This window comes from Myripristis murdjan, chromosome 23 (genome assembly GCF_902150065.1).
Source record: "Myripristis murdjan chromosome 23, fMyrMur1.1, whole genome shotgun sequence".
Classification (NCBI taxonomy): domain Eukaryota; kingdom Metazoa; phylum Chordata; class Actinopteri; order Holocentriformes; family Holocentridae; genus Myripristis; species Myripristis murdjan.
In genome coordinates this window covers 16,471,902-16,602,399 of record NC_044002.1, presented here as the reverse complement: position 1 = coordinate 16,602,399, position 130,498 = coordinate 16,471,902, and the positions used below count along the sequence as shown (strand labels likewise).

The following is a 130,498-nucleotide window of genomic DNA, read 5'->3' as shown; positions in this document are numbered from 1 at the left end:
GAGAGAGGGGAGGGGAGGGATCATTTAAGGAGACGGAAACACACAAAACACACAGGGCGAGAGACACTGGAGGGGAATGGAGAGAGCGAGAGAGAGAGACAGAGAGAGAGCGGCAGGAGGGAGGGAGGAAACGGGGAGTTTGGAGAGTGTGAGGAGAGAGGGATGGAGAAAGAGAGATAGACAGCACTGCTGCAGTCTGAACTCTTTGTCCCTGACGCATCACACACACACACACACACACACACACACACACACATACAAAGATAGATATAGCACACAGAGGGAATGTCATACCAATGCCAAGCACAAAGCCAGACAGCAAATCACACACACACTGTATGACAGCAGCACACAGGACAGACATCCTGCATCCATAACTTCACATTTATCAAACGGCTGGGAGCGCTGCCTCCAAAATGTCTAGCACGCATTTCTGACGACAGAGAAATGCAAGTCACACACTTCCGGGCGTCTTTGTCTCCGAATTTCTTCGAGACACAAAGCTTAAACATGAACCATTTTGGGTTTTTTTTCCTGATTTTCTTGCTGCATGTTGAATTTTACTGTCATGTGCGAACGCAGTCACTATTATTTCAAGCGGTGTGAAATTATGTTTGCGCCCAATCGCTCCACAAATGCCTTTTTTTTTCCTCGTCAGTTGTCTATGAGGGCGATTGGTATTTTCCCAGAGAGAATCTGCACCCAAACTTCTATGTATTGCAGTTAATATTATTTGAAATGCAGTGATGGACAAGGTACACAACCTTATTTACCTGAGTCAAAGTATAGACACTCCTGATCAAATATTATTCCACAACAAGTGAAAGTTGCTCAGTCAGTTTTTTTGCATGTAAAAGTACTGCAGTACTTGTCGTTAGGAATACTAAAGAAGTCAAAAGTACATATTCATTTTAATCCCGATGCATTGCTGGATTGTTTTCACAACGCAATTACAGAAGAACTCTGAAACCACATAATGAATGCACTGGCTCGCTTGTAGAGCCATTACATGTCTCGCTTGCGCTTGTCTCACAGACAAAGATGACAAATTTCCGCTTTTATACATCAAACCCAGTTGAGAGCGGGTGCTGTGATTGGTTTTTTTTTCTCCTGTGATGAACAAACTGTGCGGCCAATCGCATTTTAGAAATATTTGTCTTTGAAACGTAGTGGAGGAAAAGTCATACGCTTCCAAAAGTGCAGATCCTCGAAAAATGCGCCTGTGTAGTACTCGAGTAAATGCACTTTGTTACTGTCCAGCACTGTTGAACTGCAGCACCATTATGTCTAACCATTCAGCCGTTCTCTCCAACATGTGAGACGCGCGCAGAGGCGAACAGCTTCAAGCAAACGGCGTCAAAAACAAGGCACATCAAAGGCCTCATACATGTAGCGTGAAATAGGATGCGCGGTGTATCGGCGTCATATCATCAGAGCCACACAAGGAGACTAACATCACAGATATTTGTAATGCACACACAGACACTTTCAAATGCAGTATTAGCCCGAGTCACCATAAACAGCTTGTGTGTGTGTGTGTGTGTGTGTGTGAAGCACTGGGGTGGGGTTATCCTGAGGACACACCCTGCATGAGAGAAAATGCAGTTCTCCTTTTGTGCTTCTCCTCTCGCTGCAGTACATGCAAAATAAAGGTGAAAATAAAGGTGAAAACGCATGTGTATGTATTTTCTTCACAGAGATTCCTGCCTGCTTTGTTCAGATTGCACACACTGGATGTACAACCTGCTTTATTTTTCCTAAATTAATTGTAACCTGGGCGGCTTCACTTAGCAGACATGCTGTATTTCAACAAGCTGCAGCTCCCTCAGACAGTTTTACTTCCACTCATGGGAGCCATCGCAGTCTTCTACTGTTAACCTCTGAGCAGCACTCAAACACGAGATGTGCACTCAAATAGAGCACTACAGTACAATAAATCACCGCTCGAGGAAAGCCTAGTGCAGGCTGGGTGCCACCAGACAGTTCCTGTCTGGAACGATGTTGCACATTTTGTTCCAGAAAGACAAGGTTATCGCAGCTCCTGTTCGGTGACATGATTTTAGCTCTGATTTTCTACTCCCTGATAAATTTGTAAGATCTGAAACAGAAAGAAACCCCAGGTCGAACCCAAATTGCTGCAAGTGCCTGACCCCTTTTCAGGTTTGCATCCATCTCGTTTTATGCGAATTTTGAATTTGTGCACAAGACAACATGAATAAAAATGCTGCAATTTTACAAAAACTCCCAAAGTTTGGACAACAAACATGACAGAGGACAAGGATGCATGTTAGTGTGGATGGACTTTTAATAAAACCATGTGCAGCTGAGTAAGGGCTTTTATCTTTCATATTCTGAACTGTTGGGGTTGATTAACTGTTGATTATGTCGCAGCATTTTCCAGAATATTTCACGTAATGCCATTGCTGGAAATGTGCATTGATCCGTGTTTGCTTCTGCTGTATTTTCAAAAATGCACTTAAAATGTGCACCAAATTTTGGATGGAAACACGGCTCGTCATGGTCATTAAATCAGTTCAGAGACGCACTCTGACTATGAGTGACTGACTTTGACTCATCTGACATTTTCAAGCACATTTGAAATCACAAATATGGCACAGAGTTTGAGATTCTGTTGTTGTTTTGAGTGATCTACAACAAAACCTGTACAATGGCGATGAGCAGCGGCCCACGAAAGCACAAACAGAAGCCAGGAGGGGTGAAGGTGATGGCTCAAGTTGGTAACTCAGGTGTGTTTCAGAGGACGTGTACAGAGAAACTCCCCCAAGCGCGATCTGATTCTGTTCAGTGAGGCAGGTGGCACGCAGGTGTTGCACAGAAAATAATTTAACCTGCTAAAAAAGGAACGGCCTTTCTACAGAACAGCCCTGAGGGCACATGGTAAAGAAAGAGTCATCAACTGTACTCTCACATTACAACCCTCGGATTTGTAAATTGTCCCCTCCGATTTGTAAAATGTAGCCTCTGATTATGAATCTATACCCTTGGATTCACCCTCAGATTCACAATTCCCCCACTCAAGTATTGCATACTTTGTGCTTTTCACTCCTCAACTTCAAATCTGCACCCAACTTCAGGCTGCAGTTTACAAATCCGTGGCTATGGGTTACACTGGGAAACCCCTGGATGGATGGACTCCCATTACAGTGTTTCTGCACAGCTAATTGATCACATTTTCTGGGTTATTAGTGAACAACACCTGTGTTGCCTTTACGAGCGCCACGTGAAGTGTTGGGAGTCGTTGTGCAACTTCCTGGCTCTCGGGGAACTCCTTTATGGAGCTGTTACCCAGAATCCCACCTGGTACAGGCTGGTGTTCGCCCCCATCAGCACGCATAACGAGCATGTGTGAGGTGCCATGAAAACAGAATGGCTCGTGTGGATAAATGTGTGTGTGTGCGTGCGTGTGTGGGCAGTCGCCAAGGGGTGTCACTCTTAAACAGCAAGCATGTTTTCTTGGTGTGCCCGAGTGCACTCAAGCCTTTGTGTGTGTGTGCATGTGTGTGTGTGTGTGTGTGTGTGTGTGTGCCCAAAGGAGGCTTTACGAGGCACTAAGTGCTACAGTATGTGTCTTTTTCGTCTGATGATTAAACGTAGAGTGCTGGGGGGAGAGAGGCAGAGGCAGAAAAACATAAGCTGTTTTGTTTCATATGAACAACAGAGAATCAGGTCCAGACATTGTCCCAAGTTTCCCTGTCGCACATGCAGCACACAACAGGAGCCTGTCCGTGGCAGACATGTTCTCACCTACTGGAAACACACTGTTTGGTTTAGGCCAGGGGTGGACCGTGCAGGAGACAGGACATGGCGCAAAAAATACACAGCAGAAATCGCACAGTTTTGTTTACAGCACATCGCAGATGGTGGACAAGGACGACTCATCCGTAATGATGACTGTTTTTGTGTTACAGTTTTCCCTCGCTATAACGCGGTTCACCTTTCGCGGCCTCGCAGTTTCGCAGATTTTTTAGTGCAATTTTGCATGCTTTTTTATTTATTTATTTATTTATTTATTTTTAAAGCACATTGTGTTCTGCGTCCTGATCGGCTAAGGGACTGTAGACCATTGTCGATCAATCTCCTCCGTGCCGTGTCTCCTGTACAGTACAGAATGCATTCATTCTATAATACTGGACTTATTTTTCTACGAAGGTTTGAACTTTGAGAGTGTTTAAACAAGAGAGAAAAGTGAGAAAATGTTCATGCCTGTCTGAGAAAAGTGTATAAAGTGTGTAGTGAGGGGTTTTACAGCCTTAAAACATCTATAATAATTGTAAAAAATAAAGCTGACTACTTCGCGGATTTCGCCTATTGCGGGTTATTTTTGGAACGTAACTCCCGCGATAAACAAGGGACCACTGTATATCAATACTACATGTATTTTGACTTATCAAAAGAGTGGGAAGCAACACACAGTCACTAGCCGCATAGCAGAGACGTCATCAACACGCCCACTTGCCCGCTGTGACAATCGGACATCACACTGGCCAAGTAAAGGCTGATTTCTCCAGGTAACGTCTAGATAGGGTCAATGTCGCATTGCATGTGTGAAAGGGAGCATGGAAACACAGGGAGAGAGAACTGAAGCGCTTGCAAACCGGAACAAATTCCATTTGAGGAAGAGCGGAAGAGGGAGAGAGATGGGCATGAAGAAACGGGGGAGGGACGGGAAGACACGGAGAAAAAGACAGTGATTGTAAGAGGAACATAGAATTACATGTCTGAGAGTCTGAAATTGGGGAGGAGAAATGGCGTATAACTTATTCCACAGTCCCTATATTCAGAAATCTGTAGTCCTTCCTTGATATTTGGTGTGTCAGAGGTGCCGCTGTACACAGACGTGGCTCTTCGCTGCCAAAAACCCTGAGAGTGACATAACTTGTTTCCAGTGCAAACGGAGCTGCGTGAATAATTTTCTTGGACTGAGTACCATTACTGAGTCTCGAGTACAAAAAACATCTCCTAATGAACTTGTTCTCCAAATGTTCCAGTGCCATTTTCCTGACACTGTAGTTGGCTGACCTGCCTTACTCTGATTTGTTTCAACTTTTTCCCCAAAAATTTGAAACAGTGGGATTATGTCATCCCACTTGCAAATTTTTTTTTTCTTTTTTACTTAGTGGTGGTCTCTAGTTTCAGGGTGCTGTGATTATTTAAGAGAAAAAAAATCATTTGAAACAAGTGGTCTCTTTGCTTTGATACACTAGTAATATTTATTTATTTATTTATTTATTTTTCACTGGGCTTCAATCTAACATTACAGAAAGAGTATGAAAGAGGACTTTAATCACTGATTACATTCACTGGATCGGTCCTCAAAGACATAAATAAAGCTCTAATATGTGTTTAAATTATTATTGGCTATTAATTATTGTGGGTCTGTATATCAGAACAGAAGGTAGCAAAACAGACCCTTATTTGAAAATATCTCAAATTATTACTTTATTACGACATTTTTTGCAATGCTGTGATATGGACATTTTTGCAGTATTTCCCCCTACCTGTCAGTCATCACTCTGCCACACACACACACACACACACACACACACACACACACACACACACTGCATTGCCCCCACCTGACTCACAGCACTCTGCAGCTCCTCTGCCACAGCTCGGCACGTTGGTGACATTTCACTGGTGTTGCGGTCATGATTCAACCCCTCCTTTCCCTTCATCCCTTCTTTCCTCTTTCCCCACCTCCCCTTCCAGCTCTCTCTCATCCCTTCCTCCATCCCGAGCTACTCGTTTTCCCCTCCCGTGTTGTCATTTTTAATAAGAATTTGTTCTTGAGTTGGCCTGGCAAGTGAAGCAAAGGTTACATAAAACACAAAATTCCTAAAAAACCAAGGCGCTGCTCGTCCTGCGTGCATGAGTGTGCGTGTGTGTCCGTGTGTGTGGATGAATTTAATGTTGATTTGAATTTTATTATGACCAACGGAGACAAGGCTCTAATGCCATGAGGATAAAAGCCGCCCCCACCCGCCTCAAACTGCATCTGTCTTTGATGTATAAAGCCTTTAAGCTCAGATATAGCATACACAACTAATTGAGCCTCAGCAGAGGACATTAAGACTGTATTGTACGGCCTGAAGATCAGTCATGTCTGAAAACGGTGACAGTGATTTGTGGCAGGCTCAGACCAAGAAGCAATGTTGCGAAAACTGCAGAGTTATCTACCAAGGTACATTGTGCGGTCTGTATATAACGGATGGAACTGAAATAAATAGAAAATGAACACCTTAAAGGAATTCTCCAACATTTGGGCAAAAAAAAAATCAAATACATATGATACATTGTGTAAATAAGGACAGCTTCAGAGTTGCTGTAAGGTTTATTTTTTCACTTTGACAGAGCCAGGCTAACGACTCCCATAGACTTCAAGTCTTTATGCTAAGCTAACATGAAATGCTGCCCATAGGAGCTGAACCACTGGACATACAGAGATGAAAATGGTATCGAACATCTTGTCTGAGTCTGGGTAAGTCAGGAAAAGGGGTATTTCACCCAAAGTGTTGCAAGATTCCTTTAACAGGGACCACGTCCGCTATGATTGGTGCAAGTTGTCGTTTTAATTGTGTTTTTCTATGTGTGTCTGCTTGAATTTTTGGGACTTTTCAGCTTGTTGGTGGCACTCTGGTGGGGCAACAGAGGTACAGAAAGCATGTGCGATGGATGGGCAGAGGGATGGACGGAGCCCAATCCATAATCCCTTCTCCAATCTTTGATCATGGAGGTCAAACAGAGGAAGAAAGATGAAGAAATAGAAAGACAAACAAAGAAACCAAAGCGCACACGCGTCTCGTTTGCAGGCGAGACTCTCCGAGACCGGCCACCTTTACCGCGCCCTACAAAGATCAACCGCGTCGCCGGCGGCATTAACCATGGCCGGGTCCATTAGCTCAGTGGCGTGAGCGGGGGTTTCATTTCCATATAAGGCCGCCTTAATACTCCATGTCTAAATCTAAGTCATTTCAGTTCAGAGTATCGTCCGTCTATACGAGGCAGCTCTAATCCAAACGCAGCGGTCGCCACAGTGTAGCGTGACTGAGGGGTATTACACTAGACAGCCCCTGTGGTGTGTATGTGTGTGTGTGTGTTTGCGTGCTTGTGTCATGCATGCTGTATGTTCACAGTAATTATATGTAATTATATGCATGATTCTACTGTAGATACTTGCTTGTGTGTGCGTGGAGGCCAAGATCTTGCACACGTGTGCATCGGCCGGGTATATATAACGCTAACATGCACACATCGCACATCCACGCGTGTGGTTGGAGTGCACATGTGCGCCGCTCTTTCCCTACATGTTTGTGGCGGAGAAGTCTTTTACAGCAGACAACCCCTGCAGTGCTGCTGGCAGGCAGTGAGATATGACTGTCCATCTCTGCTCTTCCACCCACCGAGCCCACCAGCCGCAGTCTGTCACTCAGTGCCAGCAGACGCTTCCCAACCACGAGGCTGCCACAGACTGTAGGAGAATGCCTCATATCAGCTGCCACGTATAGGGGAATTTTACCACATACGTCTCGCCTAGCACTTTAGAGTTGAAACAAGTGGTCTCTTAGGTTTAGGTTTTATGTATTTGCGCACATACATTATAAAACAGTAAACAAGGGAGGAGGAAATGGAAAAAAAAACGGAAGGCACCTATAAAAAACATCCTCCCTGCAAGAAAAAAGGAAATGAAAATCAAGATGACAAAGTGAACTGTACAAAAGAAATGACATCAAAAGTCATCATGCTGCAAAAAAAAAAAAAAAAAAAATACCACAATGTAGGAATAACAACTAAGGGAAGTAAAATGAATTTCAGAAGCTCTGATGCAGAGTGATAATGAAATCATAGATAAAGAGAGAGAGAGAGTGTGTGTGTTTGTCACAGAGAGCCATCTGGGTTCCTGAAATTTAAAAACGGCTCACTTTTCTAAGAAAGGCTTTGGACGTAATTTAAAAGCTGTGCAGGTTTTCACCAGTTTAATGGTGCAAACACCGAAATGGAATATCGTCGATGTAGAAATAAATATTCAACTTCAAAAACATTTTCAAACTTGTCTCACACAGAGTATGTTAGTCAGACTAGTTTATTCTCTGATATGCTGTTAATTCACATTCATCCATTCATTCTATACCATCAAATGGTATTCAGGGTGTGGATAAGAAGAGAAAATGGCTACATATGTGTTTTAAAGCAGTTTCATGTTTTATTTTTGTTTTTGTTTTGTTTTGGGTTTGTTTTTTGTTTTTTTTTTAATACGGTGTGATTTGGTCCACTTATCTCCCAGAGGGCAAGGTCAATGCTAATCTCAGCTAATTTATTGATTTATATTGATCATCACTGATGATGATAGTGGAAAGCAGCTTTATTCCAATTGGGATTATTAACAAAATTTTAAAAATAAATAAATACAAAAGGTGGGGGAGCCCTGAGATAATGTATAACTTCATCATCAAGCTTGTGCAAACAACTGAAGGAGCAGGTTTCATGTTTTATTTTATTTTATTTTATTTTTATTATTTATTTATTTTTATTTTATTTATTTATTTATTTATTTATTTATTTATTTATTTATTTATTGGGGAGTGATGAACTATAAATCTAATAGTCTTCATTTATTAATCCAGTACAGTGTATTTCCTTCTCTACCATTTACACTATTGAACTTGTGTATGACTTTAACTCTGCTTGACAACTTTATTTCCCACCAGTGACCCCTTACACACACACACACACACACACACACACACACAGATTCAATAACCATGAAATGACATCAACCGCCGAGACAATTGAGGGTCAACTTGATGTTCAAAGGTTTCCATGGTTACTAAGCTGGTGCCCGTGCAGCCACACATCCACATCGCTCAGATTAACAAACAAATGATGAGGTTGTGCACTGTAAGCACACACACAGATAAATGTCTACAACTCAGCCTTGCCGATACTTTGGCTGGTGATTTTGCAATTATTAAATACTTTTTTCTTTAATTTTTTTTTTTTCCAGTTTTTTAAAGCTTTGTTTTATACTGTATTTAGATTTTTTTTCACTTATCTTTGACATTTTCTTTTGTACTGTAAGAAGGTAATTTCAAATGTCATTTTTTAAAAATATTTTATTACTTATTACCAGTTAACCATTATTACTTTGGATGCAAGTCTGTGCTTTCCAACAAAATTTGTATGTTAACAGGCCAAACTAGTGATTTTAATATTATATTACTACATTATAGATCTAATAATAATGTTAAAAAGTGCAAACACATCATGGTATGTAATTTTTATCATAAGACTGTGTTCTATGTCTGACTTTAATGGCATCCCAGTTTTACAAGGCCATATGCCAAGAGGATACTGACAGTTTATGGCACGGGACGGCCGCTTTCATTCAATCTTCTGCCGGGCTAAAGGTCAACCAAACCATCTATACATCCTGCAGTCCCTCCATCCATCCAAATTCACCAAGTCACTTATCCATTTGCCACTGTGCTCTCCCTTCAAAGAAACAAAGACGCTATGAGAGCCAACTGTAGGAACTCTCTCTCTCTCTCTCTCTCTCTCTCTCTCTCTCTCTCTCTCTCTCTCTCTCTCTCTCTCTCTCTCTCTCTCTCTCTCTCTCTCTCTCTCTCTCTCTCTCTCTCTCTATCTGACCCCTAGGTAACCTCAGGGAGGATGAGAATGTCAGAGTTCAGTGGCATTTACGGCCTATTCCCCCTCCGCTCAGAGGAACTTATTACACCCATGTCAAAGGTCAGTGTGTATGCGTACGTGCATTAGTGTGTGTGTATGTGTGTGTGTGTGTGGGAGGGAGGGGTGCTGATGGGGGAAGGGCCACACACATACACACACAAAGTGACCTCACATGACAGTCATACATCCGACCAATCATCTGTGAAGGAATACCAGTTATTCAACAGACACAGATGAGGTCTATCAGATGTGGTTAATCCACTGTGACATATATGAGTACGATGTGTGTGTGTGTGTGTGTGTGTGTGTGTGTGAGGGAGAGCGAGAGAGTTTGGGGATGGGGAGGGAGGGTGGAAGTGCTTCATAAATGTATTGATTAGATGAATAGGGGAGTGTAAACACAGAGGCGCTGCTGCATTATGCATGGCCAGGTCTGCTGAGTGGATATTTGTGTGAGTGTGTGGAAGTGTGTCAGTGGGAAAATACATGTGAGCATGATTACTGCGTGAGTGTGTGTGTGTGTGTGTGTGTGCATGTGGGCGCAGGTGTGTGCATCTATAAATGTGTTTGTATAGGTGTGTGTGTGTGTGTGAGTGTGTAACTAACTAGCTTATAACTGACAGCTGCACCAGAGAGCGATGGATGGATGCAAAGACTCCCTCTAGACGGCCATCCATCAATCAAACACTCTCAAGGGGGTGGGAGGTAGATTTTTTTTTTTTTTTTTTTGGAAGGGTGGGGGGTCTCCATATCAGTTTATTTGTACCTCTGTCAATCAGCTCTACTGACAACCCGCCCATCTGTGCATTCAACTGTTTCCTGTTGGAAAGGCCATGCATACACTCATGAATGGCCATAACACACAACGACAAAAGGATCTGATGAAGCCCTTTATCTTCTGTGAGATAAACAAAGAACAAGTCTGACTCATTGTTTTTGCAGTGAATGAACAGTGAACTGACCATTTACGGCATTTTTGTCGAGTCCCGCCCCTCTTTAGTTCCTGTTGCTATGACATTATCACAGATGCAACTGCTTCAACTTTTCCTCGGTATTTTATTCTTGCCGAGTGTCAAACCTGCACAACAGAAGCTCCAAACGCTTCTCCTCTTTTCCACCAGTCGCTCTGGGTTTTACATGCTTTTTGAATTTAGGGTAAGTTTTTCACCTTGTTAACATGTCCGTGTGGTGTTTTTCATACGCTACAAGGCATATCAGGAGCGAAATAAGCCTGGCCTGAGTTTTTCCACTTTGAAGCTGCTGTGTACCAAGGACAAGGTCAAAAAGACAAATTCAGAGAGGCAAGGTTTAAGACTTCATGAAGCTGAGGAAACAGTCCTTTCAGCTTACATGGTGTTTCACTCCGTATCATCAGCAGCAACCCCGCCGGTTGCTTGAATGTTTTATTTGAGTGTGCTTTACAACACTGATTATGGTTGACTCGTGTATTGTTTTATGTCAATAAATCATGAATAGATGAATCTTGAGTCACTGTTCAAGCTCATTGTGATAAACACGAAAGATGAAAAAAGGAGAAAAGATCAGCAGCCTCTACTAGTCTAGATACTCCCTTCTACATTGTGTGCCTCCGGGATTTCACATGAAATCGGCTTCAGTTGCTTTCTGGCACAAGAGGGATATGGTTATAGCGCTTTACGACACAAAAAAGGAAGAAAGCGTTGTTTTTGTAGTACGGTTAGGACCGCTGGCTCTTTGTATGAAATAGACAAGCTGAATTTATCAAATCAACTGTAAATTGCTGTTTATTCATGGATAGGTAACATTTACAATAAGAGTACAACAATTAACATTAGTTAATGTTAGTTAACGTTAGTTAATGCCGTAATGGTTAATTAACTGTTAGGTAATGATTATTATGGCATTTACTAATGTTAATAATATCTACAATAACCCTTAAATAACATATAAATTAATACCTTAGCATGAACAGCATTAGTACACGATTCTTAGACACATTAGTTAACGGTTAGTTAACTGTTACTTAATGTTTATTACCTGTTACTTAATGTTTATTACGGCATTAACTAATGTTAATTGTTGTACTCTTATTGTAAAGTGTTACCCATGGATACTTAAATAAATCGTTACCTTGTGCTTTGGCAAATATTTTAATGCATTTAACAACATTCACTCACCAGTTGCGGCTGCTTTCTCAAAAACATCAAATTCCCAATTTATAACTTCTCACTTAATACATACTTTGCAAACCATTCCTACTATTACTTTAAAAAAAAAAAAAGAAAAAGAAAAAAGAAAAAAAAAGAAATGCATAAAGGAATACTTGATTTGATCTCTTTTGCCAGCCTCTTACATTCTTTATTATACAGGAGAGGAGTTGGTTTGATAAACAATTTTGAGTCGTCAGATACTTGAAAGGGGGAGTACGAATGCAACTCGGTCTTATTCTTCATTTATTCGATTTGTTTAGCTGACGAGCACCTCAAGGAGCGACATCTAGGCAAGAATCTCCTGGCACATTAGTCACAAGCGAAGTGAATATATTAGCTGTTGTGACTAATGGATGTGAGTGTACGGCTGTTTGTACAGGATGTCAGTGTCTTCATGTGAGAGGAAGAAACGTTGCAAGAGAGAGAGGAGGAGGGGAGAGAGAGAGACAGAGAGAGAGAGAGAGAGAGAGAGAGAGGGACGGTACAGAACAGAAAGAACAGCAGGAAAGGAAAAGAAACACACACTGAGAGTAAGACTATACACACTCACGAGCCCTTCAAATGTTATTTTCCGCTAAGAAGTGAAAATATGCTGTGATGATCACATGAAGCTTCAGCGTGTGTGTGTGTGTGTGTGTGTGTGTGTGTGTGTGTGTGTGTGTGTGTGCTGGCTCTCATCCCATCCTGTGGTAAATATTTCTTCAGGAGGATCATACCAGTCTGTTCCCAGAACAGCCACCCTGCCTTCAGCCAGAACTATTTGTTATTAATTCCACTATTACAATCTTCTCATCTTCTCCCATTTGCTTCACCGCTTAGAGTCAGCAGCTGAAGCCCCAGGGTGTATGCATGTGTGTGTGTGTGTGTGTGTGTGTGTGTGTGTGTGTGTGAGTGTGTGTTTATGTCTTTCCTGTATGTGCATGTGTGTGTGGATCAGCATGTGACAGAGGCTCCATGGAAACACACACATGAGAAGAATCAGGTGACGCCGGAGTCGGATCAAAACAATAACGGACACACACACACACTCATACACACACACACACATCTCCCCAGCTCTCTCTCTCTCTCTCTCTCTCTCTCTCTTACCCTTCACTCAGACCCACAAACACACTCCTTCAAACACAGCTGTCAAAAGTCGGCCTCTCGCAGCGCTCGCTCCATTTGTTTTCCCTGAGAACAAACCTCTCTCACCGTCCCTCCCATGTGCCAAAACATTTTAAAGCCTCGTTCCACAAATCACTCAGCGATATAAATTTTCATCCTGTTCGCAACAGCCTTGACGAGCTTTGACTTGAGCATGGCGAGGAAAGCTTGTGCAAAACGTTTTTTTTTTTTTTTTTACGACTGTCATAATTTTGTTTCTTCTGCCTCGGTGTTTGCAAGGATTACCGCCCTATTACAGGTAAAAACAGATAAATGAATCAAGACCAGTGTCACCTTTAGCTGCCACATACTGTCACTCACAGAAGTTCAGTCAGTCCATGAGAGCGTGAGAAATGCTGTGAACACACTGAATCGATATAAATTAAAGGAAAATTCTGCTGTTTTTACAACCTGGGTTTTATTTTCACATGGATGGACACTAAAACCAAGTGTTCCTGACAATATTTTCGTCACTGGCAGGGTTGTTGAGGACACGGCCACCCAGTCTGATCGAGTCCGGCGGTGCCAAATCAAACCTTAAACCTGTCCTTTCAAAAGCAAAAAAAAAAAAAAAAAAAAAAAGACGTGTACACATTCAGAAGATATTCTGCCATTGCAGCAGGATTACTTCAAAACCTTCCACCTTAACAAGTCATTTAAGTTAAAGGTTAAAATCGTGTTTTTCTCAAAACAAGTGGAAAAAAAGTCGGATTTTTTTTTTTTTTTTTTTTAATTTTTCTCTAGAAACAGGAACAAGAAACGAGTGTAATTATTTTGAAACAAGGCAGAATAAGTCAGATCAGCCACCTGGTACTGAGAAAATGACACTTGGGTCCAGAAAATTCTAGACACAAGTGGGATTATTTCACCACAGTGGCAGATTTTTTCTCTTGTTTGAAGAAAAACAACACTGATTGCGGTGCTAAATGACTTGTTGAGACCGAGATTTTTTTGTTTTTTTGCAGTGATAAGTGATGGTGGTGGGATGGGCATCTCATTTTGGAGCCGATATGAGACGCATTGCTGTGTTTTGCAAAGAAAACACTCCACGCTGCATCAACAAAATTCAATTTTGTGAGGTTTTGCTTTCATGCCTCAGATTCTCCCAAACGCTCAGTGTCTCCGCCTGCAATGAAACTCTTCGTGTGGGTCTTTGTCCGAAGGCTTCGAATTTACCTGCCTACCATCCCCCTCTTCACTGGATCTGAAGAAATCACCCACTCCTAATAGGATTACAAGGCCGGCAGCCCAGCCGCAGAGCAGGCCTGCGTGGCTTCAGAGGGAAGGTTGCAGGGGCTTTGGCTTATCCCCGCTCTAAGACAAAGGCTACAGATGGCTCCTTTTGTTGCATCAGAGAAAGGTGGAGAGGGAAACAGCACAAGACATACATAACCTCACATTGTTTCCGTCCGCACGTCCTTGAAAGCTTGTGTGTGAGTGGATTCAGCCGCTCATACATGTGGATGCAAACACAGAATGAAAAGTTAATGTCAGGGACAGTCTTGTCTTTGATGCTAAATATGAATGCTCTCGCTTTCTGTGTCTCTCCGAGGGTACGTGTGTGTGTGTGTGTGTGTGTGTGTGTGTAGCCAAACAGTCGCCAGGAAATATGTTTCTGCAAACCAAGGATACACTAAAATGTCACAGTTTTGAGCTGCATGACAGCATAAAACAAGCAAAAAACGCAGAGTTAGAGCCCCATGTCAAGTCAGAACCATATTTGCTTTTATCCAACTTCACCTAGCGAATATTAGTGAATGGTAGCTAATGTCTCATAACCTTAACCATGACCTTTTCCTAACCTCAACCAGGTAGTCTTTGGTAGTTTCTAACAAGCAAGCAGACAGTCATATGACTTTGACACAGGATCCTAAATGTTGATATGTAACATATTTGGTGAAACAATTGGCATTTCAACTTAGGCCTATTTGTTGGTTTGCAGAAATGTGATTCTGGTGACTGGGTTGAACACACACACACACACACACACACACACACTCACACAGGTACTGTACACACAATCAGACACAAAAATAGGCACACACAAACCCTCCAGCCTTGCAAAGACCCCCACCATTTCATCCCTCGATGAGGAAAATAAAAGAGTTTATTACCACAGATTGGATCAGCGTGTGTGTGTGTGTGTCTGTGTGTGTGTGTGTGTGTGTGTGTGTGTGTGTGTGTGTGTGTGTGTGTGTGTATGCCCAAACTGGAAAAATCTCTCACAAGCTGAACTGAGGTCACCCCTTTCTCCTGTGTTTTTACACACACACACAGTCTATCCCTCCCCCTTTTCCTCTCTGCCAAACATCAACATACACTTGTACAACGTTGTCTCGAATACAATACACACACATACACACACACACACACACACACTGACCCTCAATCTGAGGACAGCTTCCCTCTAGCTGATCTCCATACAAATCCAGCCTCCTTTTATCCCCATGGGAAGACAAAAAAATGTTTAATTTCACCCTCCTTAGTAAAAAAAAAAAATCACCATCCATATTCTCCTCATCTCAACCGCTGGAAACTGTGGAGAACGCACACACACACACACACACACACACACACACACGCACGCGAAACAAAAGCTACGACTTCACGATCAACCTCCCCCAAATCCAGATGACCTAATGCAAGGTGAGCTGGAAAACAGATATAGCTGGCGTGACCGACGAAAACGTTTTTTTTTTTTTGTTGCTTCCTTTCCCTTCATACCCATTTAAATCCACATCAAAAGGAACTCAGGGCCAAAGTGAATGAATAAGGCTCGACATGAATAGGAAGACAGTAGCTTTGGGAGGCCGCAGGAGTGTGAACGACGTCATGCGGGAGGTCATCAGAGGAGACGAGGAAAGGGTTGTTTTGTTTTTTTTTGCGGCTGTCCTTGTGTGACCCCGAAGATAAGAGTCTGTTAAAAGAGCGGAGTGGGCGGATGAAGGGACGAGGCAGGGAGAAGGACTCCTGCCTCACAACTGTTCACAGAGTTCGCAGCCGCATACAAAAATAAAACTCCACCATTCAGCTTGTTACCTGACATGACTCCGTATTTCAAGGTTTCAAACATCCACCACTGGAAAATAAAAAAAAAACCTACTCTAACATTGAATGATTGAACACAAAAATAAATTGATATTCTTTTAAGTAGAAAATTGTTTTTTTTTTTTTTTTTTTTTTTGTATTTTGATTTCTTTGTTGTTGACTGTTTACCTGGATGAAAATGGATTGGTTTGAAAACTTCCTCTTTATATCATGATTCAGTCTTCTTCTAAAACATCTGCATAATTGTAGGCAGTAGCTTCCATATATGGTAATTAAATTCTTTATCACCATTACATTTCGAGTACAATATGAAATCAGTCATTCTGCAGAGCCACGAGACGTTTCCTCAAATCATCGATAGCTTGTGTTGGACTCAAGTGTCTCACGCATCACTCAGTAGACGGATGCCCGCATTAAACACGAGGCGCTGAGTGATGTCGATATTAACTTTGGACAGAAACGAATTTCTTTGACGACAAGATTCCTCTGTTTCTCTGGACTTCTGGTTTCACTGGATGAGGAGAATTTCTCTGGTGTCTGCCTGTGCTTCTGCCCGGCAGCCAGAGCATGTGCTGCGTTCTGTTTACCTCGGAGGTCAGAGGTCGACTGATTTAATGAGAAACATAGAAGACAGAGGTTTTGATAAACAGTATCGGCCATCGGTGGCAGTCGTTTTGGACTTTGAGGTCGGGGCTGGTGACGTTCTGCCGACTTTCCGAATCGGAAATCCAACTTCAGGGATGTTCCGGTTGAAATTTCTGACTGGAAACTTGGAAATTCAGGTTTCCAAATCCAAATGTACAGCAGCAATAGGCAGTGTGAATGCAAAAAATGAGTCATCACTCAATATTATATATATCAGGCAATATTCAGCCATGATAAAAAAAAAAAAAAAAAAAAAAAAAAAAGTTGTGCTTTCTTGTTCAACTTTGGATGGACAACTCAAGGGACTAATGAGAGGACAGTGGGTAAGTTTTTAGTTGGGTAAGGATCTTCTTGCAGGATTTTTTACTTTTCATGGAGAAGAGAGAGTTTTGCTGTTATTGTGCAAACCAGCTACCAAGCCGGCAAGCGAGAGAGGCCTGGTGAGCAAACCCTCCACAACACAAGACCTTCGGGCTGACAGCAGCACCAGCTCAGCTTCTCATCAGATATATTCTTGATTCAGCAAAACCATTTAAACAGAATCAGAGGAGCAAAAATGATGGGCTAATGCCAATTCTGTATCTTTCTGTGACCTTCCAGTTTGCTTTTTTTTTTTTTGACACCCCACTGCCCCTTCCTGGCACGGAGCATTATTTCCTCTCAAACACAGGCGCAGAACGTGCACGCATGTTGGTTCTCGCTATTTGTGCAGAGCGTTCATGGACAGCGTCTAGCAGGAAACATGAGGCAACACAACCAGGCTTTACAACTCTCTATGAACTCCAAGTTCACTAAGTTGCTATCACACTGAAACTTAGATACATGTCTCCCCTCCTGTCTATGTCTATCCTACACAGAAACGTTTTCACAATGCATAATATCTTTGCTGCGACAATGCAATGCAGATTTATAGTCCATAATGAATATTCTCTGCCCTCGAAAGCAGCATCACCTCCTTTAGTTGTAAGCCCCTCTTCAAAAACTAGAATAATTGCAGTTTTGAAAGAAGGGGGTTAAAGGGTTGATGAACATGCATATATTCATTTTCTCTTAGCAAAGGAGTCTTTCTCTCTTTGGAATATTGATTCATATTCATATATACATACATTCATGTAATATTTTCACCCCCTTAAGTTATGTAATATTTGCTAAGCCTTTGCCAAATATATAGGCTTCACTCTAACCCTGTTACATATACAGCACTGGGAATAGCTATGAGCCGGTACATAAATGTTTACTTGCTGGCAAAAAATCCATAATACATTTTCAGCTTGTAGCAAATGTACGGCGTACAGTGTCTTTTATTTGGATCTGTGTGTCTGTGTGTCACAGGGAGCTTAAAAAGATGAAAGATGTTTTTCTAGCGCCGTTTACCCCAAATAACTTGGCTGAGAATGTGGGGGGCAGCGCCACTTGGATTTGTATGGTAATGCTTTTGGCCTCCAGCCAAAGTGGACCCTGCAGTGGAGTTATTCCACAAGAGCACGCACACACACACACACACACACACACACACACACACACACACACACACACACAAACTCACAGCACGCCTACACACAGGGAAAATAGGGATGCCCTTTACTCTTTTGGGTGGAAAAAGAAATATGTTTCAATTAGCAGCTCAGTCCAAACACACCACTGCAAACACTGTGTGTGCATGTGTGTGTGTGTGTCTCTTCGTGTGTGTGAGGTGGCGGTGGTGGGGGGGGGGGTTGTGAATAGGCCTATAGAGTCGCTAACCACAGGCTGGCCATTACACCTAGTTACAGTCACCACTGGATCGGCAAGGAGACAGACAGTCTGCAGCACCGACAGCCCTCCACTGTGAATGTGTGTGTGTGTTGCGTCGGGCAGGGGATCCCCTGAGTTGCCCCCGTCCCGTCAGTACCACACGGTTAATAGAAAACGTAAACTCTCAGCCGTTGGGGGGAACAAGGGAGAGAAAGAGGGAAAGGGGCACTTTCTCCTTCAACAGAAAGGCTCCTCTGTAGCCCGTCTGCCTGTCTCACTCTCTGTCTGATTCTCTTCATCTGCCTGTCTCGCTCTCTTTCTGTGTTCATGCACAGTGCAGTGTTAATTTCGCCATTTTTGCACTTAGTTTTAGTCTTTTTTGTCATTGTGTGGCTAATATTTCTCATCTTTTCAGTATCACTCAATTCCAGATACACAACACCAACACCAACCACGTTATTAATCCCAATAGGGACAGTTTGTTAGGAGCAGCAAAACACAGTGACATACAAACACACAAATAAATAATACAATTCAAAAAAAAAAAAAAAATACCCTTGTCAAAGTCAAAGTGTGTAACCTTGCGTGCACTTGATGTGAAGTTGAGACTCTTGGGCAGGAATGCGCCGCAAACGGAGACACTTTTCAACCCCAATTAGTGTCAGTTTTCATGCACAGCTGCTTTTTTTCATGGAGGTATTAAACGCACTTTAATCTGTAATTGTCGTAATTCAGTCATTCTGTTTTGAAGGCCCAACACTTGATTGCTTTCTTGTAGTACGCACAACAGTCTCCAAAGTCAAGGCGCATCCAGTGTCTTTCATTTTTTTCATCCGTGGGAAGAATGAATAGGGTTACTTGTCACCGTGTGCAAAATTGTCCTTTAAATATGTTGAAGCCACAGGGTAAATCCTGTTACTTATTCTGTTTTGCTATCATGTTCAATGTCACCTGCTGTAATGCAAAAGCTAGACCTAGTTTGAAGCCGTCATTTTGTTCTGTGATGCATTATCCACTTCCTCTGGCAAGGTGATGGAACCGGCATCTCCAAATCACTCCACTGGACTATCACTGATAATAAAAGCGCGATGCAGCAAATCATACAAATTTGGCCAGCTGGTTCAGCAAATATGTCATAGTCTGAGGTTAGTGTGAGTGATAAACCTTACATTCCAGTGTAGCTGGCATGCAAAGTCATTTACCGACTTCTAATAGAGCGCTTCACCATCACTTGTATATTTGACACTTGAATTTGAGGAAATTGTTTTCCATTGGAGCATGCAAACATAATCTCTGGAAAAGCGACTTTGACCAGTGACAAGGTTGAAAATGATTCCACGTGAACCTTTTTTTTTTTTTTTTGTCGTGCAGGAATGTGATTGGACCGTAATACCATGTTTTTCGCTTTGTTACATTATCTTCAGCATTCGCCACACCGAAAGTGATTTTAGTTAAGAATTTTTCAAGGTGTTTCAGTTAGTCCTTGTCATTGTCAGCTGTTTAATAAAAGTGTGTTTTTGTCACCATTTTTGTGGACTAAAGTGTTGGTGTTAAAGTGTTGTTATTTTCTCTTAACTCTCTCTCAACTCTCACTTTGTCTCTCCTGACTGTTTCTCTCTCTCCGCTGACGCACAATGTCACTATTCTCTCTTTTCAGTCTCTCTCTCTCTCTCTCTCTCTCTCTCTCTCTCTCTGTTTATACACACTGTTGCTATTCTCTCTTGTGGCTCTTTTAAGAGTGTCTCGCTCTTCGACACAACCTAAAATGGAAAGTCTATACATGCCGCGTGTCTGCAAGGCCAGAGAGGCCAGAGAGCTACATTCAACAGCTGAGCATTTATAATGGTTTGTTTATGTTAAAAAAAAAAAAAAAAAAAAAGGAGGAGGAGGGAATGAGGGGTGGGGGGTTCTTTTCACAGTAGCCCGCTGTCGTGTTGGAGCCGTATTCGAACGCTAGGCTATTGGTAGCAGAGTAGTGGGCGGACACACGCACACACACACACACACACACATGCACACACACTGTAGTGCTAGAGAGCCTCAGCAATATGGATTTAATTAGTCTTATTATTCTAATCATAGGCTGTACATGACAGGCCGTGCCACTGGGAGGGGAGGAGGTAGGAGAGGGGAGGGGAGAGGAGGAGAGATTGAGGAAATGAAGAGGAAAAAAGGCTTGGGAGGGAAGGCATGGTGGAAAAGGCGGCTTTTTGTGACTGATTATGATGATATCAGGGTTATTATCGGCCGTTTTGAGGCTTGGAAATTCTACGCTGGTTCTACCCTTCCAGGAAAAAAAAAAAAAAAAAAAAAGCCAAAAGTGAATAATTGATCGCTCACGTAATTGGCTGAAGCGCCGCATACTGGCTTCTGTTTGATTGCTTAAAGACAGTTATTGGTTTGAGTGGCAGCTCCGTGTGCATGTGCGTTTGTATGGTGCACGTGTGTGTGTGTCTTTGCGGCCACACATATGTTCAGTGCATGTGCGTGTGTGTGTTTGCAAGTCCATGCCACCTCATAGATATATATATAATTTTTAAGTCAGGGTTTTTTTGAGTGACAGGTGTCGGGCCCCTTTGCACCTGTCTCTGGCATCATTAATGGAGCTGTGAACACAGGAGGTGGAGTGAGTGTGTGTGCGCTTTAGCCCCCCGGGAGGCTGCATGATGGAGTGGCCCTCTGTGATGCACACACACACACACACACAGACACACACACACACACACAGAGAGAGAGAGAGAGAGTGAAGGGGGGGCCCTACTTCCTCCTTCGCGCTGTCGTTAATTGCCCCCACTCCATAACCCGCTGAGCTGCCAAGGGGGAGGTGGGAGGAGAGGGGCAAGCAGAGGGGGGAGGGGCAGGGCTGTCTGCCATCTGCTCTGACTCCTGACCCCCCCACCCCACCCAATGCACGTCCTCTCCATCCCTCCTCCTCCTCCTCTCCTCGCTGCAGATCCACCTCTCCCGCCTTTTTTTGCAGTCCCTTAGGGGATTGTTTCCTTTCTTTCACGGTGAAAAAAAAAAAAAAAAAGAAATCCCTCCGTGTGTGTGTGCGCATGTGTGTGCATGTGTGTGTGTGTGTTTGTTGCTGCATGCATGAAGCACCGCTGCCACCTTCAATGAACAAGCAGCCCACCCCCTAATTACATCCACACACTCGGCACCCACGAATGATGTGCACGTGCCTTTGTGTGGAGATACAGAAAAACACAATGCACAATGCACCGGTACGGAAAAAGAAAACTCACCCACACAATGCCTAAAACACTCTGTGACAATGCTTCTTACACATGTTGTGGGTGTATGTGTGCGCGTGTGTGAGTGTGTGTGTGTGTCAGCGTTGGGCGGGAGGTGCTCACGCGCACTCAAGCTCGCACACAAATACACACTCATCATTTGAATCAGTGCATTCAAAGAATAAAAATACAGGGGAAAATCACAGCTAACAAAACACGTAGCGGAAGAAAGGACAGGAAAGGAAAGGAGGAAAGGAAAGGAAAGGAAAGGAAAGGAAAGGAAAATATAAGATAAGAGGAGGCAGATGGATGGAGAAAGGTGGAGAGAAATCATGACCAAGATGGGGCGTGAGAGAAAGAGAGAGAGGCAGAGCTGGGAGTGACAGATAAAGAGAGTGAGACAGAAAGAGAGAGCGAGACAGACAGAGAGAGAGAGAGGATCCTCAGTAAGTGCAGTAACAAGTGTCTGGCTCTTTGTTTCTTGATGTATTGTTCCACTAGCAGAAGGAGACAGCCTGTCCTGCCTCGTGATTGACAGCTAGATGAATTGTGGCTCAGCCTCAGAATAGCTTGCCCAGCTGTGTGTGTGTGTGTGCGTGTTTGCGTGTGTGTGTGTGTGCGTGTTTGCGTGTGTGTGTGTGTGTGTGTGTGTGTGTGCGCACATGTTCCATTACAAGGCAGCTATTCATGCATTATTGACATGTAGTTGTTACTGTAGCTTGGTTTGAAAATGCAGAATTTCCACCACGTGTAGAACAGAACAGGACAGAAGAGGCCAGAACAGACTAGCACAGAATAGAATAAAATAACAGAATAGCAGTAAAAGCACTGAACAGAATAGAATAAAATAGAATCTCAGTTGTCCACCGTAGGCCTTAGATATTAAGTGGTGCTCAAAATGCAGTCTGTGATATCTAATAACCATTTTAAGGCTTGTATTCCCTGGAAAAAATATTTCTAACGTTTGAAAAAATGAATAAATACTCATAAAATTTGAACAAATTCTTACCGAAGTGAGTATAGTAGGCTACTGGATATTTTAGCCTACTACCCCAAATAAAGAGCTCCTTGTATTATAAGCAGAGGGGGGAGGGGTCAAGGGCACAGTTTTCATTGTGGTGATTTAGGACGGCAAGGTGAAAAAGAGGAAAGGAAAAAAAAAATCTGCACTGCACCAGTGATATGTAATGTGTTCAAAAGCGTTGAAAATGCCACCTCAGCATCCCTTGAAGGTGTTGGGGTGTATCTGAGGTTACCGCTCGCTCCTCCTTCTGAACCTCCATCTATCCAAAAAGGCAATTACCAGCAGTCCATCAGTGCTCTGGCATTAATGTGCTTGCCCCACAGCCCCCTGGGTATTGTAGTATAATTATAGGGCATTCGCCCTTGGGGCCCCAGCAATGTCCGTGCCGAGAGCTTCTCCCCAAGAGGGACATTGCCCCACTCGAAATACACAGAGAAGTCCTGCACCGTTTGAAACCAGGGTGATTTAGGCCAAGCACAGCTGCGAGCTGTCCCACATATGGAGGTTAATAGCCTGAAAATGCATAGAAATGTGTAAAATTCATGTACAAATATCAGAGAATTCCTAGATATATACCCCACTGTGAATTGTATGGATTGTAGTTCTGTGCTCCAGAGGGGTCCAAGGGCCAGCGGGGCCAGATTTGTACCCTAAGGTGGCAACAATAATAAAAGCATGAAGGGGGTTGTATGGAGATGTGTGGGGGATCCCCCCCCCTCACATCTCCATACAACCCCCTTCACCACAGCATAACTGGATTCCCACAGGAGCTTTATATGTGAGCAGACATAGGCTGAAATATAGGCCAACTATATGGATATGCAGAGATGATGAAAGGCATTGCTATGGAGGTATATGTTGTGCATCCCTCAAGCAACAATGCTGTAGTTCTTCTTTTTTTTCCATGTGTATAAAGGCCATTGAGTTCTTTGGCCATTCCCCTGCTGCTGCAATACAACTGCAGTGTGCAGTGTCTGCCAAGGCTTTCTGCTGGTATAACTCTGTATATTCCTACTACTGTTTGGCCTGGAATCCTGGAGCCGGCCCAAGCCTGGTCACAGTCTCGATTTTCCTACCAGCAGGCTTCTCTAGGAAAAAAGGTTTAGTCAACCTTAAAGGTCAAATCCGTAATATTAATGGCTGCAAAATCCCTGCCTCAGAAAGCTGTCAACTCATTCTGTGTCCATACCATTCTAAAGGCTCTAAAGAAACAGTTCACTCAAAATACAAATACAGATACATTCCCACTTGATCCTAGTGCAATCTATGCTATTCAGAGAGTTTCCATGTGATTTGGTGAGGTTTCCAGTCTCCACTATGTCCCTTCACTCCAACACAGCGGTGCTTTATAGTTACTCTTTTGTGGAGCTCAAACGGTCAACAGTTTACATGTGGAAAAACTCAACAGCAACGGGCTCTTTCCAAAAACAGCGGCTTGTTGTGAACTATTTCCTGACAAAGAACACGCTGGAAAACTGTATCCATCCACCCCCAGCGAGGACAGATTTGGGAGGGAGATAGGAAAGACCACGGCAGACTGGAAACCTCGCCAAATCACACACAAACTATCTGGATGGATAGCATTAAGACCAAAGTGGGAAAACATCTTTTTTTTTTTTTTTTTTTTTTTTTTAGGAGGAGGGAGGATAACAGTTTCTTTACAAGGTAGAAATCTTATTCTGGAGTTTGGCTTCTTTTTTTGTCATATTGATTCAGGGATTTGACCGCAGAAATGCCCCCAAATTGTTGATTTAGACTTGTAGCCTTTTACACCAAAGTAAAATAAATTGTCATTACGAGTTAAAACAGAGTGGAAAAAACTGCCAATTTTTAAAGTCATTCCATTTGCGAGTCATTCCGCTCAGAAAACAGAACACACACTAAATGCCCATATTATTTAACATGCCAGAAAAGAAAAAGAAAAAAAGAAAATCCTGGATGGAGGTTTCAGTGCAAGTCCGGGAAATTCATATTAGGAGTAACAGTATATCAGTGTGGTGCTTCAGCAGCCAGACATGCATAGCTGGCCAATATCTGAGCCATATGTGAATACCAGCGCTTCCTTCCTCCATATGCTGTGAAGTCTAGGACTATATCTGCGGCGGTGGTGAGTGTGTAGGGACAGCGGGACACAGTGTGTGTGAGTGTGTGTGTGTGTGTGTCCGTGGGGGGATGGAGGGGCATATTTGTGTGCCTCTTTTCTTTTTATTTCTTTCCCTTTTTCTAACAGTTGGTTTCTTTTTTGGCCTTAATCTCATTTTTCCCAATCTGATTATTTTCTCTCTCTCTCTCTCTCTCTCTCTCTCTCTCTCTCTCTCTCTCCAGTCCTTCTCCAACACTCGTCATGCACACAGTCACACACATGTACATACTCTTTATCTTTTTTTTTTTCTTTGATGGCAACCTGGTGTTTTGCATAGAATATGTCTGTAGTGTGGTGCACTGGGCCTGTACCAACAAATGCCATTGTGCATGGGGGGGCTCACAGATCCCTCTGAAGCCATGCCAATTCTTGTGCCAGGCATCTACACACAAACACACACATATGGACACACACACACACACACACACCAGTGATTATCACCCAGAGCCTGACAAGTGAGGAGCTTATAGAACTGCAGGGAAGGCCTGGCACTCATCTAGCCACAGGCCTCTTATATTACCCCCCCCCCCCCCCCACACCCCCACCCTCTCTACTTAGCACACAGTGGGGAGCCAGCACACACCAAACATACACACACTCACAGACACACAGAAACTCAAAGCACCCCCTGCAGAAAAAACAGCTTCTGTATTGTGTTTCCATCTTATCCTGCTTTTCAGCCAATCCCAGCTTTCGCAACGAACACAGGAGCGGGTCTAGTTCAGCCAAGCTTTTGCCATAACAAAGACATCTCAAACGGGATCAAACTGTTCGAGGGGGGGATTCAAAAAAATGCAACACGCTGCAATCATGTTGATCCACTTTTGTCGGGATGTGTCATCTCTTTCTGCTCGAAGAGTCAAGCAAGTATGTCAGATTTCATGACTATCTCAAGGAGCACTTGTTAAGGATGGTGATGTGCCTTAGAAAACAATTTGCTGTGAATATTAAAGGGCGAAACCTGTTTAAAATTTAGTCCAAATTCCCTGCAGCAAAGTAAAGACCAATAGTGATGCTGAATGCTCGGTCAGCCATAGTGTGACCTGGTGGTTTGCCCTCTCCTTCCACAACAATGTTTGTGCTGAGTGCGCTCGTTGCATCCTGCTGCTGCCTTTGCCATTGTTGTGTTGTCTTTATGGTACTGTACTGGCTCCTGCCCACCTGCCCATGCCATACACACACACACACACACACACACACACACACATGAGCGTGGGACCATGCAGCTGGTTGGTCGGCATGTGACCTGACCTCAGCTATTGAAACTTCAAGGGTCACAGGTTGCCTTCCAACAGATGGACTCTCTGAGTGTGCATGTGTGTTTGTATCTATGTGTGTGTGTGTGTGTGTGTGGTGTTGGGGGTAGGTAAGGGGTATTTGTCATTGTGCACTCACGTGACCATAATGTGACAACAAACACAACCCCGAGGGGAGGGGTCAGTCGTCAGGAGCGGGCCTGGCGTGTGCCGGGGTCATGACAGGTCAAAGGTCAACGAAGCTGACAAAGGCCAGCGGCTCCATTGAGGTCAGCTAGCCCAGGGCTCCTCTGGCTATTCACAGCCTGTTATTGGTCTGCTACTGGTGACCTGGCATTTACTGTGCGATCCCAGAAGATTTGACCCGAGTGTTGCCAGTAGGGCCGAGGTGGCTACTAATTAAACAGCAGGAAGTAAATCTAAAGGTTAGGTTTGATTATTGGCACTGCCAGGAGGGAGATGGAGATGGGACTGCCATTGATGGAACCACCCCTCCCCTCCCTATAGGTGCCAGAAATCCCATTTACCCAGATAAGGAGAACCATATCAAACACTTTCTCTGTAGGGAAAAAGACATGAAAAATGTTTCCACATAATCATCCCTGTCACCGCTGGAGTTTAAAACTTAGACATCTATATCTGCATGTCGCTCACTTAAATGGGACTGGATCCTCTGAGTTCTGTGGTGCACCTTAAATACATAGCTGGCTGATATGGGATCAGCTTTGACAGATGACAGACATTTATGACCAGAGCCATTCTAGCACGCTGCTGAGGCATTAAAATATCCACTTAGCTAGATACCATGCTCTATTCTGTGGCTGATCTGAACAAATTTATTTAAAAAAATCACGATAGCTTGTCTCTGTAACCACTTTGCCATTACAGCAATTTGTTTACAAAATTTATAAAAATTTGGTGATAAAAAAATATGTGAAAATCTTCTTTTGCCATATCAAACAAATGACCAAATGTCATAATCTTCCCCAATAGATGATCGTTTTTTTTGTTTGTTTTGTTTTGTTTTTGTTTTTTTGATGATCAAAAATTTTTAACAAATCAGAGACAAATCAAGGCATTACTTCTGGGGCCTATTCAGTGTGTGTGGTGTAAGCTGTGTGTGTTAGCATGAGGGGGGGTGGGGGAGTCGCTGGTGGGTGTTTGGGAGGGGAGGGGAGCGGAGGGGAGGGGTGGGATGGGCGGGAGGTCACGTTGCACACATATCCACACACTTTTGAATCGGGGCATTTACAGAGGAGCTAGGTATGGAAAAAATCGCCACCGCCACAAAATATTTCTCTCCAGTATAAACACACAGCAGAGAGAGAGAGAGGGAGAGAGACAGAGAGAGAGAGAGAGACAGAGAGAGAGATAGGAGGCCATGGAAAAGGCCTTGTGTGCCAGCTGGGAGAGGCATGAGATCATTGCCCCGTGTTACTCTGCGCCGTTATCCCCCCTAAACCCTGCACTCCTCCTCTCTCTGTCTCCTATTATCCAGCACCCCCTCCCCAACTCATCTGACTGCTCTGTTTATTGATGACTCAAGCTTGCCGTTTCTTTCCGGATACACAGTCAACACTGGAGCTCCGGCACCTCGGGGCCTAATGGACTGATCTCGACTGTTTACAGCTGTGCCCTTTCTAGAATGACTCACAAAGGAACAAAGAGGCCTCTGTGTGTGTGTGAGAGCTTTTCCTATTCTCGTCAACAGGACCTACCGACGCGCACTCCACTTTTTCTTCGAAAGCCCTCCTCTTTCTCTTGCCTCCTGATAAGCTTGTCATCCCTTTTCCGGGCTCCCTGTCTGCTCATCCTCTCAGCTCGGTAATCCCCTCCTTCATCCCTTCTTCCGAGGGAGGTTCTTTACCTTTTCATCTGTCAACGCGTCAACCCACAATACCCCTCAACCTCTTGTCCTCCAGTGCTTACCTCTCTTCATTTTTACTCACACTTGTTTCCTCCTTTTCATCATTCTCCTACACTGTTCACCTCCCATCCTGCTAACCCGGACTCTTGGGTTAACTCCATGAGGGATCCTCTGATTTCAAAATGGGGTACACGCCTAGAAAACACCCATTAAAAACAATGAAACAACCTTAATATATGTCATTCGGAAATGAAAAAATGCCGTCAACAGATGTAAAGAAGTCTCAGACCCAGGGCGGACTTGGTTTTAACATCCTTCTCAGGTGGTCCAATCACAAATGGACGCCTGAGACAGATCGCCGTTCACACCTGGCGTCATCATGCATCACAAATGCGTCTCCAGCGACTCTCGTGCTCCGACTTGTGATCAGCATCAGACCCTTCAGAATGACTCACTTCATCGGTTCCTCTGTACTGTACTCCAACTTCCTTCCCTTACCTTCTTCCTCCTCATGCTGTCACGATCTTGCAAATGTTCCCCATCTGTCCTACTCCTCTCTCTCTCTCTCTGGTCCATTCACAAAGTAGTGTTTTTTTGATTAGCCAGCGAATACATCACCATCTCGCTGCAAAACCAAACCAACAGTCTGCTCTGTCAGATGTTCCTTCCTTCCACAAAGTGACCAGACAGTCTTCTGATGTTGCAGCGCGGCCCGATGCGTTCCCGACCACCTCAAACAAAGCTCAGCCGTGCAGCACGCATTTATAACGACAAACCCACAGATTGGACCGGCAGGATTGAGGAGCACAGAATTTGGCACGCAAGTTTTGAACCACTGAAATTTAATGGGATTGGAATGGACAGTCCAATTCAAATCAACATAGCAGGGCGTCAGACCGTCAGAGCGGTGGCCATTTTCATTTGAATCGCTGCTGTTGCAAAGGACTGTGAACATTGTAGCGGGCTAGCTTTCATTTAAAACAATTTGCTCGAGCGCCATGCAGCTACAGAGGGAATTGAAGATGTCACAGGCTTTACCGAAGATGAACTTTACAAATGGATCTTATGGATCTTATGGACTTTACAGCCCCACGGACGTGTGTTTATCACCATACCGACTACCAGCGATCGATATTTTCTTGTGAACTTGTCAAATGTTCATCGTCCATTGTACTTCCTTTCAATTTCTATGATTTGGACACATATTTTGAGTCTGTCTGGCAGGATTTTTCCCTCTTCCACATGCGGTCACCCACCAACAAAGTCTGGAGATCCCCCTCCTCTGTTATTTCTCCTTTAGTTTTCACCCTTGACCCAGTTACCCATCTATCCCAGTACGGCTATGTGTGTGTTTCTCTATGGATCCTGGAGTGAGCGCCCATTTCCGTGCACACCTACGGGTGTGAGTTTGATGCGCGTGCGTTCCCGTGCGCACGTGTACGCGCGTGACTGTTTGACACCAGATTTCCACCCTTCGCTTCTCTAAAGGCCCGTGTTTGTTTGCTTAGTGCAAAGCTCCCACGCGAGCGCTGCGACGGCACTCACCGATTAGCCCGGCAGGCAACAACACCCCATCGGAATGTCTGGAATTTTACACAACACGGATTAGCTCATCCCTGGCTGTTGTCTCTGGCTTCCATGTTTGTCATTCTTTCACTCCATAGAAGGCTTAGCAAGAGAGCGACAGAGACAGAGAGAGAGACACAGCATGCATACCTAGCCATCAGCCCTACCACACCCACCCTCACACACACACACACACACACACACACACACACACACACACACATACATACACACCATTCTGATAGAGATAGGTGCTTTTGGTGCTATTACCTGAAGGCCTTGAGTGCAAAGAAAGCCTGCTCAGCTCTCTCGTGATAGACTGATGGGCTGAAACATCTGCTTCAATTTTTCAGTTTTTCCTGCTTTTCTTCTTTCACATTGTCAGATTTAACATATCTGAGCATCTTAAAGAAAACACCTACCCTCAAACACTTTGTTGTGTTTAAGACAGAAAACATAGACATATTGATGTAGGCTACCCTGTATTTTTCTTTTTTCTTTTCTTTTCTCTTTTTTTTTTTTTTTTTTTTGGTATATTTTTCTTATTCCTGCAGATAACTGGCCAAATATCGAGAACTTGATGTCATACTGAGACATTTACAGTGCAGCTACAGTGGAGTTTGATTTTTTGATTTATTTATTTTTTTAATTTTACAGTTACCAAAATAACCAACAGCAAACATCAGGGTTTGGTGTCAGTACCAAAACAAGTGCTCCTAAACTCCATTTCCATTTTGCACTGATGTTCGGCAACCAGCCTCTCCACCAACAACATACCAAAATGCAACGCAGCCACAATGTACGCGACTCTCACATTTTCTCAAATGGCCCAATTTTCCCTTTCTTGCTCTTATTATCACGATTACTATCACCTACACACACTGCACGGTTGAATAGGGGTTGCTGAGAGGCATTGTAGGACATGTAGGGGACCAGCAGCTGCAGTAAAATTAGACGAGACAGTTTGAGGGAAAGTGGTTACAACATAAACAAACCCTGCATTCCAACCCGTCATCACAAAATAACTCTGGGAACACAGACGGATCTAACGGTTTCAGGGCAGATTCTTCCTTTTATGTCCGTTTTTTAGGCTTGATGCCCTAACTGGTTGCCTTCTCCCATGTGAAGGTGTTTTATTCTAAAGGTAATAATCACCAGTGCCTTAGACAGCAGGCGCAGTATCAGCACTGAGGTTCTATTGAGGTTTAATGCCTTGCTCAGTGGCACTTTAGGCACATATGTACTGTAATAACTGTTTCAGTGATTGGCATCCGGCCTCAAGGACACAGCTACTGGTTAATATTACAGGAAATACTTATAATCTCACACCATACAGTTGCATAGGCTCCCGTCATACAGCCGGCCTCACTTTCTCATACAGTGTTGTCATCCTGAAAATTTGATTGTGATATAATGTTACACTGGAAAATAGTGCTAATAAATATTACTGATATTTTCCACTGATTTGCCACAGGAGCAGAAACCCTTCCATTGTGTCAGCGTTTCCCTCCAAGGCTTCAATGCTTGGTCAACATCGCCATCTTGTGGTAGCTACTTGGAGAGGGAAAAAAAAAAAAAACAACATGATTTTCACACAAGGACCGTTCATTCAGAATCAGAGGATATTCATAAATGTTTTACAATCACCAGAAACATGAGAAAAGATATTATCCTGCTCCCTAATCTGTGATACCACACAAAAAATATGGGGAAAGAGCACCAAGAGAAGAAAGTAATACATTTTAATTTAATTTAGGTAATTAAAAAAATGTGTGCTTTTCCTCATTTAGCCTGAAGATGGTGCTGTTCACCATGTTAGTATACGATGCAGCCATAGGTATTCATTGTAATTATAAATATTTATCATCACCATAATTATGCTATAAATACATTTTTTTTAGAGCAACAGCATTTTTTTTAATTATAATTTTAACACTTGTATTATAAATTGATCATTCAGTATCCCTAAAATATTTAAAAGTGTCATTTTAAGGCACCTGTTGTCCCATAGACATCCTTGACATCCTAGACTGAGGTCAGTGAAGTCAGCGGCAGAAGTATGTCAGAGGATGTGGGTATTACTGTATGATATGACACGATAAAATGAGCTTGAAGCTTCATTCATGTCTTCAGGTAGGAAATCGCAAACAAGGGAAATCCCGCACTGCTTTTTCGTGATATCTCAAGAGGAAAAAGATGTTTGTTATATTTCATCTGAAATCTGGGACAGGTCAGATGTGTGGTGTGCCTTGGTGCAGAATTACCCTACGATTACTGAACAGGATGTTGAACCTTACACTCTCACTTCCCCTCATCTTTCTGTGTAAGTGCTATTTAGCCATGTTTTATTTCCCTATATTTTCTTTAATGCACTCACATTGCGCCTTTTTTCACTTTGCTGAGTTGTCTAATTTAGTTCCTGTTGTCCCCTTGAATCAGGTTTTATTATGGACAAAAATATACTATGATATCTCACAGGGCAATTAAAAAGTAGCAGCTCAATTCAATGGGTGATACTGGCAGCTATTATGGCAGTAATTCCATTAAATTATATGGAAATTGGAATACACTGCTCATTTCACCGCATATTAAATCAAGGCAAATTTATCCAATGACATTAATTACATAGAGGCTCACAGCAACTGCTAGAGAAGATGACTTTACCAAACGTCCCTCAACTAAAGGGTTAATTGTTGGTCAAGGCACTATCTGATATCTCTGATACCTGTTTTCTGTTGAGTCACCATGAATTATCAAGATGCTTTACAGGCATAAGCCCTTAATACGCAAGTGTTTCCTCCACATGAACAGCCGGTGATTAATAACACAGTAAAGCTATATATGAAGGTTAGTCACATCTTCCCTAATCACACATGGACGTGTTTTATGACTCATGGAAAAGAGATTCAGTTCCTTTCTAATATGAGGAAGTTTTCAACAAGTAGGATAATTTTTGGTAAATGATGAAAGGTATATTTATATGACACTGCTCTTCTTTCAGTAATTAGCGCTATGGAATCTACACCGATGCAACAATTGGGAATGTGGCAGATGTTGCCTGTCATAGTGCAGTTCGATCAACAACATTTTATGCTAATGTCCATTTTGTGAATAACAGTCTCACTGAGAATTACAGAGGTGATCGTAACCTCACTAGGGACAGTTTTTAGCCACATATTTGAAACTAAATATGGGATTACCAACTGCTGGGTGGGACAGTCATAAGGTTTTGGACACTTTGGTTGTCTTGGAGAACAAACCTGTGTAAACATAAAGGCTGCATTAAATTAAGAGCAGTATCAGTCTGTAGAGAAAGAAGAATAGTAGAAAACACCAGAATTTAACACTTTCAACCTTTTGGTCCTGGCTTGGCACCAAAAGATCTGTAACTGCCATATAAATGTTAATTATGTCATTTTTGGTATTTTTTTCATATACCATTTACATATTTAACTTTCATGAATACTGTTTTGTTTTTGCATTTACAAGAGGCCGGGACATACTTAATTGCATTATTTAGGCTCTCTGTTGTGCAGGCATACTTTTGGTGTAACATTTCCTTCATGAAGACACGAGTTGCAACAGAAGTTTAAAAGATTTTAAGGTTTTTGCATCGATTTTCTTTTTTTGGAAGATATTACGTTTGCCCAAGTGGACTCATTCATTCCCTCTCGGTGTCGTGCAGCCAGCAAGGTATGTTTGTTTGCGTGTATGTCATGTGGTTGAATTTCAGTTGTGTGTAAATGCGAATACATACTTATCACACACATTGTCATATCTGAAAGGTTCAGCGGTGGATTTGATGACAACGAAAGTGCAACCAAGATAAACCAAATCCATCAGTAGCAGAGGAACCATGGCGACGTGTATTTCCTGGAAGGAGTGACAGGATCTATTCTTGTAACATACCTGCTCTCTAATTATTACTTACACCAATGAAGATGGGCGGTGGTAATGTTTTTGTCCTATTCATTCTGTTTTGTTCACAAAAATGCATACAACTGCTGAAAGGATTCAGTTAACATGGCTACATTTGGTATAAAGTTTGGTCATGGGCCAAGAAGGAGCTGATAATGCCTCTTGGCCACCATGGGTTTTGACAGTGTGTGTGGCCCATCACAACAAGGTGCACAGTTTCCAAGTGGATTCACAAAACACTAACAATTTGTGGAAAGGATCAACAGCGGGTGTAGCCTATCACGAGAAGGTGCATAACTTTCAAATGAATTCACATAACATAGAAAAATTTAAAAAGGGAAGCATGTGGAAGCAAAGAGCTGCTTTCACACTGATTGGCCAAAACGGTGTGTGACAGTGGGCACGGCCTATCACAAAAAGGTGCATAACACCAGCAACAGAAATTATCCCCAAATAAACCACACACACATACATGTTCAATGTTTGAGATTATTGAACAAAAACATTACTTTCAATTAAAAACACAAACAGTAAGAATTGACAGTTTGATTGAATTTGATGTGGAAAGTGCATAGCATTGGCAGATGTATGCCATCTTTCTAGTTAAAAATGATTCCATCATACTGCACCTGCAATGCTCAAATAATTCTGTAAATCCTGACATAATGATTGATGGCAGTTGTGGAAGGTGACCATAATAGCATTAAGATTGAAATAGGCTATTCATTGTTCAACAGGATATTTTATGGATCTGAGGGCAAATTGATTCAAAAGAAATCAAGAGTTGTGGCGTATTCCACAAAATTGGCCATGGAACATGTAAACACATGTTTCTAACAAGGTGTGTTGTGATATAAACTTCTCTTATTTCCTCCAGGTTCAGGCTTAGCAGTCACTAAAGAATGCTTCCAATCCTCAAATGTGTGCTCTATGCAAAAATATCGGGACACATGTGCACGTGCACTTTCCTCTTTACTCTGTGGCGCTACTTATGTCAGGAGTTCTAAGGTTTTTTTTCTGTCTCATCTGAGTCACTACATGCTTTACATAGTCATGCTCACTTGCATTTGACTGCAATCATACAAGGAAATGTATTCCGTCAAGCTAAGACCAACACAATGAACTATTTACCCTTTTACCGCTACAAGTTCCTTGTCAGAGCCTAATCACAGGCTGAATTGTCCACATGTCCGCATCTGCAGGGCTGCGTGCACGTCAGCAGGGACACAGTGAGCATTGGCATGCTTCCTGGTCTGGTGCACAGTAACGCAGATCATTTGTCTATGCAAAGCAAGCGTGCCTTTCCAGAGAAGTGTGAGGTAGGCTGACGGAGCTGTTGAGGTCAGATGTGGGAAACGTGGTGGCTGGTGGACAAATAGGAGCAGAAAGGGAAATGTGCAAGTGCATTTGCTTGTAGCCACAGGTTTCCTCCTCTCCGCGGGTCTTTGGTGGCTGGCTGCTTTCCACACAGCACTGGAAGTCAAATGACAAGCCTGGCTCTCAACCAGCCTTTCCAAACAACAGCCCAGATCTGGACACGAATTTCACTGCGAATTTCACCAGAAATGTAGATAAGGCAGTCTGTAATCAGACCTAGTTTAATATTGTATCTCAACACCTGGATGTGACAGGTTATTTTAAATATAATCTCACATTAGGCCAGGACAAAGGTGCTGCAAGTAGGTAGCCCTTATTTTTGATTGGTGGCAATTCAAACATTCAAGGTGAATGAATGAAAATTGAGGCAAAAATTGGGGTTAAATTCTTATATGAGGGCAACCTGGGAAAAACTAAGATACTATATATCCATGACATCCTTGGTTCAAATCAAGTCATTCTGTCTCTCTTGACTGTCACCAATCCAATAAAGGTAAAATGCTAAAAATATAGGGTACCTTGTTTTTGTTTACAAATTAAAGATATTGATTTCACTGATTTCTTATGGATTTTTTTCCCTTTCTCAGCGTCTAGCTTTATGACAACTAACTGGTTAGTTAAATTTTCCTATTTCCTAAATTTAGATTATCATTTACAAATGATGAGAAATTTCATGTCTTGTCTGTTATGCTCATGGCATTAACAATTGCCAGCAACTGCACAGCGCGTTGAAGCCAATTTGCCGATATACCTTGTTGATTCATGCTGAAGCTGAGGCATCGTACTTTCTCTTTCGTGAATTATGCTGATGATGTCCTGGAATTGGTGAGGTGAGGTTTTGTTGTTTTGTTTGTTGTGGTTATTATTGAAATGATGAGGATCTGATGTCTGTAAGGGTGATGCCATGGTGTGTGGTGTGGTCCTTGTGAACAGGACAAAGCACGAGTCCTTTTTGTTGAACTTGACCTTTTTATTCATTTTCATTTGTACCTCAATAAAAAAAAAAAAAAAAAAAAAAAAAAAAAAACTGAATCATGGCACTAACAAAAATTGATTTACTAACCATTCCTTACATAGCCGGATCATTTTGATGACAGAAATGACATATAATACATCCTGAAACTGGTGCTGACAGAATTTTGAAAATACCATTAGCTACACCGTCATCCCTCATTCATATCCTTGAATCTTTACATTTCACGTGTACCACATGCATTATTACCATTACTTTTAAAACATTTCCATTCTGAGTAATTCCTAGTACTTTGTGATACTCCATGCAGGTAGCCAAGAGTATTCATGACAGACATGCAAAGTATCAAGGAAGTGGAGCTTTGTTTAAATGCGTTCAGTGTAGCAGTACCTCTTCACGCATAGGTCTGAAAATAGACTGCGGTGCGGGAGCCACAATCAAACTTCCTTCTGGGAACTGGAGTGTGTGTATTGCTGTTTTATGTAACAAGGGAGAACTGCTGCCAACTGGAGGCTTCATGTCCTCACCTGACTATAAAACTGTGTGTTTCTCAGAACAAAATAATTCAAGAAATTGAAAATAAAAGTAAAAATAAAAAAAGGTTATTCTCTGAGGACATTTGCAAATTTTATCATGGGTTTAAAACAAGTGCAATGGAGACAAGGGTCCTGAATCAGTGAAGGTTTTAAAGCAGCAGAGGAAAGCTATATGTACTTTACAGCATTCATTACAAAGAAACAGGAACAATGAATCATCTTGGACAGACCTAATAATACTACTGCTGCTAATAATCAAAATAATAATAATCATTATGTTTACATAGCAACATCCACACTGCAATGGACTGTAGAGCTACAGTGAAACTTTACTATGGTATGAGAGCTGTAAACTCACTGTTGGAAAAAACATGTGAAAAATGCACCATTTTATGTGTTTTTTTTTTTTATTATTATTATTAAAAAAATGAAATTTCGTGTTAAAATTGGCACGGGCACCACAGCTGCAAGGTAAATGTTATAAGTTAAAACGACGACAACACAAACACTCATTTTCACAGCAACACACAACACCATGCAGACACACATTTCAACAGCAGGTAACATATTTCGCAGAAAGCTTTTGAAATAGCTGTCTCAGCATTCTCCACTGTGCTCAACAGAGAACTTTATTAGTTTTTTGTTGTTGTTGTTTCTGTAACATCTTCACAGTTATTTACATGGCAAGAGATTCTTGTGACTGTGAGTGTGGTTCTCTGGTCAGTCGGAGAGGAGGTTGTCCTTCTCGAAGTTCCCATACTGGTGGGATTCGGGGATGGAGATCTCGCTGTGGAGAGCGGGGTCAGTTTGTAATGCAGGGCCCATACACTTATTGGCACCTGGAAAAAAAAAAGGAAAAGTGATTCAGATTCAAACAGAGATGATAACCTGCATGAATATGCATGACACATGCGTCAGTCCAGCATCTTACTTGTGTGCTTTTCAGATGGACCATGACTGCCAAGTGCTTTCCGGCTCCTCTTGTGATAAACTGAGAGACAAACAAAGAGGAATCGGCTGAGAAAACGCATTTGCATGCGGGCTGGCTTGTTTTAATTCAAATGAATCAGGCACAACTGGCATTGCCACAACAGGAAAACAAGCACAACTTCATCAGAGAGCCACATGCACCGGCAACACAGAAAAACTAGCACAAATCAGACCCATGGATTGAAAATGAACTGAAAATGAACTTTATGGTTATTGTACATGAATCAAAACGATCAAAAGGGGAAAAAAAGCAGTGAATTATGTTAGCTGCAGCTTGTTTAGGGTTGATTTTAATTTTTACTGCAAATAAATTTTTAAAAAGTGGGCATTCTAACAACTTAACCATGTTTATTTTTGCAGCGTCTTATATGACATCAGTGCAGCGTAGGATGAGTTATTTCCAGATCAGTTGTGGTTCAAGAGCTGGCACTCTGCCCCCTGTTGAACCTGTAAACCCGGAAGCATCCAGACCACACTCGGAGCTGTACAAAACCACAAACTACCTACCAGTTAGCATGAAGTGGAGCACCAGAGTGACTATTATGACGGCTGAGAGACAAACACCAGCTGGCACAATGAGACTGGTCAGCTCCCATTGGGCCAGCGGTGCCTCAGGCTTGTCTGTCAGGATGCCACGGACTGCTGCACCATCCTCGACCTCTGTGGAGACAATGGATCACGGTTACATGCTGGGGCAGCTTCTTTTTTTCCAGAATAAATTATAGAACTGAGTAACTGCATATGGAGGGGTTCACTGTCTTGTTCAGGGACACAGCTGGCTTCTGACAGATACATTATTTTGTACTTGTTGCACCCCTAGTCCACTACAGGGGTGCCAGCAGGACTCATATTACACACAAAAACAAATGGATTGTGTGAGTGTAAGTACCCAAAACAAAGATTTGCATAGGATTTGACTCACAGCAACCACATGGTACAAACATAAGTGTGCACAAAAAAAATTAGGCTGATAGACCTAGTAGTTTCCGAGAACAGCCGTGGACAGAAACACACACACACACACAAATGAACACACTATCTTCTCCAGGTATGCCTGGTGGAGATAATAAATAAACAAGCAAAAAAATCCCTGACTTTATGTATGCATAGTGCATGCAGGCATACAGCATTTTGGCTACCACTGCCACTGGTCCACTATAATAACAAAACAGATTAAAGCTCTACCTCAGATCAAAATCACGCTTTTGAAAGCTTTTGGAAATCAGCGGGCATTCTCTTCTCCACCCACAAGCTTATCAAAACTTTTGGTCTTTGGATCTTTGGAGGTTGAAATTCAATTGGAAATACTCAGCAGAACAGAGCACATGAAATAAAATGCTATCTGCTCGGGTTAGCGTAGTCAAAACTTTGTTACATCATAATTTACCACATCGCTGCACACAAGATGCAAGTGGAGTAACTAAGCTGCCACACAATGCCAAGAAACCACTTTGGGGGAATTTTGACGAAGCAAACATTGTGTTGACCTTTTGTACAAACCTGTTCAGTCCTGCAAACTTTTAAAAATTGCGTGACAGTAAGCATTGCTCCATTAGTGCCTGAACAACAAGGAAACCATGCTCACCACATTGCTGATGACAGTGAATTACGGTGACAGCATACTTGACATCAAGCCTCCTCACCTGTCCAAATAAAAAACATTCAGCATCACTGCCTGTCTAAATGATTAGGAACAAGGCCATATTCAGATGCACTATTTACCGAGCCAGTTTACCTGCAGGCAGGAGTTTGGTTGGCACAGACCACCTGTCAGATTTAAGCTCACAGACTGATGCTTCTCCTGCAAAACACATAAAGGGAGAAAAGCCCGGTGACCAAACTGAGCAGATGGTTAAGATATTGTCATGACACCTGTTTGCCTTTTATCAAAATGAGTTTCATTTGTATGTCATCTACTCACAGCATAATGACTCACTCTAGATTATCATGGCTGCAATGCCCCCTTCAGCTTGACAACAAATACATCTTTCATCACGAATGAATCATTAAGTTTTTTTTTTATCTCGGTACAAAACAAAGACACACATATCAGTTGCTTCCTGCAGTGCTGACATTTGCAAAGTTTGGAGGTATCGGTAACCATCTCATGTCAACGGTGTGTCGGCAGTTACTTTAGATGTGTAATTATCTTAGTGCTTTAAAGTTGCAATATCGTGGGGAAAGCACCCAAGGAAGTTACCCAGCAACGCAACGCAACGTAAAACAACTAAAAAACAATTGCCAAGGATACAATAAGTTGCCATGCAATCAGTGCAAGCTTGTCGAGGCAGCTCTTCAGGTGGTATGTTATCCCAAATATTGTTCATGTGGTCCTGCCTTTGGAAAATTAGGACTGTTGTTACTGATTTCTTTCAGTTGCACTTCACTTAGGTATGGAATGATACGCCTTATGCGATGCACTGATACTGTGTATCAAGGTCATTTCTGAAATTCACAACACGTGATCTTTGTCAGGCGGTGGTGTGATACCTACCACATGAACGGCGTGTGTGTCAACAGGCTGACACACAGCAGATCCTTCAGACTTAGCGCACAGTCCCACAGAGAAGTTTGCAGTAACCCCTGACGACATGACCACCTCTTGATGACCCTCTCGCTTTGTAACGCTCAACTCCCATGCTGGAAAAGATTACACAACTATAATATGGTTACAATAAATACCCAGTTTTATATCAATGTCAATCATCACGTAAGGATTATCTTTGTTAGTTATATTGGTTTTAAAAGATGTGACGAGCACGTTTATTGCTACAGATTGTGATAATGGAGTGAAACCGCTGTGAGAAGCCATATGTTGATGTGACAAAATGCAGTACCTTGGAATCTCCTGTCAGCAAAGGGGCACCTGATCCAGGACTGAGAGCCTGCAGTGAACTGAGAAACACATCATACTATAATATCCACCTGGCACAAGGAACTATATTAATGCATCACTCGGTTATAATCAAAAGACTTGTGGTAGCATTGCAACTGGGAATTCCCAAATCACAAGAGCCTGCATTTTGTTAATCATAGAGAGGAAGGTGTATCCGATGAACTGGCCTTGTGTTTTGCAATATTGCTGAGTTCTGCTGAAACAATTTGTGATAAAACAATTCAAGTCGTCAAAGTCTTAGTCCCAAATTATAAGATATGTCATTTTTCCACGCTGATTTTTCCACATTTCCATATTTTCCTACACTTTACACCTGTGGCCTCATGATAATTTTCATTTTTGCCATTATGCAGCCTTGTGAAAAGAAGTAAGTTTTCACCCAACCCGTATGAGGTGCAACAAACAGAACAAAACTGAACTCATCTCATCTGAACTCCACTGAATTCAATCCAGCGGAACTGAAACTGAACTTACATGACTTGCCCTGACTTGACTTGACTTGACCTCATCTGTCCTTATCTGACCTGTCTTCAACTCAGCTCGACTTGATCTCACTGAAATTATCTCAAGACACATGCTGCTCGTGACTGAGATGGACTTGGGAGTGTTAGCCTTCATACTCCGGTAAGCATTATTTTCCTCGCTTTGTAATTCTTACATTGTAAGCAATCAAGTGGCAAATGCTGTGCAACTTGTATTAATTATTAAAAACTTTATATCAACCCTCTGGTTTCTCTACAGTGGGTCTCCTTAAGAGCCAAAGAGGGCAAAGTCAGTGGTGATCATTACCTTCATGCACATCTCAGGGTGTGGCTCCACCTTATTAAATAGGATCTGAAAAAAACAATGGTTGATATAATGATTATTTCAATTACATTCAAGGCTGAACAAAAGATGACACATAGGTGCTCAACTTGATTCAGCTGGCAAGTAATCAGTTTCTTACTGTACGAATGAGCAAAATGAATGAGAAAATTATTGCTTAGTTGGAATCACAGCTCTGTGAGGAAAAGTTAACAGAGTATGATGAGAAATGATCCGGGGGAAATTAATTTTGAACTTTATTTCTCAGGTTTGGTGGGGAAAAAAAATAAAGTTTTGCCAATCTGACATCAAAAAATAAGGCTTGTTGTTTGTTTTGCATAGATTTTTTTCTTTCTTTTTTTTTTTTTTTTTTTTTGACGTTTCAAGTTACGTTTCGGCTGCCAGCCATGGGTAATGAATCATCGGCTACATTTACTTTCACCGAGAATTCTCCTCTTACGGTAAGCCATTTAACTCAAGTAACATGAGTTTGGGTTGACTCACGTAAACGTCACAGCTTAATTTAACTTCCTGGCTGTCAACGAATTGCTGGCACAACTGGCATCTTAATTTTTTTTTCTCGTGTATTACAAGGAACCTTAATCTAAGAGGGAGGTGATGGCAGCATTGTTACGTACTTTTTTCCAGGAAAGAAAATATGGACCAAAATTCGAGTCAGTCGGCAAAACAGTCAGTCAGTCACTCAAGTTCAGCCCATAAATACTCACACACCTTCTATTAACTGTTTTTTTTTTTTTTTTCGTACAAACAGGGATAATCAATCGTAGGGAATCACAGATGCATTAACCAGAGCATATGGCCAATAGCTAGTTCCTCTGTGCATGCAAACATGGCCGGTGTTTCATCTTTTAGTGGTTTTTACCTTTTCTCGGCCAACGGTCTGAGAGGTACGGGGCAGATCCACACACACGCCGTCCTCTCCTTTCTGGCACAGCGTGATTTCTGCAGTAACCGGACAGGTCGGTTCCCATGATAACGTCTCCTCCACTGGGTCGTAGGTCACTCCAAACCACAGCTCCTCCAGACCTGTCAGGATAACGCAGGCGTCGCTGATTTTATAGCTTTGCGATATCACAGCACACAAGCAATTATGTAACCACATATATGGAATGATAAAAAAAAAAAAAAAAAAAAAAAAAAGCAATGAAATGACTCACGGTCTTTAAACGGACAGACTTGAACTCTGGGTGCATCCATCGTGGCAGACCAACCCTGTGGAGAAAGTGTCAAATAACCTTACCATAAATAATCAGTCAGCCCAGGCGGTACTGGCAGAGTGTTGGCAGTGTTTGCAAAAATCTTTACCTCAATGCAGAGGCAGGGCAAAGGTCTGGAGTACGACAGGGTGGCATTCTTCTTAGTTTCCTCCTTCTTTATCTGAAAGGTAAAAAAGGCTTTACAACATATTTGTGTGTGTGTGTGTGTGTGTGGGTTAGGTGGTATGATTGCAACTGCGATTCAGGTGCTTCTTGGCTTTCACTCAAAGGGTTTTACAGATGTACGATGATGACACACATTCTCCTATCCTTACCGGCAGAGACCGTAAACGTATTGAAATGCCGGAGTTACCCAACAGCAGATTATGAGGACAGAGATGTTGTTTCGCATGACGTGGAGGATACTTTGTCCAGTATGAATTATGCCTTAGTCAGTCGCATTCCCTTTGGCATTCATCTCGCACTTACTAATAAACAGAGGACCAAAATAAACTCAAGAAAGTGAGTCAGTGAAGACATGGCCTACTAACCTACTGTCAGACTCACCCACCGATCAATGCCATGACTGTTCTGTGGCGAAAGGGCTCAAGTAGTAAAGCGAGCTCCAGCATCACAAGATCATTTGTTGGATTGCACAGTGCGCCTTTGTTTTATCAGGATGCTATTTTTTTCATTGCCGGCCTGCTCTGTTGTCAGTGACGATGATGGTATAAGGAGTTCAGGGTGCCTTTGTTACACACCTACCCTGCCATTTTAGTTGTCAGTATGCATCTGCACCCAAGTCATCAAGATAACTTCCTTTTATTTTGTTGGATTTGGCAACTACAGCAGTTCTGATTCAGATTAATCATTAATATATGGACTAACCAGTGCGCTGGAGCCAGTGCCTGTGCAGATGAAGCCTTTACGGCACAGGCGGAGGTGGTAGTCCTTGTCCTCCAGCATGTCGGACACCCTGACAGTCAGCTCCTTCTTCTCTGGGTTCACATCGTACCATAGCCTACCAGCTGAGAGTCAGAGACGCCAAATTTAATTCAAATATTCATTTCAGCCGTACATTGATAAGGGAAGACTAAGAGGCTTTTTGTGAATATAGCCTGTGAGACATTATACTGCAGTGTGTTTCAAAATGTAAAACTTACTGATGCACTCTGGGATGTGACGTCGCAAATCTCCACTTCTGCAGTCTGTGAAGACAAAAAGCGACCATTAAACCACCGAGGCGGCCCGAGTGAAAGAGAAATGATGATGAGTCCAAGATAAATCTGGCACACCTGCTGCACACATAACATTTGCACAGTGCTTTCTCACTGCGGTTTGTTTTTGTTCCTTGTTTATGCCGCAATTTAAATGACAGTTAAAAGAGGAAATACTTGGGAGATTGCAACACCATCTGTTGATTCAAAGCGTTTTCTGTAGAATTTTGTCTCTCTCTCTTAAGTGTCTGTGTGGGTGGGCTCATGCATGTGTGTATTCATGTGTGTGTGTGTACAGACATGCATGCATCTCACCTGGACTACGATAGCTGCGGGTCCAAGTAACACCACAGTAGCTTGGCAAAGTTTTCAGTGTTACTTGCACTTCCTCGTCGGGGGACATGTCAAAACAATCATTCGTAACCTCCACCTTCAGGAAAAGAGCAAATTAAAATACATCAACCATCACATGCCTTTAATCTTGAAAACTGTGTAAGACGTCTGAGCCCTATCTGTTTTCTACAGAACCTGAATCACCAAACAACATTTTTTTTTTGTACATATGTCAGCTGGAACTGACATAATTTTGTTACTTTTTGATCCAATGAACATACAACCTGTAATATAAACGCATAGAATACATAGTCCAGACAACAATGACAACATGGGTGCCTTTATGTTTTCCTCTTGTCTGTTTGTTTTACCTTCCATGCTCTTTAGAAAACAAACAAAAAAAAAGGATGTTGAAAAATCACAGAACTTGAATGGAGCAGGACGTCATGGAACGCTTTGCCGCGGTCATGTGGCTGATACAGAATAAATTAGCGATTGTGGTGATTTGCTGTGATGATAACACATCACCCAGGCCATAAATGTGTCCCACTAGAGCCGAGAAGATATGCTGTGCTGTGGCTGCTTGCTAAAATGCTCTAATCAGCATTAATAGATAACACCAACTGATCCAACAATCCTCAATTTCCCCTCCAGCGGCGAGGCAGCAGAGATGGCGCACGAGACGCCTCCTCGTGCTCTGCAGACCTCCACTGCTCGTTTGGCCGTTGCTGCAGAACCTCTCGTTTCAGTGACGCACTAACATCAAGTCTATTTATGGAAGTTGGAAAGTTAAAATGGCCATAGATCTTTACGACGACAATGGCACTCATAAAAACGTCCATCTCTCTGACCGTCCTGCTCTGATGGTTTAAATGGGAAACTCTGCTCCACTGCCTTCAAGTTCTGTGTTAAAAATGGATGCAAAAGCTGTCGAATTCAAAGGTGCATTATGCAAAACTGCCAAGGGTCGACTGACGTGAAGGTCGTTTAGGTTCAACCGACCAGAAATGTGAAACAGGCACAAAATTAGATGATAAAGTCTACATGGTTCTGTCGTTTTTGAGTCTAAATCAACCTTCAATTCAATTCAATCAACCTGCAGTTTTTCACAGTGAGATATTTGGAGATTTTCTTTTAGACATGCGAGGTAAAAACTGTATTTATTTAAGTCTTTCATAATGAAAAAACTAACATTTTGCTCAGTTTTGTATTCTTTTATCGGTAACACTGCTTTCTTATTGTGTTCTCGGTGATGAACAGAGATATTTCTTTTTTTCCTGCTTACAAAGTGAATGATACACAAATGTGAAAGGATCCAAGTGTTGCACTTGTACTAAATCAGTCTGAGGCATCCACCAAGCGCCTTAAAATGTAAATGCGGCGCAAGACAGTAAGCTACCTGCTGTCCATCCAGTTTCTGTCTGGACGCTTTGGAGAAGCTGAGGAGCCTGCAGGCCCCCATCATCCCAGCGGTCAGCGTGCAGATGGACACGCCATGGATGGACTCTGCAAAACAAAGTGGTCAAGGTCAGAGACAGCTACACAAACGTGCATTTAACCGTCAATCATTAATCTGTGTTCTCCGCGCCCACCCACCCACTCATTCACCCACTCAGTCCATTCAGTTAATCATTGAGTCTCACTCCTTCCTCCGTTTCAGTGTGATTGTCAACCATTGTGAATGTCAAATACAGGAAGGAATGGGAGTTTGATATTGTGGTAGGCTTTAATCATTTTCAGAGGGGTTTCCCCACTCCAGCCCCTGTTAAGAGTGAAGAAATACACAGAAGGACACTGTAATCTCTCTCTCTCCCTCTCTCTGTATGTGCATGTGTGTGTGAGTGTGTGTGCACCTTACAGCCCAAACCCTGTCCCCTATGCCCTTTCTGGCAGTGTTTGTGAAATCAGGAACAGACAGTATCACTTCACGTTTCCGCACCACACCTGATTTGAAATGGGCGGATCAGAAATACAGCAGCCCATGACTACCCCTCTCTGTCACTCAGTACTTTAGTATCCACCCTTAAATACGTTATCACAGTGACATAACCATCCTCTCATTTGACCCATCCCACACTGTAGTCTGACTACACCTAAATGTTCGATACACGCCCTTACAAATGGTATGACATTAAACTACTGGAAAAACTACTGGAAAAAAAAAAATAAACCAACTGGTATCGATGTGAAGCATATTTAGGTGTTATGCAGTATACATTCATGAATTTATGTCAATTCTGGAGAAAGTGGATGCCATCAAGAAGAAACATCCAGATACATATGTAACCTTGGTTCTCTGAAGGAAAACAGAGTGAGACTGAAGGAAAACTCAGCATTTTCCTCCAAGGAGGACTATCAAGGATGTATGCGGTGTTTTTTGCCTAAGTAATAAATTAACTTTTTTTTTTTTAACCATTAACTCTTTTTTATTTTAACGATGAACAACTAAAGGCAATTTAATGTCGCTGAAACTGCAACGGGAGAAACTGTCACTGCAGTGATTCTAAGTTTCATTCTGAGTCACTCGGTTGTTGTCCCAAATTCAACACTTACAAATAAACTGATCAAAGGGCAACTTTTTTTTTCTTTTTTTTTTTTGTCTTAAAATGTGCGTCATTGTAATGTCTCTTTTGTTGTATTATGTGAAATGTGGTGCTGTCATTGTCTTTTTTGTTTTTTGAAAAATTAAAAATTATAAATAATAAAAAAAAAAGATCAAAGGGCAATTTTTATAGTACTATAGTTGGCCAATTATAGCTAGCTATGGGAATCCAAGGCCGCGCCAAATGTCATATGTGTGTATTTCCTGGCCGCACATGTACATACCGGTGAGGTGTAACACAGTGCTGACCCTGAGGTGCAGTGAGCACTTCTGCCTCCCCTCACACCTCATGACCGTGGACAGCGTGACGTTGTGGAAGACAGACGAGCTGTTGAGACCCACAGGAGCGCTCTGACATGGAGGGGAAAACAGGTCTGCACACAGCAAAGTCAGAAAAAAAGACAGATTTCTTGATCATTTAATGCATAAACGACATTGAGACCTAAAGAGCACTGGTGGTGATGATCACTGAGCAACATGGGTGGATTGTTCATATCAAAACTGATCAAAGTCCAAAAATCGCTGCCGTCTTCATCATGTAAATATCTGTGTCTCATGATAATAACCCTGTGATGAATGTTTGCCTGAAGAACATAACCTTTGGTTTCATGCCAACACTTTAATTGTCCTTCAGATCTCGTGGAAAGATGCTGTCAAGCCATCTAAAAAAACTGGGTGGTCCTTTTGCCTCAGTGGAAAGATTTATGAACTATGCTCCTTTCTTCCTCTATTCATCAAGGGGAAGGAAAAACAAATTGTCACTGTCTGCGTCATGGAGAGCGTTTCTCTTGACCACTGTGGGAACCTAACATGAATGTAATATATTTTTATCTGATTTGAAACAGTCACAATTTTAGCACTGCTGTTAATATTACACTTATTATACTTGCGTGAGACTGATTTAATAGGCTGACATTACACTGTAATTAAATAGTGGATGTTTTTTAAGGTAGGCCGTCATGTGGTTTAAACTGGAAATATGATGACAGACTTTAAAACCTGCAGGGAGACGGGATGTTCCTTGTATATTATATGTGTTTGTTGATCTTTGTCATTATTTTTTCTAAATCAGTTCAAAAACTCACACACTGCTCTCTGAGGTGCAATACATAGGCAATTCCATCTTGTGAATTTTTGTTTCATTCATTAAGCTATAATATAATACATTATTTTTGTCTTTAATTTGCATTTTTACTCTACTTTTTTTTTTTTTTTTCAACATTGACTGAGTAAAGGCAGTCGAGTCTCAAGGAAAAATGTTGGCATTTTATGTTTTTGCAAACCAAAGATTATGTCAAAAGGACCTTCCCTCCACAGAATAGGGGTCCAGTTCCTGTGTCAAGCAAGAGCCGTGTTTGTTTTTAGTTTCCCATGGTGACAAACCCCTTCCTAACCTTAACCATAACCTTAGCATTTTCGATAGTCATTTTGGCTTATTGGTTAAGGTTAGGGTTGGGCATTAAACAGGTTATGGCTAGTGAAAGCTGTAGAAAATAAATGTAGGTCATTAGAAATTCCACAAGTTAATGTTTACTAACCTTAGGTAACGTTTGCACATTCTCAAATGTTGACAGTCACACTACAGTGTGACAAGTTTAAATGTTGATATGCAGCTTATTTTTGCTTCAACGTATTTATTGGTTTGCAGAGACGTAAAATAGCAACATTTTACTCCAGTGACTGGGTTGGTTAATGGGCCTTATGTTAGTTGACAGGTTAAGTTGACAGGTATGATCTTGTATGTTGACGAGAAAATGCGGCCAGTATAGTCTTTACGGGAACTGCAAACCCACCAAAAAATTTTCCTCTCTGGCAAGAATACAGTTCTGGAGGAAATGCGTGTTTGTACTTTTTGGCATAAAGAGCATCAAATTAAACAGTATCAAATGCACAAATCATTGCCTATTGGTGATTTAACTTTATATAAATATATATATATATATATATATATATATATATATATCTTTTCGATCCAACTCTGATCGAATGCTGCTGCACACATCATATGAGCTCTGTGCAGACTAGTGTGTCTGCATGCTTGCAGAACAGCTCTTCATTGTCTGTTTATGCAGTCTATACTCACACTGTGACTTGGACTTGCAATGAAGGCCCTGCAAGAAGAGGAAAACTTTGTGTGAATGTTGTTTTGCAGTTCTATGAATAAAGTTATGTACACACTTTGCAAAGAGAACAAAGGTAGCAGCTGTCCCAAAGAGGGAATTCCCACACACACAAAAAAATAGCTTGCTACATCCTCATTGCTCTGACAGGTGGAACTCACAGTGCACTTATCTTTATGTTCTTGTGTTACTTTATATTCTTGTGGTTGTAATCCAAATATTGAGTTGCAGCAAGAGCATGTGCAACATTGTCAAAATATATGTTAAAATGATTGCCTGCACAGAATTAAAACACATTACAGCTTCTTTTTACTGATAACAGTCAAATCAAGACCTTGGCTTACAAATGCATCTCATAACATGTCATATCATAACTAGATACCAGTGTAGTGCACACCATAATGTACAGTGGGGTGTTAACCATGAACATGGAAGGTGATCTGCTGGCAGTGGTGACACATGAATTAGTATCAAGTAAGCTGACTCAGAGAGGATGTAAGACTGACATGTAAACACATAACCATGCGTCACAGGTTTGATCTTGTCCCTGAGAAGATAAACAACCGACTTTGATAAGGCACCTGACCATCTCTCTAAACTACTCAAACTATGAGACTTGACAGTAAGAGCTGAGTTTCCTTGTGTTCTCATGATGACAAAATCATTTGGTTACTGCCACAATAGCATGAAAGAGATTTACCGCTGCACATGTTAGTTGCAAGGAGTCTGCTAAAGTCATTGAGGGGGAAGTACACCTTTAATCATCATGACCATCTACAGTAAGTAGATTTGTATCTGTTTCAGTTTCCTTTTCCGGTATAAGGCATGGGAAAACCAACAAGCTGCGACAGCATGTGCGCTTGAATCGGAATGAAATAAAACAGTTTATTTTATCATTATGTGAAATTAACGACGATTTGTATGAAACTGATGTACAAAGACGAACTGTGTTTGAAACTGCTCGTTAAGTTTGACATGATTTATTAAGTTGGGTCTTTAAATTTTCTCCCTCTCTCTTCCTCTCTCTCTCTCTCTCTCACACACACACACACACACACACACACACACACACACACACACACACACAATGTCAGGAATCAGAGACAAAGTTGCACACTAAAGACTGGTCCTGTAATCAGTCTCATCTTTGGATCTTATTTTCTGTCTCATTTCAGAAACTCCCTCACCACACCCTGATTAGGTGATAAAAAAAAGCAGCATTTTATTAGCTCATAAAATCCCCGTCCTGTGGTGTGCAGCAGGATTTTGTTCAGTTTGCTGGTTATAGACCAAAACTGGTCGCATAATTTGGGTCAGGGTTCAACTATATTCCCCTATTATGTCACTTAAAATGAGCTGTGGTGTGATAGGACCAGCCAGAGCTACAGCAGGTTTAATCCCCTGGCAGGTTCATCTTTTCATCAAAACGATGAAGGCTTCCAGTGAGGCTGCAGTCTTCTGGTCGGTTGGTTGATTGGTTAGTCGACATGCTCTCATTCGACCCAAACTCTCATTGGTCGGACAATTGCATGTGTTACTTTAATAAGCAGAATCATGCGTCATTTTGTTGAAATTCATCGTGATTCGCTGAAATACAGCGAAGGGGAAGGTGAAATGCATTATAAGATTTTTTTGTTTGTTTGTTTTCGTCACTTTTAGCCCCTTAGCTGCTTAGCCGGGTGTAGGGACATTACATCAGGCTCAGGCTCCACGTGGACTGAAATAAAGTTTCTAAAGTTCAGACCCATATTGAAATTATGATGCGACTGCTGACTTTCGGTGAGTTTTCCAGATTCCAAGCGAACTGGAAACAGAAAACTTTGACCCATGCTGTTAGAGCGAGGATTTTGTTTTCCCATCGACCAATCAGTTGGTTAAAGAGCAGAACAACTAAAGGCAATTGCAGGCCAACTTTGAAATGGCAACATTTTTTTTTTTTTTAACTTTATGGCTCAGCTTCCACTAAATTTTACAAAGTCTGACAGTCATGCACCTGACCTGCATGAATCATACAGGTTTTTGAAGCTCATAGCTCATTAGGTCAGTTCATTAGGGCAGTCAACTTTGGTAAACAGGTTTCAAATCTGTTTTACTACTGAGTTAACAGAAATTAAGCTAAAAATAGTAACAACAACAACAACAATAATAACAACAATATGAATATGAATAAGGCAAATGGTGAGCTATTACATGCAACAATCATTTGTCCACACTTATAGCTATATTTCTTCTACCTACCAACAGCAGACGCTAGATAAATAAATGAATTTTAAAAAATACAGTTTCGTGTCTCTGATCTGTGATGCAGTTTTACCTGAGAACACCGAATGCCACATTTCTGTATCCTCTCAATTCCTGCGTTTTGGACTGCAGCTCCATTCAGAGCCCCAAAGACAGACATGAGCAGGGCAAGTAGAGAAATCATGTTTCCTAGACAGCACTGGAAATCTTGTGCTCCTCAGGTACTTTCTCCTCTTAGTTCTTGGTTGTTTTTGCGGTTTACCTCTTCCTCTCTCTCTCTACTCTATTTCTTCTTCACTTCTGCTCTACAGTGTCCACATGAGCTGGAGTCTGGCTGTGCCTGAGGAGGCTTGGTGAACAGTGAGGAGGTTGTCTGCCTGTCTGCTTGGTCCCAAAGGTGATGATATCCAGTTATGGGAGGTTATGAGAGGTGGCTCACCCTGGGGGGGGGCGGGGTTTGAGCATGCGTTAGGGCTTGTGTGTCCTTCTTTTAAATCTCTCTCCTTCCTTTAAATCACTCTTTAGAAAGATGCACTTTTTCTCTTTTTCAGAATTACTCTCCAGTGAATTGCTTATTCTATTTTTACTTGTTAGCAATTCATACCTCCCTTGTTATTATAACTGTATCAGTACTGCTTTTATTGATTATTTATTTGGTAATTTCTCCTTTTTTGTCTTTGTAAAGCACTTTGTGACTTGTGTATGAAATGTGCTACATAAATAAATGTGCTATATAAATTTTATTATTATTGTTGTTGTTGTTATTATTGTGTTGAAATGTGTGAGTGTATGAGAGAGAGAGAGAGAGAGAGAGAGAGAGAGAGAGAGAGAGAGAGAGAGAGAAGGTGATTTGTGTTATTTCTCAACCAACCATAATGTCTGTTTTGTGCAACATTCCTAGAAAGTTTCAAGATTACACAATATTACGCACAGCAGCACTCAGCCATAAGTTATGCAGTTTTCTATACATTTGTCTGAGTCACCCTCTAATTACACATAATGAGGTTCCTGTGAGCAAAGTATTGCATTGCACCATCATTTAGAAACTGCATGAGAAAACAGCACAAACTGCAGGTACCTGTCCAGATTAGCCGGCAAAGAGAGAGATTTCACAATTTATATTATTTCACTGTTGGCTCTATTCATTCACACCGTACAAATCCATTCCTCAGAATTACACTGAAAGCTTGCTCTTTTATTCTGGCATCACGTCGACCTCAGTTTTGAAATGCGGATGCTTACGAATGGGCGGTAAAAGGAAACCAGGCATTTTTAAGATCTGAGACAAAATGCCCAGTGTAACCTTATACGGGCAAGGCGTTCCTCACTGTGCTGTTTGTGCTGCTGATGTGTTGATGCGTCTGTTTTGAATGTCAAAGGGTGAAGCAAATGGTCAGCCTCTGAATGTCAAAAAAGGAAAGACAAGTGTATAACAGGGAAGTTGAGTGATGACAGTGGGTAGGTCATGTTCCAAAACAAAATATTTGAATGTCACCAAGCATCACACCCAAAACCCAAATCAGACAGTCAGCATTTTCAGTAGTCACCCCGTAACAGCCAAATAAACAGATGCCTTGGTTTTATCCAGATAAATAAACTAACTTATTAATTTTCTAAATCTTTCTTTCTCTGAGGACTTGACCACAAAATTTGAAGTTTCCAAAATGCCATATACACTACCACTGCTACTACTATGATGATGATGATAAAGATAAAAATCCAGAAACTACAATGGATGTTGTTTTCAAAATTACAATTACCAATTTTTTTAAATAGAGCAACAAGTATTTATTGTTCTTTTGCTGTGTGTCAGCATTTTGACATCTATTTGATGTCTCATTTAAAATTGGTGTTATTCAATACATCAAAAATAGGATTGTAGCATAGTAAGGGTGAAGAGTAATTTTTGTTTTCTCTCTTGCGGTCATTCATGAAAACAACTTGTACCCCTAAGGGGCAGCGATGAGGGATAAGTTGCTTTCCAGGTAACAGAACCAAAAGGGAATTCCTTAAGGGAACACTGGAAATTCCTTCCATTCCATTGCTGGGAACATGACAGGGAAGAGAAATCCCATGAGGCATCCCAGACATGCAATGATCCTTAGTGGCTCTGAAGGACTTGGGTGTCAGTAAGACACCAGTTAAGAAATGCAGGTCAACTCACAGTACAAGTAGGAGTTTACAGTATGTGCCAACAAACAGAGTGCAGTCAGAAACGGGCGCCCCGGTGGCTGCACTCGTGTCTTACTGTCAGCTCGTGTGCTTCTTTTAAACGCCTTTGAAGTGTTGAGCAATACCTGGATTTCAAGAGAGAGAGATGATAAATGAGCTGAGACCAACAACAGAACGCCGCCACACTCAGATTTGTCAGACTTCACACCTTCAGTCCAAACAAACCTGAAGTAATAATTAACGTTTATGATCTTAAAAAGTAAATACATACTGTGTGCATTGTAAATACACATTTAAAAAAAGCACATGGTTTCCCTTGACTCACTGTTATGTAATTACATGTTTGTCTATTTGCAGAATGGAATGCTCACTACTATTAAAGCCACATAACTACTGTTGGGACAAACTGATATCTTCACACGCACGCACGCACACACACACACACACACACACACACACACACACACACACACACACACACACACACACACACACACTCATATTCAGTCTAGCAAATCAAAAGAGAGGTACATAATTGTTACTTTGACCATAACCTTGGCTTTTGCCAGCTTATGGCTCTGCTGAATGTGGTGTGGTAATCCAGTAGGAGTACTGACGTGGCCAACATCTTACAGAGACTTCCCCTGGAGTAAGAATTATTGATTGAAATGGCCCCTGACCTTAGCTCAGTCTGTTTGTTATTTTATCACAGGTCTCTTGTCAGCATGTGAGAGAGCCCAGTGAAATGTGAAGCATTTCCTGAAAGGAGAAATACCACAAAGAGGTGTCGTATCTGATTGGCCTGCTGCCTGACACGATTACAGGGCTGTCAGTGAAAACCTGTTCCTCTACACACCTTTGTGTGATGGCTCTACCTGCTGGAAATGCACATGAATTACATATGTCTCATTTTCGTACCGCTGTCATGACAATTCTCTGGTGCCTCCTGCTGAAAAAATCCAAAGCTGTATTGTTGTGTAAAAGCACATACCAAATGACACCTCACTGTAGTTGGGTTAAAATCTTGTATCTCTGAAATGAATAAAACACATCAGGTGATGATTTTTTGGGAGTAGAACTTTATTTATTTTGTCTTGTTCTTACCCTGCAGGATATGGGTTAACTTATGAATACTGTTTCATATTTTGCCCTCTCCTGAGTAATTATTGAACTGTGAATGTCATTTTTACTGGTGAAAGCATTGTATGTTGTACACTGCTATGTCTGCACACTGTTTGCTGTGTTGGTCTTGCAAACGGAATCACACAAAAGACAATAAAGGTTGTTTTGTATTGTATGTTGTATTATATTCCCGGTATAGATGCATCACGTGATGGCAGAAATCACCCGGAATAACAGCTCAAATCTGATTTCTTTTCTAAATGAATACAGGGCTGATTCCATGGCAGAGATACCAGTTGATACTGCATACAGATGAATTGGCATTTCCCATATCTATTATCCATACCTTGTAGATATGCTGAGAATGAAACAATACAATTAATAAATAAAATAGATTATTGTAAGTGTTATATTTTGTGAAATATTTTTTGCTGTTGGTCATTTTGCAGGAGTGGGCATCTTTTTTCTGTGCCTTTTCATAATTTTTTTTTTTTTTTTTTTTTTGCATTACCTTAAATACTTGCTTGGACTTCAAAAAGCATATTTAACATATGGAGGATGCTGTATGTAATGGAAGGTAGAGCTTGCATAAACTCACCTGGCACTCATCTAGATTTAGGTTTTTGAATTATTATGATTGCTTGCAAGGTGGTTAGTGGTCAAGAACAGGCTAAGCCCAAATTGCAGCTGTTTTGAGAGTGAATTATACCAACCTTGTCAGTTATATCAGTCAAAAATGTTTCTCCTTGTGCTGTATGATGTGTATGAAATATGACTATCGAGGTAAACTGTTTTACTGCAACAGCTGTATAGAAAATTCAGCAGAAGTAGTGATGTAAACAACCTGACACTCTTTATAATAGATTCCCGCTGCTGAAATATTTAGAATTGAATATATCTATGAAAAATAAAATTCATTTATCCTAATTTGGACCATTTCCAACATAGACTATATACCAGTGTGTACAAGGCAACTGCCCCACTGCATTTTGTGGGTTTACTGTTGTTGTGGTGGGTATTGTATTTATGGTTTATTCACGTAATTTGTCTATTCTTTCTTCTTTCTGATTTCTGTTGTGTTGTTACATTTAGATTCACGGTGAAATAGTTTATCTCATTAGAGGATTGCCTTATGAGTCAGATTGTGGGACTGAAAGTCAAGACAATTTTATTTGTATTGCAAAATCTCCCAAATTTGCCCCAAGGGACTTTACAGCACCCTCACATTGGAAGAGGAACAACTCCTTAACAACGACAACAAAAAAAAACTTTAACAGAAAGAAGAAAATAGGAAGAAACCTCAGAGAGGAAAAGATTAGGAAATAAAAATAATGGCTTCACTGTTATTGACTGACTGGTTAATTGATTGGTTAGCTGATTGGTTGATTGATTGTTTGATTGATTGACTGATTGATTGAATGATTGATTGACAACAGGGGAGGCAAGCAAGGCATTTGGTAAATTGGTACTGTGGTTGTTTGTATTGTTTCAAGCACATAGCGAGGGCTCTCTGGAAGTCAAAACCAAAGTGTTGAGTCAGGAAAGTTGAGAAAAGATTTTTTTTTTTTTTCCCAAAAGTTGTTTTTCGTAAGAGTTCTCTCCTAACCCATAAACTTCTCTGAATGAGACGAAGCAACTGCAACATGCTGCAACTATTAAAGGGAATTGACAGCAACACTGTTTAGCAGGAGAGGGAGAGAGAGAGGGAGAGAGAGAGAGAGAGAGAGGAACAAAGACTAAAATGAGTTTGTCTACCAACCAGGAGATGGAGACAGTTTCCAAGGGAATAAGTGCTGGTTTGAAATCTCAGGTTATGACAGTGTGAGTGTCAATTCACACGGAGAGAGAGCCAATAGGCTACAACCCTACAGGTCACATTTTGATTCAGTAACACTTATAACACACATTAATTGTCATTCAGTTTTTTCTAAAATCCAGAAATCCAATCTGTAAACATGTTGTCATTTTTAAGACAAGGCCTTAAACTCTGTTAAACCCTAAAGAGAGCAAATGTTTGGAGCCAAGCTCATATATACATAGTAGTGAGTTGTGTACTGGGTGTCAACTAATGGACAGTGAAACTCAGAGAGACCCAAAAGGCTTAAAAGCCTATTGATTGCAGCTTACATCAGATCGGCCTGGACCTAATGCAATATGCAATAAATCCATGCCATTATTAAGCAGACACACCCCAGCTAAAGGAGTGCTGTGATGAGAAGATGTGCTGCCTGCAATGTGCACCTTATTGCTATCATTATAATAACAATATTATAATAATATTTGCTGTTGTTGTTGGCTTTAATAAATCAAGTCTAATATGAACATGACATCAGAACTAAGTCATTGTGGGAGGATTATAGGACTGTTTTCATGACATAGGAGATATTAAAATGGCATAAAGTTATTATGAACTAATTTATTGGTACCACAGACACACTGTGGAATAACATGTTAACATATTAATAACTTATCAAATCAACACATGCTGTCCACTATGCTGGAAAAGCTGCTAACCTTTTTTTCCCCTCATTTGCATTATTACATATATTGAGAGAAATCTCCTTCCCAGTGGTGGATCAGGACATTTTTACATGGGGTGACATGGAGTTTTTGCAGGGTGGCTTAGGCGGTTGGTGGATAGATAAGGCAACTTAAATGTACATGAGTGCAGTTTTCTTAGATTGGAGGTGTAATGATAATGATAATTATCTACGTTTATTCATAAGTAGTCTTCTAAACGGGGTCCAAGATGTTGCTGCAATACCAGTCTTAATTGGAGACAGAATCACTAGGGATTCTGTCAACTTCAATGAAATGCATGCATACACATGCACACACGTTTACAAATAAACAATTTATTTCAACTTTAATAACATATTTGGGTACATTAGAGAAAAAATATTATAGGGTATAGCATGTCACAAATGTATACTGTGCTGGAAGAGCTGTTGTCATCCCTAAATAAATATTTGGTTTATTGCATGTATTGAGGCACAGTTGGCTATATGACATTTCGTGAGTCCCTAGATAATAACCACCTTTAACCTGCTGTCAGCCGCTCTAAGCTGCTCAGCCCACCAGGGCCTCCACTGCAAAAAATGTCTGACTCCTCAAGGCTTTTTGGCCACTTGCTGAGCCTTTAAGCCTGCTTGTTAGAATGAATGGCAAATCTGGGAATAGTCATTAGAGAAGGGTCATTTCACTCGACTCGAATGCAGTTTCAGTTGCTTCACTTATTATCAGGTGGGAAAAATCTTGACTCCGTGGGAAATGTTATTTCAAGATGAGGACAGCTTATACCTTAAAATTCCTGTTTGTAAAAAAAAAATAATAATAATAATTAAACAAATAAATAATAAATAAACTGGCGAGAAATTTAAAATTACAATTAATTACAATATATCACCTCAGTGGCGTCTTTTCTTTCACCTGTTCAGAAAAATAAGATGTATCTCGAGGTAAAAGTGGATTTTCGATGAAATAATTTTGAAGGCTTGACATTTCGTACAGTGTGCAGCCGCTACTGCGTCACGTGACCCGTTAATCGCCACTGTATTTCCGCGTTCACGACGACAGAGCCGTTATCAATGACTCTCAATGGGGGGTGTGCAGCTCTTTACCTAAAGCCCCTTTGCTGGTATCATCATCTCTCCGGCTGCTGCTGCTGCTGTCGTCTCTATCCCTGAATGAGACCTTGAGTAATCCGCTGGAGGGGATTTTCCCAGGGTCTCCTCCTCCTCCTGCCCATCCTCCTCTTCTCCATCGAGCCTGTCGTCGAAACTCGCCGCCGAGCTGGGGGGCAATCCGGGGAAAGGGAGCCGCGGCGCCGCGCACCGCCCAACGGACACTCCGCCGCGGCGCGCCGCCAACATGCTCACCCGGGTCAAGTCCGCGGTGGCCGGCTTCATGGGAGGAATCATGGCCGGTGGTAGCTCCAGCGGGGGGGACAACCCCGGGTCGGAGCTGCCGCTGAAATTCCCATACATGAGACCCGAGTTCCTTGGGCTGTCCCCGGATGAGATCGAGTGCTCGGCGGACCACATTGCCCGGCCCATCCTCATCCTGAAGGAAACCAGGAGATTACCGTGGGCCACTGGATACGCAGAGTAAGTGGCCTTGGAAGAGGCTCCAATTTCAATTCATATGTCACCCCTCCTGTGTCACTCAGTGGTGCTCAGTTATGTGTCATGGAGGCCCAAGTGTGTGCATGCTTTCCACCATCTCATTTTGTTAATTTGCCCCCATCTCCGCACTCTCCGGTAGAGGGTATGCTAATTAATGACATGATTTGGTGATGTTTGCCATAAATGAAAACCTACACATAATTGGGGGGAAAAAGCACTGACACACACACAGCATCACCTGTTCTGACCTATGCAGCGTCGGTGTTTTGACATGCATGCAACTCTAACCTCTTTTTGACAAGTGCAGCATCCATGTCCCCTCATGAATTCAACCTTCAAGCTTGGTTCCAAATCTAAATTGCATGTGATTTATAAGTGGCATAGCATCTGTCATCCAGACATACACAGTAAAGAGCCCAGGCTGTTTTCTTGCATGCAAGAGGCTGCTGTCGCTTTTACCATCAGCATCTGGAATTATAACTCTGCTCTATTTATGGCTTACTGTCTCTCCATGCATGGTTGCATGTCAATAGCCTATAGACTGGAGCTTAGCGATGCCCCACTTCAATGTTTAGAAAGATGCTAACTGAGATTGTTGCCTAATCAGACCTAGATCTAAAGGAAATGTTAGGCTCTCCGTCTCCGCAGGCTTGCTGCTATTAAACATATTCATTGTTAGTATTTCTGCCATTCATTGCTGCCAGTGTGTTTATTGTCAAGTCAGTATCAACAGGGCATAGCCGCGTACCATCTGTGCTCTAGTGGTTACGTCATACTATAAACAGCAGTTTCACCTCTGCACAGGCAGGCTGGCTTATGTTTCTTTCACCGGAGTTGATATGAGAGCTTAGACAAACCCCGGGTACGTGGTATATCATGGACCTAATCTACTCTGACACCACAAGTCATAATTCATTTATGAGTGCAGCATCCTGACAGATTTGTGAGTCTTGCTCACACTTAAAAATGAGGTCATTTTCAACACCTCTGTTGTGTCCTTGAGACATCTCATTTTCTCTTGTTAAGTGTGCTGGATATGACAAATGCTCTTGTGCTAGGTGGAGGTCTGTATGTGGTTAATTAATAGCTGACTAGCTTGGTGCATAGCAACCTACTGTAATTGCACAAATGCAAACACTAACTGGACCTAAGTCTCTGTGCTCCGGCATTGTATGGAACCCTTAAAACTGGTGTTAGTTGCATCCTTTTTAACAACATGCTGACATAGTCCTTGCTTGCACATACAATTATCTTCAAGACGCTGCTAATGGAGGGTGGCAACGGTTTGCAAAACAAAAGCTTTAATCAGTAGATACCAGGCACAGTGCCAGGGTTCTATGACTAAAATACATCTTGCCTAAAATATCATCCATATGGCATTTCGTTCCAAATGCTACATTTGTATCCTGAAGGAAACTCATGCTTGTGTGTTCACGTTTTCAAAGACAGACAGTTACATCATCAACAATATCTTAAATTAGACACTAATCATGTCACCTTATTCCTTAAGCACAGTAAATGTCAGGCTACAGGCACACATTGACAACTAGAGCAGTAATATATAAATTTATCAGGTGCACATGACACAGAGACTAAAGGATCTCACGTGTAATGCAAAGGGACCGTGCAAGACATGCAATACAGAGACTACTATGTCATTCTGTAAACATGTAAAACAATGTGTATATCATAAGAGCATGCATCTTTATATTTTCAAATGTAGCTGTCATTGTAGAATAAAATAAACAGGTCACTGCCATCGCCATGTTTGTAATTATTGTGTCTGCCTCTCCATTTGTGTGTGTGGCTCAGCACTTTCCTTTGAACACAATAATTAAAAAAGTGCATGATAGAGATTTACATACATGTCCCACATATATTTTGGAACATCGTGTTCCACACATTTTCATATTAATGAGGAGATATGGAAGCACATGCAAACAGCTCAAGTGCCAGTTGTTTTCAGATGTTATGCTGAAGTGGAGTGTCTCTGTATTCGAACAAACCCAGCTTCAGGGTGTCGCCTACTGTTGTCCCACTTCTATAGTATCTCTAGATCGATAGGGATTTGTTTCCACTCCGTCTGCTCTCGGCCCATGGTCAATATGTTACAACCACTCAGTCAATTCCTGGATATCAATCTCACTCCGTCCTTGTGCAGATAATGTGTCGCTGTGTCAGAGTGTCTTTTGTCTTTCTTTACTCATACTCACCTCGTACCCTCAAAACAGTGACCAGACATTTCAGTGATTTGGCAATGCCTGTATAGGTGTCCTCTTTTTGACTTTCAAAAGAGTTTTGTTTGAATTTGTTGTTTGTGATGAACAGATTACATACTAGGCTGTCTTATTTTTTGAAGATGATATTTCTTCTTTTTTCAAATTGTTCCATGCAAGGAAAATGAAAATGTTTGTCCCAGTTTGGTTTTATTTTTGGGGAAGAATTGGCTGATTCCTTCAAGGTTGTACTCTTGCAGAACTCTCTCACTTGGGTCTCTCTCTCTCCTCTCTCTCTCATTATAAAAAATAATGAGAGAGAGGGAACGATATACCCGTACTGTTTTACTACCCTTACTCTCTGCAGGGGTTTCTGGGTCTGTGGTGTCTGAACTCTCCCTCTCACTCGCTCTCTTGCTCTATCTCACACACACAGATATTCAGAGTAGGCATAAATGTCCCTTTGGGACTTGTGCTGGTTAATGAGTTCAGGTCATATCAGCATTTGTCTGTAGTTAAAGCCTGCTGCACTGTCATTACAGCTAGCCTTCACCTCTTCAACCTCACACCCAGCCTCATGCCTGCCTCCCTGCCCATGGCAAAAACAGCCGGTTAGACATTAGGATATGTGAAAATACAGGGTTAAAATGGGAGGAACTGATTAACCCATGTTCGGAAGTGATGATAAGAATGATGATTGTCGCTCCCCATTTTCTATAGAAATGCTCAAAATGGCACCCACAGTGCTTGAGCCAATATTGTTCATATCTTTGTATGCTGATGAGGGCCTTGAGGATGAAATGTATTGTTCTGCTGGAAAATGGTGATTTCTCCAGTGATTTGTGCGCCTTTCATCCCCCTTATTGTGGGACTACAAATTGAAGAAGGCATGTATTCCAAAACCCCATCAATTTACACATGACATTAAAACAAACTAAGTCGCTTTGTGCCCACATGCCTACTTATCTTTTATTCGGCGGTATTGGGCAGTAGTGCACTCCTGCCTCAAAACCCTCTGAAACACAATTAAGTACCAAATTGGTCTTTATGAAAGATTGTTTCAGCATTTAACTCCTAGCTGAATATCACTGTGTTATTGTTCCTTTCAAGTTCACAGTTAACCAGTGACAAAGCCATGAGTCATTGTGTTTCACCAAATAATAATTACATCCATGGGGCCAGCGTCTGCCCCAGAAGCTGTTGTGGAGTGTGGAGAAACAAAGACGGCATTAGATGTCTGACAATGGAGTGGAAAATTAGGTTTTATTCCTAATGGGAGGAAAGCTAATTGTTCCGAATGCAATGAAAATTTGACTGGCAGGAAAATGAAATTGCAATCACTCTTTTCCACCAAATGGTGGATTAAGGAAAAACAAGATTTGAGAGATACAGGAGTACAGTTAGCGCTGGGCAATATTGACAAAATCAAATTTGATACATTTGAATGAATACCTCAATATTGATAGTCTGATGGTATTGTTTGAATGGCTATTGGTGCTTTCACAAAATGTTTACACAATGAGATTTTTGATAAAACAACCATTATTAATGTGAATATGATGTCCAAACAGGTAGAGGCACAGAACAGAACTAGAATAGTCTATTAAGTCCTGAAAACTGCACACCTTTACTGTAATGCAGCTTTTAAAACCAGGAAAAGATACCAATTTACCATATTACGATATTAGCACATCCAAAATCCCAGATGATAGCCTATGTAGTCTTATACCACCCGCAACTCCCACCCTGGTTCCAACCTGTTTGACCTACTGCCTCAGGGAGGTGCTACAGGTGCATCGGAACCAAAACAAACAGACTCAAGAACAGTTTCTTCCCAAAAGCCATCACCACTCTGAACTCACACACGCTCTGACATCACAGTGCAACCCCCCCAACCCCCAGACTACCTCACAACCACGTACTGTGAAACACAATTTGCAATATCGCCACTGACCATGCTGTGCAATATTTTTAAAAATTCATACTGTATATATAACTTATTTTACTAAATCTATCTTTTTTTATTTTGTTCTTTATTCTATGTTTGCACTGAAGGAGCTGCTCTTAATCTCATTGTACATGTGTATAGTGACAATAAAGACATTCTATCTATCTATCTTCTATCTATCTATATACATATAGTGTTCACTGGGTACCAAAAATTTGGACCACTTACATCTTCCATTAAGTGGACTAACCAGGTGAATCAAGGCAAAAGCTAGGATCCACGATCGATTTCACCCATTGTAAAATCCACTTCAGTTATAAAGGTTGAATATTTTTAAACATGGCTTGTGCAAAAGACAGCGTACTTTAGTATGAGGACACTATCCCTAAAATGCCCTCACCTTCACCATTCACACTTATCTGCACTAAAACCCAGTGTAGAATCGGCAGCACATGACCAAACATACACACAGACATACACACACGGAGGTCATCACAGCACTGCATTTGTTTTCCAGCAGATTATATGAATCCGACAAAGGCTTCCTGGACATTTGTGTATCAACAATCTCAAAAGTGGCTGATGCGTCAGAGTGTTTTATTGCTGTAATGCTCGGGAGGGCATTCTGCTCTGTAATTATGGGCACAGTGGTAAGAGCAGCAGGTCTAAGGCAAAGTCATGAACCACCAATAGACACAGTAAAGAGCACCCCAATAGCTGCAGTACAGTGAATACCAGTGAATGTGTTACCTGAAACATTTCCTGCAAAGTAGTGTACATACTGTACATGTTGAATAATACAGTGTTGTAAAGAGGAGATAGCTATAACTATTTTGAGGCAGTTCCCATGTTACGACATGAATATGCAAGGTAACCAGCTCCGGCCTGAAAATTTCTGCCAATATGATAGGCCAAAATGTTATGCCTAAATGCTCAATGCTCCAGTAATTGTGAACATTTTGAAAAGCATTGCAGTTTGTGTCTGCATCTGCCAGTAGGCCATCACTGTAAGAGTAGGCATAAAAAAATTTGTCAATTTAATGTTAATTGTTCTTAAATGTAGATTTCACAACATGAAAATAAAGTGCGTAATGTCAATACAAGGGGCTATAACCGCTATAGTGCAGCTACAAGATTGGTGTAAAGTAGAATTGGATGGAGGCTATTCTAGTGTCTCCAAAGTTTCCATACACCAGCCTAAAGTTGTATTCCTTTTGCGTTGCTGTCGGTGGAGTGTTGCAAAGGTCTATCAAGTTTCCAATCGTTAAAGTGTCTCCATTCTGTGCCTTTGGATCTGTTTCATCTGATACTTGCTGAACAACAAGCTGCAAAAGCATAGAGCGGAGTTACCTTTAGCCCAGACAGAGTGGAGAACATAAAGCAGAGGACACAGCCTCCACTGAACAGATAACACCTCTAGGCTCCGCTCAGGCTTTCATTATTGAGTTTTCAGAGCGGACACGCGGCTCGGACAACTGACATTTGTCACTCTGTTGTTGGCACATCCATCAACCTGTAGCTGTCCTTCATTTTTTAAAAGCATGGAGGAGAGAGGAGAGGTAGGAAACAAGATTTGGCTGTAGTGATTTGAAAGTGCTCTTTTGTAATGGGATTTTCAAAGTAAAATGACCAAGGCTCTCCTGTCTTGGAAATACAAAGGTCGTTATTGATTTGTCATTATCTCATTTAACCTTCGCCAAAAAAAAAAAAATAAAAAAAAAAATAAATAAAGTCTACTGCGGTACTCTCTTTAAGCACCCCTTTCTTCTGCTTTTCACCCACCTCTTCTCTTTTTTATTTGTTGCTGAAACTCAGATAATAAACCAGATAGACAGGTTTAAGAAGATGCTTGCTCTGACTCCCAATCCATCCTTTGCTCCTTCTTTCTCCCACATTGCCCCTGACCCCATCTTTGCCATTATTTCTCTCTCTCTCTCTCTCTCTGTCTGGCTCTGAGACTCTGATTTGTTCTCACCCTTTCTCTTTCTCACTGGCTAACAAGTATTGGAGACTGAGAATCAGATAATGATGCTGCCTAGCAGAAAACAACCCACAGTCTGTGCCTATAAATAAACTTGTCGATCTCTACACACACACACACACACACACACACACACACATACAGACACAAAACGCCCTCTGGAGATGTCTGTCAATGTCACCAGCACTGTCTTCTAACTCTCACTCAGACCTTTTTTTTTTTTTTTTCCAGTGTTGGCTGGTGCCCCAATTACATTAGCTGTTTCCTCCTTGTGTTTTTACTGCGCCTGTTGTGGTTTCAAGGCGGTTTTTGTGACCTTTCTGATGAACAATAAAAGAGGATTTGCTGCAAATTGGGCATTTATTTGTTGAGTCTCATCCCAAAATGGTATTAAAAAAAAATGTGGTCATTTACTGTTCAGTATTTTAGAGACTGGATTAAATCCCACCATTGTGCAAAGAAATGTCTTTAGTTTCCAGGAACCACAGAAGTAATAAATTCAGTCTTAGATTACATCCAGCAGACAGATGGTGGCATGCACAAGGTGGTCATATGGTGAGGTAAAAATTCCTACTAAAACAGCTTTAGAGACTATATTGAAGTGATATCAGGAAGACAAATTGCCTAGGTCCTGATTTCGTAAAACAGTGCAGCTTGCAGGCCTTGTCTGAGTTCTCATTTTGCCTCTGTAGTTAGATGGGTTTTCACTGTTGATGACGGCGATTGTGTCAGTGTCAGCACACATTATCTGCTGTCTTTATTAATGTTCTGGCAATAGAGGCAAAGCAGCTGGGGAAAGGGGGTATGTGGCCATGTGCCTTTAAACATTCTCATTATGCTGATGATATCATTTTGCTGGAGAAAATAAGGAAGATGCTGACTTGTGTTGCTGAATGGAGTAAAAAGTGGCGACTTAGTATCAATTGAAAATAAATAAATAAATAGACATACGCGTAATGCATTTTTGAAACCCTGGTGGAGGAAAGGGTAGTCTTCAGTTTTGTGTTGGTGAGAAACAAATTGAGCATACAGATAAATATCAGTATCTTGGTTTCTTTTCAGATGAAAGTATGTCCTTCCTTCCTACATGATGCATCAGTTCTAGCAGACTTGTAAAACTAAAATGCTGATATATTCTACATTTTCCAAACTGTAGCAAAAACATGTGTGTTCTGTTTTAGATTGTGTTTCAGGAATATGGGGTTAGAAAAGGTTTTATAGAAATGAGCATGTCCTTTATTGGGTGATTCGCTTCTTTTCAGGCCTGTTTTAGAAGCAAATGGAGAGATGGGGTTGGACTATGAATTAAGATAGGAGGCCAGCATGGTGAGGATTTGTCTGCTGGTGGTGAATGGGTATCTGAAATATTTGATTTACTAGAGGAATGTGGACTTGATTTCCAAAAAGCAGATGTGAACTTTGAGGAATTTAAATACCAAGTTCAGCGCACACAAAAAGTGAACAGAAGAAATCTGGCAAAACCCCCAAATTGAGAACTTATTGTTTATTCAAGAAAGATTATATGAAAAACGTATTAAGTGTAATTTATCAGAGATCACAGTTAATATGTGGTTACCACTTGGCTACATGTTGAAACTGTAAGATAGAGAGGTGTGATTGAAGATGAAAATATTTGTGAATATTGTGAGCTAAATGAGGTAGTGAATAATGAAATTCACTTCATTCTGTAAAGAGAATGGAACTTTAGTTGTGTACCTTTTTGATGATGTGTTTGCATTTTATGAATATCTTTCTAAAGGATGGAGTAGGAGGAAAAAGTAACATGATAGATACATTTGGATTTGTGAATTGGGTCTTGTGCTCTTGGGGCCGTGTGTTTGTGTGTTTGTATATTTGTTGTTTTTTTCCCCCCTCTCCCTCTCTTATTCCATTGCAGGATATCTCCTGTGTCATTATTTCTATGAGTTTTATGTTAATGTTCATCTTTATATTTACATTTGGATGGTATTTATGTTTATGTTTGGATGATATATGGATTGTGCTGTTAGATGATGGTGGAATAACTTACTGGAAAGTTTTGTTGTTAGTTAATGTGTCTGAATAATCCCATGACAGATGGGTCATGTAAATGACCAGACACGAAAATAAAATATTGATTGATTCATTCAGTCATTCATATGCATTTTTTTAACATGTCAATATCATTTTGTAAAGAGGGCAGTCATTTTTCCCTCTATAGAGTGGATTCAAAATGTGCAGCAAGCAACAGATCCACCACTTGCTGTGCCTGAGCGTTCAAAGATTGGCCCGTCTGACAGCTGTGGTCTGAAGCATGCGGTTAAGTGGGAGCCGACATCAGATGCTTTTTGTTGGATGAAACAGTGGCAAAGTCTTTTATGGTTATTCTGGCTCGCTGCAGGATCACTTTAGTCAGAGCCACAGCCTGAGTTTTTTAGTATTATTATCTTTTTTAATCTGTACAACCAGCGAAACGTCAGGCTTTGTCCGCCTCATGTTCATGATGAGGATCAAACGGGAGCTCGTTTATGCTCCTGCTCCTCTGGGAGCGTCCTGATGCATTGTGACAAATGCTTCTAGGTAAATTATTAGCCTTTGTGCGTACGCGTGTGTGTTTCCGCATGTGCATGACTGCGTAATGATGCCTAAAGGTGTGCGAGTAGGCTTATTCAGCTTATTCATCCTTTATTTGAGCAGGCAGGCCACAGAGAGAGATGACACCCAAGACATGCATCCCACTAACCGTTACAGACAGCAAAGCAGTGCAATACCTGCAGAAATGATGTAGTGTTTACCAAAATTTGATTAGATTTCAGCTTTTTGACACACACACACACACACTTTTGTTATCATTGTCAAACTCCCAGCCATGGCTAAAACATATTACGCAACATATATGCGTGCCCACCTAACCCTTGGTTAACCTTTCTCTTCTTTCTCCAGAGTGATCAACGCTGGCAAGAGCGCGCTGAACGAGGACCAGGCATGCTGTGAGGTGGTGGTGGCGAGGAAGAGGCCTATCAGCTACTGCCCCCCCTCCACGCCCAGCAAGACGTCCACCAACAAGAGACGCAGCTCACTTCCCAACGGAGAGGGCCTGGGGCTTCGAATGGAGCACAGTACGCCAGGGGAGGTATGAAAACACACACACACACACACACACACACACACACACACACACACACACAACAGGGTTTCTGTGCTTAGGAAAACCCTGGAAAATCATGGAAATGAAAATATGTTTTCCAGACCTGGAAATGTTTTGGAAAATGATTAAATATCCCTAAAAGTTATTAATTAAGAGGGAAAATTTTTTTGCTCATTACACTGCAGAAATGTGGTGTATAATTATGTAAAAGTCATGAAAAAGTTTTTAAATTTTATTGCAAAAGAGGTGCTAAAACCCCTGTCATAAACACACACTCCTCACTTCACTATGCATTTATTGAAAAAATGATTTGGCCATACACTGGGTATACACACACACGCACATACACTGGGCCGTGCTCACCTAGAGGCAGGTGTGTGACTGAGTTAGTGAAGCTATTCACTAGCCAATAGGAGAGTGTGATCACACCACGCATGTTTGGAGCGTTTTAGGAGTGTTTATCCCTTTTAGTCTGATTCGTTTTGGCAGGTGAGAGCATTGCCATTGGAGCTCAGGTGCACACCCAATAACTGCATTGACACCACCTAGAAATGTGTCTTGTTCCTCTGTCAAGAGAACGGCGATGATGTTGATTTTGCTGTGGAGTCAGTGTTTCCCACAGATCTGAAACATAGTTTAGTATTATTATTTGATTAATATTAGAAATGAACAGCTATGTGCTTTTTATATACTGTATGTGAACAAAGGGGAATTAGAGAGAAGATGAGCAGCTGTAGGATGTTCTTTATGCATCTCAAAGTGCTCAATACAGAGTGAAACTGCATTCAAAAAGTTAGAAGTTATTGGTTATTCACTCAAACACCGCGGAGCTGTTTTTCCTTCATTGCAACCGACTTGTTATAGTTATACGAGGAAGTAACTCTGCAAGTGACAAACAAAGCATTTGACGGAATAATTGCTTACTTCTGCTTTGATTTTGGATTTAGGTTGGGTTGAGTAAACAAAATAATGGTTTTGGGGCTGTATGCACAAAGCATTTTGTCAGTAAGAGTCATCCTAAGCATCACTAAAAGTTCCCTGCTAAGTGGACCACCTTTTATTAAAGAATTGGGAGAACTTTTAAACTAAGAGGAGGGACAGTATTGACTTTATTGCTATGGATGACTGTGTTTCCGGAATGAGCCTAATTACTATACGCCCTTTGACTGGCTTATAGGAATGGCTCTCATGGAACTGATGCCAGAAATACCGCACACAGAGATATTATACTGACAAGTTTAAAGGAAGGAGGCTCTCGTGGGTTATAAGTTAATGGATTCTCCACACGGTGACAGCAAGATGTGAGAGTTGGGAGTTTTGGACCTTTTTACACATCTCCATAACTTCAAAGTGTCCAGTACTGTTGACAAACGCTGTTGCCACGGTTACAAACAAATGCCAGTTTTGGGCAAACCAAAGAATTTTAAGCTTTTCTTTTCTTTTAATCACAGAGAGCACATTAGTCTCATACATACAACATAATGTAATATGCAAGTGAGAGCGATTGATAGATCGATTTTACAGTCGATAGATGGTCAGCGCTTTGAGACTGGTGTGTGTGTAGCAGCTGGGCAAAGAGGCCCTGGCACCCTGCACACACAGGAGGAAACCGAATTTTATGATCATAGAGACTGGTGTGTGATGTCAGTAATAATAACATTATCATGCAACAACATCCATTGAAGAAGGCAAATTACAGCAAAAAGTGCAGGTATGCGTAACTAAAGTGAGAGGGCTCGTAATCAGATTCAGCATTATTTGTGAGTCCGTGTGAATTTTGTTTACACGCCGTGGTTCACTCGTACTTGTGCAGCGTGAATCTAAACCAACCAAACACAAAAGTGCAGCAAACCAAAACTTTTCCGCTGTGGTTTGGATCGAAGAAATCAAATGGTACGTGTGATCACACCTAAAGAATGTGTCTGTATGTGAGTTTGTATGTGTGTGTGTGTGTGTGTGTGTGTGTGTGTGTCTGCGTGGCTGAGCTGTGAAATGTTTTAATGTGAGGCAAGGCTTTGCAGAAATAAACATGCATACTCAGTCAGCTCCCCCCCAGATAGATAAATAAATAGAAAAACCACACACATACGCTCAGGCACATACGCACACTGAGTCTTGATGCTAGGCTTTCCTGACAGCTTCTCCAGCCTGTCAGCAGTAATAGGTTTTATGAATTTTGCTGTTAGCAAGCCTCAGCTGAAATTACAGCAGAGAAAACAGGCCTTGTGTTTGGCAAAAAAAAAAAAAAAAAAAAAAAATGCAAACTACTGTAATACAAAACAGACTGCAGGATGCCACAGACACAACAGAGGTATGAGAACCAGCCCCTGTGCGTTTTCTCTGAGAAAGCTGGGGGTGGTTTTGACCTCTGCAGCTCCCACACACTATCGGACAGTGAGTCACGATGTGTCCTCCTGGGTGTCTCCTCTCATATCCCGCTGTTCATCAGATGACTCATGTGAGACGACAAGCCTCACCAAAAAACATCAGTTAGTTTTACAGTTTGTTTAGTCAAAGAGCAAATTATTTTCAAAACGTTATTTGGTGAGGAGGACGTCTCCTAACTCTGAAGTCACAGTTAGACCACGAGGGGTAGTTGCATTTATACTTTAAATTAGAGTATAGGTTGCACTTACATAACTCCTTAATCCCTGGTTTTCCCTTACATTTCCCTTAAAGGATTACTCCGTTTTGGGCAAAATACCCCTTTTGTGCACTTACCCAGACTGAGACAAGATGTTCGATGCCATTTTCACCTCTGTACGTCCAGTGGTTCGGGTTCTATGGGTAGCATTTTGTGTTAGCTTAGCATAAAGACTTGAAGTCTATGGGAATCGTTAGCCTGGCTTTGTCAAAGTAAACATAACATGAAAACATAAACCAGATCGATCTGATAATGACACATATCAGTTTTGATGCGATATCTTTTCTTAGTCTACATCATTTTTTTGCCCAAGGTGGTGACATTTGAGGGCGCCGCTCACATCCTGCTGCGAATTTGATTTGATTTCACACATTCTTGCCGGTTATAGCCACAGCCTGCTACTGAAACTTCACTGGAGAGCAGTGCTGATAGGGATTTGCAGGTTGCTATGATGAACAGTGAAGGTGGAAAATCATTGCTAATCACCCATCATTTTTACTGCTCTATCTGTCACTTTGGCAGGTGAATGATCAGTTAAGAAAAATAAACAAAATAACCAAAAAAAAAATCTAATTTTAATGCTTCAATATGCATGACCTCACTAGAAAAATATCCTGTATCCTCAGGTTTGGGTTTGGACAGAAATGTATGAAGTTGTGATCTTAAATTTTCAAGCTTGTATCGAGCTTGTGTGTGGACGTGGCACAAACACTTGCTGTGGGTGTTTATGCTTGTACATGGGTTTGCATTATGCTTGTGTGTGTGTGTGTGTGTGTGTGTGGTATTAATAGCCACAGTTCCTTGGAAACCCCTCTGGTGAAGTAGACTTTGTTACAAAGTAAAGATGTATATGGTGATCCTCTCATTGATCCTCTCCAAGGAAACAAGCTGAGCTCTGACAGCCTCAGCAGTGACACACACCCAGATAGTGGGTGGGCTATTGACTGCAGCTCATAAGGACATCTTATGTTTGCTGTTAAAACACAGTAGGAGCTGAAAAACCAATCAGTTCACGAATTCTTGTGTTTGATTGTGCGGTGTAATTATGTTTCATTAAGCCAACCAGGGCTTGGTGCTAGATGTAAAATCATTGCTTCGTTGCTTTAAAGCTTGTTGACGAGGACTTCTTCACAAGCTGGGATCTGTGTATTCATTTGGTGGTTGTTTAGTTTTATATTGCATAATTCAGCAATCATCTCAACCATTTTTTCACTCATTGTCAGCTTGGATCCCTAGTTTTGGGGTCACTGGATGCAAAATCCTTCTTTTTTCCATCGTTTGAGAAATTCAGGCCTCTGTGAGTCAAAAAATGAAGAAAATCAACAGTTTGCTCTTACTTTTCATGTCATTTAGGTATTTAGTACAGGAAATTAGTCTGATTAAAATCGCTGATATCAGTATTTTAGCCAAGCATCAGCCCCAGTGCCAACATAGCACTGGCATTGGTGCGTCCCTGCTTTTTGCCATGCACAGTGTTTAGGGCAATGATGAATTCCCCAAGCTGTGCAGAGTCTTAATGAGCCCTGCATTAGAAATACAGTACGCTCGTACACTGCATGCATAAACAAAAATATAAACAAAAATATAAGGAGGTAGCTTGACTCTAGTCACTAAGTCAGCACATGAATTAAATATTTTGTACATCGAATCTTTTACAGTACCTTGTAGGATTTTTAAAGTCAGTGTAGTTTCAGTCACTCGCTCGCCCCTAGAAAACACCTGCACCTTTAGATAGTGAGCAGTCACATTGAGGGACTTCTATTTACCAAAATGGATATATATTCCCAATACAAATAAGTTGGAATGAAATAATTTATTCCTTTTTAAATATGTATTTGTTATTGGTGTGCAGAGGCATCACTATTTGTCTTTGTATTTGTATTTTGTATTCGTTTTGGGGCAAAATAATTAGGATTCAGATTCGGGGAAAAAGTGGGCGTGGCCCAAACCAGAAGTTATTTTTTTTATTTTATTTATTTATTTATTTTTAATCGTTGGATTAAAAATAAATAGCACAGAGAAATATAAAATGACTGAAATTCCTATAGCCTATAGGTATATAGGTTTAGGAAACCCACTATAACAACTATGCATTCTGCAAATCAAAAGAAATATAGCTGTGAATAAATGTGGCAGACTTCTGTCTCTTGGTGACCAACGTCCAGTCAGTGGAGTTTCCCAGAATGCTTTTGGGCAACGAACATTCATTGAGCCCAGTTCTTTGTTGTTTGGCTCATGCTCCCTATTTAGTTAAGTTTGTTTGTATATTGTTTCCGGTACTGTGATTGTTATTGTCTATTTTCTTGGTGTGCATCCATTCACAGTGCAATCTGTTATATGAAATAGTGGTTAGCACTGCTTGTAACAAAAAGGCTGGATGTTGAAGATCGTCAAAGAAATGTCATCCTTCACAAGTAATCCCAGATTGTGAAGATATTATATGATTTGTCTAAAGCCGAACTTTTAGAAAAATGCTCAGAAGGGTAATTTATTCTTCAGAGAGCCATTATTCGTTGCTGGCTGGATATGGGTTTGGATTCAGATGCATCTCTAATATATGTGTGTGTGTTTTGTCCCGCAGGACAGTGAGGGGCTGATCTTCCACTACTGGGCCTTGTTTGATGGTCACGCTGGTTCAGGTGCAGCCGTGGTCGCCTCCCGCCTCCTGCAGCATCACATCGTGTGCCAGCTCCAGGCCGTCATCGAGGTCCTGCGCAACCTGGCCTCTCTGCCCCCGACCGTGCTGGGGGAGGAGCCCGACAACCACCCCTACCTCCAAGGAAACACCCCAGGCCCCCACCGCGCCCTGACCCGGGCCGCCTCGCTGCGAGGGGCTGCGGGAGCGCCCGGCTCTCCCTGCAGCACCCCGCCTCCGCCACGCTTCTTCACGGAGAAGAAGATCCAACATGAAAGCCTGGTGATCGGAGCCATAGAAAACGCCTTCAAAGAGATGGTGAGAGAAACAGAGCGAGAGGCGGAATCAAAGAGAGGTGGAGGGAAAGGAGAGGAAGAGGGAGGTGGAGAATTGAATTGAACTGAATTGAATTGAATTGAATTGCACTGAACTGAATTGAATGGAAAGAAGATCCATGTTTATAGTGTCTGTGTGCAGGAGGCGAATAGGAAAACACCTCACAAACTCACTGCACTACACTTGCATCCACCTCCTGCATCAGTACCACCTCTGCTATAATCTTCTTTATCCCATTTCTCACACCACAACCATGTCCATTTTATCAGGTTATTTAGGCTAAAATGATGTCTTAAAATCTTTAAAGATAAGAAAAAAGGACAGATAAGAGAAGAGATAAGAAAAGAACCACCACATTTAGGTGAGACAGTTTTACTTGTTTCACATTCAGCTTGTGACAATATCTTCAGATGAGGCAGGCACTGTAGTAGTAACAACAACAATAACAGTAATAATGACATTTCCACAAAAATAACACCGAAACAATGAATACAACTTTCCAATAACAAATTTGAAAGTGGTGTAACAGGTCCTCAGTGTTAGTGTGTGTGTGTTAGCTGACAATAACATTTAGGCCTACTTTTACAGTAAGCACAATGGAGTAGGTGGCAGAGCAAACATGCAAACTTGTACATGTGCACACACAAGGCTTTTTTGGTTTTGTTTTGTTTCACTGCATTTTTAATATGACTGACGCTCCATCTGTGACCATCTACTGCTCTCTTTCTCTATTATACTCGCACACTCATTCAGCCACTCACAATACAAGAAAGCATACACGCATTTATAGATACACACACATACACACTCACGCACACAAAGCTCTTAGTGTGTCCGTCCTGCCTGTGTATCAAAGCATTTTCCAGCTGATCTTAATTGGATTGGCTTGCGCGATCTTCAGATAAAGACCTTTTGGCCCTTTCTAGAGTGCACTTTAGTCAGACAGATAATATCTGGCATCAGATAGAAGCTTTCTAAATAACTGCCACAAGCTACTCGCTGATGAACCGCACCTACACACACGATAAGAGGTTGGGTTTATACAAAAGCAATGCCTTAAAGAAAATTTATGATTACATTTCAGCCATTTAGCTGGAGCTCTTATCCAGAGTGAATTAAAGTGTGTGCAACAGCAGAAGCAGCTTACATTCCTAGACCAACTAATATTTGTTTGTAATATTTGTGCAGTGAGGAAATAACTACTGGGAGATGTATATTGGGAAAAAACATTGAATTTCTGTCCACAGAGCTGCTCTCCATGTCCTCCTCCAAAGATATAAATGTGGCTGTGACTGTCGTTATTTAGATTTTCTCATCCGATCTAGTTGTTTGTGTTTGTCACTGTCTTTGTCACTTTTTTTTTTTTTCATTTGTCTGTCTTTTCTTTTATTGCTTTGAGGTGAGATGTGTTCACAAGCCCAAAGCTATATGTGACACTGCCACTAGATGGCAGTAGAAAGCAGGCCACAGTTTTCAAAAAAGCTCCTGCATCTAGATGAGAAATCACTCAGAAAGCCCCCTCCACCCCCACTTACCCACCCCACACACAAACACACACAGACACACACAAATACAAATACACACACCACCATCACCTGACCCTCCCAGCTGAAAGCAGCAGGCTTGCACTTGACTTAACATTCTCCGGATGAGATTATCGCACTACTTTCTCCACATTTTCTAAAGCTTTGGCCTCCATATGATGAAGTTCACCAGCTAAAGCCTACAGGACTAAGCTGGGCTTCAAAGACCTCTGCATGTCGGCACAGATTCTGGAAAGTCTAGAAAAAATGAAGAAGGCACCTGCTGAAACATTTTTTGCATTTCCCTACTGAATTGATTTAAAGAAAACAATACTAAAATGTTCATTTTAAAGGCTCATTTTTTCTTGTCAAGTGCAACCCATTCTTTGTTTTCTCCTTTGATATTTTATTTGTTTTGACACACCAAACAAACCAAGAGTCACAAGAGAGACAAAAAAAAAAAAAAAAAATGTTTGGAAAAGGAAGAGGTTCTGATACACGTTTTGACCAGACATGACCACATATTTTACACAGCTGTAAATCCTATTATTATTTCCCATATTGTAACGTTTGTCGATGTTTGGAATAATCTTCAACTACAGAGTGATGTGGCCTGTCAGCGCACAACAAATTGAACAATAGTCACATCAAGTCAGGAAATTGAAAAAATGTGGATTTTTTTTTTTTTTTTTTTTTTTTTCAAATGGAAATTATATGTCCTACTAAATATGTCAAGCAGAGGAACAGAAAATATCAGTCAACAGTATTTGCAGATTTAGGCAGGATTTCACATGGAAAGGACATGCACTCTCCTCGAAGGACATCTGTGTTTGTAAGTGGCACATGTGTACAGAACTCGATCCCATGCCTTGACCCGTTTGAACCCTGTTGAGCCCGAACTATCTATGACAAGATACAAACGGTCTCACCGCACACATGCACGCTCCGTCTGCATTATTCATGCCAGACAAGCACTTGTTTACTGACATGCGGTTGAACCTGCAGCTGCCTCGACGTTGGATTCAGGTTGTACCGATCAATACGGCACGGTCTGTCCTGATGCCCATCTGAGCGGTGTGTCACATTTCTCTTCAATCTGCCTTTGCATTTCTCTCATGTGTGTGTGTACACTTTCCCTCTGTCTCCGCTGCACCGGGTGTTGTCATGCATTTCTCTCTCTCTCTCTCAGAAAACATGTTGTCATATTTATGAATGTTTGGGAGTTGTGGAATGCAGTTTATGTAGTAGGAGAAGAGGGTCAGACTATATGTATTTGAATTTCCCTTGTGCCTGTGTGGGCTTTCAGCACTAGGGATTTTTGATCTACTCAGATTTGTTTTTGGTGTTTGTACTGGTGTGTGTGCACGTGTGGGTGGATGTGAGAGATGGTGACTTTTTCAAGACGTTTTAAGTTTTTTTTTTTTTTTTTTTTTTTTTTTTCCTTTATCTTCTCTCAGGGTGTTATATTAAAAAGCATCAAAGCTGTCTTCCTCTCTTTCTCCTCTCTCTCCCAGGATGCTCAGATTGAGAGGGAGAAGCAGGTCTACAACATCACAGGAGGCTGCACGGCTCTCACAGTGGTCTACCTGCTAGGAAAACTATATGTTGGAAATGCAGGCGACAGCAGGTATGTGTGTGTTAGCGTGTGAGAGCGTGTGTGTGCACTTATATTGTACCCACAAAAGGCCATCATGTTATCCTCAACATATGCCAACTTCAGCATAGTGGGAATCGCTCCCGTTTTGTCTCTGACAAACATAAACATGATGTTAAATATAAGCACATATTATTAGGGCTCTATATATACATATGTATATGTGTAGTGTGTAAATGAGAGGGCTCGCAGAGGAGGCAGTGTGAGTTTAAATATAACACGGGCACCCTAAATACCAGTAGCCATATGTTGTCAATGCATCAACCAAATCCACACATTTATTTTAATATTGGGCACAACACTAAGACCATTTTCCTAAAACGGTGCAAAATATGATCAAACAGCGACACTTTTTTGTCTTTTGAATGCAACTGTTTGTGTACGTGACTTTTTAAGCCTTTGGTTTGTGTATGTGTGTGCCCATCCCACAGGGCTATCATTATTCGTAACGGTGAGATCATCCCGATGTCGACAGAGTTCACGCCAGAATCAGAACGACAGCGGCTGCAGTTCCTCGTAAGAAAACAAGCATTTCATAGCTGGGATTTTCACACAGAAATGTTGTTCGGTATGGCAAAGCCAGGATAGATCAGTTTCCTGATGTGTATCCTGAAAAATGTAGCACTGCTTTATACTGACACCTAGAAATATCATTGCTACATATTGTGGTATGTGCTATGAAAGAGGTAAATTTTTTCGACTTAATCATCATTCTAATATGTGAGATGAAGCAAGGTAATCCTGTGAGGTTGTATTGGCCCAGGGAAATGTTGACATTTGTACAGATTGTTAGCATCTTCAACAACCAGTCACCAGAAGTGAATTTGTTTTGAACAGCCAGATAGATCGTGGCTAATACCAGTCATGTCTCAGCAAGTCAAAATCTGTTAATTTCCCGTGGAGCTGAGAGAGCAGGGGAACTCGACTTAGGTCTAAATGGTCAACAAACCCTTTGGCTGGGAAAAGTTGGCTGCAATGGAAGTTTTTGAGGTCACTGGCTTTCAACACTGTAGAAAGACAATGTCAATAGAAGCTGAAAGTCTGCCACACACTTTGTCGTGCTGTCCCTCCGTCCTCCAGGGCTTCATGCAGCCTCACCTCTTAGGAAATGAGTTCACTCACCTGGAATTCCCAAGGAGAGTTCAGAGGAAGGAAGTGGGCAAGAGGATGCTGTACCGAGACTTCACCATGAACGGATGGTCAGTTCCCTTTCTTTCTCAATTTCTCGTTTTTTCTCTCTCTCTATGTATTCGTTTATAGGCCCCTGGTTGGTCATGACAATAGTGAATGGGTCGAGTTCATGGTAGAGTAAACAGTAACATGCTTCCGACCTGGATACCCTGAAACCTTGGCAATAAGTGGCTGCACCACGAGAAAAACCACAAGGTGGAAAACAAACAGGGCGAACCCTCCGAAATTCACTGTATCACGAATCAAACCTATTCAACATTCACAGTCCACATTTGAAACTTTTCCAGTTTTTTTTGTGATTTAGTAAATAATAGCACAAGTTGGGAGCAGAAGAACAAAATTCAATTCAATTCAATTTCCTGAAAATAAAACCACAGGAGTTAATCTTATTTCCCCCCCTGAGCTGCGATTGATTCACAGCGTGACGACAGTGACAGCTCACTGTCACGAAGAGAGGATGCCACTGCTGCTCTTCTCACTCCATCTGTCAGGTTTGAAGGCGGGGTTGATTTGCTGCCACCACAGCCTATTTATGTGCTCAACCATTTCGAAATGCTCCACCCTCACCGGTTTCAGCCTGCCACCACCAGGAGGATACCGGGCACCCTTCAACAAGAGCACCCACTCTCCCCTCCTCTCTCTTGTAGACACCCCCTTTTTGCTGATTGGACAGTGGGGCTCGTTAATGGCAGTGACCTCGGGATACAATATGATTCACAATAAAATGGTCATGGTACTGTTTGTGTCACAATACATTGCAATATTCAATAGAATTGCAACAGATTTTTTTTTTTTTTTGCATTACTCTGTTGGACAAGGTGCATAAAAATGGCCGAGTCCTGGTTCAACATCGTTTTGCCGCCTAGTGGTGTAGAGCCTCCGCTGACATGAATCAGGCAAGACAAAGCGCCTAATCCCGGAGAACAGCCGCCGTGAAGCACGCTGTCCGTTCCACCTTGATTCAAATTATGATGTGAAATAAAAATGGCTCCCGCGCTGAAACTATCTGGCACAGTCTTTTACAGAGCCTCAAATTTCAAACCCCCATCTCTCTCAGTCTGCGTCTCTTCATTTCTCTCCAAATTAGACCATAATCAAAATCCTGAGTGGGTTTTAGTTATTATTTGGCTCCAGCATGGTCTCTGCCTCTCCCTCTCTCTTTTTCTGTCCTTCACCCATGCTTGCACTAGTCTATATACTGAGAGGCCAGGAAAGAGCTAATGAGGGTGCAGCCAAATCCGATATGATTTAATGATATGGTGGTGGTGATGGTGCTGTATACGCAGTGCTATGTCGGTTAGCAAAGCGCTGTGCTGTTTGACTCTGGCTGCAGTGGAAGCCAGTAATGAGAGGTGGTTTTACACACACACACACACACACACACACACACACACACGTCTCTTTCTTATTCTCCCTCTCACTCACTCACTCACTCACACTCACTCACACTCACACACACACACATACATATATGTGGGCACATACTGTACCTCCTTCATGTGATCCATATTCTGCTGTATGACTGCCCCTCAGGAGCAGAAATGTGCCAGCCAAGATATGCCACTGCATGCACTGCTGTTATAAATATCACAGCTGGCTGGCTCATATGCTGTGCTTAGCCTTCTATGGCACATAGGCTTCGGCGAGGAAGATGCACTCGGCGAACAAATACAGCATTCATAGCAGGAAGTAGTTTGAAGTCAGCAGCGTATTGATCTGCCACTTATTTTTTTATAGTCTGGGCCATAGGCAACAACATGTAAGGAGTTTCTTCGTGCATATGTCCAGACTGGCTTTGTCTCTCTCTCTCTCTCTCTCTCTCTCTCTCTCTCTCTCTCTCTCTCCGTCTCTTGTGTTAAAACAATAGCTGATATGCAAACCAACATGCATTGTGCAAACGTCAAATCTCCCCAGCCTAAAGATTAGCCGGGGTCACAGGCTGAGGCAGGTAGATAATTATTTTGAAGAAGGAGGAATTTAAGAAAGCCAAGAGATGAATTTAATAGCATTGCTTGTGGCTGTTGTGAGGGCTGTCTCTCGCTGCGGTGTTTACTGTTCAGCGTGGACAGCTCGGAGCAAGGCACCACTCCACTGAAACTTCTCAGTGGCTAATAGTACGCTACAAAAACACCTGATCTTAACAAGTCATTTCGTCTGGTATTCACTCTTAGAATCTTGTCCTGGAAACAAGTGAAAAGGCAGTGAATAAAGCAGATCAGCACACTAGTATCAAGAAAATGAGACATGATGAAAGAAAATCCTTGTAGTTAGTTAGTATTAGAAACAAGTGGGCTTTTTTTTCATTTGCTTTAAGAAAAGCTCAATTTTTAACACTGAATATGAATCAAAATGACTTGTTAAAATGGAGATTCTGGCTGTGGTTGTACTGGGCAGCTACCAGCTGTGAATAAGTGTACAAACGTGAAGCAGGACAATGCTGAAAATGAGCATTTTGTACTCAGAACCCCCCCTCTAGGATACAACTTCCCCTCAGCAGGAAGATAAAATGGTGCAGTGAGTGACTCACTGTTTTCACTCTCTCTCCGTCAGAGGAGCAAAGTTGATGAGAGGAGGAGGAGGGCGGCTGGGTGGGTGGCTGGAATGATGGATTGATGGATGAGGAAAGGATTTCTGTTTCTCTCAGCACCACGGGAAAGGTAAAAAGACTGACAGTGAGTGTTGTGTTAGTGTCAAAGCAAAGCGCAGGCCTGGGTCGCGAGACAGACAAATGAGCAGAGAAAAGAGACATGGGCTTGACAGAGAGAGCCATCCCTGTCGAGATATGATGCTGTTTGAAGTTGTTAATATTTCCCACTGTCTGCTGACGTCAAGTCTAATCTAGCTAGTAAAAGTTGGCCTACATCAGCGTCAGCCGTGGAGTTTCGCAGTCTGACATCAAAGCTGTGGTTCTAACTTCATGCATTTTTAGATCAGCTTTCCGTGGCTTTCCCTGCACTCCTGAGTTCATTTTGTTATTTGCTCGTGCATTCTAAGATCTGCTCCTTCTCTCTCTATTTTGCTCTCTCCTCAGTCATTTACTGATAAATGTTTCGCCAGGAAAAACACTCGTTTATTGCACCCCAAGGAGGGACACTGGAGGAGAGACAGGCTAAATCCAGATGATTTGAAAACTATTACAGAATCGCAGCGATAACCAATAGTTTCCTCTTCTACATTTATTTAGCAGAGGACTGTCATAGCAAGAAAATGCCACAAATGCAAGAAAAAAATACATATTTTTAGCAGAAAGTTGCCCTATAAATATATATTATTGTAATGTTTTTATCATTAGAAGGGGTGTGCAGGTCATTGGTTTGAGTCCAGTCATTTCTAAAAGTTGAAAAGACGAAAGTCAAAACTTTTACTTTGGCTGGTGTCAAATAGTATGTAATAGTAGTACTATTATTATTAATAGTAATAGTAAGTAATGGAAGGCGGCACAAAAGGAGACTGACATGTTGTGTTATTAACTCAAATTAATGGCAGCACACAGTGACGGCAGAAGGCACATTAAAGCACAGACACAGATTAGACAGACTAGCACTTATTGGGTGTTCAGATTTCTCATCAAACGATAGATCACAAAATAATGTCAGTATTTGCAGTTGTGTGAGAGAATTAGATGAAAGGGCTGTTTTGAATGGAATTATCCTGCCAGGTTGGTGGGATGGGGAAGGAGAGAGAGAGGGACGAGAGGATCCCGATGCAGCCAAGCAGTTTTTGTTCTGTTTTTGCCGGTTGTTGTTTCTTTTGAAGTTATTCTGTTTTGATCCCCATAGGGAATTTCAAATTTTTGCTTTGCCCAGAGCTGGTAGGGATTCATTGTTTTGCTCAAGGACGCATCAGGAGGACAGGTGCTCGCCAACCCAGGAAGTCGTGGAGTGGCCGTCCTATTTATTATGCCACCCGGCTGCACTGATGTACAGCTTTATGCTGTCTTCAAATTAGTCTGGTTGCCCCCCACAATCCAAGACTGAGGAGGGGACTGTGGATTTATGAGCCTCTGTTGGTTTATTATGGATGAAACTTAATAATAATAATGGATAAATAATGGATTTTGACAGTAAGGTCCAACATTTGGAATATGAACCTGATTGGCCCATCACAGCACCACCACAAGGCCCTAAGCTTCATGTCCAGTATCTCAAACACTGTTGAGTCAGTTTTGATGAACTGTTTTTAACATTGCTAAGTGAAACTAATTGGCCGGGCCCCGTGCCACCAACAGGCCAAAAAGTTCCTAACCATCAAGCGGTGATGTCTCAGGGCGTCACCGACCAGTCGTGGGGGACATCATGGTCACGGTTTGTTGCGGTCTCCTCTGGTCATGTTGCATCCAGATGGGTGTCTGTACAACTGAAGGAGAGGAACCTACTGACTGCGAATCCGCCGTTGAGCCAAAATGGCTCCCAGGGCCGCTGTGAAACAGGGAAACCACATGAAATGAAGTGTAATTAAAAGACATCTCTGAGGTTTTCTTTTGTTCCTCTCGCCGTCGTTGCCGTCTCTCTGTCCGCTGTCTCTCCCTCTCTCTCTTTGTCACTCTCCATGAAAAAATACACTCACTGGTCTCCTTGTTCTTTCATTCCCTCATTCCCTTATGTGCTTCTGTTCCAAAGCCGCATATGTGAGAGAGAGAGAGAGAGAGAGAGAGAGAGAGAAATTCTATTCACTGGTCTGCTTTCTTTTCCCTCTCCTCTGCCTCTTTCAAACACAGGGCATATAAGACCATTGAAGATGAAGATCTCAAGTTTCCACTAATATATGGTGAAGGGAAAAAGGTAAGTGCGTGTATACAGTGTGTGTGTGTGTGTGTGTGTGTATTCCAAGTCCTGTGTGTCTTTGCGGGAATTCAGAACTGCTGCGAAAACTGTGAATCGCTGGCTCCAACATTGTCAATCTGACACACACACACACACACACACACACACACAGTCTCAACATGCCTGCCAGCCTGCCACCTACCCAGGGAGTGGGCGTACACTCGTTCTCTGATGTACGCGTAGCACACTGTGGGGGAACACAAACTTGGAAAGAGGACACACACACACACATACACACTGGGGACTACAGGAGAGAAGAGACGGTCCATCTGTTTCACTCCACTAGCACTGCTACATCTGACATGCACACACACAAACTCGTTCTCTCTCTCTCTCTCACACACACACACACACAGACACACACACACACTGACATTCAGACAGACACACACCACCAGGGAGATGACAGTCCTCTCTTCTCTGAGAAGTGAAGTTAATCCCCATGGGGACAGTCGAGGAGAGATGAGAAGAACAGACTGAAATCCAAAAAAACACTCCACCAAAAATCAAATGTACAAAACGTTTCAAATTCTCCAGCATGTCAAGTTTGTTTCTTACCCTTAATCAGTACACCATAACTCAAAGAAAGACATAAGATTCTTCTGCTTTTTCAAAAAAAAAATAAAAAAAACAGATGAAAACAGTATGAAAACAGCATCTGCTAACCACACAGTGCCATCCTTGTCTAATGAAAGGCTGGTGGAGTGAAAGATGAGCAGATGAGTAACAGGGTTCCTGCACGGGGCTGAAAAGTCTGGAGAAGTGTTGAAAATGATTTTGAGAATTGCCACGTTCTGAAAAGTTACGGCACTGCATAGATGTCTGCATAAACAGAGCAGGAAAAACCGGCAGCGTCGCTAACAGATAGTTTAGATTCGTTGTGCAGTTGACCAAACGAGTTTTATGGCCCAGCTGACCGTCACGCAGCCAAGCCACTCTGACCTGACATCGGAAAAGAAAATCAATCAATTAGAAAATCATAGGAATGAGTTTTTGGAGAGAACGGGAGATTCGAGGTGATGCTAGTCATGTTCAACATAGTGTAAGTGCTAACATGTAGTATCAGATGGAAGCAAATGTCCACCATGGGATTCTCTCACACTGTTATTGGTCATCTATGTGGTATTCAGCACACTACAGGATCTATTTTTTGTGAAATGTTACTGTTTGGTGTACCCACTTTCCCTCAACCCTCTGCATCTACCTCCACTCTATTAGTTATGTCCTGCATTTCCAGCAATGCCTTTGAGCAGCCCACAGAGAACTGATTGACATGGTTACATGGACACCGTTGCTTCAGCCCGACGGAAATCTGATTAGAGATTCCAGCATAACTGTTTACACGGACACTAAATAAAGGGATATGTCTTTGCATGCCCCAAAGCAATTAAACACAATATGACTTTTATGACATGCGCAAAGTGGTTCCGCCTGGTGGGAAGCGTCTAATCTGCAGGAAATATAGATATGATATAGGCTAAGTCACTCTCTCATCAGCTCGTTCATAAAACTGTAGAAGTGAAAACTGGCTCAGTCTGAACCACTTTTTTCGTTTTTGACTTTTAGCTTTATAACAGGCGGCCCTCAAACTTTTCTAGTGGTTTTTGATTTCCTCGAGGAATAAGTGGATTCCAGCTTTTTAGTCTTTACAACAAAAAAGGTTGTATCAGTCCGACGAATTCTGTTTTGCTGCTGCCGTGTTTCCGTCCCTCCTGGAAAGAAGGAGGATATTTATTCCAACCAGAGCAAAACCATCAGATTAAGCGTTTACAGGGTTATTAGGCACCAGTATTTTCCTGTTGAACAGATAATCAAAGGTTTTACACCACCCTTTTCAACCCGATTGAAAATTCCTTCTGATATATGAGGCGTTTTTCTTCTGATTGGGATATTATTCTGATATTAGTGGAATACTAGGGTCCATGTAAACACAGCTTGTGGTTTATACCTGAAGGTGGCGAGAGCAATAACGATGACGAAACTCGAGTTTTCGGCCCTTCCTCAAAATGCACCATGTCCTGTGGCTGCTCCGTGTTACATTGTATTGCATTATGGTCCACTGAGGCCAGTGCTGTTGGAGAAACTGATATCTTTGATACGTATACAGTGGATTTCTCCCTGTATGATTGTTGAATGTCAGTACAAAATGCTTTGTGCTGTAAGAACCCTTTCATCTTTGATTCTGAAGCACTGACACCAAAGCTTCATGTTTATCATTGATGTTTTGCTCCGCTAAACATCTAAATTTTCTGTTATCCAACTCCATCTATGCTGGAAATATCTTGATGTTACATCATTTCATCTGAGTTTGGCAAGGTGACCTCAGAACAACAAAATAGGCCCAGAAATGCTGGGAACATCATAGTAGTAGCTTTTAGGGTGGATTTTTCTTTTAACAGTTAAGGTAACTAGTGTGTCAGTCTCCCAAAAAATGTGTGGTTTTTAAATATAACGTCAGGCAAACTAAAGTGTGTGTTCCCCAGGCACGGGTGTTGGCCACCATCGGTGTGACACGAGGCCTCGGTGACCATGACCTCAAGGTTCATGACTCCAACATCTACATCAAGCCATTCCTGTCCTGTTGCCCCGAGGTAAGAGCTGCTATAATTTAAATAGCTGAATGTTAGACTGTGGTTTGCCTTTAATTAATTTTCTTATGCTAGCCTTTCCAACCATGAGTAACTGTGAGCGAAATTCTGTCTCATTTCCCCCATAAAGCCTTGCGCTTTGGCGTCATCTCCCGTAGTTGGTAGTTTATACTCTCAAACTGCACCAAAGTTCCCTTGGAGGAGCACCAACACTCGCATTTTCAGCTGTCTCGGTGCGGTTATTTGCTGCGAGTTCAAGATGGCATTTTTCTCATGTAAACAAACAGAACCGAAAGAGTAAACGCTGCACAGTTTGAATAAACTGCCACAGACATGTTTGGTGTGAACGCGTCCTTTTTTTCCTCTGTTCTGTCGTGAGCTCTTGTGTTCTTTTTTTATTGCTTCCTCCACTCCTCACCTCTCATCTTGTTTTCCCATATATGATAGGCGAGATGAAGCCATAATCTCCGTCATATGGCTAACCCCGCTTTAATCCCGTCGTATCTGCACTACAGTCGCTGGGAGCGGTGTTGCACTTCCTTGTTGTTTGAACAAGGTTCTCAGCTGCAGAGGAACTTGGGCTCACCTGTCTGTCTGGCACTAGTTTCAAAGTGCTTTCATCTCCTGATATAGTTTGTCTTATGGAGTTTTGCTCTTTTTTTTTTTTTTTTTTTTTTTCCTCCCAGAGCTCTCTGCTTGATCTTTAATTCATTAATGCCTGGGTTCACACCAGGTTCACATGGAAAACTTAACTCCTCGCAATACTCTGTGTCGGCGCCTCTCTCTCTGTCTATTTCTCGCTTTCTCTCAGCAGCACTACTCTCACCTCCCACCTGAGTGTCTCAAGTGGTTTCTTTAGGCTCTTTAACTGAATGAATGCAGTATTGAATTTGTTCTATTATGGATATGCAATATACTGTACAGTATGAGGGCGTGGGTCATTGCTTCATGTATGTGGAAAATTCAGTTTTAAAATGAGATATTCAATATTGAACAAACCACCCGCACCTAGACTTAGAAAATTATGGCTGTAAAGTACATTATGTACTGCTCTTTATGTCTGAGCTTAAAGGAGACGACCACGGTCACTGAGTTACAGCTCATTTACATCGTCTGCAGCTCCTTTACATCTCACCTCATCATTTTGCAGCGCCTGCCATTTGTAATGAGATGATTTAACGTTTTGTTTGTAAAATGCAAACATCAAATCAAATCAAATTTTCATCAATTATTTCCTGTTTTAGATTTGTTCCTGCTGGTGTCAGGTTACACAGCACTGATATAAAAATATTAAGTTTTAGCAAAATGAAACAAACAATACAACAGAAACTGTGACAAATCCTTTGACAAAGCCTTATATTTATCATTATATTTATCACAATTGTCAAATCAGTGGAAATTGTTTTTCATGCAGTGAAAGAATAAATCAGCAAATGCCTTCTTCTGAAGGCAGGAAAATGATTCTTTATACGTCTGACTACACCGACTGTATGCAGACACCAGCAGGAAAAATGTAAAGGAGACGAATGACCTGAGCCATATGCACAAATTAATAAAAGACAGTATTATCCATTATTATTTTTGAGGATGGACTCATATTCTTGTGGCGTGTTTTGAAATGAAGCGTTCCCTGTGCTCCAGGTGAAGGTGTACAACCTGGTGCAGTATGAGCACGGAGCTGATGACGTTCTGGTGATGGGCACGGACGGCCTCTGGGACGTCCTCTCCAACCAGGAAGTAGCCGAAGCCGTCACCACCTTCCTGGCCAACTGTGACCCCGACGACCTCCACAGGTATGCCACTTCACCTCCGTACTTTCAATCACAGGCTTGTTGCCTCATATCTCTGCGTTACCACCATACCCTGCACCTGAAAATCTGCGATAATAAAGTTGTGCCAGTGTATTCTACATTTTATTTAGCAGGACTTTTGAGACTTTTACACACACTGGTGCAGAGAGAGATCAAACATCCCTGACGTTCTTTGATCTCCTTCTTCAGGCAGAAAATGAAGCTGCACAGTGACTTGGCAAAATATAGAAATCAAAATATTGACTCCAGCAAATTCCTAAAGTGTGAGAAAGTACTATTCTGTGGTCAGGTGGATGTGTGTTTTAGGCATAAGGAAGAAGCTGATAAGGTTGGATTTCACTGAAAACGAGCAAATTGTAATTATTCGCTTCTCATCCCTTAAGTGCACACTTTTTTTTTATGAATATTTGATTTAGAAACTCTGGGGAAAAACTGAGAAAATTCTGTGTCCACTTGAAGCATAATTTATATTCAAAGTGAAATATCAGGCAAAAAACATGATCACAGCCTTGGTGAAATAAATTCCCTCCTTGATAATTACGGTCCTGTTTGCCAGGTATACGATGGCAGCCCAGGACCTGGTGATGCGGGCACGCGGCGTGCTGAGGGACCGGGGCTGGAGGATCACCAACGAGCGGCTGGGCTCCGGGGACGACATCTCGGTCTTCATCATACCGCTGATGTACGGTAACCGTCAGCCCTAGGAACCTGACAGGGACGCTACGGACCTTAAACCAGCAGGACTGACCAGATCACTTCTGATCTCAAGATCTGCTTTCATTCTCCTCAGTGCTATTTGCACATTCTCGGCTTCGTTAGACGAAAGTCACATTTAACTTTGGCTGAACATTTAGATTTAACGGTGCATGGCGCCTTCATAGAGGATCAGGAGTGGTCAACCACCAAAATTGGCTGCTCAGGGGAACTACAGCCAGCACGATTTGGGTGCTTTCTTCTTTAAACTTTTATCTAAAAAATTTTACCTCCGACACATTTTAATGATCAGGAAAATTTAAGCACACCTTGCCCATTTCCAGCTGTCAAGATCAAGAGCTGGAGGCAAGAATCTTGAATGAGGGTAGTAATGGCAGCTCTAATGGATGAGTAAGGTTAGAGGTTGACTGCTCCTGAACTTCATGTGCATACTGAAAAGGGCAAATGCTCTTCCAAAGTTAAATATTACTTTCAAAGAAGAGACCCCTTCCTGTCTCAGCCTCCCCTCTGATTGCTCCTCTCTTGCTACGCTGTACAATATTCAGCCCCTCCTTGACCTGTCTGTCAGTCTCCCCCCTTTCCCTTCATACTATATAGTCAACTGTTTCTAAAAAAAAAAAAAAAAAAAACAATACCTCCTCCATCTCATGACCATGGACCGAGCTGACAGGTCAGCTGCATTTTCTGTTTCGCCACAGTGTGGCTTCGAAGGATTCACTTGCTGCAGGACTTTGCTTCCCGGTTCACAGGCAGATCACAGACCGATCCAGCGTGCAGCGGCGAGGAAATGTGGCTCAGCTCTCCATCTCTCCTCCCGTTGTGCACGTGTGAGCGTCACCTCGTCGTTTCAGAAGCTTTCAGTTGTTAAGAGCCTGGAGAGGTTGACACCCTCTTTCACACATGAAAAGGAAGACACTCACGGTGGCTGTGGGTGTATTTTTAGGTGTACCTAATGTGCGATTTCTTTTCATTCAGTACCTTAGAGAAGTAAGCAAGTGCACAGATAAGAATGTGGACGCAGAGGAAAAGAGAGGACTTGACATTATCAGGCACCTTAGAGGAGCATGGCAGGGTGGCAGTGCTTTTTTTAGCAGTGCAACAACAGCATGGCTGCAGGTTGAGCATCAGTGAAGTCTTCAATATCATGTTTGACTACGTTGATCAATCAAAACTTGATCAGCCAATTCACATGTGCATGCTAAAAATGCCCATTTGACAAATAATTTAGTCTAATGTTGAGTCGTCGTCATCATCATTAGTATGCAAATCATTATCGGTTCTGCTAATCTTTGACCTTTTTGATGATGAAAAGTCATTATTTGTGTGTTTTGCACTGCATCTCCAGATATCACTTGTCCCTCAAACAGATTTTTTTCTTTTTTTCTTTTTCTTTTTTGGTTCAGCATAATGGCCATCACTGCTCATGCTAGCTATGTAATTCTTTTCTTTATTCCAAACAAATAGGCAGAAAAGTAAACCGCATCACTTCCTTTAGCGGGACAAACCTGTGTGGCACTGGCTGTTCAGAGCAGCAAATGGAAAAGCTTTAATGAACCGGCTTTAGGTCGAATGAAGTGTTTCGTCAGTCCGTGACAGAGGCTACCAAAGTGGACTTGTAATCACATGAAAGTGTCTCCCATTTATTTATGTATTTATTTCGTATATACACGTTTCTGTGGAAACAAGGGGAATTTCAGATTTTCAAGAAATCCTTCTCAAGGTCATCTTAAGATTTACAATTTAAATAAAGTGAAAGTGTATATTTTAAGACTCAACACTAGATTAAATGACTTGTTTGATAGACGTTTTTTTCAAAGGTACTGGCACTTAAAGCTGTTTGATGCATAGAGAGCCGGGTCACCTCAGAAGAAGCCATGATGTGTGCTTTTTTTCAAGGGGTGGGGGTGAGGGGGGTATTCTCTGCAGTAGGGATTAACTAATAAAAATTAAAACTCATCCTGAAATACAATCATGTGGATAATACAATCAAAGCACCACAGAAAAAGACTGGAAGCTCACATTCAGCTGGACTTTTCTTTTGCTTTTACATGTAGCCCGTGTGTCTGTTTAGATGAGAAGCATGAGGGACTCGATCCAGGTCACATTTGTCTTCAGAAAGTTGGAGGCGTGTGATGATGTGATGGAATGTGATGTTTTGTGTTTGGACGTACTGATTTACTGCGTGTCCCTGCATGCAGTGAGATGTGGGCCTGGGAATATGAGCAACGGTGCAATAGTTTACAGTACTGTTTCTGTTTTTATATGGACTGAAGTTGTCTCTCTGTAATATATCTATGAAGAATTAGTGATATTTGTTTGTACATGTGCTGCAGAAACCACACATACACATTTAAGATGTTTCTATCCCCCCCCCAGTAATTATTAGGTTCCTTCTCTGACACAGCTGGATACGCCCAGACATTAAATTTGAGAGCTAAGTGACATGACTTATTATCAACTAAGTGAACATACAGTTTCAAATATGCTTGTAGCCAGACACAAAATATGACTTGAAACTCTGTCCGGTCATGTCCCTCTCTGCCAGATTGATGGACCGCGCTTGTCACCGTGAGAGTGTCACGTAAATGATTCCCAAGCCGCACCCATTTGGCAGACCCAAACAAACACTCAGCCATCTCAGTCAGTTTGAGCCAGGCTCTGGTCCAGGTTCGCACGCACTGATGTCTGGGTCGTGTTGAAGGACTTGGCTGAGGTAAGCCTGGGGACTGGAAGTCAAAGGCACACGTTAGCCTGGCTCTGTTAAAGTGAAAAAATAAGCCTTACAGCGACTCTGAAGCTGACTTATTCACACAGTTTGTTACGTGTATTTGAAATACACATCTTGGGATTTTTTTCAAAAATAAGTCTTGTTTTAGGAGAAGTACCCATACCTTCAAACGACTCCTTTTTTTAATTCCAATATGTGTATTTCAAATGCACATGAATCCTGTGTAAATAAGAAGATTCAGAGTTGCTGTAAGGTTTATTTTTTCACTTTGATGTAGCGAGGCTAATGACTCCTATAGACTTAAAGTCTTTATGCTAAGCTAACACAAAATGCTACCCTTAAGAGCCAAACCACTGGAAATAGAGATGAAAATGGTATCAAACATCTTGTGTCAGTCTTGGTAAGCTGGAAAAAAGGCTATTTTGGCCAAAACATTGGAGTATGCTTTTAAGGTGGGTTAAAAGCTGAGTACAGTCTGGAGGCGACAAAAATGTGTGTGCTGCTCACACCGCCTTTGTAAAACAAATGAACACAGGATGCTGCACAGATTTGAAAAATATGGAGAGCTGGTATCTCTTCATTCTGGATCAATATGACTGCACATTTCGCATAGCTGCAGACCTGACTGTCATGTTATGTAGTGATATTTGTTATCGTGAAGAGCAATTTCATGCCCTGTTTGACAGACGCATTGCCCGGATACTATCAGCGTAAATCACACCTAAACATCGGCCATCTGTCAGAATCTTCAAGTCTTATTAAATTTGTATTTAAATGTAAAAAAAAAAAAAAAGTGCAGGGATCCTGAAGCTACCCTCTCCGTTTTTTCATTATTATTCACTCTGGCATGTCCTTTCCTGTTTCTACCTTCCTGTGTGTTGAGGCAAAACCCCCTGCTGACAGACTACAGTTGAGTTGTTGGCCACTGTACAGGGCGAGCAGGTTGTGCCTGCTCTGATCTCCCTGCTACTGCCTGGATCTAGAAACTGAAGGATACACCGGGACATTTTGAATTTGAACATGTTTTTCACCTTTATCTGGATGACCAACACTTCAAGAAGCAGATTTTCCAGTGAGACCAAACTTCGATCTTCTGTGTAGCATTCTGATAAGCACAAAGTGAGGAAAGATAACACCTGTAATTGATATTTACAGCACTGATGCCTGCAAAATTACACAGTACCAAGTAGGAAACAAACATATCAGTGAACGTGGAGCAACAGTTGCAGGAATATTTGCCCTTTTTAAGCCATTACTGTCCACTACACTCGACTCATGACAAAAATACCTTTAATTTTTATGACACAGTTCAATTTAAAATCCTCCAGGAGCCCTTTGAGATCGGCAGGCCTTGTCGGATTTATTCATAGACTGCAGAACAAAAAGTGACAGTGAATAATTCAGTTGATCTGATAACGGCGCCAGGGCCTCCAAATGTGACGTGCACGTGTTTATTATACCCCGTCCCTACATGTACATCACCGTCGCCCCCGGCCCTTTTCTGTATTCATACAGAATCCGCTGCTCCGCCGGCTAAATTTGGTTGAGGTGCAGGAGATGAGAAGTCATCTGGGGGAGAGAGGAGACCTGCACACATTTGCAGCAGATCAATAAAATGTTCATCATTTGAAAGAGTTTGATTCCAAGCTGACAGAACCACTGTTTGAAAAAAAAAAGAGAGACACCTATCAAAATGATGGATGGTATAAAATCAACACAAAGATATGTTTTAAGATAGGTTGCATCCTCGGCTGACAAAACAACACCTTGCTTGCCTCAATATTTTAGAACAATTGATTGGATGAAGTAAAAGTAATGATTTTTTTTTCTTCTCTCGCCTAAATGAAGGTATAGAGAGTTGGCATACCTGTAATTTATACTCTGCGGTCCGACTGAGCCGAAGCTCGGCAGAGAAGTAAGGTGTGATGATGGCATTTTAGCTAGACGGTTATTTCTGGCTGTATCCAAACATTTGGAAACTGCAGTTCCGGGATGAGGAAAGTCATCGCTGTCAGTCAGCGTGTGCCGTTCTCCTGCATATTCATCATCCTGGCCTCGAGGCACTAAAGGATTTTTTTTTTCTTTTTTTTTTTTTTTTACCTGGATTTCATGTATCTTTCAAGCACTTCTTTTCAACATACATTCCATAATAGAAGAGCTTTTTAATTTACAAAGATAACATAATGGTGTGTTATTTATACTTAAACATATGCTACATTTTTGACAATGTGTTACATGTCACTGATTCTGCTGTGCTACTGTGTCTGTTGCTTTGCATGAGTTGCATTTCTTTATCAAATAAGCTATTTAGTACTAGTGTCCAAACACTTTTTTGGTTCTCTTTTGTATACTAAAATGTCTTTTTGTTGTTGTTGTTTTTTTATTATTATTATTAATTTGGGGGATTTCAAAGTCAGTGATCTCAGTCGTGTAGAGTGGGAATGTGACATTTGTGAAATGGGACTTTTTATTGAGTTAAAACTCTTTTGGCGCCATGCACACTTTGTCTTAGCATGTTCATGTTTGGCAGAATGACTCACCCAGAATTCATCAGGCACGGAGAGTGACTGTTTTGATCAGCGAGCATATTAAGACGGTGTGCAAACGGGGCCTTAATATGTGTGTTGAATGTTCATCCTTCTACCTTTGGTACAAGTATCTAGTCAGCGACATCAAGCCTTTTTCTCTTAAGATGAATGTGAAAGAATGAAAATGTTATTTATTTTTCTCATCCTACTGTGCCACCCAACTCTTGCACGTGGCCATCAACTCAGGTTCAACTGTTGTGTAGTTAAACTAGAGAAGCTGTTAAAAAAAAGGAAAAAAAAAAAACATGTCTGAAGGCGGTGGAGCCTTCAGGGTGGCACATTTGTTCCACTACATTTGTACATGGGAGTGAAATGGTGCATTTTGGAAGGTTTTGGACTATTTTGTCATGTCCCTTTGGCCGGAGCAGTCGGCTTCCCTTAATCAAAACGCTGTATTGTGAATTAGCCGTCGCTGTTGTTTTTCTACCCAGATGACTTTCCAAATCCAGTTACAGGGCAGGGGGAACAGCTGGCTCTGGGGGAGGTCTGGGCCTCCCGCAGTACAGAGAGCTGAGAGGGCTTCTCTGTGTGCAGCACAGTGAAGGGGATTTTCAAAACCCACTGGGAAGCCATTGTAAGTGACCATTGCAGACCCATTCTACTCCTATCCTCAGCCTCTTTCTTTGTGAATGTGAAATGTACATTTTGTAAAACAAAAAGATAACTTAAGAAGTCAAAAATATTTTTAATGTTTCATTGTGCAACGACTTTGGAAGAAAAAAAAAACAATGTTTACCTTCAGTGTCTCTTTTCCAGATATGAAAAAAAATGAAATAAATGTTTAAGATCAATGTAAGAAACATGCGATTTTGTGTTGCTCATTAAGGAAGTGACTGGCAAAGTACAATGTACGTGTTTCTCATGTTTCTAAAGGCCACCATAGGGAGATTTGAGTTCAATATGCATGCGCCCAAAATCAATAGTCTGCCCAAACTTTCCACTTTAAGTCTAAATCAATTACCAGACCAAATCAATCTCAAGGAGTAAGAAACAAAATTGGAGAAGTGCAAAGCAGATCAATATTGTTGCTGTTTGTTTTCCCTCGGCCCCATCTGGAAAAGGATAACTAACAAATGGGGTCGATAGGCCTCCCAAAGACTAGTTAGGTGGGTTTTTAGACTGGAAAGGGATTTATTACTGAAACCACAGCATGCACAATGAATTTCAATCATTTGGCAGGACACAGACTATGGACTCGTTCACTGCACTGTGCACTAATTGTGCAAAATGTAAGGGACACTTTAGAGCTACAGTATCCAGATGAGATCTAAGTGAAAGCCACACACTACATATTTTTCTTTTTAAATCTGCAGTCACAAAGCAGAAGCAGATGAGGTTTAGGGGTGTTTTTAAGCTTTGAGACAGTTCAGGTGTGGGTTTTGCAAAAGGGGCTGCAGTTTCAGGAAGATGTCCCTAACATTTTGTACATTAACTGTCCAGTGTTACACTACTAGCACAAATAAATCAGCTGACAGCATTTGGTGGATTCCTTCATCCAAAGTGACATGAGTGCCTAAAACTGAACTCCTAACACTGGCGGTGTTTGTGTCACGATCCACTGATCAAGAACCACAAATTAAATGATATGGCCTATGAATATGAAATTACTCCTGTGAGTGCCAGTGTCAAAATCCACAATGTGCACATGTGGAGCATCTCTACTCCCTGACTTCTCTTAAAAAGGAGAAAAAGATCATCTCTATCTGACTCTCCCCTCGTGATGGCTGCTGTGCTCCAGGTCTGGCTGGGCAGGCTGTGTCCCCCAAATAATTAGAACAAGACTCAAGGAAGAAGAGACACAGTTGCATTGTTATGTTTGCTTTATTAAAACGCACAGACATGTTAGCTTTGCACGTTTCAGCTGGAGATAACTGGCTCGGCTCATACCCTCTGCCAACTTAAACACAAGTAACAGCCATGTTACAAAAACTTGATTGTCCTCCTTGGCCGGCGTGCCTCTCCGTGTGGAAAAGCACGTCAAACAACATCGCAAAGTCAAATCCTTCAAGTTGATCCGGTTTGTTTCCTCAGAAGCAAGTCACCAGCGCCGGAAAGGCAGTAGATTGCGCAGTCATCTCCACAAGGGGCAATATGACAACCCAACCAACAGCACAAACTACTACCTCAACCAGCGCCTGGTCCCCGGTGCTTTTTCGATTTCGGTGTCCTCATGAGGTCCTTTCATTGCTGCATTCCCCCGCTGAACTCTAATCCCTGCTATAAATCGCCGTGCGTAAAAGCGCACGGGAAGTGGCGTGCGTAAAAAACGTGGCCGCACTTGAAAACCGAGACAAAAACCCCACCCAAAGCATCGGAAAGAGAGAAAAAAAACACCCTCCTGTACCTTTGTCCTCTTTCCTGCAGCCGGTGTTCTCCTCAGCTGACCTCAGTGAGCAGGACACATGGCAGGCTGGGACGGCACGGCTTGTCTCGCTCACGATTTCGAGCGGAGCGGCGCGTCGTTGCCCGCATTCATCGATTCGCCAGACGCCAAAAAGAGTTGTGTTTATGTTCACCAAAAAAAAAAAAAAAAAAAAGCCCAAGAGTTGAGATTAAGAATCATTTGCATATCAATGCGCCAGCTCGCTGTAGACAATTTAACTCGAAATTGTGCAGAGAAAACAGGCATCTCTGTGTTTTAAAGACTTCAGAACACAACATATGTAAAATTATTGCTCTTATTAATTAAAAAAAACAACAGTTTATCATCCAAAGAATCAAAGACAAAACCGCTAGACCTTCTAACCAATCCCTAACAAAATAACTATAATGCATGTTAGAAAATTATGCAAATCACACCAAAATCATAAGGGATTACAGGTGTAATAGTGATGCTATAAGACGTAAAAATACCATAAAGTAGGCTACGGTAACAAAGCCACAGACAGTCTGTACAGGAATATTATCTGGGTTGTGGTTGAGGCTGATGAACAGCGGGCTTGCGTTACTCCACATCGTGGCTCCTTATGCAATCCCTTACCTTTGTGGCTGAACTGCAGGAGAAACGTTTTCTAATCTATTGTTTCCCGACCTGTCGCTGCCGGAGACGGAGGCTGTCCTGGAAGCAGATCCGCTCGATTTAAAATGAATGTATATATTTTTTGGAAAACGTGTACATCCACCAGATCGGGTTTCTTTGCAGTCACCCCCTGCCTACATGCCGCATGTTCATCCCTGTGCAGTGGGTGTGGAAAATGAGTGGATTTGGCGGAGCAGCGTGGATAAAATTCGCGGGGAACGTCAGGATGGGCGTAGGCAGCACCGGAGAGGGGGAGAAAATGAAGAGGTGCCACTCTGCCTGTAATTCGGGATACTACAAGCGTCAGCAGAGTAATATAGTAAGTGTAATCGGGACAATCTCCGTGGCAGGTTATGTGCGCTTTTCTATGATAGCTGGACAAATGAAGGCAATTTTCTTTGGTTTGTTCATTTGTTGTTTTCTTTTTTTCCCATTCATGCATCATTTCAATCATCATTCATTTTCCTATGGGCGTTTGCTGATCAGAGGGGTGTTATTTTAGTGCACACAGATTATTAGAAATAACTAATTCATTCATTTTTACAGGAAATCGAGGTTTAAGTGTACCACAAATTGTGTGAAATTAACAATGCACAAGCCACCTGATTTATTTTAATGGCAAATTTTGAACGCAGACAGCAGGGGGCGACATGGTGACTTTCACTCCCTTTACAGGGCTTTCAGTTCATGTAAGGTGGCCCTCAGCTCTGTGGTGGCATGGAATACCATAGGCTAATACTTCAGCTGATTGCCTTTCTTAAATCAGCTACAAACAATGCCTGTTGATCACACTGATCCATAAATAATTGCTTATATAATGAAAGCCTTACAGGTTGCTGCAAACAATCATCACCTTATAATTGTTAGTGCATTAATGCAGCCTATCTAGCAGAACCAGGTGATTTTAGTACTAGTGTGTGGTTGTTGTATGTGAACTCAAATAGGGTGCTTTGCAAAATTAGAATAACACTGCAGCAACATTCATCTGCTATGAACTTCGTGTCAGCTCCTAGGCTAACCAGCTTAGTAACCATGGTAACAGCTTTATTCAGAAGCCACCACTTCATGAGGTTAAAAAAAAAAAAAAAAAAAGGAGACACCAAGCATAGAGGTTAATGCCTACTTTTGTAAACAGTTTTTTTTTTCCCCCAGTAAAGTGATGTATCATTTCGAACATAGACGATCTTTGGCTCTGCGTCCGCTCTTCCCTCCTATTGGTCCGTGGGATGGAACGCTGCTCGGAGGAATCTCAGCCGCGAGAGGGCAGAGAACCCAGAACCAGAGAGAACATGATGTTCCGTGTCTGCTCGCACACGGAGAACCAGAGGTGCAGCGGGGAGGAAGATGGAGGCTGAACTCTGACCCGCACAAGCAATCAAACACCAACGCGAGCAATAATCAATTCTGCTTTTACAAATTAACACTTTGCCCCATAATCACAGGACATCAATTTGGTCCCACTTTGTACAACTGTGTGCATTAAGCCTGTAGCTATAAGGTAAGTTTTCTCCATCCGTGGAAGGAACATTTCACATGACCTGAGAGCACTTTAATGACTGAATGCATCAGGATAATCTTTTTTTAAATTCCTGTTAAAAGTCAAAAAGCCACGCATGGCTCACAAGGTTCAAACTAATGAATTCCTATAGGAGACGTGGATCTCCAGCCCTGCGGCAACTTCATTCTGCTTTTTAAATGGGGATCACCGCTGAAAGCTAATCGTTCATATTTATTGGCATTATCACAAAGTCTGGTCAGTGCTTGATATAAAATAAATAAATAAATAAAAAATAAAAAGTTCATGCTCATCAATATTGGACTGATCAGACTAAAGGGTTAATGTGCATTAAAACAGCCAGTCGTTTGAGTTTAACTCTATAAAGACAAGAGCAGACAAGATGTTTTTGAGGAGGTGATGTAGACATGTTTATGTGCAACTTCAATTATTTATTAAAATGACACAAGTAAATGTCCAGGTTCTATATTTAATGCATCAGTGACAGGCGTAAGAGCCCAACCACAAAATTCAGCACTCTGCAAACACACTCACTCACACACACACTCTCACCTATATGGCACAAGGCATTGTACTGCATAGTGAGGGAAATGGGAGCAAGACCCACAGGAAGCTTTACACAACTTTATTGAAGATTGTGTATAAATACACATGCACATTTCAAATGTAAACCCAAGTGAACTCAAGTGCAGCCAAACCTGGAAACCCCCATCATGTCGTCATGCAAGGATGTCTGGATTATCTTTACAAAAAAAAAGTCCCCAAACGACAGAGCCATACTTTTTTTTAAAAAATATCCCGACTCCCCTCCCCGACGAGAGCACAGGCAAGACTTCTCAACTAGTGTGTGTGGACTTCAGCCGCATCCCCATACATTTTAGGTCTTGCCAAGGTCTTAAATACATTGTTTTTGTTATTAAATGCTTACATATAAATAAATAAACTTTATCAAATGTGCACTCACAGAGTGAACTCTTATGTACAGTATTGTATCAGCCTATAATAGTAATCCCATCTCACTCAATCAGGATGGGGGTGAGTCTCCCACGAAGCTCTATGAGACGACCTAAAATCCACTGAAGTCAAAGCACAGAGATGCTCATGAAGGCATGATACACATGAATATTTTGAGGCAAAACCGGGTGTAGTAATGCTGTTTACAATGGAAAAAAACAGGTATGATAGAGAAAAACTAAACATAAGAACCACGCTCCACCATGGAGAACAGATTTTATGAAGAGTAACGTTGATGGAAGAATATCCTGCAACGTTCTGCCACAAAATATTACCACTGTATCACCGTCCTGAAGAGCTGCAAGGCCTTTTAAGCAGACTCACCCCGGTTTTCAGTTCTCCCTCCCTCCCCGTCTGTCTGCCCGTCTGCCTGCCTGTCTGTCTGTCTGTCTGTCTCGCCCCCCTCCTACTCAATGCTCCGACCACAGGACCACGATGAAGCATCTTCCCTCGGGACGGGGGCACATACAGCAGCACCTGTGAGCTCCTAACAGCTGGAGTCAGAGGCGGAGAACCCAGTCCCATCACATTCAACCAGAGCAAGAACGGGAACCAAAACAGAGGAGGGGGGAAAAAAAAATACTCTGGCCTTTGAACAAATTAAAAAGGCATCAACCACATACATCTGTTCAATAGTCATTAATTTCAGCATACATTCTGGCCCTCTTGTGGATTGAAAAAAAAAAAAAAATCAAGCTGAAGTGGCTACGATGCAAAATATGGACTTGTGTGTGTGTGAGAGAGTTTCTGCACTAGGTGGAGGGGGCCGTGCCAGACAGACGATGCGGTGAGTGTGTGCAAAGAAAAGGCGACTAGTCCGAGATTAAGAGTTAAGGCCGAGGTGATCCAAACAAGAGATGAGCCATCTGATGTCAACATTAATCACCGATGTTCCTAATCTCACAGCGCCTCTGGTATGAATGAGAGAGCGAGAGAGAGAGAGTGAAAGAGAGAGAGAGAGAGAGAGTGCAGAGTCATGGTAAAGCTATAAATACCACCGAGAAATTAAAAAAAGGGAGAGCCTAAGAGAAGATTTGTGAAGTAGGATCTGTGAGTCAGCCAGCTAACCTTCATCACAATCCCTGCACACCATGCCGGGTTGATTAAAACACAGTGCTTGTTATGGATGGACTCGTGGCATTTCTGAAATGTGGCGCCCGCTTTCCAATTCATTTTTTGCGGAGAGACAATGCGCAAACAAAATGATCCGGCTGTTTTGTAGAGTTAGCTGGGCGATGTCGCAATCCTGCTTTAATTTGCAGCTCAGTGGTGTGGGTGGAAATGTAAAAAAAAAAAAAAAAAATCAACGTAGTGGGGGCCAGAGAGAGAGAGAGAGAAAAAAGCAGGACCTTAAAAGAGTAAGGTTCATGCCAATACATTGATTATGTGTCTAAAAAAAATGCAAGATCACAGCAGCAGCAGCAGCAATACAAAGCTCGGACAGTTTGGCTGTTGGACATTGTAGAAAACCACACGACTATGGGCATCACTTCTCTACGTCAGAGTCTGGACTGTAGACGCGTCTCACCGCTGGTTTACTAAAGGCAGCTTCCAAAGCTTTTTTTTTTCTTCTTTTTTTAAACTGAGAAGACCCTCTGAGAGAAGTGTAAAACAATTTGCAGTACGTCTGGCACTAATACAAATCTATTTATATATGTATATATATATAAAAAAAGAGGGTGGAGGGTTGGTGATTGTGCAACAAGTTCAAGATAAGGTTTCAGCGCATCATTAAAACCCAATATAATTCAGTGTTTGAAATATTTACAAGGCCTAAATGAGAACAATGATGAATAAAATGATATGCCAACAATGCATTGCTTTCAAAAAAATATATGTATATATATAAAAAAAAAGAAAAAAAAAAAAACAAGAAACACAAAATGTGGAGGAAGGTTCAGAGCTCCACGCTGATATTCTAACGCGTTGAATCCTACAAGCAGTGCGAAGCCTCAAAATCAATCCCTGGTATCGTTCACTGACCTGTTTTTTTTTTTTTCTGGTTGTTTTGTTTTGTTTGTTTTTTCAGAGAGGGAGGCAGAAATGGGGACGGGGTGGGGCGGAAACAAGAGTGATTCATCTAGAAAAAGAAAAAAAAAAACAGAACAAATGGACGTGGCGACACACTCTCACACAGAATATACACACACACACACACACGCACACACAGTGATCCAACCACAGAGGAGGGCCCTGATTGCTTGTCGTAGCGTACCCCGGCGGCTCTCTGGCCTAACAGTCATCGACCTCACGGCGGCGCCGCCTGGCGAGCGGCCGGAAGTCACGGCTCCCGCTGCCTTACTGTGTGTCCATATGGCTTTGGATGGAAAGATCCCAGTCTCTCTCTCCATGGATTCTGTCCCCGATTCTTCCTCGACCTCAGTTGGTTTTCATGGCGACGTCCCGGTTGGGCGCCTCCTCGTCGTCTTCCTCCTCCTCGTCCTCCTCGTCGTCCTCCTCCTGCTCGTTGTCGTTCTTCCGGCGCCGGTTCTCGTTCAGGTCCTCCTCGTCGCTCTGGGAGGCCGCGCCGGCCGAGGAGGAGGCTCCCTGCGCGGAGGAGGAGGAGGCGCTCTTCCTCTCCCGCCTCTCCTCCCGCTCGTTCTCCTCGTCCTCCTCGCCCTCCTCCTCCTCGTCCTCCTCGTCCTCCTCCTCTTCCTCGCGGTCCAGGGCGAAGTAGCCGGTGCCTTTGACGGTGTCTTGGCGCTGGTAGAACAGCACGTAGCCCGCTTTGGACTGGAGACACACACACACACACACACACAGTTACTCAGCCACTTTGACATCATCATTTTAGTCTCCATATGTCATCACAGCTCAATTTGTAAACAGTTTCACTCAATTACCACCATCTGTTTTTTTTTTTTGCATGTTAATCGTTCTGTCTGAGCACAACAGGAATATTTTGTTAACAAGTTTATTCATGGTTAACGAGGATATGTGAGGCTATATCAGTGAGAGTTTTCATTCTCTTTCTGTTGACTCTTTCTATTTCTACTTCTCGTTTTTTTTTTTTAATTTTATATCCATATTTTTGAATTGTTTGCACTTTTTCTGTGAAGCACATTGAACTTAACATGTGGGATGAAATGTGCTACATAGAGTTTGATGTGACTGGACTCAGGGTGTCTGCTCATAGAAAGATTTTTATCCATGATCACATCCAGGCAGGACAGCTTAGGGCACAGCTCATACAGAAGATGAGGACATTCTCGATTTCGGTGTAAAAGCCGAAACGCTCCCGGTGCCACTCGCTGTCAGCAGCTCCCGGCTTTACATCCTGATGACGCCGCAGATTGTTTCAGGCTGGCCTCTCTGGTTTCTATCACTGACAGAGCTGTTTATGTGCACCGGTAATGTTTGGACTGTCCGACAACATACAGGAGCTGTTCGGGGGGGATCAGCGATATTCCCCATTATGGCAGTAACACCAGCGCGGAGGATCTTTGCTGTGATTGTGGGTGCGACTCCGATGGAGGACGCACAATCACAGGGAAGAATCCCCCCCCCCCGACAACACTGCAGCTTTTCAACCATCAGACACCAAGGCACGTCCACCGCCTGAAAAGTTTTCTGCAAAAGTAGCACAACTCATAAACACGGGAGGCCGAGAGAGAGATTGCTATTTAGTTCCCTGCTTACCGCAAAACTTGCTTCAGCAATCAATAAAGCACATCTAGTTGTGCTTCATGGGAATTACGGGCACAGCTGGAACTTGGAGCAATCACGCGGCTTGGCTGTGCGATGATTAATCCCCATTAGTCGCAACATTACAAACACTTCATTTAGAAGTGCATTACATTTGACAGCAAGGGAGAGCAGGCTTTTTCCAGGGGATGATGAAAGAGTCAAATGAATCTTTTATGGTGCGTGTCCAGGAAAAGTGACTTTGATGTAGACGGGAGTGTTGGGTGGTTTTGGGTATCGCTTGGCGTTAGGAAATCGAGGACACTCACCACTATTTGATCTTCGCTGGCAGGAGACACGCTGCTGTCGTCGAAGTTGTACCACTTGTCGTCGTCTTTGTTCTTGGCGTAAGCGGTATCTGAGCGGCGGCAGATGAGAAGACATTACTATTGTGTTGATGCAGGTTTTCAACTTCACAGGTGTGCCGCGCTCTGCTCACGCTGCACTGTTTGTTTTATGCGATTTGATCTGCGTCAGGAGGCTTCAAACACTTCCAACTTCAATCACTGTCTGCACCTTAGTTTTGTGTGGTGCTTGGTGCGATTTACGCCGACTGTCATCTTGTCATTACTTTACAAATGAAGCTTATTCTTCACACGCTATGACACCATCATACATCAGTGCAATCAGTATTATTTTACATACTTTCTCAAACTTTTGGGCAATTCCCAAACTTATCAAGATCTAAAAAAAAACAAAGTGATCTGACAGTGTTGTCTAACTCACAGCTGATATAGTATGATTACAGCTATGTATAGTTAGTTAGAGAAATAGCTACTTAAATACAGTGCCTTGCAAAAGTATTCACGCCCTTTGGCTTTTTACCTATTTTGTTACATTACAACCTGTAATTTAAATGTTTTTTAATCTGAATTTTATTTGACGGATCTGCACAAAATAGTCTAAGTTTTGAAGTGAAATGAGAAAAAAAAAATATATCTATAGATATAGATATATAGATATAGATATATTTCATATCTATAGATATATAGATATCTATCTATCTATATCTATATATAATATCTATATATATAGATATCTATATATATCAATCGATATATAAAAACTGAAAATTGGCATGTGCACATGTATTCACCCCCTTTGTTATGAAGCCCCAAAAAGCTCTTCAGAAGTCACATAATTAGTGAAATGAAGTCCACCTGTGTGCAATCTAAGTGTCACATGATCTGTCAGTATATACACACCTTTTCTGAAAGGCCCCAGAGGCTGCAACACCTAAGCAAGAGGCACCACTAACCAAACACCACCATGAAGACCAAGGAACTCTCCAAACAAGTCAGGGACAACGTTGTTGAGAAGTACAAGTAAGGGTTTGGTTATAAAAAAAAATATCCAAATCTTTGATGATCCCCAGGAGCACCATCAAATCCATCATAATCAAATGGGAAGAACATGGCACCACAACAAACCTGCCAAGAGAGGACCGCCCACCAAAACTCACAGACCGGACAAGGAGGGCATTAATCAGAGAAGCAGCACAGACACCTAAGGTAACCCTGGAGGAGCTGCAGAGTTCCACAGCAGAGACTGAACTATCTGTCCATAGGACCACAATAAGCCGTACACTCCATAGAGCTGGGCTTTATGGAAGAGTGGCCAGAAGAAAGCCATTACTTTCAGCTAAAAAATAAGAAGGCACATTTTGAGTTTGCAAAAAGGCATGTGGAAGACTCCCAAAATGTATGGAGGAAGGCGCACACCCAACACATCTCATCACCCCAAGAACACCATCCCCACAGTGAAACATGGTGGTGGCAGCATCATGCTGTGGGGATGTTTTTCAGCAGCAGGGACTGGGAAACTGGTCCGAGTCGAGGGGAAGATGGATGGTGCTAAATGCAGGGATATTCTTGAGCAAAACCTGTACCAGTCTGTAAGTGATTTGAGACGAGGACGGAGGTTCACCTTCCAGCAGGACAATGACCCCAAGCATACTGCTACAGCAACACTTGAGTGGTTTAAGGGGAAACATATCAATGTATTGGGATGGCCTAGTCAAAGCCCAGCCCTCAATCCAATTGAGAATCTGTGGTCAGACTTAAAGACTGCTGTTCACAAGCACAAACCATCAAACCTGAAGGAGCTGGAGCAGTTTTCTCTTGAGGAATGGGAAAAAATCCCTGTGGAAAGATGTGGCAAGCTCATAGAGACTTATCAAAAGCGACTTGCAGCTGTGATTGCCACAAAAAGGTGTCTCTACAAAGTACTGACTTTAGGGGGGTGAATAGTTATGCACATTGACGTTTTCTGTTATTTTGTCCTATTTGCTGTTTGCTTCACCAAAAAAAAAAAAAAAAAAAAAAAAAATCACATCTTCAAAGTTGTAGGCATGTTCTGTAAATTAAACGATTCAAACCCTCAAACAATCCATTTTAATTCCAGGCCGTGAGGCAACAAAACACGAAAAATGCCAAGGGGGGTGAATACTTTTGCAAGGCACTGTACAGTCTTTTGAAAATGCTTGTCACCAACATCAGTCTGACAGGAATGTGTGTAACAGTTTAACAGACTGAAGTTACAATTATAACATCATGAGAACGTCAATTCAGCAGAAATGCAGTTTTACCAGTTAATTTACTTTTGTCTTGAAAGACTTTCCCTGCTAATGCCTGTGGTAAATTTTCTGATAAGCAGCGACATATACCAATTATAACTGTTAGCCACAAGCCAGCAAGCCAGCATCAATTATTGTTTTTTGTATGCCATACTTCTACCTTACAGTATCTATAAAAGCATCTGGCGTAATACTTAAACTTCAGAGCTTATGTAACTCCAAGCAAAGCAAATTTAACAAAATGACGCTGCAACAGAGTGAAAGTAAAATCAAAATTATCTAGTAAATGAAAAGCTGATAAAAATGAGTTTTCGGTTGTGCCTTAAAAGAGTTTGCTAATCGCATTTCCTCAGGTGTTTTTTTCAGTTGTAGCAAAGTTTTGGGTCTTAGGTGAAAAAAGGCAATTTATATTTAATTATAATAAACAACGGGAAAAAAAAAACTTCAAGGACATTTTTTGTATTTAGTACAGCAAAACATGCTGAACCGCCCCCACCTCCACATCCCCATTATGTGACGAGGTCCTGGGGTTTAAATGACAATGATTCAAAAAAGTGCTACATGTCGATGAAGGAGTGTGGCGGCAGAGGTAAGCCAATAGAAAGGCAGCGTTTGAGCGGCGTTTGTTGTGTGTAGTGAGTCTTACAGTGGCCGCCGCCCATCCCGCCGTAGTGGTTGGACACGGCGATGAGGTCGTAGCGACAGGGTCCGGCGTTGGGGTTGATTAGGAACTCAGACATGTCCAGATCTCTGCAGGAGACAAGAGACAAGCCATCATGAGCTGGGAGAGGGAGGCGTGTGTGTGTGTATGTGTGTGTGGGTGTACATTAACAGAAACTTCATGAAAACATCTAACGTGAACACAATCAGCATCATCTTTTAAATCTTAAAAGCTGCTTTTATCAGAAGGCCTTTTTAACATCATTTCATCCTTGCTGCCTTGTATGTTTTTTATTCATTCCTTGTATTTTATCATTATGGCCAAATTTGATTTTAAGGGCCTGCAGGGGATCAGAGCGGTAGTCGAGGAGGTACTGATGTGACAAGTTTTTGGGAGGTGCTGGCTGACGGTGATTAACTTGTAAAGAGAGAAGAGAGAGACACGAACTCATCATCTGCTCTGGGGATGCCATTTATTTTAAACCCATGTGTCAGCGCACAACATCTCGGTGAGGGTGTGAAGAATCCTGAACACTGAGAGAGGTTTTTTATTTTAAAGCATTAGTGAGAGGGAAAGGCACTGTGTACTGAAACCTTGTTTAAAATAAATAGCATCATCTGGGCAGATGATAAGTGTGAGACTTTACAGTCTCTGTTTATCTAAAGGAGCTCAAAACCTGTAAAATATTGTATTCCAAGAACTGGACCTAAGGTTTTCTGTGAACATAAGGACATTTTTTATTGAGAAAGTCAATTCACTGTGGCGCTTTTGCATTCACAGAAATATGACTATTTCTTTTTAACAATGAGAAAAATATCATTCACCTAGTAAACAACATGGGCATTTAATTTTTTTCACACGATACTACACAGAAAGCAATGTTCAATCATAAAATGCCATCATTTAACTAAAAACATTTTGAAAAAAAAAAAAAATCAGCATTGTAGAACCCATGAAAAATTTTAAATATTTTGCCTGCTGTAAATATCAGCAATATAAAAGTGTTAAGATGTCCAGCGACTCCCTGTCCTTATGAAATAACCTAGTAAAATACCAGGAGGTGACAAAACACACTGTGCTGCTGAAGGCCCTGTAGTCTGGTAATCTGTTCTTTATAATAACATGTTCTGTTCTTTGTAATATCATCAGATATGAAAAAATATGAAACCTGGGCAACAAAACAAAGTCACAATAACTCCGACAAAATGGCATTACACTGAATTAAATTAGGAAAAGTGCATGTAATTACATTAACGTACATGAGACTTTATGTATATAGTGTGTGTATGTTTATGTGGAGTGGATGATGTTGGTTTAGCAAAACAGGAGGAGGAACTATGGATAATTCCACTGTTATGTATCACTTTAACTTTGTTTGCGCTTCTGTCAGAGTGTGTGTGTATGTGTGTGTGTGTGTACCTGAGTGGGAAGTCGACCAGTGAGTCCAGTTTATCCCTCATGTATCGGCTGTAGGAGAAGCGTTTCAGATGAACCACCAGCACCGGCGGCAGAGACCACAGGTCCAGCTTCTTGGTTGCCTGTTGGTGCTGTTTGCAGTTCGGACAGTACCTGCGAGAGGAGCAAGTTAGGAACACGTCATCCTCTGCATGTGAACACAAACGCACACTATTTGGCGTGATGAGCAGCAAGCCCAGGTATGGGATTACTGCTCTTTTCTCACTGGCTGCTAAACTTTATTTTATTTACACTGCATTAAACCTGTAACAACAAGCAAACTGTAAAATGCTGTATACCTAAGGCATCAGCATGATCATAGCTACAAGTATGAAGCATGATTTTGTGCAGTATACCGCAGCTTTATTGACATAAATCATATAAAAGATGGAAAAATTAAATTCTTTCCAAAAAACAGAAAAAATGCCATCTCCATACACAGTATTATTACCATCAGCATTGCAAAAACGATGGGAGCCTCGGCATGCTTTATTTATTGACTTGTTTGAATAAAACATACCAACCAAGCACGTCCCTGAGCTCGTGGCCTTCAGATTAACTATCTTCTAAATGAGAAATCTGTTGTTTACAGGCCACAATGGTTGGTGTACATCCCAACATTCACCAGCAACTTGAGTTATTTCCCAGCTGGTTCTCTGCCAAAGGCAACAGTGCAGAAGGCATCCTCATCGTTAAAGGTGAGCTGTTTGGACTGCGCAGTGTGCATTTCTCACCATGGGTCCTCTGCCCCCAGTTTCTCTTTAGTGGTGAACAGCTCGATGCAGTCCTTGAGCTTGAAGAAGGCCTTCTTCTGAGGCTTGTACTCCATGCTCTCATGCTTGTCGAAGTCCTGCGCTCAGTCACAAAGACAAAAACATCCAGCTGTTAGACCGAACACCACCAGACATAGGACACTGTTGTAAAATAAACACTTAACCTTACACGGGTGTTAACTTATGTCTAAGCTTATGGAAAAGTGCTGTAAGCATGCAGTCATACTATATAAGGAAAATCTCCTATATATACATACATCCTGTGCTTACAAAGCTGTGACAAATTTAGTCTAAAAAAATGCTTTGTCATTGTCACACAGCCCATTTCTTGTTCTAGCCCTGCTATAGGAGTATGCATGCGAAAAAGTGATCCATTAGTTAACATCAGCTCTACCTCAGCGACGCTCTCATCAAAGTATTTCTTCTTGATCTCTGGCTCCCAGTCCAAGGACAGATAGGAGCGGTCTGCAGCAGGAGGACAGAGTGTGAATACACAAATCACAGACGAGTCCTCTTCAGCTTCTCTCCCTCTGTTAACCCCATCCTCCATTTATTATGTTATTCCTCCATTTATTATGTTATTCCTTACTTGCTGTCTATCCATTTATAGTTTGGTTACTCACGTGGTCCATTTATCTTCACAGTCATTAATTTACATTGACTGTGGAAAGTATATCAGGACATCTTCCTGATATTTACATCATCCAAACCTCAGTTGTCTCAAAGCTACAAAATCCTTCTCCAACTCGTCTGCCTCTGTTTATCCACATCTCCTCCATTATGACTGTTGCAGATTTAATAAGGGGAATCAATAAGGGATAATGGCTCTTATTTGGACTCAACTCATCAATGTTTTGCATGAAGGGAGTAATAATTTATCCATCCATGTTTCTCTACGCTCCGACTCAGTTGCATGACAGTGTTATTTTAAGAGTCCTGTTCCCGAATAAGGCATCCACCGACTGAAATTTGTGATATTTCTACTACATGACGGCACAAATTCAGCCATTTTTTGAAGTTCTTGTTGCAAAATTGTAACAGTTTTACTTATTGGGGATGCTCAATGATGATTTTTACTTTTTGTTTTATTTTCTACCAAGCTGAGTATATCCTATTTACAGCATTTCTTGATTTAACACTGGTCCATACCGCTGAGTCGAAGGTGTCCCTCGTCGAAGCGGATCTGCCTGGTGTCCTCCTTGATGAGGGAGAAGTCTGTCTTGCCCATGTTGTTGAACTGGAATGTAAAAAGTCTCTTTTTGTTGTGCCCCGCTGTCTGCTGGCCTTTGGTGGAGTTTTCCGGACCAACCAAACCGTTCTCCAGTTCGTTGTCCCCGCCCACCGAGTCCTCTGATTGGCTGTTGTCATTCTCAGAGGGCAGCTCCTGGTCCTGACTGGACTCGTCGTCCTGCTCGTCAGTCTCCATCTCGCCTGGAAAAGGACAAAGAGGAGATTTCGATTCTGGATATGGATTTTCAAAACAAACTTTACAATAATAAACAACAAAACCAAACAAAAAAAAGTAATGAATCAATTATTCTATTTAAAGTATAGGAAAAGTTTGCTGACATATGTTTGCTGCTACAGGTGCTTCTCTTAGCTTAGTGGACGTATGCCCATATGTACAGTATGTATGCACAGTTTGACAGTGTGTTTGTATGTGTGTGGGCCATTACTAGGCGATCCCTCCTCTAGGAGTCCATTGGTGGCGTTGCCATTAACAGCGTGTTGCTTGGACGCCTGTGTCTCCTCACAGTCCTCCTCATCCTCCTCCGCAGCAGAGCGCACAAACCGGCTGCAAACACAACAACACCATTCTCATTTACCCCAACTGCTTCGCACTGGCACACTTAAATGTGAAATAAATCATTTACATTTTGGAAACTAACACTTTGTGTGGACATTCCTTCTCTGAACACTCTAAAATTTCTCTTTGTAATTAGTGAAGCTGTGTTTTTTTCCTCACTCTTAATGTTTGACAATCATTGGGTGAAACTGTCTGGGGACGCCATAAACTCTTTGATCACTGGGTCCTAACAAATAAGAAAACAATTTGGGGGGTTTAAATTTAATTATCTTTATATCTGCTCTTACCAGGGTTTAAAGCAAGAAAGAAGCTGTCTATAAAGTTGTCTATAAAGTTGTCCTGGAAGATTTGTGTTCACTGGATTCAATTAAGCATTTTATGAATCTAAAATGACCTGAAACCAGGAACGGCGCCTGAGAACTTTAAGCCCCGTCTTGATTACACGCCTTAATAAAGCACTAAAATCAAGACAGGAAATCAATTTTTTTGCCAATCTGCCTCAGTGGCTGCTGGATTTACCAACTTAACGTTTGCTTCGGCTCTTTTATAAGCCATTTTTCTGAATGAAACTTTAACGGTTGTATTTGAATAGCGGCCAGCAACTTGAGCCTACCAGAGGCGTAGCAGCAGCATGTTGTAAAGCTTATCTTCACTGAGGGTTCTGGGGACGGTGATGAGGAAGGGCTGTCCGAACAGCGGCGTGCTGGTGTGGTTGTAGCCCGACTGCTTGTACTTCTCCCTAAGGTGCACTGGGATCACTACGTGGTCGGTGTCCTCCTGCCGGTTCACCGCCACCTCAAACCTGCACAGAAAGGAGTAAGGTCAGTCATTCAAGTCACTCTGGATACGCTGTATGTCCACAGCATGACTGAATTGTGATATGTCATTTCCTCTACCCTACTGTAAGTGTTTCTAATTATTATTGAGTGAATATTAAATTTTATCCACTCCGCCACACAGGGCAGCAGTCCATCCACCCACCCGACCATCCGCCGATCTCACCCAACCAACTGTTTTACACTTTCATTTCAGGCTGATCAAAGTTAAAACGGTAGCAGATGAGCTCAGCTTTGACACTCACACATAGATGTCATCTCTCTCCATGATGCTGCTCAGGTTCTCGTTGGTGGCGAAGATCCGGTGGAAGCGGTGGTTATAGATGTCTGTTACAATCATCTGGGGGTGGTCGAGTGTTGGAGAGGAACACACAGTCGAGTCAGGCAAGAGAAAAACTACTGCAGACCTAAAGCAATTAGAGACCTGGTGGCCCAGAGTGTGTTACACTCGAGCAGATAGAATGATCCCTTCGCTATTGAGTGTAAGGTTCATGTAATGTTTGGAATGCATAAATGCACTGAAAGGGTGACCAAAGATTATTCAAAATCCCAAATCAGTCATTCACACACTGAATATGTGGACTGCACAATCCAACAGAAAAGCACTTTTCCAAACCAAATGTAACTGATAAGCATTCTCAACAAGTATTGCGGCATCGGTCCAAAGTTCATCTCGAAGGAAGGTATGCACTGAAATGAACACAGATGTCAGATACTTTGTGCATACCAAGCTAAAGTCGGCTATCCGTGCCAAAGGACTATTGTGATGCTAAAATACACAACCAAGAGACAAATGTACTAAATAAAAGCGAGACATGCAGTACTTATTTGCCTTTTCCTAGTAATGTTTGTTCTCTCTCTCAGCGTATAATCTTCAACATTCATTACAACATGTTGAAGAAAAATACGAAATCATTGCTCTGTACAGGTTAGTCAATGAAGCACTGTCATAAAATTCAGTACTGTTCAGTGCTGGCTCATTTGGGTCATTTTTATTTTATCTTTATTTTTTTTGCTCTCTTTAAGTGTGTAATGAAATGTTTTTATATGCCCTTAGAGTTTTGTTGCCGCACTTGCACTTTTGCATTTCTTCTTTGTCCTATTTTGGCCTGTGCAGCCTGAAGACAGCTCAGCATTATAGTGTGATGACTAATAGGAGACCAGGGTTATTGACCTGATGAGAGCTGAGTGTGACTTTTTTTTTTTTTTTTTACCTTCTCAGCAGGCACACCAGACAGGCTGGAGAGGGCGGTACACAGGTCAGAGATGTAGCCCACCTTGGGCACTGTCAGCTTATACTGAAACAGAAAGAATACAGTAATTCTGAGATATAGATTTAGCTTTGACACATTTCCAGCTGAAACAGGACGTTGGGGCAGCACTGTTCAAAGGTTAGGTTTTAGATTGGATCACAGCAAACACAGAAAGTGACTCAGTGCTATGTGAAAGATCTTGAACTGTACAATACTCTGCACTCTTCAAAATGAGAATATTGCAGAAACTAGGAAGCAGCCATCACATCTTAGGAAAAGGAAGCAGAATTTGCCGCAGAACAATGACCTCTGACCTCTTGATTGACATGTCAATATGTCAGGTTGTAGATATTGGTAAATACATGTGACACAATGGTTCATGTAATCCCATACAGGACAGGCCATTTATGTGGCATGACACTAAGACAACCATTCATTTATTTTCCTATCATGTTGATGCCTGACATGCTACCTGTGTGGGTTTGGCCAGAGGGTCCAGTCTGACCAGATAGACCTCCAGTGTACGCTCCTTCTTCATTGGCAGCGGCAGGGTCAAGTAGCAGAAAGGGTCAAAGGTCACAGAGACCTTGGAACAGACAGGACACACCAGGGTGGATTTGAAGAGGCCGTGGAAGATGTCCACGATGATGGAGTCGTTCCTTTTGATGTGGTTCTCCCACGCCTCCTCCGCCACCACCTGGGACAGACGAGCAGGCAGAGAAATAAATAAATAAAAAATTTGATATTTCCAGCAAAGTGAGTATAAACCGCCCACACTGATACAGCGAAGCATGGCAGCACAGACACAGTTTGAAAAGAGCAGGAGTCCCCAGTTACTCCCACCGAGGGAAGACGAGAAGAATTACACAACACTGAACAGAATCACCAGACAGTCGGTGGTGAAAATATGTGCTTGTGCAACCACTGAAAAACTACATTGGTACAATAACGTGAATAGTCACAGAATAAATATAAGAGACACATTTTTTTAAAAGATATTGTTAAGAATACATGCAAGAAAAGAGTTATAGTTTCCTAGCTGAACCATCATTATGGGACGATTATTACCAACCATTAATTAATTCAATCATTAACCAATGTTACACATTTTTCATTTTTTCTTGGACTGGGTTTGATAATTCTGGTCAATACTGAATATAACATAAGCCGGTTGTTGATAAGCAATATGACAGTTCAGCAATTACATGGTTAAAAATTATTCTTTACAGCAACATATACCAAAATATGTGCGGTGACAGTCTACATAAAAAGTGTAGCGCCCACAGTGGCAAGTAAGTATAATTAATATAACACTGTTGAATAGCTGAAAGTAATTGTAAGAAACATCAAAAGTGTGAAAAAGACAATCTAGATTCGAAATATTTTCAAATGTTTTATATGTTAAACAGTTTTCTTCCATCCTTTTTTCCATACAGCTCATGACCTGGAGTTTGTTGAATTGATTTTCTTATTGTTTGACTTTCTACATTTGTCTCATCACCTTATCAGGCCTGCCGTCAGCGTCCTTGAGCTGAATGTAAGGCTTCTTCCTGATGCGGTTCAGATCCTCGTGGAGGCCGTCCAGCAGAAAGGCCAGCAGCTCATGGGAGTCCTGCTGCTGGTAGCCTGAGAACTGGGGGGCGAAACGGCCCACCTGGGTCTGGAAGGTGGAAACATACACACATATTCAAAAAAATAAATTGTGCAGAGGCACAAATATATAAAAGTTCACCATTTTACTCATAAAAAAAAAAAGTCATGATTTTCCCGTGCATTAGTTAACGTTCATCTGAAAAAAGATACACAAAATGATAAAACACGATCAGCAGCTTTATTTGCACACCACAAAAAAGACAGAAAACAAAGATGAATACATTTAACAAAATATTAAAACCACAGACAATATTCAAATCCAGTATATATTCAGTGTATTTTTGATCTGGGATTAAGCAGCATATTTGGCTTTAGGACTGACTTGTGTGCGAAACAGTGCCTCAGTCTAACTTTGTTAAATCATGGAACCCTGTATCTCCAGTTTGATGGTGATACTAACACCTGCTTGTAAACACAACATGAAATCATTTGGCTACTAAACACTTCAGATTATGTTGCACAGGCTGTTTGGATGAAGCGGATGGATATTTATCTTGTTCTTGTTTTTTTTGTTTGTTTGTTTCTCAGCCCAGTTAACTTAAGCAGTTTGTGAGGAAGCTGAAATCAGCTGAAATTTATATTTATGAATCCTGGATTTGAATTTTCCCTTTGGAGGCTCAATAAAAGCAAATCTCTCCCTCTCTCTCTGTATATTTTGAGATACAAAAAAACAAAACAAAAAAACACAGCACTGTATGTACAGTGCTTTAGAGAAAAAAGCCAGGCTCACTGAGCATTAGTTTTTCTCCTGCATAGGTAACTACTCCAAGGACAGAGGCTGCAATGGAAGGAAATACCATTGAAACTGAGTGAAGCAGTTTTACCTTGAAAGGCCTGGGGGTGACGTAGCTGTATTTGCCCGACCACACCTGCTTGATGAGCTCGGCGTAGGCTCTGGCGATCTCCCCCTTCATGCCCAGCGGATTGTCCTCATTCAGCTCGTCTGTGTACTTGTCTTTGAGGAAGTACTCCGTAAGCGGAGGGATATTGCTTAAACACTGAGGGGACACAAAAACACGAGAGGACATGACAAAATGATAAATGAAATGATGAATGAGGATTGTTTCAGCCCTCTCACACGCTCTCTGCTCTCTTCCATACCAGACTTTTATCATTTTCGATTTCGGTTTATTTTAATTTAGTGAAAGGACGATTATTTTCCTCAACAACAGATATCATAATATGTGATATGACAGTTTGCTAATAACGAGATAAAATGTAGAGTTTTAAGTGTTTCAGCTGTTACATCTACCCCCCACTCTAAAACTTTTCAAGACCTGGAAATGTTCAAATTCAAAAGTTTTGCTCAGGTTTCTACCGGAATCACAAGTGTCTTATATTATTGGAACAAACACAATTTTTAAAAAATTTTTTATCGATCTTTAAAAAAAAAAAAAAAAAAAAAACCCTGTATTTGTACAATTTGGTGAATGTATTATAAAGAATTACATTTTTTTCCAGTTTTTGTACAAAATTTGTGCACCCTTTACACTTCAAAAGTGAGTAGCTCAGGGACTCAGGCCTAAACCAGTGAGCTGAACACATGTACATTTGGGGGCATAACGACAAATAATGCAGTCATACATTTTTCCATACCATACCATCCCTCCAATTCCGCAATTTTTAAATACTTGTAAAGTTTTCCAGACGTCCCTGTGCAGAGATCCCTGAGGGTGTGCGTTTACCTGCACAGCAGAGTTCATGAAGCAGGTGTTGCCCAGGTTGGAGAGTCCGCAGAGGCCTGAGCGCTCGCTCTGTCTGCCCTGGTCTGAGTAATCATAGCTGTTGCTGTACGGATGGTAGGACGGCAGACTGTAGCTCGAGTTCTTCACACTGTGTAATGAACACACACACACACACACACACACACACACATAGGTTATACGATGTTGGAGAGCGGCTTGTCAAAATCATACAAACACAGAAAAGCTAGCAAACACACTAATGCACACACATATTAATCACTATGACATCTACGTTAAGATAAGTAGGTTAATGTCAACACTACAAAGTCTACTTCACGATTATAATCATCTTATTACCAAGATGATCATATCTATGGTATTAATGCAGTCAACAATAAGCTACAAGAGACCACTGGGAAAAGCTCTGGCCTCCTCTATGTTATCTCAAACCAAATGCCACGCAACAGTGCAATCCTACAGAACATGACGTACACACTTAGATCCTCCCCTATCTATCCCACCCCCAGAAGAGAACCAAAGCTATATCCAGAGAGCTAAAAGTAGGCGCCCAATGGCAATCAGCAGACCTCTGGGAGGGCTGCAGCGCGCCGTTGGCCGCTTCTGGCTCCCACTGGTCGAGGGAGCCAGTTGTGACGGTGGTGGAGACAGGGGCCTCGCAGTTCAGCACCCGGTCCACCCTCCTGCTGTCCAGCTCCACCGCCTCAGGCCTCAGGCACCACCAGCAGCACAGGAGCATGGCATCTCAGCCCCGCCCCGGTCCAGCCCGCGCCGGCCCGCATCTCCGCCCAAAACAAAAGGAACCACAGTCTGGATGGGGTTCGGTTCGGGTCTGGGGTGAGCAAAACCCGTTCTTTTTTTAATTTGACCAGCTGGGATGCAAAGTCCAGCTCCAAACTCCAGTGTTGAGTCCCAGCGTTGACTAGTCCAGCTCCAGAAGCAGCACAAAGATAGTCCAAGCCAAGTTTGGGCCTGATTTTGACTCCTAAGTCCAGAGCAGGCCTCTCCTCTGCCACGTAGTAAACAAAACAACCGGCTAAGATGCTGACAAACACACACTCTGTGCAGAGATCTAAGTGAGTGAGCTATATGGCCAGGAAGCTTAGAGCTCCCTAGTTAGAGCTAACTGAGCGGTTCCCTTCCTCTCCCTTCCCCCCTTTCTTCTTTTCCGGGACGGTTTGCATGCCATCCTGTCACCCTCTCTGACTCAGATCCCTTCCCCCAGTCCTGTCCTGTTCTGTTCTGTCCTGTCCCGTCCTGTCCTCTGGTCTCTGCTCGGTCCTCTGCTCCTCCCTCTGGCCTGCCTGCTGCTCTCTGCTGCTCTACTGCTACCAGCAGATATTTATAGCAGCATCAGCAGCGGCAAGGATGCTCAAGACTACTGCTACCGGAGCTAGAGGTGCACAGAAGAAGAGAGAGAGGGAGAGGGAGAGGGAGAAAGAGAGAGAGAGAGGGACAGAGAGGGGGAGGGAAAGAACGAGGCAAAATGAGAAGGGGGAGGGGAGGACAGAGCGAGGGGGGGGGCCTGACAGAAGAGAAATGAGATGGGGATGGAGGGAGCAGCTGATCCACTGCATCCAGCTGAGGCTGCAGTATTCACAGGCCTGACTCTTTCTCAGTATCACTCTACCTTCCCCTCTCTCTCTCTCTCTCTCTCTCTCTCACACACACACTTTGACACACTCACTCTTGCTCAATCTCTGTATCTATCTGTGTCTTTCATTTGTGCACACACTCTTTGGCGCTTGCTTTCTCCCCAGCACACATAAATTCTCTCCACTGATAAAACACACCCTTTGACTACTTTAGCATCCCCCCTCTCTCTGTGTGTGTGTGTGTGTGTGTGTGTGTGTGTGTGAATGACATACTCTCTGACAGTCTCACTGTCTTTAATATGCCATGGCTGTCTCTATCAGCGCCTCAGGAAGAGGGGCCTAAATAAATAACTAGGTCCTGAAGAGAGTGTTGTTTTCACAGCAAGGGCCAGTCTCTCTCTCTATCTCTCTCTCTCTCTTTCTTTCTCTCTCTCTGTGTAGGTGTGTGTGTGTGTGTGTATGTTTAGGCAAGCAACGAGGGGAGCAGGAGCAGATGAAATGTATTCTGAAGGTCACTTAGACTGCAGAAGGTGCACTGCAACAAGCTCAAAGGGAGACGAGAGGTAGAAAGAGAGACAGGGAGAGACAGAAGGGCCTGCCAGAAGCCGAGGACACCGCCACCTCGGAGGACACTGACACTAAAGGCTCTGCTGTTACAGTAGTGTTGCTACTAAAGCTACGCCAACCAGGCCAGAACCACACAATCAAAAAGACATGCCTTACGTAATGTAGGAGCACTTAATATGAAAAAAAAGTAGCTCCATGCATAATTCAGAGGAAATGATGGCGCTGGCAGTACAGTGAGTCAGGGACAGGATAGCTGCTGGGAAGAGAAGATCAGATTTCCCCAAGTCACCCGCTGTGCACATTTTAAATATCCACCAATACTAAAGAAAATGATGCAACTTCTCTCTTATGATGCAATGTAGACCTGTGAAATGGCACAATGTGTAAGCCTGGGCCTACACTATATGCTCCCAACCAGACAAAGATAAGTACACACCAGCAGAAAATGCTGCAAAATAATTATGCTGCTGCTGTGTTGCAGTAGTTTGATATTTTTTCCCACTCGACAGCAAAAAATCCTTATGAATGTTAAAAGGTCGCAGGCTCAGTTCAGCTCATTATGTGTCAATATTGATTTTTTTTTTTTTTTTTTTTTTTTTTTTTGGGTGGCCAACTCTGTGGCTATTATTCCTGCATTCCGATACTGCACAGTGAGAAACAGAGTGTCTATATCTAAGACACGCACAACACATACACACTCCGGCATGCAGTTAACCACACATACAGTGGAAAGAGGGGACAGTGAGGTCTATAGGACAGCACAGGATACAGCTCCACCCACAGTGGAGCAGTGCTCTCTAGCGCAGGGCTGACGGGGCTTCTGGGTGCCATCGTTTTGGCCACACTCGTAAACTGAGGCTACAGTGAACTCATTAGAAAGCAGAAGCAGAGAATGAAGCTGTCTGCAGAGAGGGACTGGGCTGGACTTCACCTCACATGCAGGAAAAAACGAGGCTGGCCTGATGTGTGAGGTGTGCGAGACTGCAGGATGTGACTGTGTGGATCCGGGCTGAGCTACCCCATGTGCACTAAAATCACTACATATTACCAAGCGCCTTAATGGTTAGGACGCTTTCAGGAAAATGTATTAAAAAAGTAAGTAGGGCTTCAAAAGTAAGGCTTCAGATAATGTATATGCCAGCATTAGGGCTACACAATTAATCAGATGATCACATAATTGCAATCTGATATCGCCATGACTAGCATTCATGTGATTTGGAGATAATGAACTGTGTATTTTGCGATTGCCCTGAAAGGCCTAGTGTGGCAGAAGCGCTTTCCATTAAGCACGATCAATCACAAGCTTCGAATGCACAATGTGCACCCATGTAGAAAAAAGAAAGCTTAAGGTGGAGGAGGAGGCAATTCAAGTGCAAGGAAACAGAAAACCTTACACAGACCATGTTTGGAATAATGTAGCAGCAAGCAAAGTGGAAAAAAAAAAAAGGATCAGGCCAGTGTTAGAGACCAAAACCCTTCTCCTGAGACTTAACATGAAAAAAATCTGTTGTAGTTCTTAAAAGTGGATCATCCCCAGTCATGTGCAGATGCTTTGGGTTTAAACCAGATGATGACAAGCGAGCACGGTGCAGATTCTGTGCAAAGTTGCCTCAAAGGTAACAGCATAGTGATTATTTATCATTTTGAAGTATAAGAGCAATAAAATGGTAGTTTCATAGGATCCAGAAAAATAATTGATACGTGTAATATTCATTACAATACAAAAATCACAACATTTTGTAAAAAAAAAAAAAAAGAAAAAAAAAATCACATTTGCTGTAATTGTGCAGCCCTAGTTAGCATCATCAATGAGTCGAGTGTCAAATTAGCGGAGGAGCACTAACAACTAATTCCTAAATAAGGCATCCAGAAGCACCTGTAGGCCGTTTTTAGAGAGCACTGCTGAGGCTGAAAAACACTCCAGAGCGATCAATGCCATGTAATCCCCCCTCCCGCTCCCAGATATCACCTCCTGCAGCTGAATCTGCATTGTCAGCAGACCAAACCACAGCCAGAGATAGACCTGTCCATCGCAAAGCTCCAAAAGCCTCATATTGGCATACGGTAAATCAGCTCATTAATTATGACTGACTTTAGAAGAACAGAACAGAGCAGTGTAGAAAAGAAAAGGCCACTGATTTTCGGAAAAAAACATCACACCCGCCCTGCCAGACAATTATCAAAGGTCAGGGAGTGCAAACTGTTCAGAACTACGAGCATCTTAGCACAGTGTTGACAAGAAATCAAACACTGACAGCAACATGCAGGCAATTTGTAAGGAAGACCGCCAAGCACTGTATTTTTGCAGGATTTAAATTGATGGTGCTCCCCATCCTGATCAAATACGTCTTCACTCTCCCCTTGCAGATTCACTGGATCTGCCGCATTAATCATTTCTGACTGTTTCAATGACATTTTTTTTATACTTGAATTACATCTATGCTCTGATTTTGTTTTTATTGTGACTTGCTGCCAGCTAAACGTAATGTAGGAGCTTAATTTAAACAAAGAAAAGAAAAGAGAAGACAAGAACGGCTGATTTGATCAACTTGCATGTGTTCTGTAGCTTTTTTTTTTTTTTAGGAGGCTGCTGTTTTGGAATTGGTTTCTGGAGGCCTGTGGTGAGCCCGACTCTAAGCTCTATCTCTGGCTGCGCCCCAGCCCACCCTCAGTCTGCAATTCACTCAACTACTGGGCCTTACTTCCTGCTGTTGAAGCTGCTGTTATGATTGTTTGTGAGAGATGAAGGCGAGATCTTTGGCAAAGCAGAGAGATTGGAAGCACCAGATGACCTTCAAAAGATAAAGAATAGATCATGAGTTAGAGAGGGAGAAAAATAAGGAGCTCTCCGGAAAGACGTGTGGGGGTCAATTAAATAAATTCATGAGATGAGATCCAATAAACAGAGGGATATGTCAGCAACAAAAGACAAAGCAAACAAGGTAGAGTGTGGCAAAGTCACGGAGAGGAGAATTTTTTGGAAATGAGGTGCCGTAGTGATGTAGTACCAAACACCTTTCTAAATCCCAAGATGCAATTTTATCATTCAAGGTCCTTCCTAGTCAAGATACTCAGTGGAAGGAGTATTTTTTTAAAACTGTCAGCAACTTGGTAATAAACTATATATAAAATGTGGGGTTTTTTTGGTCAATACTGTGTAGCTACACTGCTGACTAGAGAAAATAAAGAGCCTGGCGGCTGAAATCAGATACAGCCTAGTAAGGACTTGCACTCTATTCCTGTGGCAAAATATGACTAACTCCTTCCTCGAGCCAAAAGGGAGAGATGCGCTGAGAGATGTGCCGCTCACTCACTTGGGTGCCGTGGAGCCTCGGGGCCATGTGCCATCCTCATTCTTCTGCTCTATTACAAGAACCTGCAGGAGAGGAGACATGAAGAAGACACAGCGGCAGCTCACAATCAGAGGATCCATCTGCAGTCCTGGTACTTCAGAGACTCAGCATTTAACGTTTCACAATAAATACAGCAAAACTAACACAGCCTTTTAAATTTTATTGATTAACCAACATTCACAGTAGTTTGGAGGTACCGCATGTTAAAATCTGTGCATATTATAACAGTAAAACCACTGAGGCTTATTAAATTTGTCATTCATCTCGTGTGAAGAGAGCGTGAATGTCTCCTCCTTCTGTAAGGATTAGTAAAACCAATTACTAGTGTTGAACAGATACAGGTTTTTTTTTTTTAAAGACTGATAACAGAATAATAGCTTTCACATCAGGAAGGGAAAACATGGATATACTGATACCTGATATTTCAAAAAAAGATACATTATCAGCGCGATTTATCAGTGAACAATTCAATCTGTCAAACCCTAATTACATGGGAGTTATGAGTTTTTTCTTCTCGTTTTGCAGACTTTCAGATTGGAGAGGGAAGACATAGACACGCCAATATCCAATATCCAATATCCAATAAAAAAAGGATTGCAGCCTGTTACCAATGAACTGATATCACCCTATAAAACTTTAGTTTCTCTTCTCTCCTGGTGCACATTTTTGAAACTACAACTTCGTTTAAATGTTAACACCTACTTATTACTTATTACCCTATGTTGACTGAGTGGCAAAGGCTTTAGACAAAAACATCAGATTTCAGAGTCAGGACATTAAGTCTATGGAAAACTTAGGGATCGTGAGAATAAAAAATACCTTGAAAAGTACAACATCATGGGACAAAAAGAGAGGGATTTAAACCACAAGGATTACATTAGCAAACCTGTTACTGGAGGTTTGCTGTTTGGCCTTGCCTTGTCTTGTCTTGTGGATGACCCACCACTGATTTCTCAATATCTACTGGGAGAACAAACAACCTGTTACTGCTGCTGCTAAAATACGTTTCCTCTTCATACTGTAGTTCAGGGTTTCTCAACCAGTGGACCATGGCTCACTGATGAGCTGCAAGTGCCCATCTAGTGGGCTGTGCAATGTTTGACCCAGCAGGATGCTATTCAAGGAGGCAAGGTAGTGTACCACAATTTTTAAAATCATAGGCGATAACTTGTGATGTTGAGATTACCTGTTTTTTAAAATTATTTTTATTTCAAGGTCTTTTATTGTTGCACAGTTAAAACACAGTGACTGTAATTATTCTGACTGAAATTTTTAGGGAATTTATATTAGTTTTTGAAGCTTTTCTGGACAATCCTGATTTTATGACTTAGTAGCACAAATCATAAAAATTGCAGTTCTGCAATTTATTGTCAGCACTTGTTTAACAGACAAAAGAATAGACTGGCCAAAAAAAAAAAGTTTGTGAGAATTTTATTTTTTTCTTATGGGGCCTGACACGTCATAATGATGAATAGATGGGCCTTGGGATGGAAAAGGCTGAGAATCCCTGCTGTAGTTGTTCCAGTGGGGAAAGACAGGGAGCCAGATGGATCCCATCCACTAGCCCACTTAGCGAGGCTTTGTCCAAGGCAAGTTAAAACGGCCAGACAATCCTCTGGAACAGCTGCTGGTGAATGGACGGGCCCTCCAGCCTAAAGCCTGCTGGCCTATTGTGGTCAGTTGTCTAGATTAGTCTGGGCTTGTAAAGAGGCCGTGTGTGGCTCTAGTCAGCTCCCAGGTGGATGTACTTCACATGCCAGGCCAATGCCACCAAGCAACTGAGGGTACAGTAAGTGTAGGCCAGGATGTGGACATGGTCAGTTTACACCAATGCAGCTAAGCCGACACTCTTATTACAAATTACAAAGACTGAGCCGGTGAAGATTCAGTGTCTTCATCGTTTAGATTTCCTACGTTTCTGTTCGAAACACCCAGTGTCTGGTAGCTCATGCCTGGGAAAAATCTTCTGATGCACAGGAAGTGGTGTGTTGTGTGTCACAGGAAGCAACAGTGGTTTGTTTGGAATAAACAGAAGAAGAACTGGGTCGCTAACATGAGCCGCCATGACAGGACAGATATAGAAAGAATGTCAACTACAGAAAATCAAAAGAATAAGATGTTTTCGGTGCTGGAGACACTGTGATTTACTGATGATCAGAGGGAAACGCTGCGCAAAGCCATCACAGAGATTATCATCAAGTAGAAAAAGATGGCACTCAAAAACTATGTATCATGAATTAATAAACAAAACCTGTGAGGCCAAAAAAGATAAGGAGTGTTTAAACAGACGACGCAATGAGATGCTTTTGCAATAAGCGTCAGAAGTGCCCACCTGTCCTTGGTAGAGGCCGGCGTCCTGGATGGTGCTGTCGGGTTTGTTGAGAGGCTCGAAGGTGTTGCTCATGTACCTGTTCCACAGCCTGGTCTCCTTCTCGTCAGGGATGCTGAACAGCTTCCTCATCTCCTTCTCTATCATGTCTGCAACACAAAGGTCAAAATGCGGATTACCAACTCAATATAAGGAAATAAGAAAATGACATGCATTAGGGCTACGTCGGCCTGGTTTCAAGGCTGCTTTAGAATAGCCGGGAACTTACCCAGAACTATGCAACTGCACCCCCATTTTAACAACGTGTGATTTTTCATGCACCCTAAATCTTCCATTTCAAACTGTCGTCCTTATTCCTGACCTTCATGTCTGGATGACTTTTTTGGTCAAACTGAATGTGAAGGAAAAATAACAGTGTGTCTATCAACATCAAAAGGCCAAACAAACATATTTTTCCCCAGAATTTTCTGTACGACTCCAAAACTCGTCAAGACCTGCAAATGTTCACATTAATTTTCCATTATTTTTTGACTTCCGTCAGACATGCACAGCAGCGATGGATCTTTCCGTCTTGTGAAGGAGATTATTTTTGATAAGGTGATGTTTTTAAAGAGGCAAACAGTGCTTTGATCCCGTTCAAATGGTGCTGTTACTGACAACAACTATTTTGCCCTGCGATGGTGAAATGGATTATAAGCATTTAAAAAAGGATCTGATGACACATGCTGAGGAAACACTACAACTAGAGGCTTATTAATGTAGGATTAGGCCTCCACTGCGTGTGAGTGTGTGTGTGCATGCTTGATGTGTGATGCTCTGCAACAGAAAAACAACACTTAGGGGTAGTGTAATGATTTTTGACATTAGCGTCACTTTTGAAGAAAAAAAATATAGTGAATGAATTCCAAATGTTAAAATTATCTCAAGAAACAAACTTGCTGATTGGCATTTCTTTTTCTTCCTGTTATTCTCTGAAGAATAAAATGCAAGCATTGATTGGTTCTCTTTTGAAAGTCAGATGGCATCTAAAAAAACATATCCCAAACAACAAAAAATATATATTATGCAGTGGTTTTTACTCCTGTGTCCCTATCATGAGCCAAAATCATGCAGATTTTCATTTAAACCAAATACGCTGATTTAAATGAATAGTGCTTTCAAATACAGAGGAGGAACTAATCACTGAACTCAGCTGCTGCTTCACTGCTTTTGAGGCATGATAACACATGGTTGGTGGCTGCTAGAGTGTAAAAGCAGTTTTGTGTGGGATTTATTGGTGCCGAAGCGTTTCCTCTGATACCTTACCTAGGCCTTACAGACAGGCAATGCCAAGTAAGCTCTTCCTCACATCCTAAACAGAGCAGTGTACATGTTTGTGCAAACATTACGCAATAACTCAACAATTATATGCCCAACATGTGTAACTGTTATGTTTGTGTTTGTGTGTGTGTGTGTGTGCGTGTTTGGGTGCGCCCTCTGTGCCTCGGGGAACAAGGGCTTGGCACCTCTTGAGGGAATTAACAGGTTCAGAGCAAAGTTTTCAAACAGAGTTGAGGAACATTTTTAGATCAAATCACCGCAGCTCCCAAGTCAGCCCAAGAAATAAATAAAGTCATTATATGGCCATATGTGCCCATTTCCATGGCGATATTCACTTCAATCAGGTGAAGCATGCTCAGCTGAGTTTGAATATCAAACAGCAGGGTGCCAAATTTACACCCACCAGGCACCAAATGCTGGACTGACACTAACATTTAAATTGGGTAGTTTTTGGTCTTTGCGTGTTCTCAAATTTTAATTTAATTTTAATTCTTCTCATGAGTGTGAACTTGTAAGTAAATAACGCTAACATAATTTTATCCAGCAACAATTATGCTTGACAGATAACCTTGTTTTAATTTACCAGAGCTTGGCAGATGAGCCTGAAATTTCTCTGTGGCTCATTCTGGAAGGTTCGCTGGACTCATTCATTCATTCCTACCTATCGTGTCGGCTTTGCTGAAGCGTCTGGTGACCACGTTGTCCATGTTGCTGTCTTCACAGAGCTTCAGCTCCGTCAGGTACACCTCCACCTTGCAGTGTTTCACAAACATACCCTGTTCAACCACCTGAAGGGAAAAAAAAAAAAAAAAAATCAGGAGACTTGAAATACTCATTTCACTCATTAGTTCCAAGTGATTACATATTGAATTAATGGTAAATTATACTTAATAAGTAATATGAAGGTGGTTGCAAAATGTGTGTAATTATATTAGCAGATGTAATTATATCCCTACTAAACAACAACAGCTCTAACCAGAGGTACACAGGCATTAAATTTACGAAACCATCAGGATAATGCAAACTAATTTACACCATCTTTTTTAATACAAATAACATTTGTGATATGTGGGCTATGTTAAGTCTCTAACATAACCCACATAGGATCATGGCACCAAGAAAAACACATGATTTAGCTGCCGGTACATCATAAACCAAAAAAGAGGCTCTGACAGGCTAACAAAACTAAAGATATCTTGTTCCCTCTTCCTGTCTCACCATTTACTCCCTGTACAACTCACAGATGAAAATACAACGTAGCTGTTGTGGACTGTCATGATACAAAAAAAGGACACCTCTTCACTGCTGCCTATTAGCAACATTAGTTGTCACCACAGCAGGAAATGAACACCAGTCACCAGCTGGTTATTTTTTGGCTGTGACTGGTCAGCTTGTCTCCTCTAGCAGCCATGTTGGCAGGTATCTCTCCAGGATTTGGAGGGCCTATTCTACTCTGAACAACTAGCTGCTGTGTAAAGTGGCTGGTGAATTTTGGGATGAATCAGCCGCTGTGTCTAGGGGACAAAAAATGTAACTTTCCTGTTCTGGTTGCTGCTCATGTGAGTGCCCTGATAGGAACAAGTGCCTAAATTAGCAGCGGCGCGTGGAAACAGCTGAGGGGTCCCGGCCTATTTATTTCACCGCTGAGCCCCTCTGTTACTGCCCCCTTGACACATACACATACACACACACACTCACACACACACACACGCACGCACACACAGCACTAACTTCACAACTGTCCCTCTGAGCAGCAACGACCACGCTCGCACGGCTCAGATTCAACCCCCGTGCCCTCCCTTTCCAAAGCCCCGATTCCCCCCGAGCCCATCCTGCCCCTTGCACAATACCCATGTGTTTCTAACAACACGCAGCAAAAGCCCAACTCCACGCCAAACTCTGCCAGAATTTTTCAAAGTAGAGCCAAGCCAAAACTGTTTCAACCCCTCCCATCCTGATTATCTCGCTCTCTCCCTCTCCTCTTAAAAGCTCTGACGCTGCTTCTCTCTCAGTTTGACCTCAGCCGGCATTCCTCCACTTCAAAAAACAAGGACACGCCGGAACGCTCCGCCGGTGTTGGCCATCAAAAGTCAAGATGTCAGAGCGAGCAGCCGCACGGTCCAAACTGTGACCGCAATCCTCCTAAATCCCTTGAACGCCTGCGCAGCCCCGCGCACACTGGGCTGACAACCCCGCAGAAGTGAGAAAAGTGTTAGAAAAAAAAACAAAAGAAGAACTAATAATGAACCTCCTGCATGTTGTGTCTTGCAGATCGTTCCATGTTGCTTTTCAGTCATCCAGAGTGTTGGCTGAAAATAGAAACCCTGTGGCCACCCGATACGTCCCACGACATACATGGCAAAATGGGAGGGTCGATGGAGGGGGGGGGGGGGGGAGGCCAAGAGAGAGTGGTAGAGAGAGAGAGGAAGAACACCGTCTAGCAGCCATGATGCCATGACTGGCGAGATTTGAAGCTGAGATTTGCGCAAGTACAGTAGGCCCGGTGCAGTCAGAAATAGCCTGGACGGGGTATTACACTGGTTAACCAGCTGTTAGCAAACACACAGCCACTCAGCAGTTTGTATCGCCATCCCAAAACTGGTCTGAAACTACTCATTAACCCTCAAAGGAATGAGTGTAATTCATGACACGAATGAATGAAACACTCAGTCAAATGAATGAAAAGCTACAGCATTAGCACCTCCTCTTTATGAAAACAAATCACTCCAGTATATCAACAAAATATCCGTCTTCTTTTTCAGCTCCTGTACGCAAACAGGCACCGATAATCGACAAACTCAATTACACTCTGCAGTGTTCCTTATGGTGTAACTCAAGCTTCAAATTCCACATTGTGTCCATCTACGTTGGGCGGTTTGTTATAAATGTGGAATTAGAAATAGCTGAGCCAAATCAGCATGTACTAAAGAAAAGGCTGAGGCAGGAATTAGCCTAAAATTCAGTTTCAGTCATGTGCGCTAGACATTAATTTAAATGGATCAGGCGGACATGAAGTGACGTAAAAGAAACTCTCCAATATCAGCAGTCTGTTTCCCCTCGATACTGAAGAATACTGATACATAAGTCAAGTTCTCTTTTTGCTGCACCTTTGTAATACCATAACCACAAATGACCTTATTAGCCTGTAATTTCCCCCTTTCAACTGACAAGTCATGTGACACTGCATAGCAAAGAGCAGCTACTGACCACCACAACCACTACAATATGTCTCTGAAAACCACCCTTAGTTTGCCGGTGTTCTGTTTCAACCGGCAAGTGAACCCTGCTGGTTCTGCCATTCATGCAGCGCTGCACCACACACTCTCCGTCCGTCAAATCCTCTCAGGGTCCCATGCTAATGAGGGTGCCCCTTACCTTGCGTGAGATTGGCTCCTGGCCGTCTGTCAATCCATACCAGCTGACGAGCTTGTTCCAGCCCTCTGTCGGGACCAGGATGTAGTCAAGCTCATCGATGAGGTGCTCCTTGATGGCCAGCACATCCCCATCTACAGGAAGGGAGACACAAACAATGCCATACAGGGAGCAGACTCGGTAGGACAAACAGGGCAGCTAAATCACTAGTTGACTGGTGAGCCTCAACTGAATGTCTCACACAAAACCACACAAAGAAGAAAAATATGTTGGAGAGCTTTCTACGAAGCCCAAAAGAGGCTACACTATACAGTCCGTAAACAATGTCTTTTTGTTCGCTTTTCCTCTGGGCGCTATTTGTCATTACTTCCAGAACTATTAGGCTGAACGGACCTCAGGTTCCTGGTGCGGCATGAGGGTTTAGCACTTGTAAATGCAGCCACGGATTGTTTAAGTAGCACCTCTTTCCTTCACAATATTTGTGATTGTAACATATTGCAAATAGTGACACACAAATAGGGCTGCACAATATGGACACCATTTTAAACTTCAATATTTATGCCACATCTTGACACCAATAGAATACGACTATAGGCTCAACAGTGAAAATTGAGCATACTTCAAAAACCAGTATAATAATATCACCTTGATGTAGAAAATGCACTTACTTCACAAAGTATTTTCTGATCACAACAGACTACTCACTGTCTTAGGGTTACCCGACATTTGATATTGTCTATATCATTGCCTTTTGAGATATTACTATCGATAACAATATACTGTTCAGCCCTACACACAATCTAGGAAGAGATGGCTCTGTCTTACCTCTGAGAAGACCCGAGTTATCAACAGGTCCGGGGTAGACATTTTGGTCCCCCATCTGGTATTTGTCCCAGCTATCAAACCCCACATATTTCTTCCACTGTTTGAACCAGTGACTGTCAACCAGGTACCTGCAGAAAGGGTGAGAGGTGCAACACTTCATCAATGGGCAACAGGCAAGCTGGGGGTACAATTATTCATTCTAGGTGAGGATCACGTGTGCGAGGGGGACAGTCTTCATTTCATGCCTGTGTGACACTAACAACACTGATCTCCACAGGCTAAATGGACATGGTGGTGATACTTTGCTAGCTGGGGGCTGCCCACCATCAGCGACTCGAACAAATCTGGCTTTCAAAAGGCAAACACCACACGGATTGATCGCTGTAACAGTAGCAGTGTTGCCGCTGGGTCAGTTCAGGTTGCTGCTTGGCCCGGCCAGCTGGCTCTGTGATTTTGACAGGTGCTTTTCCGACTCCGCCCTGCCCGAGTCGACGGATGAGCTAACGGGCAAACCACTTGCTTGGCTAGACTCTGTTAGCTGACAGGCTACATCAGCAATCTCATGAGATCGTGTCACCAGAGAGAAATGTGAAAACGGCCTAAAGGAAGTATCAAATGTAAGCAGCGGAGTAAAACATTGTGGGAATGTGGTGTTTGTTCAGCCTGCTAGCTAGCGTCAACTTAGCTGCCAGGCTGACACACATGAAGCTGACAGGCTAACGGTGGCTAGCTCGCAGCTAACTGTCAACACGGCCCGCTCCCCCTCCGCTTTCCCGACCTCCGAGACCCTGACAGCCGCGACGGAACCAGCCGCCGGCCGCGCAACAGCTTCGCAAAAGCCACAGCCAAAGTCTTACCAGGTGTCTCCCTTTCTTAGCTGTGTTTTCAACAGTGCCGCGACCTCTCCTCTCTGGGTATCCAGATCAGCCGCTCCTCCTTCCGCCATCTTTCCTTAGACATCACCCGCTGCATGGTGGGAAAAGAGGGGCGTCGCCGAGGCACGTAAGAGGGCGACGCACGATCTCTCAGCCAATCACGAGCGCGTCGGCCGCGCAGGGGAAGCGTGACACCCAGCGGTGACATTATTCTAGAAAATGGTTCAAAAGTGCTCCATCATTCTGACCGCACAGTGTCCGTGAGCCCCAACTAGTTGCACGCTGCTAAAAATAAATATTTGTTTTCTATTTATTTTCTATTTATTTTTTGAACACCTAAAAGACGTCAAAGCACATTTTATATCAGAACCCCTAGGCGTCCCTGGTCTTTATTATAGGAACCACTGCCCTGACAGTCATTTGCAGCCATATCATATGTTGCAAACACATGCAATGTAAGATATGAAACAATAAAAAAGTGTTAAAAAAAAAAAAAAAAAAAAACGGTGGTGTAAAGAGTACTAGAAAGTGCTGCTTCAGTGCATTTTACTTAAATTAAAGTATAAATTCCATGCTTAAAAATCCACTTATGTAAATAAAAAGTAGCTCCTCAGTAATAATATGATTATAATGATAACACATTTTATTTGTATAATGCTTTTCTTGGTAGTCTTGGTAGTCTGAAACACTTTACAGAAAATAAAGAAATAAATGTACTTAGAGTAAAAGTTTGTGAAACTCTGAAATGATACCTTTTGCTATTAAATGTGAAAGGAGTACAAAGTTCAAACTAGATTATTTTAATTGGAAATGTGTAAAGCACAAAGAAAAAGTGCACCAGCAAAGTAAAAGCAGATTTGCCCTCCTTGTGTCTGTTGACTGTTGACGGTGAAAGGTTTCAGGGTTTGTTGATTTATCAAAGTATATTCACACACAGATGCAAAAAAGCTGCTAAATCACCTGAGTAAATGTAGAGTAGCTAGACTTATGCCTTTTAAAGAGTGTGGCTGTAACTTATGAGCATAAAATCACACAAACAAAATGGAATTAAAGCACAAAATTAACCAAGGGTGTGTGTGTGTGTGTGTGTGTGTGTGTGTGTAAACCCATGAAATTAAAAGTTCAAGGCAAAGTCAAATTGTACATGTTATTTATTTCAAAACATACTTACAAGATTCACACATCTTTGTACAGTCATATTATGTTACAAAAAAAAAAAAAGGAAACTACATCCTACACATGCCATGTTAGTCCTAAACCTGTTGTAGCTCTAAATTATATTTGCACCGGGTGACATTACATATTCTCATTAACGAGCAATAAAAGAACACACTCTTGTATTCATGGCTTCACTGTACAGTGTAACATGTCACCACAGTTCCTGTAAATACAAATGGAAAACAGACCCAATCACTGCAATAATATGATACAAAAGTGGCTTTAATAGCCATTGTGCAGTGATGACAGAGATATGACTGTATCCCCAGGTATGTGTAAATGGTATCATTGCATAACATGTTGCCCAGCTCTTACATCTTGTTGCTCTACTGTTGCATTTGCACAAAACAGTTCCTCACGATCTAAACTAAAACATTTTGGGTTCAA

The 130,498-nt window shown here is 42.0% G+C and overlaps 3 protein-coding genes across 6 annotated transcripts; 1 reads left to right on the top strand and 2 right to left on the bottom strand.

Annotated features, from left to right (window-relative positions):
• Positions 1–37,080: 37,080 nt before the first annotated feature.
• il17rel (interleukin 17 receptor E-like) lies at positions 37,081–51,127 on the bottom strand. The gene is made up of 18 exons (XM_030045382.1): positions 50,857–51,127; positions 48,506–48,533; positions 46,647–46,796; positions 45,220–45,326; positions 43,803–43,917; positions 43,434–43,478; positions 43,159–43,298; positions 42,380–42,451; positions 42,232–42,286; positions 41,937–42,100; positions 41,039–41,083; positions 40,191–40,248; positions 39,848–39,993; positions 39,089–39,154; positions 38,939–38,996; positions 37,861–38,013; positions 37,295–37,354; positions 37,081–37,202 (listed from the first exon to the last, which is right to left on the bottom strand). Exons 1-18 carry the CDS (start codon positions 50,965–50,967, stop codon positions 37,084–37,086), a joined length of 1,692 nt encoding a protein of 563 aa, XP_029901242.1. The 5' UTR covers positions 50,968–51,127; the 3' UTR covers positions 37,081–37,083.
• Positions 51,128–57,650: 6,523 nt separating this feature from the next.
• On the top strand, positions 57,651–93,477 carry LOC115354998 (protein phosphatase 1H-like). The gene is made up of 10 exons (XM_030045610.1): positions 57,651–58,183; positions 67,269–67,458; positions 72,699–73,070; positions 76,126–76,238; positions 76,697–76,781; positions 77,346–77,464; positions 82,174–82,237; positions 84,763–84,870; positions 86,509–86,660; positions 87,235–93,477. The coding sequence occupies exons 1-10, from the start codon at positions 57,948–57,950 to the stop codon at positions 87,380–87,382; spliced, it is 1,587 nt and encodes a 528-aa protein (XP_029901470.1). The 5' UTR covers positions 57,651–57,947; the 3' UTR covers positions 87,383–93,477.
• Positions 93,478–97,852: 4,375 nt separating this feature from the next.
• usp15 (ubiquitin specific peptidase 15) lies at positions 97,853–128,970 on the bottom strand. Of its 4 annotated transcripts, XM_030045605.1 has the most exons (22): positions 128,876–128,970; positions 128,019–128,146; positions 127,197–127,327; positions 124,483–124,609; positions 122,505–122,650; positions 120,134–120,195; positions 119,522–119,611; positions 114,640–114,787; positions 113,779–113,952; positions 112,803–112,961; positions 111,774–111,998; positions 111,263–111,346; positions 110,294–110,388; positions 109,826–110,014; positions 109,082–109,200; positions 108,555–108,836; positions 107,800–107,870; positions 107,367–107,482; positions 106,597–106,746; positions 105,163–105,266; positions 102,211–102,299; positions 97,853–100,990 (listed from the first exon to the last, which is right to left on the bottom strand). In XM_030045605.1, the coding sequence occupies exons 1-22, from the start codon at positions 128,962–128,964 to the stop codon at positions 100,637–100,639; spliced, it is 3,132 nt and encodes a 1,043-aa protein (XP_029901465.1). In that variant the 5' UTR covers positions 128,965–128,970; the 3' UTR covers positions 97,853–100,636. The 4 variants fall into 4 exon arrangements, with proteins under 4 accessions (XP_029901465.1, XP_029901466.1, XP_029901468.1 ...); XM_030045606.1 differs by lacking the exon at positions 119,522–119,611; XM_030045608.1 differs by lacking the exons at positions 97,853–100,990; positions 102,211–102,299; positions 105,163–105,266; ... (12 more) ...; positions 119,522–119,611; positions 120,134–120,195 and adding an exon at positions 122,048–122,135.
• Positions 128,971–130,498: the final 1,528 nt, after the last annotated feature.

Excerpts from the sequence above, each read along its gene's own strand:
- il17rel (XM_030045382.1), bottom strand. The coding sequence starts at position 50,967 with ATGATTTCTCTACTTGCCCTGCTCATGTCTGTCTTTGGGGCTCTGAAT. Across the intron at positions 42,452-43,158 it reads GCACTGGCTCCAGCGCACTG|ATAAAGAAGGAGGAAACTAA; the intron begins GTTAGTCCATAT and ends TTTACCTTTCAG. Across the intron at positions 42,101-42,231 it reads AGTCTGTCCGTTTAAAGACC|GTCTGGAGGAGCTGTGGTTT; the intron begins GTGAGTCATTTC and ends TTATCCTGACAG.
- LOC115354998 (XM_030045610.1), top strand. The coding sequence starts at position 57,948 with ATGCTCACCCGGGTCAAGTCCGCGGTGGCCGGCTTCATGGGAGGAATC. Across the intron at positions 67,459-72,698 it reads AGCACAGTACGCCAGGGGAG|GACAGTGAGGGGCTGATCTT; the intron begins GTATGAAAACAC and ends TTTGTCCCGCAG. Across the intron at positions 82,238-84,762 it reads TATATGGTGAAGGGAAAAAG|GCACGGGTGTTGGCCACCAT; the intron begins GTAAGTGCGTGT and ends TGTGTTCCCCAG.
- usp15 (XM_030045605.1), bottom strand. The coding sequence starts at position 128,964 with ATGGCGGAAGGAGGAGCGGCTGATCTGGATACCCAGAGAGGAGAGGTC. Across the intron at positions 122,651-124,482 it reads CAGCAAAGCCGACACGATAG|ACATGATAGAGAAGGAGATG; the intron begins GTAGGAATGAAT and ends TTTGTGTTGCAG. Across the intron at positions 107,871-108,554 it reads GGGACACCTTCGACTCAGCG|ACCGCTCCTATCTGTCCTTG; the intron begins GTATGGACCAGT and ends CTCCTGCTGCAG.